We start from the raw sequence: 144,179 nt of genomic DNA, 5'->3' as shown, positions 1-144,179 counted from the left end.
ATACTCGAAGGAAGATCAAAATAGAGGTTGCGGAGATGCATTGATCTGCAGAAGACAAGTGCTTTAACTTGTCCGAGAAATGGAATCAAAGGGGGAACAATCATGGTCAGAACCACGATTGCAAAGGATCAATTCACAGATTCCATATGATATTATATCAAGAAAATAGTTATTACTACAAGAAGCTTCCATGATAGGATCTACATTGTGTCCATGGGCATGAACGCAAAGTTCAAGGTCGACTCCCACTTTTCCAATGCATAACCTTTCATCCACTCCCTGTTTTGAAAATGGCATTAGTGTCAAAAGTTTTACCTGGTGAAATACAAGATGAGTATGACCCGTGAAATCTTTCGGGTTCACACAGATTTATGGAAGGCATAGGTTCAACTCATAGGGGCATCTTAGGAACATATACCACAACTTCAGAAGTAATTAACACAAGCTCAAAAGCAGAGCATGGTTGACAAAACAAGAGGATACAATCTACCAAGGGCATTATGTAATAGGAAAACAACTCACAAGGTGATTCAACATGAAGGACACTATCGAATAATGATTCAACAATGGATTTGGCGGTCCACAATGTAGCTGATGTGAGTATCGGCACACACCCAGAGGAAGAAACAATGCAAGGAGATCAAATTATAGAAACAACTAACTAATTCAAAGCTCAAATACAAAGGAATTATGATTTCCAAATCAAGGGATCAGAAGCAAACGCTCTGATTGAGGATGGGTAAGTTGAATATACTTAGGGGTACAATCAATGGTAATCTGATTGGTCAAGAATTAGCTCATGTCCAAGATGACGTTTGAGCCAGAAGGATGAATTCTAGGATTCGAATGAGGATTGCAAGCAATCGCAACCTATTGAATTTAACGGACTCAAAATGATAATGACAAAGGATGCCAATAAGATTACCAGACTTATGGGATTAACCATAATGCAAGCAAGCAAGAACTTCAAGAGCAATAGGCTGCTAAGGATTTACGAAAGATCGAATGGTATTTCGAAGACTTTTGTGAAATACATGAATCAACTAGGTATGAGCGGATACTCGATAAGTGCGAGAAATTATCCGTAGGGGTATTCAGGTGGCAAAGAACTACAAGGCAGTAGGCATAAAGTATTCTTATAAAATAGAGAGGATTTCGGGGTATCTTCTAATAACAAGATCAACGAGGAATGATTGCATGAATGGCAAGTGTATGTGGTTATCCATAGGAGTTTATCGATGAGAGGAAATTGCAAAAGCAATGACACAAAGTCTTGAGAGAACATCGTAGAGTATCTTCGAAATCTTCTAGTGTAGTAGGCGATCATCTGTAATAAGGGGCTCTCCGGGTGTATCTGACCACGAGATCCTAATGTTAGAGTCAATTAAACTTTTAACCCGAGGAGAAGAAAGATCAGAATCCCAGAGTAAGACAAGGAATAAAATATCCTAATACCACCCAATGGCGACGTGTGCCTGTAAGACACACAACAATGTTAGTAAAAGTTTTTCAGTGACTAGACTCAACTTCGACCAAGGAGTTGGAAAGGGGGCTACCTACAGGCAGTCAACTCTGATACCAACTTGTGACGCCCTCGATTCAATCATACACTAATCATACATGCAAATGTGTACGATCAAGATCAAGGACTCACGGGAAGATATCACAACACAACTATAGACACAAATTAAAATAATACAAGCTTTATATTACAAGCCAAGGGCCTCAAGGGCTCGAATACATAAGCTCGAATACACAAGAGTCAGCGGAAGCAACAATATCTTAGTACAAACATAAGTTAAACAAGTCTGCCTTAAGAAGGCTAGCACAAAAGCAACAACGATCGAAAAGGCAGGGCCTCCTGCCTGGGAACCTCCTAACTACTCCTGGTCGTCAACGGTCTCCACGTAGTAATAGGCACCCTCGGGGTAGTAGTAAGCGTCGGTGGTGACATCTGGCTCCTGGACTCCATCATCTAGTTGCAACAACCGGAAAGAAGATAGAAGGGGGAAAGGGGTAGCAAAGCAACCGTGAGTACTCATCCAAAGTACTCGCAAGCAAGGATCTACACTACTTATGCATCGGTATCAATGAAAAGGGTAGTATATGTGGACTAACTGCAGAATGCCAGAATAAGAGGGGGAGAAGCTAGTCCTATCGAATACTAGCATCTTCTGGAAACCACCATCTTGCAGTAATAGGAGGGAGTAGAGTAGTGTTATCAACCTCGGCCAGAGATCCTTTCTCGACTCCCTGCGAGAAAGCAATCCCAAAGCCATACTATCCATTTCTCATATCGATTTCTCATCTCAAGTATCCAATTCTAGTTGTATCGATCGGGATACAACTCCGAGTTTCCGTTACCGTAGGATAGGCTATCGATAGATGTTTTCTTCCCTGCAGGGGTGCACCAACTTACCCAACACACTCGCTTAACTCCGGCCGGACACACTTTACTAGGTCATGCCCGGCCTCAGCCAAACGATACGCCGCAACCTGACCTAGGCTTAATAGAGAGGTCAGCACGCCAGACTAAACCTATGCCCCCAGGGGTCTTGGGCCATCGCCCTGGGAACTCCTGCACGTTGCGTGGGCGGCCGGTGAGCAGACCTAGCTACCTCCTTAAAAAAGGCAGGTGCTTACCAGTCCAATCCGGCGCGCGCAGCTCAGTCGCACGACGTCAATTAAGCTTTGGCTGATGCATACAACGCGGAACGCCCATACTATGCCCGCGTGATGGTTAGTGCTATCAGGCCCGAGGCCCCTCGGATCAAATATCCAAACCGTTAGTGTGTTGGTAGTGCGGTCATGAACAGAGACTCACGAAAGATGTGACCCCATCGCCCCATCTCGAGGACTTGCGGCAAGGGCTAAGAGTACCTGGCCACGCCTCGTATTCAACTCTCGGGTACCCTCCAGGTCAACCCATCTCCAAATCACTCGTGGGTACCCCTCAGGGTCGACTGCTACCTCTTGAGCATGCGTTGGTTTTCCCTTGAAGAGGAAAGGGTGATGCAGCAAAGGAGCGTAAGTATTTCCCTTAGTTTTTGAGAACCAAGGTATCAATCCAGTAGGAGACTACACGCAAATCCCCTAGTACCTACACAAACAAACAAGAACCTTGCAACCAACACGATAAAGGGGTTGTCAATCCCTTCATGGTCACTTATGAGAGTGAGATCTGATAGAGATAATAAGATAAATGTTTTTGGTATTTTTGTGATATAGATTGGAAAATAAAGATTGCAAAATAAATTGTAAACTAGAATTTTAGATTGGAAACTTATATGATGTAAAGTAGACCTGGGGGCCATAGGTTTCACTAGTGGCTTCTCTCAAGATAGCATGTATTACGGTGGGTGAACAAATTACTGCCGAGCAATTGATAGAAAAGCGCATAGTTATGATGATATCTAAGGCAATGATCATGAATATAGGCATCACGTCTATGACAACTAGACCAAAACGATTCTGCATCTACTAATATTACTCCACACATCGACCACTATCTAGCATGTATCTAGAGTATTAAGTTCATAAGAACGGAGTGACGCATTAGGCTAGATGACATGATGTAGAGGGATAAACTCAAGAAATATGATATAAACCCCATCTTTTTATCCTCGATGGCAACAATACAATACGTGTCGTTTCCCTTTCTGTCACTGGGATCGAGCACCGCAAGATTGAACCCAAAGCTAAGCACTTCTCCCATTGCAAGAAAGATCAATCTAGTAGGCCAAACCAAACTGATAATTCGAAGAGACTTGCAAAGATATCAAATCATGCATATAAGAATTCAGAGAAGAATCAAATAATATTCATAGATAATCAAGTTCATAAACCCACAATTCATCGGATCTCGGCAAACACACCGCAAAAAGAGTTACATCGAATAGATCTCCAAGAAGATCGAGGAGAACTTTGTATTGAGATCCAAAGAGAGAGAAGAAGCCATCTAGCTAATAACTATGGACCCGAAGGTCTGTGGTAAACTACTCACACATCATCGGAGAGGCTATGGTGTTGATGTAGAAGCCCTCCGTGATCGAATCCCCCTCTGACAGATCGCTGGAAAAGGCCCCAAGATGGGATCTCCCGGGTACAGAAGGTTGCGGCGGTGGAAAAGGTGTTTCGTGGCTCTCCCCGAAGGTTTCAGGGTATAAGAGTATATATAGGCGAAAAAAACAGGTTAGTGGAGCCCCGAGGGGCCCATGAGGGTGGGGGCACGCCCTCCTACCTCGGGGCCGCCTCGCTGCTTCCTTGACGTCCACTCCAAGTCTCCTGGATCACGTTGGTTCCAAAAAATATCCTCGCGAAGGTTTCATTCCGTTTGGATTCCGTTTGATATTCCTTTTCTGCGAAACACTGAAATAGGCAAAAAAAATCAATTTGCACTGGGCTTCCGGTTAATAGGTTAGTCCCAAAAATAATATAAAAAGGTATATTAAAGCCCATAAAACATCCAAAACAGATAATATAATAGCATGGAACAATCAAAAATTATAGATACGTTGGAGACGTATCAAGCATCCCCAAGCTAAATTCCTGCTTGTCCTCGAGTGGGTAAATGATAAAAATAGAAATTTTGATGTGGAATGCTTCCTAACTGTAACATCCCAAAATTCTAAATTTTGGATTGTTATAATAAATAGATAGGTTTGATTGATTGTTTGATTGTTGTGTGATTGATTGAGTGAAATTCGAAACTTTTGAAAGTTAAATGAGAGGGAATAAAAGGACTTTCCCAAACTTTCACCTTTTTCTTTTGATCCCCGTGAATTCAAATTCTTTTAATCACAAAACCCTGGAGAGAAGATGACATGACTTCTTCCATTTATTTAAATGAAAAGGGTGTTTGAAAAATATTTGAATTCCATTGGGAAATATTTTTCCAATTCAGAAACTTTATGCAACTCAATGATTTTCACGAGAGAAGATAAAATGACTTATTCAAATTATGAAATATGAGTTGGGAGTTTCAAAGAAACTCAAATTTAAAATCCATTTGAAATATTTATTTTATAATTTGGAGTTATTTGAGTTTTATTCAAATTATTTTTCTCCAAAAATAAAATATATGGAAAATAGGGTAACATGATTCCCTACAATAAAAAAATTGGAGAAAAATTAATTCGAAATCATTTTGGTATTTTTAAAATGATTTTATTGAGTTTTTATTAGACCAGTAGCACTCTTTGAATTATCTGATTTGTCTGGATTTTATTTGGCATATTAAAAATGTCCATGTTGTAGAAAATCTTTTTCTGCAAATTTTGATATATTATATGCCTATATAATATTTTTAGTTATTTTGTTCATATTATTTTAGTTCTCTGAAAAAAAGGTTTATTAAAAAAACGAGCTTCCCTCCACCGAACTAGGCCGGCCCAGCTCCTGCCAGGCCACGGCCCAGCCCAGCGCGCCGCCCCGCGCCCGTCCCCGAGCTCCCGCCGGACTCTGCCGCCCGCACAACAGCACCGCCGCCGTGGTCACCAAGGACACCGCCGCCGCCTCCCTTGCCCCTCCTCCACGCCACCTCCTCCCCTCCCTATAAATCCGGAGCCCCGGGCCCCGTTTCCCTCTCTGCCGCGCCGCGCCGCCCCTCCCGCCGCATCTCGCCGCCGCGCTGCATCACCGCCGCAGCCGCCCCTCGCCCACGCCTCGCTCTCCACCCCGCTCGTGCCCCAACGCACCCGTCGCCCTGCGCCGCCTCTCCCCGTGCGCCTCGTCGTCTCCTCCGACGACCAGAGCCGCCGCCGGAGCCCCGCGCCGCCTCGCCGGAGATCGCCGAAAACCGCCGCCGTTGCCAAAAACTGATCCGCCGCCCTGATCCGCCCGACCCGCCGGTTTTCTTCAAAACCGTCACGAACCGGTAAAACCACCACCCGGTTTTTCCGTTTTTTTTAGATTAGGTTTTTCCTCTTAAAAAACCAATCGGTATCCTCTAAATAGCGAACGTTTTCTGTTTAGGCCTTTGCAGTGGATGAATTCATCACTCATGTTTCTATAGTGGAAGATCGTCGGTTAAGTTTTTCTTTTTCCTATTTTATTTACGATAGGGACCTCTTCGTAATTAAAGTTTTTACCGAATAGTCCCTGTTCTTCAAATGGTCATAACTTTTACACCGTTTGTCCAAATTCAACGAAACCAACGCTCACGTCTTCGTTACGATCTCCTCTATCCATTAATCCAACTCAAACATGTTTTTGAAAAGTTTAAAACTTGAATTAGATCAGATTTGAATTCAAACTTCGTTTGATCATAACTTGAGTTTCGTAGCTCTGTTTCAGTTGATTCTTTTTGCAAATCGAAGCTCTTGACCTAAACATTCCGATAAGGCCAAATTCACATAATTTTGGTACTGTTAGAAATTGTTTTATGTTGCAAGAGCTATTTGCTTGGTTTTGATGTTTTCCGAATTGTCTTCTTCGATCTTTCTGATCTTTTGAGTGATTGCTTATGTGCGATTACTATTGTTTGCTTACGATAGATTGACCGGAGTGTGACGAGTAGATCTATCAAGAGTTTTCAGTGTGAATCATCTTCATCAACATTGCAGGAAAGTTCACACTTTGATCATATCCCTTTTGTCACCCAGTTTTTGATGCATTAGTTCCAATCCTCAAACACTGCATGCTTAGGATGTCATTAACATGTGGGTTGGGAAGTAGATGATGAGGTAGAACCTATTACCTGTTTATTATCAAACCCTTGGGAGTTACTATTACGTTGTGCTTATAGTGCCATGGTATGCTCGTAGACGTGGATTGGGTTTTGAGAGTATTCATGACAGATGTGAGATTGTTAATTAATGGTTTACTTAAGGTGGCAACTTAAACACACATCTGGGTGGATTGAGGCACCGGGTTATTCCAGGATTGCCTGTCTAGGCACCTGGGTAGACCAGGATTGCCTGTTTTCTTTTGGACCGCCACCCAGGCTCAAAGGGATCATGAGATTATTCATGCTAGAAACTTCCGTGTGCAGCCACAAGCTATTATGGGCTCTAGCATAGTTGACTAAGTCGTGTGAAATCTTACAGTGGTAGAGTAGCAGATGTAGGGGTTGTAGGTGGTACGGTCTACCCATCGTAAGGTGCAAACACTTCTGAAAGACTATGTCTCGGTCATCCGTTTCGCAAACACCATGTAGTGCAAGAAATCCAACGGAGGAGATCGAGTCTTGTGGGGAAAAGTGCGCAAACCTCTGCAGAGTGTATAAACTAATCATGATTAGCCGTGTCCCCGGTTATGGACATCTTGAGTATCTAGTACTTGGATTATCATGTGAATCTCATCACGTTACTCTAAATTAAGTTTGTTGGGTTTAATGATGTTATTTAATTGGGATTGAGAATGATGTCAACCATTCTCAATGTTCAACAACCACCATGATAGTTAAATAAAATTTATTTCTTTGCAGTAGGGAAAAATTGGCTTTACGCAAAACTATAACCATAGAGCTTTTCCACCAGCCAACTATGCATGTAGTGATAGCCTTTATTCATCATTATCCTCTAGTGTGAATTTGCCAGTACATTCAATGTACTGACCCTTTGTGGCTGCAACGTCTCATGTTGCAGGATTTCTTACGACGAGTAAGTGATACGTTAGGGTTATGATTTCTATACTCAACTTTGCCGTTGGTGTTGATGGGAATCCACAACCTTGTTACTTCCGCTATTTGGATTGAGGTAATAGTATTTACGTTACGTATACATGTGATTTACCTCTGTTATAAATCCTCGAGTACTGTGTGTGTCAGCATACCGATCCAGGGATGACACTTAAGCACAGAGACTTGATCCATTTGGGTCGGGTCACTACACTAACATAATTTTCAATTAATTCTCTTTATTGTGGCATGAATGTTCAGATCCAAAAGATTCAAGATAAAAGTTTAATATTGACATAAAAATAGTAATACTTCAAGCATACTAACCAAGCAATTATGTCGTATCAAAATAAAATAGCCAAAGAAATCTTATCCCTACAAAATCATATAGTTTGGCCATGCTTCATTTTCATCACACAGAATGCTCCCCTCATGCATAACCCTGATGACAAGCCGAGCAATTGGTTCATACTTTTTTAATGCGCTTTAGCCTTTTCAACCCTTATGCAATACATGAGTGCAAGCCATGGATATAGCACTATAGGTGGAACAGTATATGATGATGGGGGTTATGTGAGAAGGCAAAAAAGGAGAAAGTCTCACATTGACACGGCTAATCAACGGACTATGGATATGCCCGTCAATTGATGTCAATGCGAGGAGTAGAGATTGCCATGCAATGGATGCACTAGAGCTATAAGTGTATGAAAGCTCACCTAAAGAAACTAAGTGGGTGTGCATCGAACTTGCTTGCTCACGAAGACCTAGGGCATTTGAGGAAGCCCATCATTGGAATATACAAGCCAAGTTCTATAATGAAAAATTCCCACTAGTATATGAAAGTGACAAAATAAGAAACTCTCTATCATGAAGACCATGGTGCTATTTTGAAGCACAAGTGTGGAAAAAGGATAGTAACATTGTCCCTTCTCTGTTTTTCCCTCATTTTTTTATTTGGGCTTCTTTGGCCTCTTTTTTTCCTCACATGGGACAATGCTCTAATAATGATGATCATCACACTTTATTTACTCATAACTCAATGTTACAACTCGATTCTAGAACAAAAATATGACTTGATACGTCTCCAAAGTATCTATAATTTATGAAGTATTCATGCCATGTTTACAATAGTTTTATATGATTTTGGTATGATTTGATTATAACTAACCTGGACTGACGTTGTTTTCAGCAGAATTACTGTGGTGTTGTTTTTGTGCAGAAATAAAAGTTCTCGGAATGTGATGAAAATTAAAGGAGAATTTTTCTAGAAAATATAAAAAATACTGGAACAAAAATCTACCGAAGGGGAGTCCCGTGGGCCCCACGAGGGTGGGTGGCGCGCCCCTGTGCCTCATGGGCTACCCGTGGGGCCCCCTGACTTGATCTCAATGCCAACCTCTCCTATAAATACCCAAACCTCCAGAAATTAACCTAGATCGGAAGTTCCGCCGCCGCAAGCCTCTGTAGCCATGAGAAATCAATCTAGGCCCTCTCTGGCACCCTGCCGGAGGGGGCCATCATCACCAGAGGCTATGGAGGAGGATCCCGGAGGGGCCATCATCACCATGAAGGCCAAGGACTAGAGGGAGAACCTCTCCCCATCCAGGGGGAGCCATGGAGGAGGAAGCACAAGGGGGAGAACCTCTCCTCCTCTCTCTCGGTGGCGTCGGAGTGCCATTGGGAGGGGAATCATCGCCGTGGTGATCGTCTTCATCAACATCACCATCCTCATCTATTTTACGCGGTTCACTCTCCCGTGATGACCCACAAGTATAGGGGATCGCAACAGTTTCCGAGGGTAGAGTATTCAACCCAAATTTATTGACTCGACACAAGGGGAGCCAAAGAATATTCTCAAGTATTAGCAGCTGAGTTGTCAATTCAACCACACCTGAATAACTTAATATTTGTAGCAAGGTATTTAGTAGCAAAGTAATATGATAGTAGTGGTAACGGTGGCAAAAGGTAACGGTAGCAATGTAATATTTTTGGTGTTTTATAGTGGTTGTAACAATAGCAACAGAAAAGTAAATAAGCGAAGAACAATATATGGAAAGCTCGTAGGCAATGGATCAGTGATGGAGAATTATGTCGGATGTGGTTCATCATGTAACAGTCATAACCTAGGGTGACACAGAACTAGCTCCAGTTCATCAATGTAATGTAGGCATGTATTCCGAATATAGTCGTACGTGCTTATGGAAAAGAACTTGCATGACATCTTTTGTCCTACCCTCCCGTGGCAGCGGGGTCCTAGCGGAAACTAAGGGATATTAAGGCCTCCTTTTAATAGAGTACCGAACCAAAGCATTAACACATAGTGAATACATGAACTCCTCAAACTACGGTCATCACCGGGAGTGGTCCCGATTATTGTCACTCTGCGGTTGCCGGATCATAACACATAGTAGGTGACTATAGACTTGCAAGATAGGATCAAGAACTCACATATATTCATGAAAACATAATAGGTTCAGATCTGAAATCATGGCACTCGGGCCCTAGTGACAAGCATTAAGCATAGCAAAGTCATAGCAACATCAATCTCAGATCATAGTGGATACTAGGGATCAAACCCTAACAAAACTAACTCAATTACATGATAAATCTCATCCAACCCATCACCGTCCAGCAAGCCTACCATGGAATTACTCACGCACGGCGGTGAGCATCATGAAATTGGTGATGGAGGATGGTTGATGATGACGACGACGACGGATTCCCCTCTCCGGAGCCCCGAACGGACTCCAGATCAGCCCTCCCGAGAGAGTTTAGGGCTTGGCGGCGGCTCCGTGTCGTAAAACGCGATGAATCTTTCTCCCTGATTTTTTCTCCCCGAACACGAATATATGGAGTTGGAGTTGAGGTCGGTGGAGTTCCAGGGGGGCCACGAAGCAGGGGGCGCTCCCAGGGGGCAGGCGCGCCCCCCACCCTCGTGGCTAGGGTGTGGGCCCCCTGGCCTTGATTCTTTGCCAGTATTTTTTATTATTTCCAAAAAATAATCTCTGTGGAGTTTCAGGTCATTCCGAGAACTTTTGTTTCTGCACATAAATAACACCATGGCAATTCTGCTGAAAACAGCATCAGTCTGGGTTAGTTCCATTCAAATCATGCAAGTTAGAGTCCAAAACAAGGGCAAAAGTGTTTGGAAAAGTAGATACGACGGAGATGTATCAACTCCCCCAAGCTTAAACCTTTGCTTGTCCTCAAGCAATTCAGTTGACAAACTGAAAGTGATAAAGAAAAACTTTTACAAACTATGTTTGCTCTTGTTGTTGTAAATATGTAAAGCTAGCATTCAAGTTTTCAGCAAGGATTATGAACTAACCACATTCACAATAACATTTAGGTCTCATGTTTACTCATATCAATGGCATAATCAACTAGCGAGCAATAATAATAAATCTCGGATGACAACACTTTCTCAAAACAATCATGATATGATATAACAAGATGGTATCTCGCTAGCCCTTTCTGAGACCGGAAAACATAAATGCAAAGCACCTTTAAAGATCAAGGACTGACGAGACATTGTAATTCATGGTAAAAGAGATCCAGTCAAGTCATACTCAATGTAAACTAGCAGTAATGAATGCAAATGACAGCGGTGCTCTCCCACTGGTGCTTTTTAATAAGAGGATGATGACTCAGCATAAAAGTAAATAGATAGGCCCTTCGCAGAGGGAAGCAGGGATTTGTAGAGGTGCCAGAGCTCGATTTTGAAATAGATATGAATAATATTTTGAGCGGCATACTTTCATTGTCAACATAACAACCAAGAGATGGCGATATCTTCCATGCTACACACATTATAGGCGGTTCCCAAACAGAATGGTAAAGTTTATACTCCCCCTCCACCAACAAGCATCAATCCATGGCTTGCTCGAAACAACGAGTGCCTCCAACTAACAACAGTCCCAGGGTGAGTTTTGTTTGCAGTTATTTTGATTTGATTTGCATAAAGCATGGGACTGGGCATCCCGGTGACCAGCCATTTTCTCGTGAATGAGGAGCGGAGTCCACTCCTCTTGAGAATAACCCGCCTAACATGGAAGATACGGACAGCCCTAGTTGATACATGAGCTATTCAAGCATACAAAACATAATGTTTATTTGAAGGTTTAGAGTTTGGCACATACAAATTTACTTGGAACGGCAGGTAGATACCGTATATAGGTAGGTATGGAGGACTCATATGGAATAACTTTGGGGTTTATGGGATTGGATGCACAAGAAGTATTCTCGCTTAGTACAGGTGAAGGCTAGAAAAAGACTGGGAAGCGACCAGCTAGAGAGCGACAACAGTCATGAACATGCATTAAAATTAATCAACACCGAATGCAAGCATGAGTAGGATATAATGCACCATGAACATAAATATCGTAGAGGCTATGTTGATTTTGTTTCAACTACATGCGTGAACATGTGCCAAGTCAAGCCACTCGAATCGTTCAAAAGAGGATACCACCCTATCATACCACATCACAACCATTTTAATAGCATGTTGGCACGCAAGGTAAACCATTATAAGCTCCTAGCGAATTAAGCATGGCACAAGCAACTATAATCTCTAATTGTCATTGCAAACATATTTATTCATAATAGGCTGAATCAGGAATGATGAACTAATCATATTTACAAAAACAAGAGAGGTCGAGTTCATACCAGCTTCTCCCATCTCAATCAGTCCATCATATATCGTCATAATTGCCTTTCACTTGCACGACCGAATGATGTGAATAATAATAACAGTGCACGTGCATTGGACTAAGCTGGAATCTACAAGCATTCAAAAAAACAGGAGAAGACAAGGCAATATGGACTCTTTTGTCAGATCAACAATAATGCATATAAGAGCCACTTTAACAATTTAATTATGGTCTTCTCCTATCGACCCCCAAAGAAAAGAAAAGAAATAAAACTATTTACACGGGAAAGCTCCCAACAAGCAAAATAAGAACAGGAAATCTTTTTGGGTTTTCTTTTTAATTACTACTACAAGCATGGAAATTAAAACTAGCTAAAAGCTACAACTAATTTTAATTTTTTTTAGTTTTTCTTAAGGTTTATCAAACACACAAAAAGAAAGCATAAAAGAGAAATAAACTAGCATGGATATTACAATGAAAAAGTATGAGCACCGACATCTAGCAATGAGTGTGTGAACATGAATGTAATGTCGGTGAGAAATACGTACTCCCCCAAGCTTAGGCTTTTGGCCTAAGTTGGTCTATTGCCACGGATGGCCTGGCGGATATCCAAAGTTGTAGTTGGGGTCGTACTGGGATGGATACTCAGATTGCCACTGGCTGGCAATCACCTACGGATCCCACTGGTAATCAGACTGTCGTGGAGGATCAAATTGTGGTTCCGGCTCTGGCTCTGCAGCTGATGTAGGGTTCCGGTAGGCGTGAATGGCCTCCAACGGAACAAGGTACTTGCATGCAGATAAATCAAACAAGTAAGGAGCAGGCAGGGTAATAGTCTCAGGATGATGTTTATCAAAGAACAATTTGTATTTAAGCTCATTTTCCCTATTCTTAACAATAAAATCATGTGCTACCATACTCTTATAATCTAAATAAACAGTAGGCAGCAATTTTTCTTCCTTCTCATAGTGCCTAATAGGTATGTTATAGTATGCAGCAAGGCGTGAAGCCTAGACACCTCCAAAGATGGGACCCTTTGTACGGTTTAGACTTAACCGTTTGGCAATAATACCGCCCATACTAACAGAGTCGTCACGGAATAAACAGTGGAACAAAATGATAATATCAGGAACACTAAGGTTTCCACAGTTTTCGCGACCAATTAAGCACCAACTAGCAAATATTGCAAAGTAGCGTAAAACAGGAAAATGTATGCTAGTGATTCTTGCATCGGAAACTTTCCTAGTTTCCCCTACAGTAATAGTGTCAATAAACCCGTCCACATCTCTACGATGTGGTTCCTCTAAGCTACCCTCGAAAGGTATTTTGCAATCCCTGCAAAATTCATAAAGTGACATCTTCTTAACCACATCATATAAATGAAACTCTGCTGAAGGAGGTGATTCCCTAGGATAATAGTAGAAGTTTTGCACAAAGTATTGGTGAGTAAGAGATATTGTTCGCGTTGGTCGCGGAGGAAGTCGGTGAGGCCTGCAATCTTAGCCAGTTCATAAAAATCATCATAAATCCCGGATGCTCTCAGGAAATCATCGGAAGGCCATTCACACGGCCGAACCTCCGCGGTGCGAGGCAGATTATATTTGGGCCTCTCTGCTTCTTCATTCTGCTTTTCCTTCGAGCTTCGGTTGGATGAGCCCCTCAAAAATCTCTTCATTATTTTCTGAGAAGTTCTGAAATTTTTAGTAACTTCTAATAAAAGTGAACCAAGCTCAACAAAATTGATAGCAACTACTCCTACAAGTGCCTAGGACCTATATCATGCATTAGAACTACTTGGAACCATATAAATTTGACATGAAAGCTCAAGAACATGGTCACCTAGGCAGCTCAAATTTGCAATGAATAAAGTACTAGAACAAAAACTAATTGGACCAATGGAGGAGTCACATACCAAGGAACAATCCCCCAAAACAGTTTTGTGAAAGGTGCTTTGAGCAAGGAGATCGAAAATCGCAGCAAAATGAGCTACAACTCATTCTTGAGCTGGATGGTGATTTTTTGGGAGGAAGAAGAAGTGTGTGGGTACAGGAATAAGTGGAGGGGAGCCACCATGGGCCCACGAGGCAGGGGGCGCGCCCAGGGGGGTGGGCGCGCCCTGGATCCTCGTGGCCAGGTGCCAGCTCCCCCTGTTGTGTCCTCAGTGCCAAATATTCTCAAATATTCCAGAAAAAATCATATTTAATTTTCGGGGCATTTGGAGAACTTTTATTTTCAGAGTATTTTTTATTGCATGGATAATTCAGAAAATAGACAGAAATTACTATTTTTGCTTTATTTAAACTAAATAATAGAAAGTAAAAAAGAGGGTACAGAGAGTTGTGTTTTCTAACTTCATCCATCTCATACTAATCAAAAGGAATCCACTAACAAGGTTGATCAAGTCTTCTTAACAAACTCATTTCGAGTAACATGAAACCGTAGAATTTTCGAATAACACTAGGTTACCTCAATGGGGATGTGCACATCCCCAACAATAAGAATATCATATTTCTTCTTGACAGTAGGAAGAGAAAATTCAAAACCTCCAATAGTAATTGTTGAAAATTTTCCAATAGAATTGATACTGTGAACTTGAGGTTGTTTCCTCGGAAAGTGTACCATATGCTCATTACCATTAACATGAAAAGTGACACTACCTTTGGTACAATCAATAACAGCCCCTGCAGTATTCAGAAAGGGTCTTCCAAGAATAATAGACATACTATCGTCCTCGGAAATATCAAGAATAACAAAGTCCGTTAAAATAGTAACGTTTGCAACCACAACAGGCACATCCTCACAAATACCGACAGCTATAGCAGTTGATTTATCAGCCATTTGCAAAGATATTTCAGTAGATGTCAACTTATTCAAATCAAGTCTACAATATAAAGAGAGAGGCATAACACTAGCACCGCTCCAAGATCACATAAAGCAGTTTTAAAATAGTTTCTTTTAATGGAGCATGGTATAGTTGGTACTCCGGGATCTCCTAGTTTCTTAGGTATTCCACCTTTAAAAGTATAATTAGCAAGCATGGTGGAAATTTCACATTCCGGTATCTTTCTTTTATTAGTAACAATATCTTTCATGTACTTAGCATAAGGATTCATTTTAAGCATATCAGTCAAACACATACGCAAAAAGATAGGTCTAATCATTTCAGCGAAGCGCTCAAAATCCTCATCATCCTTTTTCTTGGATGGCTTAGGAGGAAAAGGCATGGGTTTCTGAACCCAAGGCTCTCTTTCCTTACTGTGTTTCCTAGCAACAAAGTCTCTTTTATCATAACGTTGATTCTTTGATTGTGGGTTATCAAGACCAACAACAGGTTCAACTTCTACATCATTATCATTCCTAGGTTGAGCATCAACATGAACATTATCATTAACATTATCACTAGTTTCATGTTCATTACCAGATTGTGTTTCAGCATCAGAAATAGAAATATCATTGGGATTCTCAGGTGGTTCAGCAATAGGTTCACTAGAAGCATGCAAAGTCCTATAATTTTTATTTTTCTTCCTTTTAGAAGGACTAGGTGCATCTATATTATTTATCTAAGAATCTTGCTCAATTATCTTAGGGTGGCCTTCAGGATACAAAGGTTCCTGAGTCATCTTACCAGTTCTAGTAGCCACTCTAACAGCATGCATAGTCATTATGCTTACTATTTAATTCATTGAGCAAATCATTCTGACCTTTAAGTACTTGTTCTACTTGAGTGGTAACCATAGAAGCATGTTACTAATGAATTTAAGTTCACCTTTAACTCTAGACATATAATCACCCAAGTGTTCAATCATATAAGCATATTGTTTCAATTGTCTACCAAAGTAAGCATTGAAGTCTTCTTGCCTAACCATAAAGTTATCAAACTCATCCAAACATTGGCTATCAAACTTAGTAGGAGGGATTTCAGGTTTATCATATCTATAGAGAGAATTTACCTTTACTACCTGTGTCGGGTTATCAAGACCATGTGTTTCTTCAATAGGTGATGGATTAAAACCATATATTTCTTCAACAGGCGGTAAATTAAGACCATGTATCTCTTCAATAGGAGGTAAATTCTTAACATCTTCAGCTTTAATACCCTTTTCTTTCATGGATTTCTTTGCCTCTTGCATATCTTCAGGACTGAGAAATAGAATACCCCTTTTCTTCGGAGTTGGTTTAGGAATAGGCTCAGGAGCTGGCTCAGGAAGTGTCCAATTATTTTCATTTGTCAACATATTATTCAATAGAATTTCAGCTTCATCCGGTGTTCTTTCCCTAAAAACAGAACCAGCACAACTATCCAGGTGGTCTCTAGAAGCATCGATTAGTCCATTATAAAAGATATCAAGTATTTCATTTTTCTTAAGAGGATGATCAGGCAAAGCATTAAGTAATTGGAGAAGCCTACCCCAAGCTTGTGGGAGACTCTCTTCTTCAATTTGCACAAAATTATATATATCCCTTAAGGCAGCTTGTTTCTTATGAGCAGGGAAATATTTAGCAGAGAAGTAATAAATCATATCCTGGGGACTACGCACACAACCAGGATCAAGAGAATTAAACCATATCTTAGCATCACCCTTTAATGAGAACTAAAATATTTTAAGGATATAAAAGTAGTGACTTCTCTCATCATTAGTGAAGAGGGTGGCTATATCATTTAATTTAGTAAGATGTGCCACAGCAGTTTCAGATTCATAGCCATAAAAAGGATCAGATTCAACCAAAGTAATTATATCAGGATCAATAGAGAATTCATAATCCTTATTAGTAACAAATATAGGTGAATTGGCATAAGCAGGATCATATTTCATTCTAGCATTCAGAGTTTTTTGTTTAAGCTTAGCTAATAATTTCTTAAGATCACTTCTATCATTGCATGCAAGAAAGTCTCTTTTAGTTTCTTCATCCATAACATAGCCCTCAGGCACAATAGGCAATTCATATTTATTAGGAGAGCCTTCATCATCACTTTCATCAATATTATCAGTTTCAATAATTTCATTCTCTCTAGCCCTAGCAAGTTGTTCATCAAGAAATTCACCAAGTGGCATAGTAGTATCTAGCATAGACGTAGTTTCATCATAAGTATCATGCATAGTAGAAGTGGCATCATCAATAATATGTGACATATCAGAATTAATAGCAGAAGCAGGTTTAGGTGTCGCAAGCTTACTCAAAACAGAAGGTGAATCAAGTGCAGAGCTAGATGGCAGTTCCTTACCTCCCCTCATAGTCGAGGGATAAATTTTTGTTTCCGCGTCTTTCAGGTTCTTCATAGTGACCAGCAGATATAAATCCCAAGTGACTCAAAGAATAGAGCTATGCTCCCCGGCAATGGCGCCAAAAAATAGTTTTGATAACCCACAAGTATAGGGGATCGCAACAGTTTTCGAGGGTAGAGAATTCAACCCAAATTTATTGATTCGACACAAGGGGAGACAAAGAATATTCTCAAGTATTAGCAACCGAGTTGTCAATTCAACCACACCTGGATAACTTAATATGTGCAGCAAGGCATTTAGTAGCAAAGTAATATGATAGTAGTGGTAACGGTGGCAAAAGGTAACGGTAGCAAAAGTAATATTTTTGGTGTTTTATAGTGATTGTAACAATAGCAACAGAACAGTAAATAAGCGAAGAACAATATATGGAATCCCACATTCAGATCCGGCCCCCCGGCGAGATTGGCCTCGTGGACCACAAAGAGTCCGGACTGGAAAAGCTCTCTTGGATGTACTGTCCTCCTAGGCTCTCCTCCTAGGCTCTCCTAGGGGTTTGCCTCACCGGTGGCCACTCCGGCCCCGGCGGCCACCTCCTTCTACACCGGCGGCCACTCCGGCCCCGGCGTCCACCTTGTCATCTTGTCTCACCCACGTGCATCACTGCTCTGTGGATCTATGGCCCCTTTTGCTCTCCACTTCGAGAGGGGCAAGAAGTTTCAAGGAGCCATGAGGAGCACATTTGGGCACCCCGTGGTCTTCTCTCCTGGATTTCAGCAAAAGGAATTCATCTTGGTTGTGTCATTATGCCGGGCTACATTCAAGTTGGATACGCATACGGTTAGTATTGCTCTTCAGGCTACTTTTGGAGGTTATCCTCAAGGTTTTTGGGTCTCCTCTCTCAAAGACCGTTCTTTCAAGTTCTCTGTTGCCTCCAAATCGGTGGGTTTTCACATCTACAATGCGGGGAGAGTGGTTGAAAAAGATTTTGAGATGGTCTTTAGTATTTGGGGTAATGGGGGTCCAAATTGGCGTCGTGAGGAATTTCTGTATTACAAAGAGTTAGATGTTGAGTGGACCGTTGTCGGTCATAAGGGCAAAGCCATTGTTCCTTGCTCCGGCGATCGCCGGAGTGCAGCTCCGGTGAGGGACCATAGGTCGGTATTTCAGCGGTTATCCGGGGCAGATGATTCGGTGCATGAATTGAGTCAGCCTTCATTACAGAATTTTACTACAGCAGTTAATGAGCCCATTATTCAGAATCAGGTTAATGAGCCCATCATTGATGATCGGGCCCGCATTTCGGAATCAAACAATAACGCACGATATTTCGAACGTGCATGCTTTGCATGTGGTGACGTGGGTCACCTGGCACGCTTCTGTCCGAAGCCCAGGCTTACTGGGTTGTGGCCATTTATCCCAGTAGCAACCTTCAGCATCCCACCAGCCGAGGCCTGGGCCGAGGGGGTACTTGCTGACTGGTTCAGGCACATTGGGCCGGCCCAGGAGCCAAGATTGGTTGCCTCTTTTAGGGAGTTGGTCTCGGGGCATTTCCTAAATTTTCAACCAAGACCACAGACAGACTCCTCGCATTCCACTCCTACTTCCCTTTCTGTGCAAACTCGTTCGACCCCTCCGCCATTGTTGTTAGACTCCGAGCTCCACTCACCTGCAGAGGCCATTGCTACGTCTTGAGCTTACGTTGGTTTTCCCTGAAGAGGAAGGGAGTAGCGTAAGTATTTCCCTCAGTTTTTGAGAACCAAGGTATCAATCCAGTAGGAGGCCACGCTCAAGTCCCTCGTACCTGCACAAAGCGATAGCTACTCGCAACCAACGCGATTAGGGGTTGTCAATCCCTTCACGGTCACTCACGAGAGTGAGATCTAATAGATATAATATTTTTGGTATTTTTGGTATTTTTGGTATAAAGATACAAAGTAAAAGCAAAGTAAAAGCAAAGTAAAAAAGCAAAACAAGATTAAAGTGATGGAGATTGATATGATGAGAATAGACCCGGGGGCCATAGGTTTCACTAGTGGCTTCTCTCAAGAGCATAAGTATTCTATGGTAGGTGAACAAATTACTGTTGAGCAATTGACAGAATTGAGCATAGTTATGAGAATATCTAGGCATGATTGTGACGCCCCCGATTTAATCATTGTGACGCCCCCGATTTAATCGATACACTAATCATACACGCAAACGTGTACGATCAAGATCAGGGACTCACGGGAAGATATCACAACACAACTCTACAAATAAAATAAGTCATACAAGCATCATATTACAAGCCAGGGGCCTCGAGGGCTCGAATACAAGAGCTCGATCATAGACGAGTCAGCGAAGCAACAATATCTGAGTACAGACATAAGTTAAACAAGTTTGCCTTAAGAAGGCTAGCACAAACTGGGATACAGATCGAAAGAGGCGCAGGCCTCCTGCCTGGGATCCTCCTAACTACTCCTGGTCGTCGTCAGCGGGCTCACGTAGTAGTAGGCACCTCCGGTGTAGTAGGAGTCGTCGTCGACGGTGGCGTCTGGCTCCTGGGCTCCAACATCTGGTTGCGACAACCAGGTAAAAAAAAGGGGGAAAAGGAGAAAGCAACCGTGAGTACTCATCCAAAGTACTCGCAAGCAAGGAGCTACACTACATAAGTATGCATTGGTATCAACTGGAATAAGGCTATCATATGGTGGACTGAACTGCAGAAAGCCGGAAAAGAGGGGGATAGCTAGTCCTTTCGAAGACTACGCTTCTGGCAGCCTCCGTCTTGCAGCATGTAGAAAAGAGTAGACTGAAATCCTCCAAGTAGCATCGCATAGCAATAATCCTACCCGGCGATCCCCTCCTCAAGCCCTGAGAGAGAGCGACCACCGGTTGTATCTGGCACTTGGAAGGGTGTGTTTTATTAAGTATCCGGTTCTAGTTGTCATAAGGTCAAGATACAACTCCAAGTCGTCCTGTTACCGAAGATCACGGCTATTCGAATAGATTAACTTCCCTGCAGGGGTGCACCACATACCCCAACACGCTCGATCCCATTTGGCCGGACACACTTTCCTGGGTCATGCCCGGCCTCGGAAGATCAACACGTCGCAGCCCCACCTAGGCACAACAGAGAGGTCAGCACGCCGGTCTAAACCTAAGCGCACAGGGGTCTGGGCCCATCGCCCTTAGCACACCTGCACGTTGCGTACGCGGCCGGAAGCAGAACTAGCCCTTAATACAAGAGCAGCTTACTCCCAATCGCGCGCGCCACTCAGTCGCTGACGTCACGAAGGCTTCGGCTGATACCACGACGTCGAGGATACCCATAACTACTCCCGCGTAGATGGTTAGTGCGTATAGACCAAATGGCCAGACTCAGATCAAATACCCAGATCTCGTTAAGCGTGTTAAGTATCCGCGAACGCCGACCAGGGCCAGGCCCACCTCTCTCCTAGGTGGAACCTGCCTGTCGCTCCGCCTCAAAGATCCACTCGCGGGTGCTCTCAAGCCGACCCGTCTTAGTCACCACATGTATGTATAAAGAATGATGAAGCGAATGGTTATTGGAACCATGGGTATGACACAAACTCGAAATCAAGTTTGCTGTTCAGGGAGAAATGATATGATGAGGAAAATCGACGTAAGCTTAGCTCATCGTCGAGAATTGTGCTCCGTGAAGGACCAGGTAGCACAGTTAAAAAGTTGCACGATAATGATATAGCCGATCAGGCTAGGAATAACTTGAAGGGTTATTAAATCATAAGCAACGAAAATTACTTAGAGTTATTGAATCGTAGTGCGGGATCGGTTCACTTAACGGTGTTCTCGAGTGTTTAATAACTCAGGGCCCGTGAAAAATTGGAACTAGTGAGAATGTAGCACTTGGTTGAAGAACCCATAAGAAGTTATGCAGTTCCGTGATAATCTTGAGATACCAGGGGGTAATACTCGACGACAAATCAAAGTAGAGGTTGGACTGGGGTATTACCCCGTAGAATACAAGCGCTTAAACCCGTAGAAGACAAGCGCTTAAACTTGCCTGAGAAATGGGGTCAAAGAAGAACATATGGTCGGAACCACGATTGCAAGGATCAATTCACAGATACCAAATGATATTATATCAAGGAGGATAGTTATTATTGCAAGAAGCTTCCATGATAGGATATACATCGTGTCCATGGGCATGAACACAAGTTCAAGGTCGACTCCCACTTCTTCAATGCATAACCTTTCATTCACTGCTCTAGATAAAACTGATTTCAGTGTCAAAACCTACCTGGTGAATTATCAGAGGAGTATGACCCGTGAAAACTTTCGAGTTCACACAGTTTTAGAGAAGGCATATGTTCAACCCATAGGGGCTTCTTAGAAACATATACCACAAGTTTCATGAGTAAATATTACCAGCTCGAAAGCAGAGCATGGTTGGCAAAAGGAGAGGATACAAATTAACAAAGGCATTATGTATCGGAGTAAGAACTCATAAGGTGATTAATTATGAAGGACATTGTCGGATAATAATCCAACAGTGGATATGGTGACCCACAATGGAGCTGATGTGAGTATCGATACCCAATCAGAGGAAGAAAGAATGCAAATGCATCGTTTTACAGAACATCTGAATAATTCAACGTTTAAATAACAAAGGAATTATGATTTTCAAATCAAGGGATCAGGAGCAAACGCTCTGATCAAGGACGGACAATTTGAATAGACTTAGGGGTACAATCGATGGCAATCTGATTGGCCGAGGACCAGCTCACGTTTTAAATGACATCTGAGCTGGAAGGATGAATTCTACGATCTGAGTGAGGATTGCGAGAATTCGCAACATATTGAGTCAATGGACTCAAAATGATATTGACAAAGGTAGTCAATAAGATTACTATACTTATGGGATTAACCATAATGCAAGCAAGCAAGAATTTCAGGAGCAATAGGTTGCTCAGGATTTTCGGAAGATCGAATGGTATTTCGAAGAATTTTGTGAACTGCATGAATATCTGGGGATGAGCGGATACTCGATAAATGCGAGTAATTATCCGTAGTGGTATGCATGTGGCAAGGAACTGCAAGGCAGTAGGCACAAAGTATCCTCGGGGTATCTTATAATAACAAGATCGACTTGGAATAAAAGTAAGCACGTCAGGTCTAAATACTTATCCATAGGGATATTCCGGTGGTAGGGACTTGCAAAAGCAACAGCATAAGGTTTCGACAGAATATCGGAGAGTATCTTCGAAATCTTCTGGTGCAGCCGGCGATCACCTTATCTGAAGGTTTATCCTCACACAATGGTGGACCTAATATTCAGAATTAGGAGGTTAATCAAGTGGCCCTGGGAAATTTTGTGGCCCCTCTTGGTGATGGTCTTCATAACTTACTACAAGCTTACCCATCTGATGCTGAAAATGATGTGGAAGAGGGTGAATTCATTGCACCTATGGATCAACAAGTGCCTAGTCTGAACATTGACAATGAAATTCAGAATGACTTCGGTCTCATTCAGGAGGCTGTGCAAATTCAGGTGGCTGGAGCTGTAGAAGCCTCTGGTGCTGCTGCAGTACAACAAATTTCAGAAGACCCACAGCCAGCAGCAGAGCAGAGTATTCTCAAAGAAGTGCCAGCAGATACTGAGGGTCCTTCTGCAGGTATAGCAAATGTTAATTTGGATATTTCTTCTACTTCCCTGATCAGTCCACAAGAATTGTTCCAGTTGGCCTCACAGCATGCTTTTTCTGTTATTGACTGTGCACATCTTATGTCTGAGGAAGGTATTGAGCTCTGGGGGAAACATTTTGCTCCTTCACCCACACAGGTGGCAAGTTCTTTCTCTTCAGAAATTCCAGTAAGTTGGTTTAACTTTATTTTGCACTTGCTTCTGACTCCAGACAAATTTGATTGGACCTTGCACCTCCTGAAATCACCCTTATGGCAAATTTTGATTGAAAACTGCAAAGAAGAAGATACTATGACCTTTTGTATACCTGATAAGTGATCTGTCTCTCAGGCCCCAGTTTGCAAGTTACAGTCACCTGCTGGTATTAACAAAGAAAATGTTGGATGTAGTCCAGCAGCCCACTCTTCTTCTGGAGCAGGCAGTCCTCTAAAAATGGTTTCTCCAACTAATGTGATACTCTTACCTACTGGTGAAGCAATCTCCAGGAAAAGGAGGGGAAAGGGACCCCTTGTTGAAACTCAGATAAGAAGAAGTGGAAGAATTAGAGAGGAAAACAAAGGTTTTAAAAGAAATTCTTGCTCAAGAAAAGCATGTCTCCCTTGCAATGCTGCTCCTCCAGTTTTACACACTAAAGTAGTTAAAAAATCTTACTTCATCCTTTTGCAAGGTGGCTGGAGAGGACCTGCAAGAGAACATGGCCAAGAGGGCTAAAAGCAAGGAATCTGATGGAGAGGCCAAGAATTCCAAGGCCAAGGAGAATAACAACTCCAACCCTAGTGTAGAATGATTAGTAAACCCTTTCTATATTTTGGCTGCACAGCCAGGGTCCATGGGGAGAATGTTCCTAAGTTAGCTTCTCAAATATTGAACTCTATGTACTACCTGAGGCATTTTGTTATGTGTATGACTGGGACCTTTCCTGGTACTCAGTCTGGCTCTTGCTGTAATGGTTTGCACTTTTGGAAGAATGGTATGAGGCTAATATGGGCACCTGGATTTCTGCAAGTAACTTGTAGCACTCAGTATTTATTCAGGTTCTATGAGTGTTGTATGGTGGTCTGTCAAAGGCTAGTCTTTGATAGCAGTTTAATAACATCCATGTTACTTAATGAATAATAAGAGATCTTGGAACATATTAAATTGGAACACTAGAGGCATAAATGCAGAAGCCAAATGGCTAGCTTTAAAGCAAAAAATAGAAGAGAGTGCAGCTGGGATTATATGTTTGCAGGAAACCAAAAGGGAGAGATTTGACTTGTCTTATGTTCATGACTTTTGTCCATACAGATTTAATAAATTTGAGTACCTACCTTCTGTTGGGGCCTCTGGATGCATAATTGTTATCTGGGTTGGTTCTCTTTTTCATGGAGAAGTTCTGTTCCAAAACAAGTTTTCTCTCTCCTTGAAATTCACTTGTAACACTTCCAATCAGTCTTGGGTTTTTACAAACATCTATGGTCCTAGCAACCAGGAAGACAAAGCTGAATTTCTGTAATGGTTTAGTAACATCCAAATGCCCCCTGATGTGGATTGGATAGTAATGGGTGACTTCAATTTCATCAGATCTCCAAATGACAGAAACAAACCAGGTGGAGATGTCAATCAAATGCTCCTATTTAATGAAGCTATTAGTAATTTGGGTTTGCTTGAACTACCATTAAAAGGCAGACAATTCAGCTGGAGTAATATGCAGGAAAACCCACTATTAGAAAAACTTGACTGGTTCTTCACTTCTGCTTCCTGGATGATTTCATACACAGATTCCCTAGCTCTTCCTCTTGCAAGACCTATTTCTGATCATCTGCCATGTTTGATTAAAGTGGGAACTTCTATTCCAAAAGCTAAAGTGTTTAGATTTGAGAATTACTGGTTGAAGCACACCTCTTTTAAATACATAGTCAAAGCAGCTTGGGACATTCCTGTGGATTACTCAAATCCTGCCAAGTTGATCAATGCAAAGTTCAAAAACTTAAGGAGGGCCCTAAAATTATGGTCAAAGAGTTTGATATGCCTTAAGAAGCAGATTGCAGACATCAATGAGTGCATTTTTCTTCTGGACATCTTTGAGGAATTTAGAAGATTGGATACCATAGAATGGAATTGTAGAGCCTTTCTTAAAGAGCACTTGCTCACTATTTTGAAAAACCAGAAGATATATTGGAAACAAAGAGGAAAAATTAAAGGAGTAAAATTTGGAGATGAAAACACAAAGTTTTTCCACACTAGAGCTTCAATTAATTACAGACATAATAAGATTGCAATGCTCCTTAATGAGGATCAAGTAGAAATCACTGATCGTGATGGAAAGGCTGGCTTACTTTGGGAATCCTTTAAACAGAGACTAGGAAAATCTAAGGGACATACTATGCATTTTGATCTGGAAAACCTTCTTGCCAATTCGATCAATCCAGATGTCTTCAAGGACATTGAACAGCCATTCTCAGATGAGGAAATAAATAATGTGGTTAAGGACTTGCCTACTGATAAATCACCTGGGCCAGATGGTTTCAACAATGAGTTTATTAAAGCCTCTTGGGTCATTATTGGAGCTGATGTAAGAAACTTGGTACATGACTTTCATGAAGGTAATATTTCTCTAGAGAGCATCAACACCTCATATATCACCCTCATCCCAAAGAACTCTGCTCCCCTTACCCCTAGTGATTTTAGACCCATTTCCTTGCTTAATGGGGTGCTCAAGATCATCACTAAGTTACTGGCAAATAGATTGCAAAAAGTGATTTTACAAATGATCCACATTGACCAATATGGATTTCTCAAGGGCGGGGTTATACAAGATTGTTTGGGGTGGTCCTATGAATACATTCACCAATGTTACAAATCCAGAGAAGAATTGCTTGTGTTGAAACTAGATTTTGAAAAGGCATTTGATACCATTGAACACCAAGCAATTATAGACATTCTCAGAGCAAAAGGTTTTGGCCATAAGTGGATCTCATGGATAGAAATAATATTTAACTCTGCCTCAACTGCTGTAATGCTGAATGGAATACCTGGTAAGAAGATTTACTGTAGAAGGGGAGTACCACAAGGAGATCCTCTTTCACCTCTGTTGTTTGTCATAGCAGCTGACCTGCTACAGTCAGTAATCAATAAAGCAATGGGAATGGGCCTCCTTCATGCACCTCTACAGGTAAATTCATGCACTGACTTTCCAATTGTCCAGTATGCAGATGATACCTTGTTAATAATGCAAGCTGATTCTAGACGGCTCATCTGTCTTAAAGCCCTATTAAACACTTTTGCATCTGCCACTGGTTTAAAGGTAAATTACCAAAAATCTATCATGGTACCTATCAAATATTCAGGAAGAGAGGGCTCAAATTTATGCTAGAACACTTAATTGCCAGATGGGACACTTTCCATTCACATACCTAGGGCTTCCTTTAGGACTTCACAAACCAATAGTGGAGCAGTGTTTACCACTGGTTAACAGGATTGCAAAAAGATTGGCTGGCATTGCCACTTTCATGACCTATGCAGGCAGATTGTTAATGGTTAAATCAGTTCTGGCATCTCTCACAATTTTCTTCATGAGTTGCTTGGATGTACCAGTAACTATTAAGCAGCAAATCTTGAAATATTTCAGGCACTGCTTATGGAGAGGACCAGATATGGAAGACCATAGACCAGCTTTAGTAAAATGGACCATTGTTTGTAGACCAAAAAGTCAGGGAGGGCTAGGAGTCATGGATATCTTCACACAGAATAAGGAATTGCTTATGAAAAACTTACACAAGTTCTACAATGGACATGACATTCCTTGGGTGAATTTGATTTGGGAGACACATTATAATGAGGACAAACTGCCAGGAGATGAATTAGTGGGTTCTTTCTGGTGGAACGCCAACTTGCAATTAATACCACAGTTTAAAGGCCTAGCAAGGTGCAACTTGGGAGATGGCAGAAGTGCTTTTTTCTGGTTTGACTTATTGTCTGAGCAATTACTGCAACATCAGTTCCCCCATCTTTTCTCTTTTGTGATTAATGACAGACTTACAGTGCAGCAAGTTCTGGCCACAGAATACCTTGAAGACCTCTTTCACCTTCCATTATCAATGGAGGCTCATGATCAATTATTGCTACTTGAAAATATGTGTTACTCCATGAGGCAATCACAGTATCAAAACCACACAGACACTTGGAGCTACATCTGGGGTAATGAACATTTTTCGCTGCCAAGGCTTACAATGTTATGATTGGCTTCAAACAAACCCCACCCCACTTCAACTGGATCTGGGACTCATCATGCCAACCCAAACACAAAATGTTCTTCTAGATGCTTTTACATGACAGATTCAATACAAGGAATCTTCTGAGAAGGAAAACCTTTGTGTTAGAAGACTATAACTATGCCCTCAGGGGGTGCCAACAGGACGAAACCCTGCATCACTTGTTCTAGGGATGCACTTTTGCCAAGAGATGTTGGGATCACATCTGCCCCACCAGAACTCCAAATTTATCTGTTTTTGAGGCTTTCCAGGACATTAAAGAAAAGCTACGTTTACCTTTTTTCATGGACATAATAATACTTAGTTCTTGGGCCATTTGGATTTCCGGAAACAACTAGATCTTTGAACATATCTACCCCACTTTTCAAGGATGGAAGAACATTTTCCTGATGGAGCTGAAGTTACTCAAGCACAGGATGAGACCAAAGCATGCCAATCAATTCAACTCATGGCTGGTTCTTCAAGAATAGCTTCATTTCTCTTTCTTGGCAACTTCTTCCTGCCTAGGTCTTTAGTTGTAGCCCTAGCATTAGCCTTTCTCTTTTCTTCTTCTTCTTCTCTTTTTATTTTTCTTTTCTTGGGGCTTCCCTCAAGCCCTTGATGTTTTTTATCTTGTTTATTTGTACTGCTGGACCTTGTCTTCTGATTATAAAAACTGTAGTGGGGTGTTTTGCCCTAATGTTTATAGTCAAAAAACAATATATGGAAAGCTCGTAGGTAATGGATCAGTGATGGAGAATTATGCCGGATGTGGTTCATCATGTAACAGTCATAAACTAGGGTGACACGGAACTAGCTCCAGTTCATCAATGTAATGTAGGCATGTATTCAGAATATAGTCATACGTGCTTATGGAAAAGAACTTGCATGACATATATGTCCTACCCTCCCATGGCAGCGGGTGTAACACCTTCGATGCGACTATATCTCCCACGTGTCGAGGCACGACATAGAGGCATAATCGCATTGAAGGCATATGTCGCAAGTTAGGCAATCTTCACAACATCCCATGTAATATAGATAATAAAAGGGGAGATAACATAGTTGGCTTACACTCGCCACGTCAATCAAGTACATAAATAACATTACATCATCCAAACACTCATGGCCCGACTACGGCGCCAAAATAAAAGAGAACCCAACATGCAACACGGTCCCGATCACCCCCAACTGGGCACCACTACTGATCATCGGGAAAGGAAACATAGTAACGTTAAGAGTCTTCGTCGAACTCCCACTTGAGCTCAAGCGCTTCTCCTGGAGCGGAATCATCAGGCCCTGCATCTGGTGTAATAGTAATCTGTGAGCCACAGGGACTCAGCAATCTTGCACCCTCGCGATCAAGACTATTTAAGATTATAGGTATGGCAAGGTTAATATAAGTGGAGCTGCAGCAAGCGACTAGCAAAAATATGGTGGCTATCCTGTTCACAAAAGAGAGCGAGAAGAGGAGGCAAAGCACGAGCGAGAAACTAGAGAGCAACCTGTGCAAACATTACTCCAACACCGTGTCCACTTCCCGGACTCCGCCGAGAAGAGGCCATCACAGTAACACACTCAATTGATTCATTTTAATTAAGTTAAGGTTCAAGTTATCTACAACCGGACATTAACAAATTCCCATCTGCCCATAACTGCGGGCACGGCTTTCAAAAGTTCAAATCCCTGCAGGGGAGTCCCAACTTAGCCCATGACAAGCTCTCACGGTCAACGAAGGAATAGACCTCCTCCCAAGACGTTCCGATCAGACTCGGTATCTCGGTTCTTCAAGACACTTCGACAGGTTAAAACAAGACCAGCAACACCGCCCGAATGTGCCGACAAATCCCGATAGGAGCTGCACATATCTCTTTCTCAGGGCACAATCGGATAAGCAATCCGTACAACTAAAACCAGCCCTCGAGTTTCCCCGAGGTGGCGTTGCAAGGGGCTCTAGGTTGGACCAACACTCAGAGGAGCACTGGCCCGGGGGGGTTTAAATAAGATGACCCTTGGGCTCCGAAAACCCCAAGGGAAAAAGAGGCTAGGTGGCAAATGGTAAAACCAAGGTTGGGCATTGTTGGAAAAGCTTTAATCAAGGCGAACTATCAAGGGGTTCCCATTATAACCCAACCGCGTAAGGAACGCAAAATCCGGGAACATAACACCGATATAACGGAAACTAGGGCGGCAAGAGTGGAACAAAACACTAGGCGAGAGGCCGAGCCTTCCACCCTTTACCAAGTATATAGATGCATTAAGATAACATAGCAATATAATGATATCCTAACAAGTAAACAAATGTTCCAACAAGGAACGGCCTCCGATCTTCACCTGCAACTAACAACGCTATAAGAGGGGCTGAGCAAAGCGGTAACACAGCCACTCAACGGTTTGCTAGGACAAGGTGGGTTAGAGGTTTGACATGGCAATTTGGGAGGCTTGAAAGCAAGTGGTAGGCATCGTAGCATTGGCATAGCAAAAGAGCGAGCAAACTAGCATAGCAAAGATAGTAGTGATTTCGAGGGTATGATCATCTTACCTGCACAGTTGTCAGAGTTGACTGGATCCTCGAAAGCAAACTCAACGGGCTCCTCATTAGCAAACTCGTCTCCCGGCTCTACCCAAACAAGACAAACAAGCAACAAGGACACAATCAACCACGTGCAAGGATCAAACAAGATGATGCAAAGATGATATGCTATGCGGGATACGATGCGGGATGCATATGCAAGATATGACAGCAAATGCAAGAACCTGGCCTCAACTTGGAAATCCAAGTGTGCCACTAGAAAGATGAGATGAAATCGCTTGAAAATGATATAAAGAACGCCCGAATCAGAGTAACGTTTTGGAAATGGCAAGCGATTCAAATATGGCCACGTTCTGCGATTTACAGCAAGAAGCCGTCTAAATGCAATGAGATGAACATGCTACAGCACCCAAACATGGCAAAAAAATACATGCCAGGGATGCATTCAAGATGCTTAACAAAAGTATAGCACTGAGCTACGGCCAATTCATCCATTAACAGGTTCAAACAAGTATGGCAAAAATGCATATGGCAAACAGATCTCAGACTTAGTGAGATTAACACTTGTCTGGAATTTCAGATCAGGTAGCCCTCTTCGGAGCACCAAAACTACATGCTACAGGACCTGAACATGGCAAAGTAAAGCATGGCATGGAGCTACTCAAAGAGATTAACAAAAGTCCCTTAGTGACCTTGAGCCAAAAGGGATCAGAAAATACAATTGCAAGCATGTGAACATAGCAAAAACATAATCAGTTTTCAGACTTGGTGAAAACTGGCACATGCTGAAACATAACTCAAGTAGGCATGTTTAGGAGCTCGATGCACTCACTACGGTGCAAGTCATGGCAAGACAAACATACACCCATCAATAATACACAAAATTCAAGCTAGACATGGCAAGAACAATAACATAGCATGCACGGATCAACTACAACATCATCGGCAAAATTGCAAACAAGTTGACAATCTGCCCAGATTCACAAAGTAGCAAAAGTAGAGCTCGATTGACTCAAGCTAGGGTGCTCCATAATTGCAAACAAAGACATGGATGGATAGAGCACTACAATATTAACAAAACATCCTTACTGATCATCCTCAAAATAGGCACGGATCACTAGGAAACAACATGAACATATGGCAACATGAGGTAAACAGATCAAGGACTTGGTGGAATTTTGAAGTCCCTGAAATCAGAATTAACAAGTGCACCACTTTGCAAGCTCGTGCTAGTCACCACACACATCACAAAAATACATGGGTTGCACCTCTGGAAAGATGAAAAAACCTTTAACAAAACATATGTAGAACTCAGGGGCATATCATGCACACATTAATTATGGCAAAAACGACAAAAAGCTAAATGGAGTAGCAGATCTGACAATTAACTCAAGTAGCCCTCTTCTAACAGCATTTCGGGCATCCATATGAACTCCAATAAAAATGATGCAATGGAATGAAATGATGTACTCTCTGAGATGAACATTTTGATATGCTATATGCCCAAATCGGAGCTACGGATGCGGAGATACGACATGACGAACATGGGCACTTGAAACAGAAAAATGTCGGGGACTTAGTAGAAATCGACCTCCGGATCTAGGGTTTGATGGCATGCGAACCGAGGTGGCGGCGTGCGCACTCCGGCGAGCTGGTGGTGACCGGGGCCGGTGAGGAGAGGGCCGGGGAGGTCGGGCGATGGCGGATTCGGTCGCTCCTCGACCGGATCTGGCCGGAGGAGGGAGGTGAGGCCGAGGCGGTGGCGTGGTCGGCGAGGCGCGGCCGGGCGGCGGAGGTCGGCGATGGCGGCGACGGCGCCGTGGCGGCGGCAGGTGAGGGATTCGGGCGGCGCCGGGCGAGGGAGGCTGGCGGCGGCGCTCGCGGGCCGCGAGGGCCCTCCTTGGGCCGCGCGGGCCGGCGTGGAGGACGCGGCCGCGGGGGTGACTTGGCAGCCCCGGAGTGGCTGGGCGCGGCGGCGGGATGACGGGCGGACAATGTCCGTCGGCGGGATAAGATGTCCGGCGGCGGCGAGAGAGTTAGGGTAGGTTTGCACCGCGAATTTTGGAGGGGAAGGTGTATAAATAGGCATAGGGGAAGTTAGGAGAGTCCAAATGAGGTGCGGTTTTCGGCCACGCGATCGTGATCGAACGATCTAGATGATGGAGAAAGCTTAGGTGGGCTTTGGACCAAATTGGAGGGGTGTTGGGCTGCAACACACACGAGGCCTTTTCAGTCCCTCGGTTAACGTTGGAGTATCAAACGAAGTCCAAATGATACGAAACTTGACAGGCGGTCTACCGGTAGTAAACCAAGGCCGCTTGGAAAGTTTCGGTCCAATCCGGAAATGTTTAATCCCCACACACGAAAGAAAGGTAGAATTGACCACCGGAGGAGAACGAAGCACCGGAATGCAAATCGGACAACGGGGAAAATGCTCGAATGCATGAGACAAACACGTATGCAAATGCAGTGCGCATGATGACATGATATGAGATGCATGACAACGATAACAACACACGGAGACAAAAACCCGAACCCGAGAAAATAAAAATAACTTAGCACCGAAACGGCAAGAGTTGGGGTACAAATTGGGAAAGTTACATGCGGGGTGTTACAACACTCCACCACTACGAAAGGATCTCGTCCCGAGACCTAGGACTGAAAGAACGCCGGGTACTCAGAACGGAGGTGATCCTCGCGTTTCCATGTAGCTTCACGGTCGGAATGGTGTGACCACTTGACTTTGAGAAATTTGATTGACTTGTTGCGAGTCTTGCGTTCAGTCTCTTCGAGAATAGCAACTGGGTGCTCACGATAAGAGAGATCTTCTTGGAGCTCAATGTCCTCGAAGTTGATGGTGCGGTCAGGAGTCTTGAAGCACTTTTGGAGCTGAGAGACATGGAATGCGTCATGAACATTTGCAAAGTTTGAAGGAAGCTCGAGTTGATAGGCGAGGTCGCCTCTCTTGCTGACAATCTTAAAAGGTCCCACGTATCTGGGGGCAAGCTTCCCTTTGATACCGAAGCGACGAGTACCTTTCATAGGAGAGACGCGGAGGTAAACATGATCTCCGATCTCGAAAGCCAAATCACGGTGCTTACTATCATAGTAACTCTTCTGGCAGGATTGGGCTGCTTTGAGGTTATCACGAATGACTTTGCACATTTCCTCTGCCTCTGTGATTAAGTCATTACCCAAAAGCTGACGTTCACCGGTTTCAGACCAGTTGAGAGGGGTATGGCACTTCCTGCCATACAGAATTTCAAATGGGGCCTTGCCCGAACTTGCTTGAAAACTGTTGTTGTAGGAGAATTCAGCATAAGGAAGACAATCCTCCCACTTCATGCCGAAGGAGATCACACAAGCCCTGAGCATATCTTCAAGAATCTGGTTGACACGCTTGACTTGACCGCTAGTTTGAGGATGGAAAGTTGTGCTGAAGCGGATGTTGGTGCCCATGGCCTTCTGAAAAGAATGCCAAAACTTTGAGGTAAAGATGCTGCCACGGTCTGAAGAGATCACTTGTGGAATACCGTGCAGAGAGACAATCCGAGAGGTATAGAGTTCCGCCAATTGAGCTGCAGTGATCGACTCTTTGATAGGTAGAAAGTGAGCCACTTTAGTGAGTTTGTCGATGACAACAAATATAGCATCATTGCCACGCTTGGACTTTGGAAACCCAGTCACGAAGTCCATTTCAATGTGGTCAAACTTCCATTCTGGAATGTCAAGAGGTTGGAGGAGACCAGCTGGCCTTTGGTGTTCTGCCTTCACTCTTCTGCAGACATCACACTCATTCACGAATTGAGCAATCTCGTGCTTCATTCGAGTCCACCAATAAGCCTGCTTGAGGTCCTGATACATCTTCGTGCTCCCAGGGTGGATGGAGAGGAGAGAATTGTGAGTCTCGTTCATGATTACTTTACGAAGGTCACCTTTGGGCACAACAATACGATCCTCGAAGAAGAGAGTCTCCTTGTCATCAAGGCGGTAGCACTTGTACTTTGGTTGACTCTTGGCAATCCCAATCTTCACCTTTTTCACCATAGCATCAAGAAGCCGGGCTTGGCGAATCTGGTCTTCCAAGGTAGGAGAGACTTGAAGGTTGGCGAGGAAACCTTGAGGAACAACTTGCAGATTAAGTTTGCGGAAAGCTTCACAAAGCTCGGGTTGATAAGGCTTGAGAATCAGACTGTTGCAGTAAGCTTTCCTGCTCAATGCGTCAACAATCACATTGGCCTTGCCTGGAGTATACTCGATACTCGGATTATACTCTTGAATCATTTCGACCCATCGAGTTTGCCTGAGGTTGAGATTAGGCTGAGTGAAGATGTACTTGAGACTCTTGTGATCAGTGAAAATGTCCACTTTTCTTCCCAATAGGAGATGTCTCCAAGTCAAAAGAGCATGCACAACTGCCGCCAACTCGAGATCATGAGTGGGGTAGTTCTTATCATTAGGCTTCAACTTGCGAGAGGTATAAGCAACAACTTTCTTCTCTTGCATCAATACTGCGCCAAGACCTTGGAGAGAGGCATCACAAAAGACCTCGTACGGCTTGGATTCATCAGGCGGAGTCAGAACTGGAGCACTGATCAATTTCTCTTTCAAAGTGTTGAAAGCAATGTCACACTCCGGAGACCAAACATACTTGACGTGCTTCTGGAGAAGATTTGAGAGAGGCTTCGCAATCTTAGAAAAGTTTTCAACGAATCTTCGGCAATAGCTTGCGAGACCAAGGAAGCTACGGAGTTGCTTCACGTTCTGAGGAGGTTCCCAATTCACAATTGCAGACACCTTCTCAGGATTCACGGCAATGCCCTTGGCAGAGATGATATGACCAAGATAAAGAACCTCATCGAGCCAAAATTCACACTTGGAGAACTTGGCGTAGAACTGATGTTCCCTGAGCTTATCGAGCACCAAACGCAAGTGCTTGGCATGATCTTCCTTGTTCTTCGAGAAAACCAGAATGTCGTCGAGATAGACCAAAACGAAGTCATTGGTGTAGGCGTTGAAGATGAAGTTCATCATTCGAGAGAACGTCGGAGGAGCGTTGACGAGGACAAAAGACATGACAGTGTATTCATATGAACCATAGCTTGTCCTGAAAGCCGTCTTGGGAATATCTTGCTCACGGATACGAATCTGATGATAACCCATACAGAGATCAAGCTTGGAGAATACTTGGGCACCTTTGAGTTGTTCGAACAGCTCGTTGATGTTGGGAAGTGGGTATTTGTTCTTGATGGTCTTCTTGTTCAATGGACGGTAATCAACACAAAGTCGGTCCGTTCCATCCTTCTTCTTCACAAAAAGAACACCACGTCCCCACGGAGAAGAACTAGGCCGGATGAGACCCATTTTCTCTTGAATATCGAGTTGCTTCTTCAGCTCCTTCAACTCTTCAGGTCCGAGCTTGTAAGGACGCTTGCACATTTCCACAAGCCAATCGTCAGCATCGGTTGCCTCAACACAATTGCTGAAAGTCTTTGGCCCGTTAGCAAGGAACTGGTTGAGTGTAGCAAAGTGATTCTGATTGTTGCCTTGGTTCCCTTGGTTGCCTTAATTGCGCTCTTGAAGAATTTGCATGATCAACTGTGTGTTTGCATTGGTTGCGGCCATCACAGCTTGCCATGCCTCCGGAGGACGTGGTGGTGGTGGCGGATCAGGATTCGGAGTCGTGCGCGTTGGAGGAGCCATCCTGAAGATGTTGACATCCCTTAGCACATTGATAGACAAATATTGAAGCTGAATCTAACGGAATGAAAATTGCAACATATAGTCTTCACATCCGAACAAAATGAACGAATGCATTCCTCTTGAAATGGTCACATATCCATAAATTGAGAAGCCACGTAGAATTAAGGTAGAGAAATAAATCAACAAGGTACGGATCAAGAATGAATAATCGGTAAGAAATCCCAATCTCAAACCAATATCTGTGGAAGAAGAACTATAGCTACTAGAATTCCCACCTATGAAACTCCCGAACCTTTCCGGTTATGCAATCAGGTGTTGGGGATACAGGGGAAGCATAATATCTCACCCAAACTAGCAAATCCTACATCCAGCTGTATCCATCCTTCAACACATAACCAAGAAACCTTCGGAAACCATCTACCTCAACCTTCGAAAAGCATCCGTTATACAAGTTATGGCGATACTCCCGAACTCCCGCCCCAGTACTGGGTGGCGACGAGGTTATCTCACCAACGAACTGCATAAAAGAGATTTTCAATGTCGGCGTACTAAACTCAGGTATTCCAGAACTGCAACGATAAAATTATGACGACAACACCTCAGAGCTCAACTCCCCGGGACACTTCCACAAAACCCCTGACAGGAGGCACCAAGACAATGTTCTCATTATAAAACCATCGGAATGATTCCAAGATACCAGCGTGATCCGAAATATTTTTTTTGTGAAATTTGAGAAGAGAAGAGTCAAAACTCTACGTCAGGATGCCTTACCAAAGCGATGAGGAGACTGGGAAGTAAAAAAGAATTCCTAAACTCTCCGATATATAATTCCTAAATGACTCAAAACATTTTTCTAGACACAACTCGGCCGCTAAAAACGATCAAGCAATGGGGCTCCTAAGGTCGGGGAAGGCTCTGATACCAACTTGTAACACCCTCGATGCGACTATATCTCCCACGTGTTGAGGCACGACTTAGAGGCATAATCGCATTGAAGGCATATGTCACAACTTAGGCAATCTTCACAACATCCCATGTAATATAGATAATAAAAGGGGAGATAACATAGTTGGCTTACACTCGCCACGTCAATCAAGTACATAAATAACATTACATCATCCAAACACTCATGGCCCGACTACGGCGCCAAAATAAAACAGAACCCAACATGCGACACGGTCCCTATCACCCCCAACTGGGCACCACTAATGATCATCAGGAAAGGAAACATAGTAACGTTGAGAGTCTTCGTCGAACTCCCACTTGAGCTCAAGCGCGTCTCCTGGAGCGGAATCATCAGGCCCTACATCTGGTGTAATAGTAATCTGTGAGCCACAGGGACTCAGCAATCTCACACCCTCGCGATCAAGACTATTTAAGCTTATAGGTATGGCAAGGTTAATATAAGTGGAGCTGCAGCAAGCGACTAGCAAAAATATGGTGGCTATCCTATTCGCAAAAGAGAGCGAGAAGAGGAGGCAAAGCACGAGCGAGAAACTAGAGAGTAACCTGCGCAAACATTACTCCAACACCGTGTCCACTTCCCGGACTCCGCCGAGAAGAGGCCATCACGGTAACACACTCAATTGATTCATTTTAGTTAAGTTAAGGTTCAAGTTATCTACAACCGGACATTAACAAATTCCCATCTGCCCATAACCGCGGGCACGGCTTTCAAAAGTTCAAATCCCTGCAGGGGAGTCCCAACTTAGCCCATGACAAGCTCTCACGGTCAACGAAGGAATAGACCTCCTCCCAAGACGTTCCGATCAGACTCGGTATCTCGGTTCTTCAAGACACTTCGACAGGTTAAAACAAGACCAGCAACACCGCCCGAATGTGCCGACAAATCCCGATAGGAGCTGCACATATCTCTTTCTCAGGGCACAATCGGATAAGCAATCCGTACAACTAAAACCAGCCCTCGAGTTTCCCCGAGGTGGCGCTGCAAGGGGCTCTAGGTTGGACCAACACTCAGAGGAGCACTGGCCCGGGGGGGTTTAAATAAGATGACCCTTGGGCTCCGGAAACCCAAGGGAAAAAGAGGCTAGGTGGCAAATGGTAAAACCAAGGTTGGGCATTGTTGGAAAAGCTTTAATCAAGGCAAACTATCAAGGGGTTCCCATTATAACCCAACCGCCTAAGGAACGCAAAATCCGGGAACATAACACCGATATGACGGAAACTAGGGCGGCAAGAGTGGAACAAAACACTAGGCGAGAGGCCGAGCCTTCCACCCTTAACCAAGTATATAGATGCATTAAATAACATAGCAATATAATGATATCCCAATAAGTAAACAAATGTTCCAACAAGGAACAGCCTCCGATCTTCACCTGCAACTAACAACGCTATAAGAGGGGCTGAGCAAAGCGGTAACATAGCTAATCAACGGTTTGCTAGGACAAGGTGGGTTAGAGGTTTTACATGGCAATTTTGGAGGCTTGAAAGCAAGTGGTAGGCATCGTAGCATTGGCATAGCAAAAGAGCGAGCAAACTAGCATAGCAAAGATAGTAGTGATTTCGAGGGTATGATCATCTTGCCTGCACAGTTGTCAGAGTTGACTGGATCCTCGAAAGCAAACTCAACGGGCTCCTCGTTAGCAAACTCGTCTCCCGGCTCTACCCAAACAAGCAACAAGGACACAATTAACCACGTGCAAGGATCAAACAAGATGATGCAAAGATGATATGCTATGCGGGATGCGATGCGGGATGCATATGCAAGATATGACAGCAAATGCAAGAACATGGCCTCAACATGGAAATCCAAGTGTGCCACTGGAAAGATGAGATGAAATCGCTTGAAAACGATATAAAGAACGCCGGAATCGGAGTTACGGTTTGGAAATGGCAAGCGATTCAAATATGGCCACGTTCTGCGATTTACAGCAAGAAGCCGTCTAAATGCAATGAGATGAACATGCTATAGGACCCAAACATGGCAACAAAATATATGTCAGGGATGAATTCAAGATGCTTAACAAAAGTATAGCACTGAGCTACGGCCAATTCATCCATTAACAGGTTCAAACAAGCATGGCAAAAATGCATATGGCAAACAGATCTCAGACTTAGTGAAATTAACACTTGTCTGGAATTTCAGATCAGGTAGCCCTCTTCGGAGCAACAAAACTACATGCTACAGGACCTGAACATGGCAAATTAAAGCATTGCATGGAGCTACTAAAAGATCTTAACAAAAGTCCCTTAGTGACCTTGAGCCAAAAGGGATCAGAAAAGACAATTGCAAGCATGTGAACATAGCAAAAACATAATCAGTTTTCAGACTTGGTGAAAACTGGCACATGCTGAAACATAACTCAAGTAGGCATGTTTACGAGCTCGATGCACTCACTACGGTGCAAGTCATGGCAATACAAACATACACCCATCAAGAATACACAAAATGCAAGCTAGACATGGCAAGAACAATAACATAGCATGCACGGATCAACTACAACATCATCGGCAAAATTGCAAACAAGTTGACAATCTGCCCAGATTCACAAAGTAGCAAAAGTAGAGCTCGATTGACTCAAGCTAGGGTGATCCATAATTGCAAACAAAGACATGGATGGATAGAGCACTACAATATTAACAAAACATCCTTACTGATCATCCTCAAAATAGGCACGGATCACTAGGAAACAACATGAACATATGGCAACATGAGGTAAACAGATCAAGGACTTAGTGGAATTGCTAAGTCCCTGAAATCAGAATTAACAAGTGCACCACTTTGAAAGCTCGTACTAGTCACCACACACATCACAAAAATACATGGGTTGCACCCCTGGAAAGATGACAAAACCCTTAACAAAACATATGTAGAACTCAGGGGCATAACATGCACACATTAATCATGGCAAAAATGACAAAAAGCTAAATGGAGTAGCAGATCTGACAATTAACTCAAGTAGCCCTCTTCTAACAGCATTTCGGGCATCAAGATGAACTCAAATGAAAATGATGCAATGGAATGAAATGATCTACTCTCTGAGATGAACATTTTGATATGCTATATGCCCAAATCAGAGCTACGGATGCGGAGATACGACATGACAAACATGAGCACTTGAAACAGAAAAATGTCGGGGACTTAGTAGAAATCGACCTCCGGATCTAGGGTTTGATGGCACGCGAACCGAGGCGATGGCGCGCGCACTCCGGCGAGCCGGTGGTGACCGGGGCCGACGAGGAGAGGGCCGGGGAGGTCGAGCGGCGGCGGATCCGGTCGCTCCTCGACCGGATCTGGCCGGAGGAGGGAGGCGAGGCCGAGGCGGCGGCGTGGTCGGCGAGGCGCGGCCGGGCGGCGGAGGTCGGCGATGGCGGCGACGGCGCTGTGGCGGCGGCGGGTGAGGGAGCCGGGTGGCGCCGGGCGAGGGAGGCTGGCGGCGGCGCTCACGGGCCGCGAGGGCCCTCCCTGGGCCGCGCGGGCCGGCGTGGAGGAGGCGGCCGCGGGGGTGACGTGGCAGCCCAGGAGTGGCTGGGCGCGGCGGCGGGAAGATGGGCGGACAATGTCCGTCGGCGGGATAAGATGTCCGGCGGCGGTGAAGAGAGTTAGGGTAGGTTTGCACCGCGAATTTTGGAGGGGAAGGTGTATAAATAGGCATAGGGGAAGCTAGGAGAGTCCAAATGAGGTGCGGTTTTCGGCCACGCGATCATGATCGAACGATCTAGATGATGGAGAAAGCTTAGGTGGGCTTTGGACCAAATTGGAGGGGTGTTGGGCTGCAACACACACGAGGCCTTTTCAGTCCCTCGGTTAACCGTTGGAGTATCAAACTAAGTCCAAATGATACGAAACTTGACAGGCGGTCTACCGGTAGTAAACCAAGGCCGCTTGGCATGTCTCGGTCCAATCCGGAAATGTTTAATCCCCACACACGAAAGAAAGGTAGAATTGACCACCGGAGGAGAACGAAGCGCCAGAATGCAAAACGGACAACGGGGAAAATGCTCGAATGCATGAGACGAACACGTATGCAAATGCAATGCGCATGATGACATGATATGAGATGCATGACAACGATAACAACACATGGAGACAAAAACCCGAACCCGAGGAAATAAAAATAACTTAGCGCCGAAACGGCAAGAGTTGGGGTACAAATTGGGAAAGTTACATCCGGGGTGTTACAGCGGGGTCCTAGCGGAAACTAAGGGATATTAAGGCATCCTTTTAATAGAGTGCTGGACCAAAGCATTAACACATAGTGAATACATGAACTCCTCAAACTACGGTCATCACCGGGAGTGGTCCCGATTATTGTCACTTCGGGGTTGTCGGATCATAACACATAGTAGGTGACTATAGACTTGCAAGATAGGATCAATAACTCACATGTATTCATGAAAACATAATAGGTTCAGATCTGAAATCATGGCACTCGGGCCCTAGTGACAAGCATTAAGCATAGCAAAGTCATAGCAACATCAATCTCAGAACATAGTGGATACTAGGGATCAAACCGTAACAAAACTAACTCGATTACATGATAAATCTCATCCAACCCATCACCGTCCAGCAAGCCTACGATGGAATTACTCACGCACGGCGGTGAGCATCATGAAATTGGTGATGGAGGATGGTTGATGATAATGACGGTGACGAATTCCCCTCTCCGGAGACCCGAACGGACTCCAGATCAGCCCTCCCGGGAGAGTTTAGGGCTTGGTGGCGGCTCCGTAACGTAAAACGCGATGAATCTTTCCCCCTGATTTTTTTCTCCCCGAACACGAATATATGGAGTTGGAGTTGAGGTCGGTGGAGCTTCAGGGGGCCCATGAGGCAGGGGGCGCACCTAGGGGGCAGGCGCGTCCCCCACCCTCGTGGCTAGGGTGTGGGCCCCTGGCCTTGATTCTTTGCCAGTATTTTTTATTATTCCCAAAAATAATCTCCGTGGAGTTTCAGGTCATTCTGAGAACTTTTGTTTCTGCACATAAATAACACCATGGCAATTCTGCTGAAAACAGCGTCAGTCCGAGTTAGTTCCATTCAAATCATGCAAGTTAGAGTCCAAAACAAGGGCAAAAGTGTTTGGAAAAGTAGATACGACGGAGATGTATCATCCCGCACCCCGCTATAATCCCTACTTGAACATGGTGCTTTATGCCACATATTATGATCCAATGATGTGTTGTCATCCTATGATGTTTTGAGTAGATATCCTTTGTCTTTGGGTTGATTGTTGACCTAGATTGGTATGAGTTGCATGTTTTATTTTGGTGATGTCCTATTGTTCCCTCCGTGTCGCGCAAGCGTGAGGGATTCCCACTGTAGGGTGTTGCAATACGTTCATGATTCGCTTATAGTGGGTTGCTTGAGTGACAGAAGCATAAACCCGAGTAAGGGGGTTGTTGCGTAGGGGATAAAGGGGACTTGATGCTTTAATGCTATGGTTGGGTTTTACCTTAATAGTATTTAGTAGTTGCGGATGCTTGCTAGAGTTCCAATCATAAGTGCATATGATTCAAGAAGAGAAAGTATGTTAGCTTATGCCTCTCCCTCATATGAAATTGCAATGACGACTATCGGTCTTGTTAACAATTGCCTAAGACAATTCCGCACACCGATCCATCATTATTCCACACTCGCTATTTATAATATTTAGTAATATATTCTAACTTTATGATAACAGCACCTACTTTTATATTTTAGCTCTTTGATATCATGCAAAGTTATCCTCTTCATACCCACGACGTAGTTTTATTTCTCGTTTCTAGTTGGAAGCAAACATTCAGTATATGTAGAGTCGTATCAGTGGCAGATAGGACTTGAGAGAATATTGATCTTACCTTTAGCTCCTTGTGGGTTCGACACTCCATACTTATCACTTCCACCTTTGGGAATTGCTACGATGATTCCCTGCACTTGGGGATTATCATGACTCTATGTGAATGCCTCTAGCGGTGTACCGGGATATGCGATGAATCAAGAGCGACATGTATGAAAGAATTATGAAAGTGGCTTTGCCACAAATACGATTTCAACTACATGATCATGCAAAGCAATATGACAATGATGGAGCGTGTCATAATAAACAGAACGGTGGAAAGTTGCATGGCAATATATCTCAGAATGGCTATGGAAATGCCATAATAGGTAGATATAGTGGCTGTTTTGAGGAAGATATAAGGAGGCTTATGTGTGATACAGCCTATCATATCACGGGGTTTGGATGCACCGGCGAAGTTTGCACCAACTCTCAAGGTGAGAAAGGGCAATGCACGGTACTGAAGAGGCTAGCAAATTGCGGAAAGGTAAGAGTGCGTATGATCCATGGACTCACATTAGTCATAAATAACTCATATACTTATTGCAAAAGTTTATTAGCCCTCGAAGGAAAGTACTACTACGCATGCCCCTAGAGGGATAGATTGGTAGAAAAAGACCATCACTCGTCCCCGACTGCCACTCATAAGGAAAGCACTCAAAGAACACCCCATGCTTCAAATTTGTCACACAACGTTTACCATACGTGCATGCTACGGGACTTGCCAACTTTAACACAAGTATTTCTCAATTTCACAATTACCCAACTAGCATGACTCTAACATTACCACCTTTATATCTCAAAACATCTATCAAGAATCATAGTATTTAATGCACTCTATATGAAGGTTTTTATCATGCCCATCTTGAATGCCTATCATATTAGGACCAGTTTTATAGCCAAAGCAAATTACCATGATGTTCTAAAATACTCTCAAAATAATATAAGTGAAGCATGAGAGATCAATAATTTGTACAAAATAAAACCACCACCGTGCTCTAAAAAATATAAGTGAAGTACTAGAGCAAAATTATCTAGCTCAAAAGATATAAGTGAAGCACATAGAGTATTCTAATAAATTCCGATTCATGTGTGTCTCTCCCAAAAGGTGTGTACAAAAAGGATGATTGTGGTAAACTAAAAGGAAAAGACTCAAATCATACAAGATGCTCCAACCAAAACACATATCATGTGGTGAATAAAAATATAGCCTGAAGTAAAGTTACCGATAGACGAAGACGAAAGAGGGGATGCCTTCCGGGGCACCCCCAAGCTTAGGCTTTTGGTTTTCCTTGGATTTTACCTTGGGGTTCCTTGGGCATCCCCAATATTAGGCTCTTGCCACTCCTTTTTCCAAAATCAATCAAATCTTTACCCAAAAACTTGAGAACTTCACAACACAAAACTCAACAAAAAATCTCATGAGCTCCGTTAGTATAAGAAAACAAATCACCACTTGAGGTACTGTAACGAACTCATTATTTATTTATATTGGTGTTAAAACTACTGTATTCCAACTTCTCTATGGTTCATACCCCCCGATACTAACCATAGATTCATCAAAATAAGCAAACAGCACACGAAAAAGAGAATCTGTCAAAAACAGAACATTCTGTAGTAATCTATAGGTTTTGAATACTTCTGTAACTCCAAAAATTCTACCAAGTTAGGACGACCTAAATAATTTGTATATTGATCTACTTCAGTTGGAATCAGTATTTTATCGCTCTCTGATTAAAAATGAAAATTATTCTCGTGAACGCATACTTTCTGTTTTGTTCAGCAAGATCAAATAACAATCATCCAAGAAGATCCTAAAGGCTTTACTTGGCACAAACACTAACTAAAACATAAAAAACATAATCATAGCAGAGGATAGATGATTTATTTATTACTAAACAGGAACAAAAAGCAAGGAACCAAAATAAAATTGGGTTGCCTCCCAACAAGCGTTATCGTTTAACGCCCCTAGCTAGGCATAAAAACAAGAATAGATCTAGGTATTGTCATGATAATGATAAGGCAAAACGCGAAAACTAATCTCATACTCCATACGTTCAGCGGCAAGTTTTCTTTGTGGCAAGCAAAAGTAATCAAAATGACTGAATTTAATGGGACAAAAGTCCCCAAGATCAAGCTCGGGAGGTATTGGTTCCTCCTTTGGCCCCTCATATTGCACAACCAATTCATCATTATAAGAATTCTTTTAGAAAAAGTCATGAGCCTTTGTTCAAGGGTAAAACCTAACCCATTGTTCTGGATAGAAAAATTATCATTAAGTTCAGAAATCCTGTCAACTAGAACATCGGTAGGAACCTTTTTCTAAGGTTTTCATTAAAAGCAACATGATCTAAAGATCGTAAGCGCATTATGTCTTCCTGATAGAAAAGGATTGCCTCTATGGGAGGACGGTCGGCATCCACCCTATAATGCGCAAAAATTTTGTTGGCCTCCTTTATTATAAATCTGAACTCATGAGCTAAAAAGATGGTAGCTCGCTTAACAGAAGAATGCTCAATATTATAAAATTCTAGAAAAATCCTCTGTATACAAGGATGCATGTGGATAAATTGACTTTCAAGTTCAACCACGAGCAAAGATATAGCATCCGCAAGACTACTAGTTTTATGAAGAATAGACCCGCTCATGGAGGGAAAAGCACCGACGCAAGTAAAGAAATCTTGAATAACTCCTTTTCCAATAATATTACCACTACTGATCCAAAACTTTTTAGTGTGTAAAATAGTAGGTTCTTCATGATAATCAAAAGCATCAACGTTTCCCCCATCATTACTATCACCCTTTTCAATGATAACCTCCCCAGTTTCAGACATGATAGCAACAAACCGCTCTAAGAACGAACACACAAGAGGCAAGTGGAAAAAGACGAATGGAAAAAGGGAGAACGAAAAAGAGGCGAATAAAACGGCAAGGGTGAAGTGGGGGAGAGGAAAACGAGAGGCGAATGGCAACTAATGTAATGCGAGGGATAAGAGTTTGTGATGGGTACTTGGTATGTATTGACTTGTGCGTAGATCTCCCCGGCAACGGCGCTAGAAATCCTTCTTGCTACCTCTTGAGCATGCGTTGGTTTTCCCTTAAGAAGGAAAGGGTGATGCAGCAAAGTAGCATAAGTATTTCACTTAGTTTTTGAGAACCAAGGTATCAATCCAGTAGGAGACTACACGCAAATCCCCTAGTACATGCACAAACAAACAAGAACCTCGCAACCAATGCGATAAAGGGGTTGTCAATCCCTTCACGATCACTTACGAGAGTGAGATCTGATAGAGATAATAAGATAAATACTTTTAGTATTTTTGTGATATAGATTGGAAAATAAAGATTGCAAAATAAATAGTAAACTAGAATTGTAGATTGGAAACTTATATGATGTAAAGTAGACTCGGGGGGGCATAGGTTTCACTAGTGGCTTCTCTCAAGATAGCATGTATTACGGTGGGTGAACAAATTACTGCCGAGCAATTGATAGAAAAGTGCATAGTTATGATGATATCTAAGGCAATGATCATGAATATAGGTATCACGTCCGTGACAAGTAGACCGAAACGATTCTGCATCTACTACTATTACTCCACACATCGACCGCTATCCAGCATGCATCTAGAGTAAAAAGTTCATAAGAACATAGTAACACATTAGGCAAGATGACATTGTGTAGAGGGATAAACTCAAGCAATATGATATAAACCCCATCTTTTTATCCTCGATGCCAACAATACAATATGTGTCATTTCCCTTTTTGTCACTGGGATCGAGCACCACAAGATTCAACCCAAAGCTAAGCACTTCTCCCATTGCAAGAAAGATCAATCTAGTAGGCCAAACCAAACTGATAATTCAAAGAGACTTGCAAATATATCAAATCATGCATATAAGAATTCAGAGAAGAATAAAATAATATTCATAGATAATCAAGTTCATAAACCCACAATTCATCGGATCTCGGCAAACACACCGCAAAAAGAGTTACATCTAATAGATCTCCAAGAAGATCAGGAGAACTTTGTATTGAGATCCAAAGAGAGAGAAGATGCCATCTAGCTAATAACTATGGACCCGAAGGTCTGTGGTAAACTACTCACACATCATCGGAGAGGCTATGGTGTTGATGTAGAAGCCCTCCGTGATTGAATCCCCCTCCAGCAGATCACTGGAAAAGGCCCCAAGATGGGATCTCATGGGTACAGAAGGTTGCGGTGGTGGAAAAGGTGTTTCGTGGCTCTCCCCGAAGGTTTCAGGGTATAAGAGTATATATAGGCGAAAGAAATAGATCGGTGGAGCTGCGAGGGGCTCACGAGGGTGGGGGCGTGCCTGGCCCCCCTGGGCGCGCCCTCCTACCTCGTGGTCGCCTCGTTGCTTCCTTGACGTCCACTCCAAGTCTCCTGGATCATGTTTGTTCCAAAAAAGATCCTCGCGAAGGTTTCATTCCGTTTGATATTCCTTTTCTGCGAAACACTGAAATAGGAAAAAAACAGCAATTTGCACTGGGCTTTCGGTTAATAGGTTAGTCCCAAAAATAATATAAAAAGGTATATTAAAGCCCATAAAACATCCAAAACAGATAATATAATAGCATGGAACAATCAAAAATTATAGATACGTTGGAGACGTATCATCGACCCGCCTTTCCAAGTAACAGTTGTAAAGTCCAAGTATCTGTGTGTCCAAACATCAAGGGGAAAACCCAAGGAATCACCCTCGGTGAATTCCACTCGATGTAATCATCAAGGTGAATGTAAGAGGAACCACCCTCGAGGTTCACACTTGAGGGGTTGCACAACAGAGTCGTATCGGGAGTGGTTAAGGAGGAATCACCCTCGATGACCACGACCAAATAGCTACTCTACATGGATAACATCAGATATTAACTCTACAGAGTCGTACAACTAAGGGGGTGATGTGCGGTGTCGGGGCCTGGACATCGATCACGTTGATCGAGTCATCAAACATAAAGCGGGGCAACTAGGACAAGATGGGGGTCACTGATGTATTGATACGTCTCCGTCGTATCTACTTTTCCAAACACTTTTGCCCTTGTTTTGGACTCTAGCTTGCATGATTTGAATGGAACTAACCCGGACTGACGCTGTTTTCAGCAGAATTACCATGGTGTTATTTATGTGCAGAAACAAACGTTCTTGGAATGACCTAAAACTTCACGAAGCAACTTTTTGGAAAATATAAAAAATACCTGCAAAAGATGAAGGCCAGGGGGCCCACCACCTGTCCACAAGGGTGGGGGCGCCTGCCCCCCTAGGGCGCCTACCTCGTGGCCCCCCTGGAGCTCCTCCGACTCCAACTCGAACTCTATATATTGTGTTTCAGGGAGAAAAAAATCAGAGAGAAGAATTCATCGCGTTTTACGATACGGAGCCACCGCCAAGCCCTAAAACCTCTCGGGAGGGCTGATCTGGAGTCCGTTCGGGGCTCCGAAGAGGGGAATCCGTCGCCATCGTCATCATCAACCATCCTCCATCACCAATTTCATGATGCTCACCGCCGTGCGTGAGTAATTCCATTGTAGGCTTGCTGGACGGTGATGGGTTGGATGGGATCTATCATGTAATCAAGTTGGTTTTGTTAGGGTTTGATCCCTAGTATCCACTATGTTCTGAGATTGATGTTGCTATGACTTTGCTATGCTTAATGCTTGTCACTAGGGCCCGAGTGCCATGATTTCAGATCTGAACCTATTATGTTTTCATCAATATATGAGAGTTCTTGATCCTATCTTGCAAGTCTATAGTCACCTATTATGTGTTATGATCCGTTACCCCCGAAGTGACAATAATCGGGATACTTACCGGTGATGACCGTAGTTTGAGGAGTTCATGTATTCACTATGTGTTAATGCTTTGTTCCGGTACTCTATTAAAAGGAGGCCTTAATATCCCTTACTTTCCGTAAGGACCCCGCTGCCATGGGAAGGTAGGACAAAAGATGTCATGCAAGTTCTTTTCCATAAGCATGTATGACTATACTCGGAATACATGCCTACATTACATTGATGAACTGGAGCTAGTTCTGTGTCACCCTAGGTTATGACTGTTGCATGATGAACCGCATCCGGCATAATTCTCCATCACCGATCCATTGCCTACGAGCTTTCCATATATTGTTCTTCGCTTATTTACTTTCCCGTTGCTATTGTTATCATCACTACAAAATACCAAAAACATTACTTTTACTACTGTTACCTTTTGCTACCATTACCACTACTATCATATTAATTTGCTACTAAATACTTTGCTGCAGATACTAAGTTTCCAGGTGTGTTTGAATTGACAACTCAGCTGCTAATACTTGAGAGTATTCTTTGGCTCTCCTTGTGTCGAATCAATAAATTTGGGTTGAATACTTTACCCTCGAAAACTGTTGCGATCCCCTGTACTTGTGGGTTATCATGTATCTCTAACCAGCCTATACTAAGCAGTTTAGAATAAGCAGGTAAGGTATGAAAAGCAAGAAGCAAAAACAGGCTATGCATCAGAATAGGAGCAATCAATTACAGCAGCAAAATATAATGCAAGCATAAGAGAATAGAATGGGCAATATCAGAATGATCAAAGAGGGGGCTTGCCTGGTTGCTCGGCAAACAAATACGGACCCTCGACGATGAAGTAGTCGATCACCGGATCAACAACGGTCTCGGGGTCTACCGGAAAGAGTAACGGAGGAGGAACACAATAAATAACAGAGCAATCAAAGCATCACAAAGCATAACATGGCAAAACGTTGTGCTAGGCATGACCTAACACAATGCTACAGTTGCAGACGAAGCAGGAAATTAACTAGAACGTTTTCCCGGTTTCGGACATTTGTCAGACAGATGAACCGGGGGAAGGTTCCATGTTTGCAGTGTTGGAGGCATCCGACAGGTATGTGGATAGCGTGCTCGGGTTCGTCTCATTTTTCTGATCAACTTTCATATATAAATTATTTTCATCCGAGTTACGGTTTATTTTATATGATATTTTCAAAGTTCTATTAATTTTCTAGAGTTTTGTATTTAATTTCAAACCGAATTGACCAAGTCAAATTGACCGGTCAAAAGCAGAGGTGGTGGCCCACATGTCACTGATTTATTAATTTCCAAAAATATTTGTCTAATCTAATTAGCTGGACCCATCTGTCATTCACACACAATACTAAGTAAACAATCTGACTAACCTAACTAATCCTAGACTAATTTAATCGGGCCGGCCTCCTGGCCAAAGGCAGCAGCTGCAGCCGCAGGAGCTATGCACGAGCAGCAACAACTAGTAAGTAGCAGAGTAGAGCCAGCAGCAGCAATTAGAATCAGTAGCTAGCAAGCAACGCCGTAGAGCCAGCATTGTAGGATAGCAGCGGCGGGAGAGCAGTACGTGCCAAGAAGAACAGCAGCAGCACGGACGCACACTGGGAGGCGTTAGGCGACGGGTCAGCAGGGATGTAACATCCCAAATTTTCAATTTGGAATGTTATACATTAGATCATCATTGCATATCATATTTTATTGCATTTTGGTTGATCCTAGAAATTCTACGCAACTCAAGGACCCTTGGAGAGAGTTGGGGATTTCGTTATTTTCATATTTGAGTTTTCTCAAATTTTGAAAATAGGATCATTTGATTTTATTTATTTTATCTTCAATTATTTCTATTATCAAAATACGAGAGAGGGAATAAAATGACTTACCCAAAAATAAAGAAATACTGAGGATTTAATAAAAAAATCATATAAGATTTTATTTTGGTTTATTTGCTATTTTATTTGAATTTAGAAAAAATGCGTATTTTTCAAAATTGCATTTAGGCCCCAAATAAATGTTCATCCTGTGCGGCTTGATTTTAGAAGCCGGGGAAAATTTATTTCGGGATTTTTGGAGTCCGCTTAGTATTCCTTTTGTTTTTTTCTGAGCGTAACTACTAAAAAAATCCGAACCGACTCTGAGCCGTAACCGGCGAGGACTCCGCCTGGCCGGGCCTTTAAATAGCCGCCGCCCGAGGCCCGACAGCCCAAGCCGCACCCCGCCCAAAACCCTAACCCTAGCCCCGCCGCGCCGCCCCGCGCCGCCGCCTGCCCGCCGCCGCCGCCAGCCCGCCGCCGCCGATGGAGGTAGACCTCGCCGCCGGGTTTTTTAGAAACCGATCGGTTTTCCATCGGTTTCGTTCGGTTTTTTTAGTTCGTTTTTTTAATAGATCAGTTTTTCCGGTTTATTTACTTAGCGAGCGTTCGCCCGTTCATTCGTTTTAACAAATGCGTTCTTCCTTTAGATCCAGATAAAGAACGTTCGTTCGTTAATCTGTTCGTCGTTTTCTTTTTCTCGGATTAAATCCGCGATTTTTCCGATCGCGATTCCTGATCCGTTTTTCGTTCTAGTCTAACTTTTCGCTCGTTTATCGGAATCAGGCGATTCAAGTGCCTGGAGTTTCGTCTCGAAACCCTTTTTCCGTTTAACCAACTCAAACAAGTTTTTGCCACTAAAAATTGCCCTAGATCCAGAATAGTAAACGAAGCTTGTTCCTTTTGCCGTTTGTCTTTCGTTGCTTCGTTCGATTTGATTCTTTTTGCCAACCGGAGTTCTTAAGTTGAACTTTCTGGTTAGATCTCTTATTTGAGTTTTACCTGTGCATTAGTTGAGTACTTATTGTATGCTTGTTTGTTTACGATAGAGTACCCGGAGTGCGCCGCTTGCTACTTCGAATCGCTAGGTTTCCCGGATCATCACAAGGCAAGTAACACTTTGATCATACTTCCAATTACCCAGTTTTATTGCATTAGATCAATCCTCACACATTTCATGATTAGGATCTAATTAAGTTGTGGGTTTGGGAAGTAGATGAGGTAGTACCTATTACTTGTTATTATCAAACCTTTGGGAGTTACTTCTACATTGCTTATTATGCTATGCTATGCTATGCTAGTAGACGTGGATTGGGTGCGTGTATCCATGACAGATGTGAGATTGTTAATTTAATGTTTATCTAAGGTGGCAACTTAAACACACATCTGGGTAGATTGAGGCACCTGGGTATTCCAGCGATTGCCTGCTTTTCTTTTTGACCGCCACCCAGGCTGAAAGGGATCATGAGATTATTCATGCTAGAAACTTCCGTGTGCAGCCACAAGCTATTATGGGCTCTAGCATAGTGGAGTAAGTCATGCGAACTCTTATAGTGGTAGACTAGCAGAGGTAGGGGAAAGTAGGTGTAACGGTCTACCCGGTCGTAAGGTGCTAGCGCTTCTGAATGACTATGTCTCGGTCATCTGTTTCTCAAACACCATGTAGTGCGAGAAATCAAACGGAGGCGATCGAGTCTTGTGGGGAAAAGTGCGCAAACCTCTGCAGAGTGTATAAACTAATCATGGTTAGCCGTGTCCCCGGTTATGGACATCTTGAGTATCTAGTACTTGGATTATCATGTGAATCTCATCATGTTACTCTAAAATTAATTTGTTGGGTTTTGTTTAATGATGATGTTTAATTGGGATTGAGAATGCTGTCAACCATTCTCAATGTTTAACAACTACCATGATAGTTAAATAAAATTTATTCCTTTGCAGTAGGGAAAAATTGGCTTTTCGCAAAACTGTAACCATAGAGTTTTCCACCAGCCAAATATGCATGTAGTATAGACTTATTTCTCCATTACTCTCTATGTGTTACTTTGCCAGCATATTCCATGTGCTGACCTGTTTCGGGCTGCAACGTTAATGTTGCAGACTTTTCAGACGACGATTAAGGTGCTTTTAGGTCGTGGTTCTATACTCAGTGATGCCGTTGGAGTTGATGGACTCACTTATCTTCCAAGCCTTCCGATGTTATTGTTATTAGATGGCCTTAAGCCATATTTATTGTAACAAGCTTTCTTTTCAGACTCTCGATGTAATAAGTGTGTGATTGCTACACTGTTATAAATCCTTCAAGTACTGTGTGGTGTCAACATTACTGATCCAGGGATGACACCTGAGCACAGAGATTGGACCGTTTGAGGTCTGGTTGCTACAAGATGGTATCAGAGCACACGCTGACTGTAGGACACGACCACTAAGCAAAAGACCTAGATCACTACTCACTCTTCTCATTCTGATCTCTCATCTTTTCTACTCTTTTAGGATGGCAGATGCAAGGAACAAGTTCACGCAACCGGATGAAGATACACCCTTTGGACGTCACTTGAAGGAAGCCACTAGATACCTGAACATAGGAGTACCAAGCTTCACCGGAACCTACAACGCCACTCTACCTGAAGAAGAGCGCTGGATGATTCAAGTACAAGTTCCAGGAAGGACGTTCATACCAGTCACTGAGCCCATATAGTTTTCTTTTGATGCGCCAACCTGGAGTCTAGGAAAGAGCATGGCAGCTCACATCGCCATGGGACGCATTGGAGAAGTTTACCGCAATGATCTCAAGGATACTATCTACCAGACTTGTGGGCACCGAGATGAGCACTGGGAGATGATCAGCACCAGGAAGGATAGATCAGTTGCAGCTTTTATCCAGGAGTTAAACCAGCACATTCGACGTCTGGAGAACCAGATGTGCGCCGACATGATAGATCTGAAGAAGGCGAGGACAAGAATCAAGGAACTGGAGGAAGAACTCAAGGCTATACGTGAAGATTATGAAGAGGAAATCAAAGTATTAGTGGAGAAAAATGATGATCTGATCAAGAAGATTGGAATATTTATGGGAGGCCCTACGCTAGTAGAAGAAGACGAAGAACCCAAGGAGATTCGCCCGAAAGACTACATCATCATCGACGACACCGACTGGAATCCGGATGATAGTGATGATGACTATGTTGATGAAGCTGGAGCAGATATCATGGAGTCTGCAACCGAAGAATATTTCTAGTAGACCACCCCATCAGTAGTAGTAGTAGTCCACCATGTAAATATAGTAGTCCGAGCACTTTTGCGATAGTTAGATCGATTGTATGCCTTGTTTGATTGATTGAATGAAGTGAATTGTTTGCTTTTGCCTCATGTGCATATGGGTAGTGTTTTCTCTTTAGACCCCTCCTCTATTCTTAAATCTCATCTTTTCTAAACCCTCAGATGCCTTCGAGACGTGACCCCGGATTTACCTTCCCACCGGAGCTCACCCGGTTGATCCAGCAGCAGAACACATTAATGCAGTTGCTAGTCCAGAATCAGAATCAGGGGAACAACAACAACAACCCACCACCACCACCACCTGTTGACCACTTAGCCCGTTTTCTTAGACTGAATCCGCCGGTGTTCTCCAGTAGCACCGAGCAGATAGTAGCAGATGATTGGCTCCGTAAGACAGCAAGGGAGTTGACCACCGCAGGATGCGCAGATGCGGAAAAGGTGAATTTTGCCGCACGTCAGCTGGAAGGACCCGCAGCATCATGGTGGGAGAATTTCACAGCCACTTTCCCTGTCGACACTGTCACGTGGGACCAGTTTCAGCAAGCTTTTCGTACTGCCCATGTTTCAGCAAGAGCTATGGCCATGAAGAAGCAAGAGTTTCGCAACTTGCGCCAAGGAGGGCGGACAGTTGGCCAGTATGTGGAGGACTTTAGTAAGCTAGCATGTTATGCCCCAGATGACGTTGCTACGGATGCAGCTAAGCAGGAGAAGTTTCTGGAAGGACTGAATGATGAGTTGAGCATGCAGTTGATGGTAGAAACCTTCAATAACTACCAGGAGTTGGTAAACCGTGCTCTCATGATTGAAGGGAAGCAGCAGCAGATTGAGAATCGCAAGAGGAAGTATGGACAAGGGAAGTACAATTCAGGAGCTCAGCAGAAGCCCCGTTTTACCCCTAGACCGGGAGGACATTTTCAGCATACCCATGGAGGAGGTAGCTCGCACAATCACAATGGCACCAAGAATGGTAATGGGAATGGAGAAAGCAACGGCCAGAACCGCACCAACCCATCGACCCCAGCCAAGAGAGACCTGAGCCAAGTCACTTGCTTTAAGTGCCAGAAGACCGGACATTATGCCAATGAATGTCCTGAATCCCAGAATGGAAACGGCAATGGAAGCTCTGGGAAGAAGCCGAACCCTTTCAACAAGGGACAGGTGAACCACGTTAACATGGAGGAGGTTGAAGAACAGCCGGATGCTGTAATCGGGAAGTTTTTGGTTAAGTCATTTACTGCACTCTTTCTTTTTTATACTGGTGCATCACACTCATACATATCAAGGGGATTTGTGGATAAGTATAATCTGCCCACCAAAGTTCTTAGAACACCTATGTTAGTAAGCTCACCAGGAGTGGAGTATATGGCTAGTCAAGGATGTTTTCAAGTGCCATTGAGTATAGGTAGGCATGTGTTTCCCTCGGATTTGATCATTTTGGAATCACAAGGGTTGGATGTAATTCTGGGTATGGATTGGCTGTCGATGTATGGAGGAAACATCGATTGCGCCAGTAAGTCGATCTTGCTTACCACCCCAGAAGGGAGAAGGATCAAGTATGTATCCCGACATGTGCCAAAAAGGACTCAAGTAAATTGTTTGACATGAGTTGTGCAGGAGGAAGTACCAGTGGTGAAGGATTTCCCTGATGTATTACCAGAAGAATTGCCAGGCATGCCACCGGATAGAGATATTGAGTTTTTGTTTGAGCTTTCGCCAGGCACAGGGCCAATATCTAAGAGACCATATAGGATGCCCGCAAAGTATTTGGTGGAGATTAAGAAGCAGATTAAGGAGTTACTGGATAAGGGATATATTCGCCCAAGTTCTTCGCCTTGGGGATCGCCAGTACTTCTAGTGGAGAAGAAGGATGGATCGTTAATGATGGTTGTTGATTATCGGGGATTGAATGAAGTAACCATCAAGAACAAGTACCCACTACCAATGATCAATGATCTGTTTGATTGATTGCAAGGAGCTAAGGTATTTTCCAAGATCAATCTGCGATCAGGATACCATCGGTTGAAGATTCGAGAACAGGATATAGGATATACCTAAGACGGCTTTTACCACCAAGTATGGGTTGTACGAGTATATCGTTATGTCATTTGGTCTGACTAATGCACCTACATATTTTATGAACATGATGAACAAAGTATTTATGGAGTTTTTGGATAAGTTCATCGTGGTGTTCATTGATGATATCCTAGTTTACTCGAAGAATGAAAAGGAGCATAAGGAGCATTTGCGTTTGGTTCTTGGAAAGCTCAGAGAACATCAATATTATATGCCAAGTTTAGCAAATGTGAGTTTTGGTTGAAGGAAGTTGGATTTCTCGGACACGTTATATCTAGAGAAGGTATAGCAGTAGATCCCACTAAGGTTGATATCGTGACAAATTGGGAAGCCCCAACCACAATTGGAGAGATCCGGAGTTTTCTTGGACTCGCAGGATACTATCGGAGATTTATTGAGAATTTCTCAAAGATTGCGAAGCCTATGAAGGAGTTGTTGAAGAAGGATACCAAGTTCATATGGACTAAGGAATGTGAGGCTAGTTTCCAGGAGTTGAAGAAACGTTTGGTTACATCACCTGTGTTGATTTTGCCAGATCAGACCAAGGATTATGAAGTGTATTGTGACGCTTCATGTCGAGGACTTGGAGCAGTGCTTATGCAGGAAGGGAGAGTTGTTTCCTATGCCTCACGACAGCTTAAGCCTCATGAGTTGAATTATGCTACTCATGATTTGGAGTTAGCAGCCGTAGTGCATGCATTGAAAACTTGGAGACACTTTCTCATTGAAACCATTGTGAGGTGTACACGGATCACAAGAGTTTGAAGTATATTTTCACACAGAAGGAGTTGAATCTCAGGCAAAGGATATGGTTGGAGCTCATCAAGGATTATGATATGAAACTGCATTATCACCCCGGAAAGGCTAACGTAGTAGCCGATGCGCTGAGCCGTAAAAGTCATGTCAACACCTTAATGACGGGAGATTCACCAAGGGAGTTAGCAGAAAATCTTTGTGAGCTATGTTTGGAGATAGTCCCGAGAGGCTATGTAGCAGCATTGGAGATTCGGTCTACTTTGATGGATAAGATCAGAGAAGCCAAGAAGACTGACAAGGAGATTGCCTCTATTAAGGAGAAAATGAGCAAAGGAATAGCTAAGGGATTTCGTGAGGATGAGCACGATACCTTATGGTTTGAAGACCGTGTTTATGTGCCTAATGATTCGGAGATCAGGAAGTTAATTCTGCAAGAGGCCCATGATTCACCATATTGGATTCACCCAGGAAATACCAAGATGTATTTGGATTTGAAAGATACTTTCTGGTGGACCGGAATGAAGAAGGATATTGCGGAATATGTAGCAGTTTGTGATGTATGTCAGAGAGTAAAGGCAGAGCATCAGAAGCCAGCAGGATTGCTACAGCCATTGCCAATACCCGAATGGAAGTGGGATAAGTTAGGCATGGATTTTATTACAGGTTTACCCAGAACTCGTTCAGGCTATGACTCAATATGGGTTGTAGTCGATCGTTTGACAAAGGTAGCTCATTCCATTCCAGTAAAGACTACCTATACCAGTGCAAAGTTGGCAAAAATATACAAGACCAGAATCGTATGTCTACACGGAGTTCCAAGGAGCATTGTATCAGATAGAGGAACCCAATTTACCTCAAAGTTCTGGAATCAGTTGCATGAAACTCTGGGTACCAGGCTAGAGTTTAGTACAGCTTTCCACCCGCAGACAGATGGACAGACCGAGAGAGTCAATCAGATTTTGGAGGATATGCTGAGAGCTTGTGCGCTAGATTACGGATCTAGTTGGGACGAGAATTTGCCATACGCAGAGTTCTCTTACAACAACAGTTATCAATCCAGTTTGAAGATGGCCCCTTTAGAAGCCTTGTACGGAAGGAGGTGCAGGACCCCATTGTCGTGGGATGAAGTTGGAGACCGCCAGTTGTTTGGACCGGATCTGATTAAGGAGTCTGAACAGAAAGTGAAATTGATTCGCGATAGGCTCAAGGTAGCTCAATCCAGGCAAAAGAGCTACGCAGATTCTAAACTCAAGGAGACAGTTTACGAAGTCGGAGACCGAGTTTATCTTCGAGTATCTCCACTTTGAGGAGTTAAGCGCTTTGGAGTTAAGGGAAAGTTAGCGCCACGTTTTGTAGGACCATACAAAGTTTTGGAGCGTATGGGAGAAGTAGTCTATAAGTTGGAATTGCCTGAAGGGTTGTCAGGAGTTCACGACGTGTCCCATGTTTCCCAGTTGAAGAAGTGCCATGCAGAGATGGCTGATATACCGCTGAGAGATACAGTGCCACTTGAAGCAATTCAGTTGGACAGTGATTTGACCTATGAGAAGAAACCAGTTAAGATTCTAGAGTATGCCAGTCGAGTCACCCGCAGCAAGGTTATCAAATTTTGCAAAGTTCAATGGAGCCCCACACGGAGGATGAAGCCACCTGGGAACGAGAGGAAGAATTGTTGAAGGACCACCCTCACCTATTTTCTAGCCAACCCGAATCTCAAGGGCGAGATTCATCTTAAGGGGGGTAGGTTTGTAACATCCCAAATTTTCAATTTGGAATGTTATGCATTAGATCATCATTGCATATCATATTTTATTGCATTTTGGTTGATCCTAGAAATTCTGCAACTCAAGGACCCTCGGAGAGAGTTGGGGATTTCGCTATTTTCATATTTGAGTTTTCTCAAATTTTGAAAATAGGATCATTTGATTTTATTTATTTTATCTTCAATTATTTCTATTATCAAAATATGAGAGAGGGAATAAAATGACTTTCCCAAAAATAAAGAAATATTGAGGATTTAATAAAAAATCAAATAAGATTTTATTTTGGTTTATTTGCTATTTTATTTGAATTTAGGAAAAATGCGTGTTTTTCAAAATTGCATTTAGGCCCCCAAATAAATGTCCATCCTGTGCGGCTTGATTTTAGAAGCCGGGGAAAATTTATCTCGGGATTTTTGGAGTCCGTTTAGTATTCCTTTTGTTTTTTTTCTGAGCGTAACTATTAAAAAAAATCCAAACCGACTCTGGGCCGTAACCGGCCAGACTTCGCCTGGCCGGGCCTTTAAATAGCCGTCGCCCGAGGCCCGACAGCCCAAGCCGCGCCCCGCCCCAAACCCTAACCATAGCCCCACCGCGCCACCCGCGCCGCCCCGCTGCCTGCCCGCGTCACTGCCTGCCCGCCGCCGCCGGATCTGCTGCCGCCGGAGGTAGACCTCGCCGCCGGTTTTTCTAGAAACCGATCGGTTTTCCATCGGTTTCGTTCGGTTTTTTTAGTTCGTTTTTTTAATAGATCAGTTTTTCCGGTTAATTTACTTAGCGAGCGCTCGCCCGTTCGTTCGTTTTAACGAACACGTTCTTTGTTTAGATCCAGATAACGAACGTTCGTTCGTTAATCTGTTCGTCGTTTTATTTTTCTCGGATTAAATCCGTGATTTTTCCGATCGCGATTCCTGATCCGTTTTCCGTTCTAGTCTAACTTTTCACTCGTTTATCGGAATCAGGCAATTCAAGCTCCTGGAGTTTCGTCTCGAAACCCTTTTTCTGTTTAACCAACTCAAACAAGTTTTTGCCACTGTAAAAATTGCCCTAGATCCAGAATAGTAAACAAAGCTTGTTTCTTTTGCCGATTGTCTTTCGTTGCTTCGTTCGATTTGATTCTTTTTGCCAACCGGAGTTCTTAAGTTAAACTTTCTGGTTAGATCTCTTATTCAAGTTTTACATGTGCATTAGTTGAGTACTTATTGTATGCTTGTTTGTTTGCGATAGAGTACCCGGAGTGCGCCGCTTGCTACTTCGAATCGCTAGGTTTCTCGGATCATCATCAAGGCAAGTAACACTTTGATCATACTTCCAATTACCCAGTTTTATTGCATTAGATCAATCCTCACACATTGCATGATTAGGATCTAATTAAATTGTGGGTTTGGGAAGTAGATGACGTAGTACCTACCTGTTATTATCAAACCTTTGGGAGTTACTTCTACGTTGCTTATTATGTTATGCTATGCTAGTAGACATGGATTGGGTGAGTATATCCATGACAGATGTGAGATTGTTAATTTAATGGTTTATCTAAGGTGGCAACTTAAACACACATCTGAGTGGATTGAGGCACCTGGGTATTCCAGCGATTGCCTGTTTTTCTTTTGGACCGCCACCCAGGCTCAAAGGGATCATGAGATTATTCATGATAGAAACTTCCGTGTGCAGCCACAAGCTATTATGGGCTCTAGCATAGTGGAGTAAGTCGTGCGAACTCTTACAGTGGTAGACTAGCAGATGTAGGGGAAAGTAGGTGTAACGGTCTACCCGATCGTAAAGTGCTAGCGCTTCTGAAAGACTATGTCTCGGTCATCCGTTTCTCAAACACCATGTAGTGCGAGAAATCAAACAGAGGCGGTCGAGTCTTGTGGGGAAAAGTGCGCAAACCTCTGCAGAGTGTATAAACTAATCATGGTTAGCCGTGTCTCCGGTTATGGACATCTTGAGTATCTAGTACTTGGATTATCATGTGAATCTCATCATGTTACTCTAAAATTAATTTTTTGGGTTTTGTTTAATGATGATGTTTAATTGGGATTGAGAATGCTGTCAATCATTCTCAATGTTTAACAACTACCATGATAGTTAAATAAAATTTATTCCTTTGCAGTAGGGAAAAATTGGCTTTTCGCAAAACTGTAACCATAGAGTTTTCCACCAGCCAAATATGCATGTAGTATAGACTTATTTCTCCATTACTCTCTATGTGTTACTTTGCCAGCATATTCCATGTGCTAACCCGTTTCGGGCTGCAATGTTAATGTTGCAGACTTTTCAGATGACGATTAAGGTGCTTTTAGGTCGTGGTTCTATACTCAGTGATGCCGTTGGAGTTGATGGACTCACTTATCTTCCAAGCCTTCCGCTGTTAACGTTATTAGATGGCCTTAAGCCATATTTATTGTAATAAGCTCTCTTTTGAGACTCTCGATGTAATAAGTGTGTGATTGCTACTCTGTTATAAATCCTTCAAGTACTGTGTGGTGTCAGCATTACTGATCCAGGGATGACACCTGAGCACAGAGATTGGACCGTTTGAGGTCTGGTCGCTACAAGGGACGGGCGGGGCGGCGGCTCGGAGGGGCAGGCGCCGGCGTGGCGTGAGGCCAAGGCACACTGAATGCAGGTGCGGTCGCGGTGATGAGTAGCTACAGCAGCGCGGGCCGCGCGCCGGTAGACGGGCATAGGGGCGGCCATGGACGTGTGCTGGAGGCGGCAGGGGCGTGGTCTAGGGGGCGCCACAAGCAGGGAGAGACCCCGGGAACGGGCACAGGCAACAGGAGCAGCTAGCGGGCCTGGATTCGAGCTCCGACCGAGCACTGTCCAAAGGGAGCTACGGTGAAAACGGCATGGATCGGAACCGGGGTCGAGGGGAATCAGCAGAGGAGCTCACCGCGAGCTCGATGCCGCAGTCGGGAGGCCGGAGGTGTTGGAAATATGAGCAAGTTACTACGAGATTTAATCTGAATAATTAGAAGATAAATCATGACTACAGTAGCAGAGATTAAACTAATCATGCGAACTAGCATAGCAGATGAACAGATCACATCTAGGGCACATACTAGAAACATGAATTCTACCACGATCTCGAACAGGAAGGATAGAATCACATACGGTGCAGCGGGAGCAGCACCACCGGCATTGACATTGTCGCCCATGTCGTCGAGGATGAGGTTGTCGAGGTCGGGGAAGAAGTCGTCGTTCGCGAAGTCGTCGCTGCCAGCAGTCGCGCGAGTGCGCTCCCCAAAAACCTGATCGCCCCTCTCCCGTACAGGATCACGAGAGGCGGGGTTCCGGAGGCCTGCTATCCCTTCTCCCGGTGCATGCCGAAAGGAGGGATGGAGAAGACTTGCTTGGCGGCGCAATGATCTGGAACGGTGGTGAGAAACCATACGAAGCGGCGACGGCTAGGGTAGACGTCTTCCTGACTATATAGTGCGGGCCGGGTAGGTCGTAGGAGTAAACCCCGCGTCCGAGTCATCACAATCCAAAAGAATCGGAAACGGTTCAGTAATTAACGCGTCCATTAATTATTAATTAATGACTCATTAATTTTTCCCGAGCAGCAAAAATATAGACAACGTGCATAGCTCTGTCCTCGGCTTGGCTCAATCCCGCAACCCGCGACGCGTCGTGACGAGGCGAGCGAGGAGGAGGAGCACGCGTGTAGGTCTCCTCTTCTCATGCTCATACAAGTGGTAGAATAGCTCACCTTATAAAGAGGTGCAACTCTCTCTCAACTTCCGGGGTGGGACTAAACTTTAGCCTCACTCACTCCACTCACATATGTGCATGAATGGGCCAAGAGAATTTCAGAATTTTAGTTGGGCTTTGGGCCAAAGGCCTACTAGCAAAATTCCAACAATCCCCCACAAAGTCTCATTGGCACATTTCATCATTTAGTTCCAAAACATTGTTTATATACCGATGCTTAGTGGAGACTGTGAAGTTGAACTTCCACTTAGAGATTTATGCTACACTAGATCACAACTTGAATAGTGGACTATGCCTTGAACTACAAGTTTTCTGTGAGACTATTTTCACACAAATTCTTGACCGATACTGGGCTGCCGCAAGGCTTCCCCGCGGGAGGAGCATATATGTCATACTCCAGGGCCTTTTCATGAATTTATTAGAGAACACCCAATTCTCACAAAGTGCGACGTTAATAGTCAAATTCATATAGGTGTGTTCCTTAGAAGATGTTCTGCAGGACAACATCTCTGCTTACCCAAATAAGCCACTTGGAACACATTAAGATAAGTATCAACCTGCCATGCAGATCAGGAGAGTATTGCATCTTCATGGAGTGGGATAGGTAATATAGGGATACTCTCCTCCCAGCTGACCAACAGCTTGTCTCCCACTTCTACTTCACGGGATCTCTGATCACATAGAGTGGGTTACCACTATGGACAACTCATGCGGTGGGTCTCAGACCCATCTCCATCGATGCATTATCTATCACATTACGTGATAGACCCTTTGTGAAGGGATCTACCAATTTTTTTGACATTTGGATATAATCCAACATAATAACTCCGGAGTTCCTCAATTTTCTGACAGATTTCAGTCTCCTCTTCACATGCCTTGAGGACTTCATATTGTCCTTTGAACTGTTTATCTTGACAATCACAGTTTGATTATCACAGTTCATTAGGATAGGGGGTATTGGTTTTTCAACCATAGGTAAGTCCATCAAGAGTTCACGAAGCCACTCTGCTTCAACAGTGGTAGTGTCTAATGTTGTGAGTTCTGCTTCCATAGTTGACCTCGTTAAGATGGTCTGCTTGCAAGACTTCTAGGAAACAGCGCCACCACCAAGTGTGAAAACATAACCACTTGTGGCCTTAATCTCATCAGCATCAGATATCCAGTTTGAGTCACTATAACCCTCCAGTACCCTTGGATAGCCGGTGTAGTGAATCCCATAGCTCGCGGTGCCTTTCAAATAGCGCATAACTCTCTCAAGCACATGCCAATGATCATCTCCTGATTTTGACACAAATCGACTCAGCTTGCTCACAGCAAAAGAGATGTCAGGCCTCGTGGCACTCGCCAAATACATAAGCAAGCCAATAATCTGAGAATACCTTAGTTGATCTCTAGCGATCCGTTGGTTCTTTCGAAGCAACACACTAGCATCATATGGAGTTGGAGAAGGCGTGCAGTCGCTATACCCAAAACGACTCAAGACCTTTTCCACATAGTAAGACTAAAGCAGTGTGATCCCACCATTCTCATCTCTCAACAGCTTGATGTTTAAGATAACATCAGCTACACCTAGATCCTTCATCTCAAAACAGCGAGATAAGAAATCCTTAACCTCCTTGATTAAATCAAGTTTGGTTCCAAAGATCAGTATGCCGTCGACATACAGACAAAGAATAACTCCTTCGCCCCCACCATAGCGATAGTACACGCACTTGTCACCATCGTTTACTACAAAGCCGGCAGCAGTTAATGTTCTTTCGAACTTATCATGCCACTCCTTAGGAGCTTTTTTAAGGCCATATAAAGACTTTAATAACTTGCACACCTTTCCTTCCTAACCAGGTACTACAAAACCATCTGGCTGATCCATGTAAATTTCCTCCTTCAACTCTCCATTGAGGAAAGTTGTCTTAACGTCCATTTGATGAACGAGAAGAGCATGTGAGGCAGCCAGTGATAGTAGCACCCGAATTGTGGTCAGTCTAGCCACAGGTGAGTAAGTGTCAAAAAAGTCTTCACCTTCTTTCTGGGTATAACCCTTGGCCACAAGCCGTGCCTTGTACTTTTCAATCATACCATCAGGTCTAAGCTTCTTCTTGAACACCCACTTACATCCTACAGGTTTGCATCCATAAGGACGGTCAGTGATCTCCCAGGTACCGTTAGCTAAGATGGAATCCATCTCGCTACGTACAGCTTCCTTCCATTAGTCAGCATCAGGAGATGCATAGGCTTCTGAAATAGTCCTGGATGTGTCATCCACGAGGTACACAATGAAATCATCACCAAAGGATTTTGCAGTCCTATGTCTCTTACTCCTCACAAGAGTTCCATTGTCACCCTCAACAGGATTCTCAACGTGTTCCATCGCAATGGTGGGTTCAGGAATTACAGTGAATTCCTCACTAGATGGAGTAGGTATCTCCTGATTTCATGAACTCGACATATCCTTCATAGGAAATATGTCCTCAAAGAAAGTTGCATCATTCGACTCCATAATCGTACCAACATGCATGTCGGATACCTCAGATTTTATTATCAAAAATCTATAGCCGATGCTATGAAAATCATAGCCCAGAAGAACACAATCCACGGTTTTTGGTCCAAGCTTGCGCTTCTTGGGAATTGGTATATTGACTTTCGCCAAACAACCCCAAGTACGTAGGTAAGAGAGTTTCGATCTTTTCCTTTCCCATTCCTCAAACGGAGTCATGGTCTTATGCTTTGTGGGAACTCGGTTTAGGACATGACACGCAGTCATTAGCGCCTCCCCCCACCATTCCTTGGAAAGACCCGATGTGTCTAACATGGTGTTAACCATATCAGTTAGAGTTCGGTTCTTTCTTTCGGCTACCCCATTTGACTGGGGTGAGTAGGGAGGCGTCCTCTCATGGATTATACCATGTTTCGCACGAAATAGATCAAATTCATTGGAAAAATACTCTCCACCACGATCAGACCTAAGATGTTTAATTTTTCGATCAAGTTGGTTCTCTGCCTCAGCTTTATAGTTTTTGAAGAAAGTTAAAGCCTCATCTTTTGATTTCAGGAGATACACATAACAATATCTAGTGGAATCATCAATCAACGTCATGAAGTATCTCTTTCCACCTTTTGTCAACACGCCATTCATCTCACAAAGATCAGAATGTATAAGCTCTAGTGGCGCCAAGTCTCTTGCCTCTGCAGTCTTATGGGACTTGTGAGGTTGCTTAGCTTGCACACATACTTGGCACTTAGAGCCTTTGACAGTAGAGATTTTCGGAATTAAATTCATATTGGCTAGCCGCGTCATGCAACCAAAGTTAATGTGACAAAGTCGTGAATGCCAAATATCAGACTCATTGTTGTGGCAAACATTATTAATAACTTTAGTGCAAATATCTGACAAAGACAGGCGGAACAAGCCTCCACTCTCATAGCCTTTTCCAACAAATTGTCCATACTTAGAAATTACAACTTTATTGGATTCGAAAACCAACTTAAAACCATCTCGACATAAACGGGAACCGCTAACGAGATTTTTATTTATGGACGGCACATGATGAACGTTCTTCAGACGCACAGTCTTCCCAGAAGTAAACTTCAGATCGACCGTACCAACACCTCGAACGATGGCATGTGACCCGTTCCCCATCAGCACGGGTGAAGTCCCTGTTGCCTGGTAAGAAGAAAACATGGAGGCGTCAGCACAAACATGTACATTGGCACCAGTGTCAATTAACCAATCAGGGGATTGAAATACTGAAAGGATGGTAGGGAAAATACCGTACCCTGATTCCTTCATATCAACATCAGCGATGACAACATTAGTGGATTTGCCGCTCTTCTCATGTTCGCGCTCCTCAAAGCGGTTAGGACACTTCAGAGCCCAGTGATTAGGATCACCGCAGACATGGCAAAGTCCCTTCCCCTTCTTATGAGAATTCTTCTTGAAGTTGGTAGAATGTGATGGCTTGTTCTTTGTATCAAACTTGCCTTTTCCCTGAGTTTTGTTCTTATTGTTTTTGAACTTGTTGGGCTGGGAGTTCTTCTTCTGTACCATGTGGGCACTAGAACCTCCCTCAGCAACTCGAGCATGTGTGTCCTTTGATCTCGCCTTCTCTTCAACATCAAGAGTACCAATGAGATCCGCAACAGAAAACTCCTGTCTCTTGTGTTTCAGGGAAGTAGCAAAATTGTTCCACGAAGGTGGAAGTTTGGCAATGATGCCTCTCGCAACAAATTTGTCCGGCAACACACACTTGAAGTACTCAAGTTCTTTTGCGAGCGACTGTATCTCATGAGCCTGCTGTACAATAGGGCGCTCATCAGTCATCTTGTAGTCATAGAATTGCTCCATGACGTACAACTCGTTGCCGGCGTCCGAGGCACCAAACTTGGCCTCGAGCGCAGCCCACATGTCCTTGCCGTTGTCAAACGACATATACGAATCCACAATAGAGTCATCAAGAACACTCAGAAGAGCGCCTTTAAAGAGGGTATCGATCTTCTTGAAAGCTTCCAGCTGTGCTGGATAAAGATCGCCCTCAAGCTTGCCCTTGGTGGCGTCATAGCAGCCCATGGTCTGAAACCAGTAGACTGCTCTCGTGCGCCACCTCTTATATTGCTCCCCCTTAAAGGCAGGCGGCTTCAGATGCGCAGCAAAACCACTCGGAATAAATTGCCTATGATCAGGTTTTTGGATTGTTGGAAATATGAGCAAGTTACTATGAGATTTAATCCGAATAATTAGAAGATAAATCATGACTACAGTAGCAGAGATTAAACTAATCATGCGAACTAGCATAGCAGATGAACAGATCACATCTAGGGCACATACTAGAAACATGAATTCTACCACGATGTCGAACAGGAAGGATAGAATCACATACGGTGCAGCGGGAGCAGCACCACCGGCATTGACGTTGTCGCCCATGTCGTCGAGGATGAGGTTGCCGAGGTCGGGGAAGAAGTCGCCGTTCGCGAAGTCGTCGCTGCCAGCAGTCGCGCGAGTGCGCTCCCCAAAAACCTGATCGCCCCTCTCCCATATAGGATCACGAGAGGCGGGGTTCCGGAGGCCTGTTGTCCCTTCTCCCGGTGCACGCCGAAAGGAGGGATGGAGAAGACTTGCTTGGCGGCGCAATGATCTGGAACGGTGGTGAGAAACCATACGAAGCGGCGGCGGCGGCTAGGGTAGACGTCTGCCTGACTATATAGTGCGGGCCGGGTAGGTCGTAGGAGTAAACCCCACGTCCGAGTCGTCACGATCCAAAAGAATCAGAAACGGTTCAGCAATTAATGCGTCTGTTAATTATTAATTAATGACTCATTAATTTTTCCCAGGCAGCAAAAATATAGACAACGTGCATAGCTCTGTCCTCGGCTCAGCTCAATCCTGCAACCCGCGGTGCGTCGTGACGAGGCGTGGCGTGGCGAGGCGAGCGAGGAGGAGGAGCGCGTGTGTAGGTCTCCTCTTCTCATGCTCATACAAGTGGTAGAAGAGCTCACCTTATAAAGAGGTGCAACTCTCTCTCAACTTCCGGGGTGGGACTAAACTTTAGCCTCACTCACTCCACTCACATGTGTGCATGAATGGGCCGAGAGAATTTCAGAATTTTAGTTGGGCTTTGGGGCAAAGGCCTACTAGCAAAATTCCAGCAGGAGGTGGACCAGAGCCACGGCAACGACGACGGACGTCGATGATGTACGCGATGCAGATGGGCTCGATGGCGAGCGTACAACGCCTCCTAGCTCGAGCTCGTCGGCGAGGGTGCAGCGGCGGGATGTGGCGGAGCGGATGTGCACGGTCCTAGGGCATGGGGTGCTCGATGCGCGCAAGGAATAGGAAGGCCATGGACATGGTGGTTCTGCCGAGCGCGAGGAAGATCAAGGCGGCGCAAGGAGGGAGAGAACGAGGTTAGGGTTCGGAGGGGGGGTCGTTGGGGTCGTCTTGTAGGTAGTAGGGGGCACGGATGATCGAAGCGTGGCCATGGCCGGCCATGGATGGCCGCCACGGTCACTTCCTGCCTATTGTAGCAGGAGGTTAGGGACGACTAGGTGGGCTGGCCCCATTTTTCACTTAAGGCCCAGTTGTACACTAGGCACTGCTAGTTTTCCTTTTCTTGTGTCTCAAGAAGTTTTCTTTTCTTTTGTTTGTTTTAGTTCTTAGCTCTTGTTTTGCATTTAGTTGACCCACAAAAACATTTTTTGTAAAATGTGAAACACCTCATATAAATACTAGACAAAATTCTTCGATGACACAAAGAGTTTCGGCTCAAATTGAAACCATTTGAATTTAACCTTATATTTAAATGAGCTAAAAGGCGTTATTTGGTACTGTTTTGGATATTTTAGGGGCATTTAAATATTTTGAAAAATGTTAATTCTTACATGAAAATTAGCTAGTGAATTATTGCAACTCAACGAACATTTTTACTTGACAGTTTGAAGGAATAATAATTTGACTTGTTTTTGGAATTTGAATTTGACCCCGGTTTTATCAAGTGGAAAAACAACTTAGTAAAACATGATGACATGGCACATTAGGGTGAGGTTACTGTATCATGACACTAGGGTGTTACAAGGAAGAAGAAGGGGATCTGGTGGTGGTGGTGGTGGACTAGTGGTGGACAAAGCTACATGTAGAGTGCAAGTTGCTCGGTGGGTGATTGCAACAGGTGCAAGTACATGCTTGCTTTTGAGTTCAGTTGTGTTGAGAAAGGGGGCCTGGTATGACGCCCGGATAATTAAGCTACAGTGAACCTCCGCTAATGATGCCACATCACAAGATTACTGTTGTCAATTCGGTGCTAGTTCAAAGCGATTCAAATTCAAATTTGAGTTAATGGCAAACATCAAAAGTTTTCAAACATCAAAACTAAAATGTTCGGTTGCGGAAAATAATCCATACATTAATTTGGTGAAGAAATGACACTTTTATAAAATATTTAAATACCATAAGATGAATAAAAGTAGTAGCAAAAACAATTATGTAAATGCTATTAAATAATAAACAAAATTTAAACTAGTTTATTTCGCCACTAAACTTTTTACAACTCTATTTTTGGTGTGGGATTTAACTTATTACAAAACAATAACTATTAAAGAAATAAAATGAAACAAAAATAATACTAAGACAAAACAAAAGAAAAGAGGAAAAGGACCCCCGCCCCCTCACTGGGCTTCGGCCCAGCAGGCCACAGGCCGCCTGGCCGGTCCAACTGGCCGCCCCCTCACTCCCTAACCCCCCCCCCCACCGTGGGAACCCTAGCCCACTAACACCCCCACTCCCACTACACAATCCCCTCGATCCCCCACCTCTCCCTCGCCTCCCCCCGATCCAGATCGGGCACGACATCGCCGCCCACCGCCGAACCCCGACGCCGCACGGCGTTGCGCCGCCGTCGTTGGCGCCCGCCTCCTCAACCCTCCCCCCGACTGGCCTCCTGGCGCCTCTGCTTCCTCCCGACGCCAACAATCGCCATGGTTGCCCCGACATCGCCGCCATCGCCTCACCGCTCAACCCCGGACAAACCGCCGACGCCGCAGCCGGATCGCCCCTCGCCGGACCTCCCCACCGGACTGCTCGTCCTCGACTCTCCTCCGCCGGACCCCCACGAGCCTCGCCGCCCCCGTTCCTCAACGCCGCCCGTGAGGACCCCTCCTCTCCCCCTTCCCTCTGACTCCCACACGCACCGCGCCCGCGCTGACCATCGTCGCCGCAGTCACCGCGCCAGCCCCCCACCCCCCGCGTCCCTGGAGCCCCGCGGTCGCCACACATGGCCTCACCCTCCCCTGCCTGGCATCACCGCCTACTGCTGCTGCTTCTCCCCATGCTGCTCTGTGTCGTGCGTCGCGCCCACTGGTTGCTCCCGGCCTATAGCTCCCCAGCGCCAGCGCGCCGCCACTGACCCGTGCGCGCCCACCGCCGCTGCTCCCGCCGGACCCCCGCCTCCGCCCGCGCCGCCCGACTGCGTTTCCTGCCCCGCACCGCCCCTGTCCGCCGCGCACACGCTCGTCGCTGTCTCAGCCTGCCGCGACCGGTAGGAGGGCTTCGCCGTGGTCACGACCAACCCGCGCTCGGCACCCCAGCCTCGCTGTCGGCCCTCCCGCCCGCGCCCGGGTCCAGGCGACCCCGCCCGCGCCCGTAACCCCTGCCAGCGCCTGCTAAGGCCCTGGGCCATTGACATGTGGGGCCCACCCCTGTTAAAGAATGAAAACAAAAAAGAGGATTAAAGAAATATAATTAATTAATTAATTAAACATGTTTAATTAACCTAATTAGCTAATTAACTTAACTAATCTGTTAACTAGACTAATTAACTTGGTTAATTACCTAACAGTTAATGACACGTGGACCTAGTGCACTATTTAGATAGATAAGGTTAGTTTAATCTATCATCCACTAACATGTGGGTCCCATTGACCCCTTTGACCAGTCAACGGTCCCAGTTGACTACTGATTGGGCGGTCAACTGGACCCCACCTCTCAACCTAAGAGGTGAACTTCTGGGTACACTCTCTCTGTACCCGTAGCATTTTACCCATTTTATTAAAAATTTATATAATTCCAGAAATTCATTAAAACTTTGAAAAATCATATAAAATAAACTGTAGCTTAGATGAAAAAACTTTGTACATGAAAGTTGCTCGGAACGACGAGACGAATCCAGATACGCAGCCCGTTCGTCCACCATGCATCCCTAGCATAGCGAACATGCAACTTCCCCCCTCCGGTTCATCTGTCCAGAAACGCGAAACACCGAGGATACTTTCCCGGATGTTTCCCCCCTTCACCGGTATCACCTCATACCGCGTTAGGGCACCCCTAGCACCGCTACTTGTCATGTCATGCATCACTATGCATCTGTTTGCATTATATTCATTGTTTCTTCCCCCTCTTCTCTCGCTAGACACCGAGACCGACGCCGCTGCTACCTAGTATGACTACGGTGTTGATGACCCCTCTCTCTTGCCAGAGCAACCAGGCAAGCCCCCCTGATCACCAGATATCGCCTACTCTTCTCTATACTGCTTGCATTAGAGTAGTGTAGCATGTTACTGCTTTCCGTTAATCCTATCATGTTGCATAGCCTGTCATTGTTGCTATAGTTGTTGATACCTTACCTGCAATCCTAAATGCTTAGTATAGGATGCTAGATTATCATCAGTTGTCCTACATTCTTATCGGTCTGCCATGCTATACTATCGGGCCGTGATCACTCGGGTGTTGATCACGGGTTTATAATATATATACATGCTTTACATATTGTGACTAAAGTCGGGTCGGCTCGTTGAGTACCCGCAGGTGATTCCGGTGTGGGGGCTGAAAGGACAGGTGGTTCCATCCCGGTAGTGGTGGGCCTGGGTTCCCGACGGCCCCCGACTGTTACTTTGTGGCAGAGCGACAGGGCAGGTTGAGACCGCCTAAGAGAGAGGTGGGCCTAACCCTGGTCGGCGTTCGCGGTTACTTCAAAATAACACGCTTAACGATATCTTGGTATTTGATCTGAGTCTGGCTACTGGCCTATACGCACTAACCAACTACGCGGGAATAGTTATGGGCACTCGATGTCGTGGTATCAGCCGAAGCCTTCGTGACGTCAGCGACTGAGCGGCGCGCGTCGGGTTGGACTGGAACGCCTGCTCTTGTATAAGGGAGGCTAGGTCTGCTCACCGGCCGCGTACGCAACGTGCAGGTGTGCAATGGGCGATGGGCCCAGACCCCTATGCCATAGGATTTAGACCGGCGTGCTGACCTCTCTGTTGTGCCTAGGTAGGGCTGTGACGTGTTGATCTTCTGAGGCCGAGCATGACTCCGACAAGTGTGTCCGGACAAAGGGGATCGAGCGTGTTGGGAAATGTGGTGCACCCCTGCAGGGAAGTTAATCTATTCGAATAGCCGTGATCTTCGGTAACAGGACGACTTGGAGTTGTACCTTGACCTTATGACAACTAGAACCGGATACTTAATAAAACACACCCTTCCAAGTGCCAGATACAACCGGTGATCGCTCTCTAACAGGGCGACGAGGGGAGGATCATCGGTTAGGATTATGCTATGCGATGTTACTTGGTGAACTTACCATCTACTCTCTTCTTCTGCTGCAAGATGGAGGTTACCAGAAGCGTAGTCTTCGATACGACTAGCTATCCCCCTATTATTCCGGCATTCTGCAGTTCAGTCCACATATGTTACCCCCTTTTCCATTTGATACCAATGCATACATATGTAGTGTAGCTACTTGCTTGCAAGTACTTTGGATGAGTACTCACGGTTGCTTTGCTCCCCCTTTTCCCCTTTCCTATACCCAATTGCTGCATCCAAACGTTGGAGTCCAGGAGCCCGACGCCACTGTCGATGACGACTACTACTACTACTCGGGAGGTGCCTACTACTACGTGCAGCCCGCTGACGACGACCAAGAGTAGTTTAGGAGGATCCCAGGCAGGAGGCCTACGCCTCTTTCGATTTGTATCCCAGTTTGTGCTAGCCTTCTTAAGGCAAACTTGTTTAACTTATGTCTGTACTCAGATATTGTTGCTTCCGCTGACTCGTCTATGATCGAGCTCTTGTATTCGAGCCCTCGAGGCCCCTGGCTTGTAATATGATGCTTGTATGACTTATTTTATTTGTAGAGTTGTGTTGTGATATCTTCCTGTGAGTCCCTGATCTTGATCGTACACGTTTGCATGTATGATTAGTGTGCGATTGAGTCGCGGGCGTCACAAGTTGGTATCAGAGCCGACTGCCTGTAGGAATCCCTTCCACACTCCTTGGCCGAAGTCGAGTCTAGACATTACAAAACTTTTTACTAACATGGTCGTGTGCCTTACGGGCCCACGTCGCCATCTGGGTGGTATTAGGATCTTTTATTCCTCGTCTATACTCTGGGATTCTGATCTCTCTTCTCTTCGGGTTAAATTATTTTACTAATTATAACTCTAGGTTCTCGTTACCACTTCCTGTCGGAGAGCTCCTTCATTCCAAATGATCGACTGCTTCACCAGAAGGTTCTGAAGATGCTATTCAATGTTTCTCCGAGACCCTTGTGCCCATTGCTTTTGCAATTCCCTTCCATTGATAAACCCTTATGGATAATCACGTACACTTTCCATTTATAATAATTCCCCGTTGATCTTGTTATTACAAGATACCCCGAAATTCTCTCTGTTGTTCCGAAAATCCTTTGAGCTTACTGCCTTGCGGTTCTTACCACATGAATACCCCTATGGATAATTCCTCGCACTTATCGAGTATCTGTTCATCCCCAGTTGTTCATATGCTTCATAAGATACTCTAAAATACTATCCGACCTTCTGAGGATCCTCTTCAAACTATTGCTCTGCAAGTACTTGTATGCTTACATTATGGATGCTCCCATATGACTATCAATATTCATTGTATCTTTTGACACCGTCATTTTGATCCTATTGATTCAACATGTGTGCGAATGCACACAATCATCAATTGACCCTTCTAAATTATCTTCCTGGCTCAGATGTCATTTTGAACATGAGCTGGTTATCGACCAATCAAATTGACGTCGATTGTACCCCTAATGTCTATTCAACTTATCCATTCGCACACATGTTTTACATGACCATTGGCTTCTGATCCCTTGATTTGTAAATGATAATTCCTTTGTTATCTAAGCATCGAATTATTCAGATATCCTATAATCTGATGCATTTGCATTCTTTCCTCCTCTTATTGAGTACTGATACTCACATCAGCTCCATTATGGACTGCCAAGCCCATTGCTGGGTTATCATCCGTTAGTATCCTTCACAGTGGAAATTCTTGTGAGTTATTCCCATGATACATAATGTCTTTGACAATCCTGTATCTTCTGCTTTGTCAACCATGCTCAACTTCCGAGCTTGAGTTATTTGCTCCTGAAGTTTGTGGTATATGTTCCTAAGATGCCCCTATGGGTTGAACCTATACCTTCTCTAAAACTGTGCGAACCCAAAAGATTTCACGAGTCATACTTATCTGGTATTGCACCAGGTAAAAACTTTCAACAAGTAATGTCATTTTTGAAATACGAGAGGTGAATGAAAGGTTATCCGTTGAACAAGTGGGAGTCGACCTTGAACCCTGTGTTCATGCCCATGGACACGATGTAGATCTTATCATTAAAGCTTCTGTTAAATTAATTATTCCCTCAGTACAAGTTCATCTTATATCTGGGATCTGGCCTTTTGCAATCATGGTTCCGACGATGTTCTCATTTAAATACCATTTCCTATGCAAGCTTAAGCACTTGTCTTCTGCATAGCAATACCCCAGCCCAACCTCTACTTTGATCTGTTGTCCAGTATTACCCCCTGGTATCTCGAGATTATTACGGAACTGCATAACCTCTTATGAGTTCTTCATCAAGTACTACATCCTCACTGATCCCAATTTTCACGGGCTCCGAGATTTTAAACATTCAAGAACACCGATAACTGAACCGAGCCCACATTACGGTTCAACAACTCTAAGTAATATTCTTTACTTACGAGTTTGTACCCGATCATGTCATTCCTAGCCTGCTTGGCTATATCTTTATCGTGATGATTTTAACTGTACTACTTGGTCCTCCTTTCCGGAGCACAATTTTTCATGATGAGCTAACCTTACATCGATCTCCCTCCTCATATAATTTCGCCATAAAAACAGTAAGCTTGATTTCGAGTTTGTATCGTATCCGTGGCTCCAATAATCTTTTGTTGCATCAGTCCTTTTGCTTGATGCAGTCGCTATTCAATTGCTTCTTCGTGGATCCTCTCGACAACAAATTGTCGTGATCATCATCAACATTTTGACTCCTTCCAGGACATCAGTTGAATTCATGATGAGAAATACCATCCTTGCCCTCAATGATTTGTGTTATCATCGACCACTTTATTGCCTTCTGTTCAACACAAACTACTTCGTGTTTCGTGTTATACCTTGAGATCCTTGTTATCCAGCATTTGTTCCTTACCTTGGAGTATTACCATCTTTTATGTCAAGAATGTCATGAGAATTTCACCACCTCTTAAGAATTCTTGATATAGGTGATACTTATTACCATATCCATTCATTCCTTGGTCCCTGTGATGTTTGTAACCGGAAAACCGACAATTGAACTATGATGTGCGACTTCAAAACTTCTAGCAACCCTATTGCTTTGGAGTTAATGGTCAACAGTTCATTCTTAGACTATTATTTATTGAATCACCATACTAGCATTGATCATGCTACCTAGACCCATATCTCGCGTACCCCTTTCAACCAATGTTTAATTGTGTATGTTTTCCTCGAGCATACATCAATATAACATTTGATCTGACAAATGTTTTCTCCTTGCTCTCATAATTGTGGGAATCCATCTTATTGGAAACCTCGATGAATTGTCGCTGAGTCCATCAGCCACCTTTTCATCCTCTCATTGGTTTTAATGATGAACTCTTATTTTAGAACTTGCTTCCATAGTTCATTACCCGAGAATCTTGCAATGCCATATCATCAAATTGAGTTGCGCCTTTTTCTTCTCAGGCATCCTGAGTCTAAGATATCCTGACGCCAATCGGATCTGAACCTCGGTCAGATATGATGGTTGGAATATATTTCCAAGAGTTATAACATTAGTCTTTTATTTGATCCGGTAAGATGATGTCATGCCTAGCACACCTGGTCGTAGGACCTATTATAATAGTTCCCTTTTTAGCAAGGTTAGCGATTCTTCCATGAGAAAATTGTAAGACTTATTCTATAAGTTGTTCCTGGTGGATCCTTTGTGTATCCAAATTCTGACCCTTACTTGATGACCATGTCAATGATATCTCGAAGCATGTCTGTGGTACTCTGATCATCGATAAGACCATTTGAAGCAAAATGCTAAATTGTCTTTATAAATTATTCAAACACCATTGTTTGCGTAATGTCATGAACTTCCTCTCCCCCTACCTAAATGATTTTCTACTTCTATCCTGGCATGGATATCATGCCCTACTTGTCCTTGGGAAGGATACACCCTTGAAATATGTGTTTAAACACATTTTCCTTTCCATTGTTCTGTTTAATCTGATAATCATATTTTCCTTTCCATTGTTTGGTTTAACTTTTCTTGTGATCTATATGATCTAAGCAGTAATATTCTCTGGCTTATGTAAACACCTCGATGTACAATTCTGTCAGTCAGACCCTGTTACTATTGTTGATGACATTCCGGTAATCACCGATGGACGAGAACTTTGCCTATTGGTCCGCCTCGTTCAACGAGCAGGAAAATGGTTCTCTTCGTCCCTCGCCCTTGGTACCGACATTTTTGCCGACATAACTGATAGGCTACACTCTGACATGTCTTGCTATCATGACCGTGCAAGATGTTAACGCCCTTCCTACTTTTAACCATATGGTGGGCCCATAACCCACAATTCCACAGGATCGAATCCTGACTCTCTTGTACATGCCATGTTTCCATAGTTATTCATCGCGCGTGGCCTCGTATGTAATTCACGAGCCACCTTCCCGATGAACTATTCTGGTATCAGACGCAATACTTATTCTTGTTGCTTTGTACCCCTTTCACACCTAGTGTCAGACATCGAACGACTGTCTATCCATTTGAAACTTCTTATTGGTACCATATTACTTTTCTCTCGACGTGTGTCCAACTCGAGAAATACTCATGTGTTCATTCGTGGGTTAACCCCCGATGATTACCCCTGTTGACAAGCTGCCCCTTTTCCTATTCATAAGTACGATGGAGATTCCGAAGAAATGATGATGACTTCATCATGATGACCCGAAGCAGAGAAATGAAGACATCCACGTAAGGGGTCAACTTCTTTAAGGAGAGCAACTAAGACCGAGAACACTCGCTAAAATTTCGTAACCAACACCTCCCCCCCCCTTACGCCTCTTAAATCTCGGGACGAGATTTCTTGTACTGGAGGAGAATTGTGACGCCCGGATAATTAGGCTACAGTGAACCTCCGCTAATGATGCCACATCACCAGATTACTGTTGTTAATCCGGCGCTAGTTCAAAGCGATTCAAATTCAAATTTGAGTTAATGGCAAACATCAAAAGTTTTCAAACATTAAAACTAAAATGTTCGGTTGCGGCAAATAATCCATACATTAATTTGGTGGAGAAACGACACTTTTATAAAATATTTAAATACCATAAGATGAATAAAATAGTAGCAAAAACAATTATGTAAATGCTATTAAATAATAAACAAAATTTAAACTAGTTTATTTCGCCACTAAACTTCTTACAACTCTAATTTTGGTGTGGGCTTTAACTTATTACAAAACAATAACTATTAAAGAAATAAAATAAAACAAAAATAATACTAAGACAAAACAAAAGAAAAGAGGAACCCCCTCACTGGGCTTCGGCCCGGCAGGCGACAGGCCGCCTGGCCGGCCCAACTGGCCGGCCCCCTCACTCCCTAAAACCCCCCACCGTGGGAACCCTAGCTCACTAACACCCCCACTCCCCCTGCACGATCCCCTCGATCCCCCACCTCTCCCTCGCCCCCCCGATCCAGATCGGGCACGGCATCGCCGCCCACCACCAAACCCCGACACCGCACGGCTTTGCGCCGCCGTTGTCTGCGCCCGCCTCCTCAACCCTTCCCTCCCCCCCGACCGGCCTCCTGGCGCCTCCACTTCCTCCCGACGCCAACAATCGCCATGGTTGCCCCGATGTCGCCGCCTTCGCCTCACCGCTCAACCCCAGACGAAGCGCCGACGCCGCAGCGAAATCGCCCCTCGTCGGACCTCCCCGCCGGACTGCTCGTCCTCGACTCTCCTCCGCTGGACCCCACGAGCCTCGCCGTCCCTGTTCCTCGACGCCGCCCGTGAGGACCCCTCCTCTCCCCCTTCCCTCTGACTCCCACACGCACCGCGCCCGCGCTGACCATCGTCGCCGCAGTCACCGCGCCAGCCCCCCACCCCCCGCGTCCCTGGAGCCCCGCGGTCGCCACACATGGCCTCACCCTCCCCTGCCTGGCATCGCTGCCTACTGTTGCTGCTTCTCCCCCACGCTGCTCTGTGCCGTGCATCGCGCCCACTAGCCGCTCCCGGCCTGCCGCTCCCTAGCGCTAGCGCGCCACCACTGACCCATGCACCATCCCCGTGCGCGCCCACCGCCGCCGCTCCCGCCGGACCCCCGCCTCCGCCCGCGCCGCCCCTGTCCGCCGCGCGCGCGCTTGTCGCCGTCTCCGCCTGCCGCGGCCGGTAGGAGGGCCTCGCCGTGGTCACGGCCAACCCGCGCCCCAGCCTCGCTGCCGGCCCTCCCGCCCGTGCCCGGGTCCACGCGACCCGGCGCCCGCGCCCGTAACCCCTGCCAGCGCCCGCTAAGGCCCTGGGCCATTGACACGTGGGGCCCGCCCCTGTTAAAGAATGAAAACAAAAAAAGGATTAAAGAAATATAATTAATTAATTAAACTTGTTTACTTAACCTAATTAGCTAATTAACTTAACTAATCTGTTAACTAGACTAATTAACTTGGTTATTACCTAACAGTCAATGACACGTGGACCCAATGCACTATTTAGATAGATAAGGTTAGTTTAATCTATCAGCCACTAACATGTGGGTCCCGTTGACCCCTTTGACCAGTCAACGGTCCCAGTTGACTGCTGACTAGGCGGTCAACTGGACCCCACGTGTCAGTCTAAGAGGTGAACTTCTAGGTACACTCTTTGTGTACCCGTAGCATTTTACCCATTTTATTTCGAATTTATATAATTCCAAAAATTCATTAAAACTTTGAAAAATCATATAAAATAAACCGTAGCTCAGATGGAAAAACTTTGTACATGCAAGTTGCTCAGAACGACGAGACGAATCCAGATACGTAGCCCGTTCGTCCGCCATGCATCCCTAGCATAGCGAACACACAACTTTCCCCCTCCGGTTCATCTGTCCGGAAACGCGAAACACCGGGGATACTTTCCCGGATGTTTCTCCCCTTCACCGGTCTCAGCCTGCCGTGGCCGGTAGGAGGGCTTCGCCGTGGTCACGGCCAACCCGCGCTCGGCGCCCCAGCCTCGCTGTCGGCCCTCCCGCCCGCGCCCGGGTCCAGGCGACCCGGCGCCCGCGCCCGTAACCCCTGCTAGCGCCTGCTAAGGCCCTGGGCCATTGACACGTGGGGCCCACCCCTGTTAAAGAATGAAAACAAAAAAGAGGATTAAAGAAATATAATTAATTAATTAATTAAACCTGTTTAATTAACCTAATTGGCTAATTAACTTAACTAATCTGTTAACTAGACTAATTAACTTGGTTAATTACCTAACAGTCAATGACACGTGGACCTAGTGCACTATTTAGATAGATAAGGTTAGTTTAATCTATCATCCACTAACATGTGGGTCCCGTTGACCCCTTTGACCAGTCAACGGTCCCAGTTGACTGCTGATTGGGCGGTCAACTGGACCCCACCTGTCAACCTAAGAGGTGAACTTCTGGGTACACTCTCTCTGTACCCGTAGCATTTTACCCATTTTATTAAAAATTTATATAATTCCAGAAATTCATTAAAACTTTGAAAAATCATATAAAATAAACTGTAGCTTAGATGAAAAAACTTTGTACATGAAAGTTGCTCGGAACGACGAGACGAATCCGGATACGCAGCCCGTTCGTCCACCATGCATCCCTAGCATAGCGAACACGCAACTTCCCCCCTCCGGTTCATCTGTCCAGAAACGCGAAACACCGAGGATACTTTCCTGGATGTTTCCCCCCTTCACCGGTATCACCTCATACCGCGTTAGGGCACCCCTAGCACCGCTACTTGTCATGTCATGCATCACTATGCATCTGTTTGCATTATATTCATTGTTTCTTCCCCCTCTTCTCTCGCTAGACACCGAGACCGACGCCGCTGCTACCTAGTATGACTACGGTGTTGACGACCCCTCTCTCTTGCCAGAGCAACCAGGAAAGCCCCCCCCCCTTGATCACCAGATATCACCTACTCTTGTCTATACTGCTTGCATTAGAGTAGTGTACCATGTTATTGCTTTCCGTTAATCCTATCATGTTGCATAGCCTATCATTGTTGCTATATTTGTTGATACCTTACCTGCAATCCTAAATGCTTAGTATAGGATGCTAGATTATCATCAGTGGCCCTACATTCTTGTCAGTCTGCCATGCTATACTATCGGGTCGTGATCACTCGGGTGTTGATCACGAGTTTATAATATATATACATGCTTTACATATTGTGACTAAAGTCGGGCCGGCTCGTTGAGTACCCGCAAGTGATTCCGGTGTGGGGGCTGAAAGGACAGGTGGTTCCATCCCGGTAGTGGTGGGCCTGGGTTCCCGACGGCCACCGACTGTTACTTTGTGGCGGAGCGACAGGGCAGGTTGAGACCGCCTAAGAGAGAGGTGGGCCTGGCCCTGGTCGGCATTCGCGGTTACTTCAAAATAACACGCTTAACAAGATCTGGGTGTTTGATCTGAGTCTGGCTACTGGCCTATACGCACAAACCAACTACGCGGGAACAGTTATGGGCACTCGACATCGTGGTATCAGCCGAAGCCTTCGTGACGTCAGCGACTGAGCGACGGGCGCCGGGTTGGACTGGAACGCCTGCTCTTGTATAAGGGAGGCTAGGTCTGCTCACCGGGCGTACGCAACGTGCAGGTGTGCAATGGGCGATGGGCCCAGACCCCTATGCCATAGGATTTAGACCGGCGTGCTGACCTCTCTGTTGTGCCTAGGTAGGGCTGCGACGTGTTGATCTTCCGAGGCCGGGCATGACCACGACAAGTGTGTCCGGACAAAGGGGATCGAGCGTGTTGGGAAATGTGGTGCACCTCTGGAGGGAAGTTAATCTATTCGAATAGCCATGATCTTCGGTAACAGGATGACTTGGAGTTGTACCTTGACCTTATGACAACTAGAACCAGATACTTAATAAAACACACCCTTCCAAGTGCCAGATACAACCGGTGATCGCTCTCTAACATGGCGACGAGGGGAGGATCATCGGTTAGGATTATGTTATGCGATGTTACTTGGTGAACTTACCATCTACTCTCTTCTTCTGCTGCAAGATGGAGGTTACCAGAAGCGTAGTCTTCGATAGGACTAGCTATCCCCCTATTATTCCGGCATTCTGCAGTTCAGTCCACATATGTTACCCCCTTTTCCATTTGATACCAATGCATACATATGTAGTGTAGCTCCTTGCTTGCGAGTACTTTGGATGAGTACTCACGGTTGCTTTGCTCCCCCTTTTCCCCTTTCCTATACCCGATTGCTGCGACCAGACGTTGGAGTCCAGGAGCCCGACGCCACTGTCGATGACGACTACTACTACTCGAGAGGTGCCTACTACTACGTGCAGCCCGCTGACGACGACCAGGAGTAGTTTAGGAGGATCCCAGGCAGGAGGCCTGCGCCTCTTTCGATTTGTATCCCAGTTTGTGCTAGCCTTCTTAAGGCAAACTTGTTTAACTTATGTCTGTACTCAGATATTGTTGCTTCCGCTGACTCGTCTATGATGAAGCTCTTGTATTCGAGCCCTCGAGGCCCCTGGCTTGTAATATGATGCTTGTATGACTTATTTTATTTGTAGAGTTGTGTTGTGATATCTTCCCGCGAGTCCCTGATCTTGATCGTACACGTTTGCGTGTATGATCAGTGTACCATTGAATCGGGGGCGTCACACCTGGGCTGACATGAGTTACATTTATGACAACAATTAGTTAACACAAGTTAGTCCAGTTATGACAACAATTAGTTAAGTGCATTTCTGTCAGCAATTAGTTAACCCTTATTAGGTTAGGTGCATTTCTGTCAGCAATTACTTATGAAAGCATTTCTGTCAGTAATTTGAAAGCAATGAGGTTAAGTACAATTCTGACAGAATTTGAATTAGGTAAACTTCTGCAGAATTAGTTTAACTACACTTCTGACATCAAAAACATCTATCAGTAATTTCAAAGCATTAGGTCAAGCAGACTTCATATTACTGACATATTATCCATTACAACATCCATTACAACCAAGACTTCATACTGAGCAAACAAGAGATCTCTACACTGGCATTTAGTATGCTCAATTTAGAACAAGAGATCTCTTAGAACACCTACACCTACTCATTTAACAACACTTCACTTCTTCATAATTAAGGTGAAACACATCACACAAAGCACTATAACAAAAGCCATCAGCAGCTTTAGCAGCAGCAAAATCTCCCTGCCTAATCCTAAAAGCATAGCAACTTGCTGCTTGGTAGCATACTTATTCTCACTGGAGCTGTCATAATTAGCTCTGCCTACAGTGCCTCTTCCAGCCATGCCTCTTCCAGCCATGCCCCTTCCAACCGTGCCTCTGCCTGCCATTGATTCAGTCCTCTACATCTCAAGCTCTTCCCTCCTGTCCTCAGCTGCACCAATTGCATCTACAACAACATCACCAACCAGACGCCTTGCTTCAACCAGATGCTCCACATATTTAAGCTCCCAGCGCTAGAAATCACAAGTGACCTGAGAACACAAAATTACAGAGTGACAGTAAAGTTCAGAGTGCATGAATCAATGGCAGACTAGTTAACCAACTAGTTCTATCAGTAATTTTGCAAACAAGGACGGTCTAAACTACTATATTAATCAGAGCAATGACTAGTTAACCAACTAATTTTGCAATCAAGGACAAACTAAACTACTGGAGAGCACCTAAAGACCATTTTAATTAGTGCTCTGCTTCAATACTATAGTGAATTGACATGACACGAATCAATCAACAAGAAGCTAGGAACTGGCACTTATAGTGTGGTTGACGCACTTGTAGAAGATCCATCCATCATGCTCATCGATGCTAGACCAGTAGAACCTCACCTGCTCACCACAATCCGGGCACCCGATCAATGGTACAACAACGGAGCGGCCACGCAATGCAGGTGGACGGAGCTGGAAGACGACAGGACGGCGGGGACGGAGGAGGACGGAGGCGTCAACAATGGCTGCGACGGCGGAGGGCGTCGACGTCGGCAATGGCTGGGGCGGCGGGGAAGGGAGTTGTGCTAGGGTTCAGAGGAGAGGAAGAGGAGAGTGAGGGGATAAGCAAGCGGCCGACTAGGTATGACCAGGTGCGCGGTCGGTCCGACCAGGTGCGACCAGGTACTGGCGATTTTGCAAAACCCCCCGGATGGACTAGTATTGACCCCAGGCATGACCAGGTGGTGGTCAAAGCCGAGCTGACGGCCGCTGACTCGACCAAGTTAGCGAATACGTAGACGGAATCGTATAAATGGACAAAAGTGAACCCTGTGCGCAAGTACGTGGACCGTAGTTCGGGTATTTTGAAGTAGTGGTACTAAAGTGTCAACCGGCTCAAGTTTTGTGACCTAGAGTGAATTTTTCTCATTTGGAAACCCCTATGTAAGGAGGCGTTTCTTCCACCTCCCATTTACTCCCTCCGTTCTGAATTACTTGTCGCAAGTATGGATGTATCTAGATGTATTTTAGTTCTAAATACATCCATTTCTGCGACGAGTAATTTGGAACGGAGGGAGTACCTCTCTCTATCTCTCCATTGTTTCCTGAAGCTCATAATTGCCCGGTCTCCTTCTCTAGCTAACCAAACTTGTTGTTTTGCTAGGGATTAAGGGAGAAGACCTAGATCTACACTTTCACCAAAGGAAATTTGATTCCCCCATACTTTTCTCTTGTGGATCTTGTTACTCTTGGGTGTTTGGGCATGCTAGATGAAAGATGTCACCTCGGAGCCACATTCCATTGTGGTGTTAGGAGCCTCCAATTAAGTTGTGGTGAGAGCCCCAACCTTGTTTGTAAAGGTCCTGGTTTTGTTGCCGCCTTCAAGGGCACCACTAGTGGATTCATGGCACCTTGCATCTCGCGAGGGCGTGAGGAAAATAGGGCGAGTCCTTGGGACGCTTGGGGAGCATCGTGCCTCCACACCCCTCCAAATGGAGACGTACCTCCCCCAAAGGAGGAAACTTCGTAAACACATCTCCGTCTCCATCGACTCCACTTGCGGTTATTTCGGTCCTTTACTCTATGCAAGTTTTTTTCTTGTGTTTACTCTTGCTTGCACTTGTTACCTGTGTTGCTTGTCATACAGGTTGTCCACCTAGTTGCATATCTAGACAACCTACTTTTTGTTGAGCCTAAATATGCAAACGAGGACAAAATTTTGTTAGTCATCTAATCACCCTCTTCCAGTCGACCATACCGATCCTTTCATCCATGCAAACCATTGCAATATATGCATGACAGGGAAGTAATATATTTGTTGTAGGGCCAATGATAGAAGAAGTGAAGCCATTGCTGAGGACGAGAGAGGATTTTAAAGTATGTTGGGTAAGGCGTTTTGTGAATTCAGTTGCTCATCAGTTAGCTAAGGTAGGTGTTAGTCGGGAGGTGTGCAATGTGTATTTTTAATAAAGAGTGGATTTTATTAACTCAAAATGAAGCATCAAGAGGATACAAACACGACGAGCACACACCCGACCTAGCTGCATAGCTAGGCACACAACACACACACACAACACGCTAGCAAATATCAAAGTCATATAAGACCAAAACTATGCATAGGCGAGGCAAAATAAAGAAAAAGCCCAAAGTGATCAGATCCGTGATCAGCAAACTACAAGAAAGATCATATCCGCACCAACCATCTCATAACAGCACAAGTAGGACAAGGTGACAGAACGCCTTCAGGAATGAAGCGATACTTAAGCGCCGCCGTCATCAGATCCAAACACTAAAGGACATAATTTAGGTTTACACCCTGAAGAAACAGTCCGAGCATATTCGAGCACTGCCTTCAACAAGGTAACGCCGTACGAATTCTCCATTGCCAGGTATAATCAACTCGGGTCAGACTTGGGCTTTCACGCCGGAGCTCAAAACCGGGTGCTCGAGAAACACCACCATTGTAGTCACTCATGTGATGCCGCCATCACTTTTCCATGGTCCCAACAGCTACACGCGCTGCGACCGATGCAACTGCACAACCATCCCTCTGCGTCAAGCCTTCGCCAATAGTTTGCATCCCATCGCCGAAGCACCAGATTCAAAGAGTAGCCAGCGTGGAACCGTATGAGGTTCGGAAGCCAGCGTGGAGATGTAAGAGGTCGGTGCAGTGCAATCTTCAACCACCACCAATAGTTTGATCCAAATCAGGATCACGACCACCGGCCGAGGCCCTGCGCGCCAGCGAGAGAATGCTGGTACGACATCCAGCAAGGCATGACGCCCCAAGCGCCCTGGAGGACGCATGTACTCGTAGGGACAAATCCACACCTGGTCCGTCCGAGAACGCATCCACGTTCCGCTGGAACAAGTCCTCTCCTGAACTGCAGCACTACTCCGGCCAGCGCACGCCTGCACGCGCCCACCATCGCCGCCAAGGAAAGCTACCACCATGTATCCAACCACTGAGCCCACCGTCGATCAGTAGGACCTCGCGTCCCAGTGCACCGATGCACCGCCCGCATTTGTGCCCACCAGATTCGGGTGTTGCCGCAGGAGGATGGTGTAACGCCCCGGACACATCCGCCGGTGGTCGTTATTCCTAGCAGGATCTAGACTGGCCCCACATATCAATACTAGTCATTTCTGCGCACTTTGTCCTCACTCGTGCGCATCCGGGAGCAACTTCCCGGTCGGTCACTCATCCTGAAACTACTCCAAGCTGACCGCACTTAACTTTGGAGTTCTTTTCGAACGGGCTATCGAAAAAGAAGGAATTCCTTATTAATATAAGTAGTCTATCATCCCTAATAAGTCAGGCTATCAAAGATGGCCAGCCGCCGCCTTGGCCGCACTGGCATCGCCCGGCGGTGTCCTCTAGTTGCGGTGCGGCAGAGGGGGGGAGGGGGGAGAAGGTTGGCGGCGGTTAGGCGATGGACGCCTGCTAATTGCATTTTACATATTGTATCATATGAAATCCTAGACTAGCTTAAGTAATGAAGTGGTTATTCTGAAAGAAAAAAAGCAGATTTGAGACGATCGAAACTACAGCGTATATCTGATGCACATCTCTTGAAATAAAAAACGTCTCTAAACTAAATTTTGGTTCAGTTCAATTCAATTCTGTGAAAAAGCTCTGCAAATCTCGAAATTAAATGGGATATTTTGGGGGCTTCTGCTACGCCGCCCTCCCGTCTCATCTTCCCTGGTCACCGTCCCACCGCCTGTACCAAGGTCCCCGCCAGCCCGCCTAGACCCTACGGCCTACGCAGTGATATCACACGAACACGGCAAGCACACACCGTCTTTAGTCCGATCCGGCGGACTATTGGAGGATGGCAATGATGAGAAGTACGCGGGATCTGCTGATGGAGGGTTTCGAGGGGCTCGTGCGGGACGGGTCTTTCAAGTGGCCCGTCCCCCGCCGCGGCGTGGACGACGACGACGACCCCTACCGCTCGCCCTCGGCCTGCAAGAGCACGTCCGTTGCCGGCCTCTCCCCCATGGTCAGCGCCGTCGTCTCTCGCTGCTCCCGGTAATATCTTAAAGAACTGGGCGTTGGTTTTCTTCAGTTTGGAAAGAGGAAATGTTGCTCTCGGATGTTATAATTTTCGTTATCACTTGGGCCTTGAGATTAAGAGATGCTGATTCCCGAAGCTTCTGTAGACTGTTTAATTCACGAGCTTCTTTCTTTTTGTAATGGAATTAGATCATCACATAATCCTGGATAGTACCACTGCTCTCTAAACTGCAGACATGGCGACGTAGGTGAAAATTCTCAGAAAATCTTGAAACGATATTAGCTTGCATATTATTATTCTTTACATGAGTCCAGGGTACTGTGTTTGAGGAACAAATAGCGTAGTCTGGTCTGAGGGAGTTCATCTTGAATCTGAAAATGGGTTTAAGGTCTCTTTGATTCAAAGGATTTCCAAAGGAATTTTGGAGGATTCTAATCCTTAGGATTTTTCCCTACAATGGTTGTTTCATGCATAGGAATTTTTCCTTAGGATTCCTTTGCACTAGTTTTTATAAGAAAATTTCCATCCACTACAACCTCATGTAAAGAATCCTATGTTTTTCCTGTGTGAATCAAACGTCCATACTGATCCTATAGCATTGAAGATGACATGCCATTCCATTCTCTGTCGAAGGGTCTTTCGTGAACCATAAGATTCAGTTGGTTGCAATGGAAACTACATTGCAATGCATGTAACTGGACAATTTGAGAAATAGTTTCTCATGAATTGGACAATTAGTTCTATTTTAATATTTGGGTGCATACCATTTTAGAGTCAAAGGAACATGTTGTGTGACCTGATATAGTTTAACTCGGTTGAAAGATCTGTAGTCCAGTGGTTGGCTTGACTGGGAACCTGTTGAGCTTCCCATGTTTCGTGGAGCTGTCATAATGTTTTTCTTTAGTTTTGACTTGATTTGTGGAGCACAGTTAGCCAGGATGACTGTGCAGTGTCGTACTTTATTATAATAAGTTAGTAATACCATATAACAAATTTGCTTTTTCTTAGTTACGTAATGCCTATTTTGTGTCCATTGGATGTTGAACAGCCTTTTTTGGCGCTAATTACCTTTCAGAGTTCTCGACGTATCCATTGAAGACCTGCAATATGACTTTGATATGCAAGCATCTGACTCTATAAAGCACCCAAGAAACTATGCGAGAAACTTTTTGGAATATTGCTGCTTTAGGGCACTTGCACAGGTCTCACAAGTTGCGGGATATCTTGCTGACAAAAGCCTTCGTCGCCTGACATTTGATATGATGTTAGCTTGGGAAGTTCCCTCTTCTTCAAGCCAGCTCACTGTTAAGGTAGAAGCTTTCTTTTGATTGCTTTCTCGAAATAATTTGTTGGTCATACAGAATGAGCTGGGCTTGCATTACAATCATCTGTACAAGGTCTTTTGTTCCATTAAAGTTTTGTAATAACATCCCTTTTATACTGAATTTCATCTCTCCTCATTTGTAGGTTGAGGTTGATAGCACTGTTAGTTTGGAGGCTTTCTCAAGAATAGCACCTGCCATTCCAACAATCGCTGATGTAGTAACTTCTTCAAATCTCTTTGATGTGCTTTCATCAACAAGTGGAGGCCGTCTTCCGTTTCTTGTATATGATAAGTATCTTGCAGGATTGGACAGGTCACCTTCTGTACTGTAATGTTTTCATAGTAATCATATACGTTTCCTTGTTCAAATACCCGAGTACTTACAATTTTATCTTTTGTATACTTATTCTTTAAAACATTAAATTTTGTTCCTTGTCTTGGATGAAATCATTATTAGTTCTTAAATAAACTAAACTAAATGTAAGACAATTTTCCTAGATATCTGGTCTTAGAGTGCACAATCTGAAATTTTTGTTTGGCGTTCGTGACATTGTCTTTCCTTCTGCTATAAAGTATTTCTTGCAGAGTTTAGATATGACGTCATTCTGTTTGGCGTTCATGACATTGTCTTTCCTTGTGCTCTAAAGTATTACCTCCGTCCCAAATTACTTCTCTTAGATTTGTCTAGATACATATGTATCTAACACTAAAACGTGTCTAGATACATCCGTATCTAGACAAATTTAAGACAAGTAATTCGGGATGGAGGGAGTATTTCTTGCAGAGTTTAGATATGACGTCATTCAGTACTTATAATGGATGTGCATGTGTAGTACTACATATTTTTTTCTTATTTCTTACAAGATATTGTAACTCGATCAGTTTGAGCAATTATGCTGATGTATTGTTACAACTGGTCATCGCTTAATCGGTATAAATACAGAAATGGAGATATATCGTGTACTGTTGTCAATGTCAGCTAATTTTCTTGCGCACCCCTTGATGTGTATGTCTGTTCTTAATTGTTTCCCAAATGAATAAAAACACATAATTGCATCACACATCTGATGTCTTCTGTTCTTGCTGCTTATTCTCAACAAACAGAGGCTACCTTCATATACAAAGATGGAGTTTTTTTGGGCAATCACTAACTAGGTTTTGTCTCTTAAAAGTCTTGCTTGTACGACATTTTATTACTCCCTCCGTTCCTAAATATAAGTCTTTGTAGAGATTTCATTATGAACCACATACGAATGTATATAGATGCATTTTAGATTGTAGATTCACACATTTTGCTCCGTATGTAGTCCAAAGTGAAATCTCTACAAAGACTTAGTAGATTCCATTATATAGTGATTCACTACCTCATTCATGCTGAGTTATAGACTCCTGGCATGTATTGAAAAGGTTGTATGTGTTAAGGAGTATTAGTATATATAGGTCTAGGTCTAAATTTCCTTCGTTGTACCCCGAGTCTATTGTACTACATATTTACCCCATGGGCTGTTAATACAATCAAGTTGCATCCATAACATGGTATCACAAGCCAGTTTTTTCTCGCACGCGTAACTCATGCTCCTCTAGATCGATTCCTTCGGTCTCCAGCCCACCCTCCCAGTCGATTTATCCGTCTCCACCTTTCCCCATCGATCTCCGGATCAGATTGGTCCCGTCCTCTCACCTCTGTCTTGTTGGCTGCATCATTCCAGGTTGTCTGCTCCCTCGACAGATCATGCCAGATCGGACCCAAGCTGGACCTTCAAATGCAATGCTATTGCGTACACTTTGCATTTGGTGGTTGTGTGTGCGCGCGTGGGGGTGGGGAGGGGGGTGGGGGAGGGGCGGTTAAGGAGTATTAATATAATTCTAAGGTCTCTTTGCGTAGTTGTATTAGTATAGGTTTCCTTGTACCCCAAGTATATTGTACAAGATATTTGCCCCATGGGTTGTGCAGTACAATCAAGTTTTGCATCCATAACAGTATGACGAGCGAATAACAACTATACATTTTCTTGCTTCTGTAGGTGTACAGTAATGTAACATTGAGGCTGTAGAGCGAAAGGGCATAGTTTAAAAGCCATGTTCATAATGTTCTTGATATCAAAAGATCGTAGTGTATATTGTACCATGGTACAAACATGGACATGGCTTCCTTCTCCCAAATGCCATTGTGGGAAGCAGATTTTGTCATTGTTAACGATATATAACTTGTTCATATAGGCATTTAAGTGTCAATGCATATTCTGAAGTGTTATCACTATCTGAAATAGGATGGTAATTGACATTCCTTCACTATCTGAAATAAGATGGTAGTTGACATTCCTTCACTATCTGAAATAGGATGGTAGTTGACATTCCTTTTTAATTTTAAATTATTTGCCAATGATATACTCCTTTTTTAAAGTTGAATGCATCAGAAACATGTCTATAAACTTTTATTTCAAATAAAGTTCAGTTATGCTATTTCGTTTCCTCTTAATATAGGATATGTAAGTATCAATTTCTGTTGGTTCCTTTTTGGTAAAGGCGACTCTGAATGTGTTTTGTCCATATAGAGCATTTAAGAAAATGAAGACACAGTCTGAGTCATCGCTTCTATCGGGCTTCCGATCACAGAGAGGAGAAAGGGTTCTAGAAGTCGATGGAACATTGACAACTCAACCAGTACTTGAGCATGTTGGGATTTCAACATGGCCAGGTTTGTCTGGTTTACTGATGGGGCTGATCAAGTTGATGGCATGTTTGATTACTTACAGCTTAATTTATGTTTTTGCCTTGTTCCTTTTGTTGTATTTATATCACTGGTTTCAACCTTTGGTGATGCAGGAAGATTGACACTTACGGATCATGCCCTTTACTTTGAAGCTGTAAAGGTTGTGACATTTGATAAGCCCAAATCTTATGAACTTGCAGAAGATGCAAAGCAGATTGTTAAACCTGAGCTGACTGGCCCATGGGGTTCACGGCTGTTTGACAAAGCTGTTATGTATAAATCAACAACCTTGTAAGTTTAAAACAAAGCAAATACTCAATATTACATTAAATGAACATAGGTTGTGCTTACAGCGATCTTTTACTAATTATTTAACATACAACTGATTGCTATTTATCTTGAGAAAAAGTCTGTTCTGTTAAGACTGGTGTTCTACTTACGATTAGCATATCTATATCTATATATATATAGGGTATATATATATATTTGTTCTACTTATGATTACTCATCTCTGACTATATAATATTGAATGCAGAACTGAACCAGTGATCATAGAATTTCCAGAGCTGGCCGGGCACTCTCGCCGTGATTACTGGTTGGCAATTATATCTGAAGTTCTTTATGTTCACAGGTTTGTTAGGAAGTTCGACATAAGTGGAGTCGATAAAGAGGAAATAATTCTGAAGGCCTCGCTTGGTATCTTGCGGTTGCAAGCCATCGAAGAATTAGCTTTTCCAGCTTCCAATCGATACGAATCTCTTTTGTTGTTCAATCTTTGTGACAAACTTCCTGGAGGAGATGTAATACTTGAAACACTAGCCAGTACTATATCATCAAGAAGTTCAGCTCATGCCAATCAACCAGGCATGAGCATTGGAATGCGTTCCATGTCTGCCTTCGCTGTCCTGTCAAACCTGGGCATGGTATCACCAGGTAATAATAGTGAGAGACTCTTTGTTGGTGAGATAGTCGTTGGGGAAATGAGTTCCTTGCAGAAGGCAGTTACTGAGTCAATGAACAATTACAAGAAGGTTGAACTGGCCCAAGCCACAGTTGATGGAGTCAAAGTTGATGGGCTTGATACAAACCTGGTAGTGATGAAGGTAAACTAAGAACAACATAATATCTTCATCTTTTCAATTACTTTAGGTTGTTTGGCCTTTTCGTGCATTATCGCCTGTTCAATCTGGTCACTTAATTTTACTTCACTTTGGACTTGTATTTCTGGAGCCAGGTTCTTGTTTCAGTCCCTATTGTAACATTGGTTTAATTAAAGTTCTCGAAACTGGAAATATACAGAGGCATATATGTTGTCTCATGGAAGTCCAGATGAGAGTGGGGAGTGTTCAGGGTTGCAATCATTCTGTCATCCTCTTTATGTTCAAAACATATTGTTTTGAGGACTTGCATGACAGAGAGCAGATTATTGTGTCAATGGGATGTGAAGAAACAGAAAGAGCAGGAGTAGTCTTATCCTTAGTATAATATGCGGTGGCCGGCAGCGGGGTGCGGCCAGCAGAAATAGGGGATCTACAGCAGGTTAAGGCAGCAGCAGTACGTAAGGGGAGGCAGCAGCGGCTGTGTGTAGAGTAATGTGCCCTGCTCTTGTCCAAGGCTGCTCATCTGGCTGGACGAGATGCGTGCCCAGGAGCTGCTGCTGTGTTGCACAGCAGGAAAAACAAGTGCATCCACTTGCTCTGCACGGAAGAGGAGATAGCTGCAGAGGAGTATAAGTGGTCAGGCAGGCAGTGCAGCCAGGAGTGTGCGTGTACTGCAGTGGACGAGCAGTTTGGGTGTCTGGTGCTCGTGCATTTGCCTGTGAGGAGAAGTGTGTGTGGCCCGGACATTGGGAGCAGCATGCTGGATTCTCGGCTTTGGCGTGTGCCAGGGAGAAGATTGGTTTCTTGTGCTCTTCCATTTAGCAGCTGCTTGGGGTTCAGCTGTAGTGGTGTATTTGTTAGCTGCGCAAGAGAACTTGTGTTGTGCTGCTTCGAGGCTCTGTTTGTTAGTCGCCGACTAATCACTGAGCCGGTACTGGAAGACAGAAAATCACCAATTATGTCCAACTAATCACTGAGGCGGAGGCATGGTGACTCGACTTGACTTGTTGACTCAAAAACCTTACTCTGAGGTGATTCGCAATCATGGAGGTGATTCAAAGAATTGAGAAGCTACTTGAGAAATTGACTCAATTGAGGGTGGAGAAAAATAAGGCTAATCTAATTTAACTCCGGAAGGACGGTTGTTTTTCCACTTCCTGAAGTTCTGCACTCATTAACTGTCTCAATTTTTCAACGATGCCCATCGAGCACCATTCGTGGGATTGTGAACAACCGGATAACCACGACTTCCATGAAGAGCAACCGAAGGAGACAAAGTATGGAAGGCATGACACCACACGAAATCTTGAGGAAAACAGAGGTCACAATGATGGGAGAAGTTGCGATGTGCTTGCACAAGGAGCGGGCGAAACAATCGCCGCTCCCTGCCACCTAGCGACGAAGAAGGAAGGCGTGGACGAGTGGAGACATGGCCCACCCGAGGTAACAACAATAAGAGAAGCAAACGATCCTGTCGAGACAGACTCACTTGGTCCACCATCTAACGATAACAGCGATGACCCAGAGGCGACTAGGTTGCCCGCACACCGAAGGCCATCACACCTACCCAATGAACGTGTCGACCAGGCGTCATTGCGGACCTTCAAGTTTGGCAACGATACTATGGGATGTTGAGCCCTCCCACGAAATCACCAGCTTGAGGGTGCCACGCCATGTACAGACTCACAACTTCGAGAGTGACTCACTAACCCTGTCGCCTTCCTTATGAAGTTTCCCAGGCGTTACGGGTCATGGGCGGCAATACCTCTGACATGGCAAACATCCTACCACCCATCTACAAGGCAACACCCTTGCATGTCTTAGGAACCTACTTTTTTACCCAAAAAGTCTTTCGCCCCGCTTTACATATAAAGCAACAACCTCATACGGTCGAGCAAACCACAACACAACACACCCACAACCACACTCACCTAAGGCCAGATACAAAGGTGCTAGAAGCTACAACAACCAGACACTGAACGACTCGAAGTAGACTACAAGATGACAGTAAGCATCACTACGAAGCCGCCGGAGCACTCCTCGGAGATACCAAGAAGAGGTGAAGTTGAGGATCGACGACACCGTGAGCTCCAAGACGGTGCCTTCAGGAAGGATACGACACCGAAGTGCCGACACCGCCCGATCCAAGGATCTAGATTTTCATCCGGAGCACGACGAAGAGAAAGGAGCAACCTTAACGGAGACTTCAGGAAGATGACGACGCCCACGGGCGCCGCTTCCGTCGGCCTGGCCGAAGCCAGACAGGGTTTTCACCTCGGCATGCATGCTCCTTCGCCCAGTGTGGCCAGACATGAGTACCCTAGAGGCACACCTACACGGAACGTCAAACCGCCATCCACCACACAGCCCATGCGGCCATGGCCGCTAGCTGCACGCACTTGAGCTGCGAGCTTAGTCCACGAGCACCGCAGCTCCCACTACTGAGCCCCTGCCCAGTAAACACGACGCCCAATAGGGCCTCCATGGCTGCAAGCGATGAACCGATCGGCAAGCTCCGACTGTCGATAGAGCCGCCAGCAACTGAGACAATCAGATTGATCGGGGAGCCACCAGGTCGGAGTAGAAGTGACACGGGAGCGGACCACGTCGACGACAGACACCCCTGTCGGTGACGGGTGGCCCGATCGCATCGGCGCCACCCATCACTCCCAACACCTCTCCATACGCCACCTCCTGTGGCGCCTAACCATAGCTCTCGGCCTGGATCCGCATCTGGCTTGTCCCTGCCATCCGCTCCACGACGCGAGGTGACGGACCGGCCACACCAGCAACCGCGAAGGACCCCAGCGACCTCCAGCAGGACCGTGCGCCAACAGACCGACACCGGAGGAAGTCCAGCTGCCGCTGCGACGCGACCCGCACTGTCACCATGGGTTGCCACCATGCCGTCGCAGCCCATAACCAAGCCACGACCAGGGTGAGCACGACCACCACCCCGAGCCGCCAGCGACGACCAGGGGGCAAATTCGGGCAGATGACCGGCAGCCACCGCACCCAACAGTAGCTGCCGGCGCGCTGCCGTGGGCCACGACCAAAGTTGAACCCGTCAATCGCTGCCCGCCCCCGTGCCGCCCGCCGCCAGGAACCCATCATAATGGATTTGACCTGGGCCGCCGCCGCCAAGCACGCCTCGCCTTAGCCAGGCACGCGCAGTCGCCACCACTGCGGGCACGAGCCACCGCCGGTGACAAGCAGTCCTCCACACCAAGGCACAGCTGCTGGCGCCGCCGCGCCCCACATGTAGCGCCACGCCCCCGCTCGAAGAAGGCGTCCTTGGCGCCCGCGCCCCCACGGAGAGGAGAGGAGGCCCCGTCGCCGCCGCTGCCAAGCGGGCTTTGCCCGTTAGCGAGCGGTGGCGGCGAAGTGGGATCTAGAGGAGGAGGTGGTGGCTAGGGTTTCTCCCTGTCACTCGCGGGAATGACGCGCGCGCGGGGGGGGGGGGGTGGTGGGTGGGGAGGAGGAGAGCTTCGGATTAGGAACCTATTGCCCTATCGACTGTTGGAACACCTTATGTGAACCTCTTCATTACAAGCCTTTCTACCACGGGGGACAACAAGGAGATAAAAGAGGATTTTAAGCTCATCAAGATGGCAGGCAATGAAAAGCTACATGACTACCTCCACCATACCGCTTGGAATGGCACAAAGTCCCTTATCCCCCGGACGAAGAAGTAACCGAAACATTCAAGGTTGCGGTCCACAAGGATCAAGGCACCACCACATGAACCAACTTGTCAAAATCGTCAGAAAAGCAATAGCTATCGATGTTGCCATCACACGGAAGGCCGAAGATGGTAGGGACTGAAGTCCAAATGACCCGAACATGAGAAAGAACACCAGCAGAAATGATGGAGGAGCGACTCGAACGTCATGGTTGGATGCATTAGCAATGACTTTGAACGTTGAGGTGAGCCACATGTGCAGCGCAAAGTGTGCCCCAAGAAGCGTCAATTGCAGTCAAAATCCAAGTTCTAGGGCTCAAAGGATAAATGCACCCCTTTTTGATTTGAAGAAGGCAGAGGTAAATGCTAGGAAATATGCAACTTGTATTCCCTTGGGGCCATAGGCCAGTATATATACATGTACAGGTGCATGAAATATGCAAAAAAAACTTATAGAATGGAACAAATAAAAGGGTACATGGCTAAAATATATAACTCAACCCCATCCCCTGTCAAAATCATGCTGGATCAACAACATTGAGTTTGGAGAGATACTCTGCTCTATTCTGGGCCTTCGTAAAGAAATCCGCCAACTATAACTTGGAAGCCACATACTGAAGAGAATAACCTTATCCCACACACTCGAGTGCACAAAAGAAGCCTCGACACCATTATGCTTGGTGAGCTCATGCTTCGCAGGGTTGCTCGCAGTATTGATAGCACATGTACTGGTTGATGAGAGGAGTAGGTGTAGTGACAAACACCAAGATCTTCGCAGCCATCGTAGCCAAGCCTCCTCTACTATTAAAAGAACCATAGCTCGCAACTCAGTCTTTGAACTTGAATAGGAAACTGCAAACTGTAGTCAGTTTTTTTTGTCTTCCAGGCAATGAGAGAACCATCAAGAAAAACACAATAAGCAGAAAGGGGCAGTCAATCTAAAGGATCACTAGCCCAATAGCATTCAAATAGGCCTGAAGCTGGAACGAACTGGATCGTGGGAAGAAGAGATGGCGAGAGATAGGCCCACGGAGATACCGTAGAACACGCAAAGGTGACTGTAGTGGACCAAAGTGGGAGCAGAGACAAATTGACTTAGAATTTGAATGGGATAGGAAATGTCTGGACGAGTGATGACTAGATAGACAATACTTCCAACAAGATGACGACAACGCGTAGGATCAGACAAAGGCTCATTGTTAGAAGCACAAAGGTGGACTTTGAGCTCCATCAAATCAACAGTGTGCTCAAGCAAGAAGATCTGGATATACTTCCCTTGGGAAGTAAAGAAGCCGACAAAGGTAGAAGAAACCTCAATGCTAAGGAAGTAGCGAAGAGCACCAAAATCATACATAAGAAATTGCTCCACTAAGACGTGCCATCACAAACACAATGTACTTAGAGTCGTTGCCAGTGATGATCATGTCGTCGACATATAGAAGAAGAGTCTGTCAGCGAGCTGAAAGGTGGACAAAAACACTGGATCATGGGCACTCATCGGAAAACCAGCCACAATCACCACTAAGGCGAAGCACTCAAACCAGGCACGAGGGGCTTGCTTAAGGCCATATAGAGAGCGACGAAGATTACAGACCATGCCATCAGGAATAGAATACATGACGTGCGGGAAGACTAAGACCTAAACCTAAGCTCTAATACCATGTTAGGAATATGTAACTTGTATTCCTATGTGGCCATAGACCATATGTATACACATGCAAGTGCGCTACAATATGCAGAAAGTCCCTTATAGATCGGGGAAAACGCAAAGGGTACACAACTAGATTATCACAATTGGTGCGAAGTTGCATATGACGGGATCCCATGGAAGAGCTTAGTGTAGGACCCTCTCAAACTACATGGAAGAAGAACAAAGGCTGAGATCAATGTAGAGGTCGTAGGACAATGACGATGACCCCCCCCCCCCCCCAATGTACTTATGTGGGTAAACCATCTATGGATAGTTCAAAAAAGCGGTAGGCGTTAATTGTGTGTTTTGCCACCGCCTTGCGTTTTTCTGACCTGCTTTTTTGACCAAAGCGCATGCTTATCCGCAATTATGCGCAGATTAAGCGCAGCTATGCACTAGGCATTTTGCTATCACCTAGAACCTAGGCACACCTTTTTTTAACTATGTCTACGGGGAGTATTAGTGACTTACAAGTCGGAGGTTGAAGCGAAGAAGATAGCAAGGGATGTCCTCGTTTGACAACGCTTGGCCTGCGGCTAGAATGAAATGGGCAGAAGTACCCATCATGCTTAGCGAGAAAGACTGCCCACCAGGATGCCAACGCCCATGACGACTTCCTCTAGTCGTATCCCCTATCATAGGGAGCGTGCGAGTTCATCGCGTACTAATTGATGGGGGAGTTCCTTTAGCATGATTACGTTGAAAACATTGGACCAGATGTAGGTATCCCACAGAGAGTGAGCAGGACTTGAGGGAGTTCCATGGAATTATCCTAGGGATGTCACACTTGCCGTCATATTTGAGAAATCAGATAATTTCCGCAAGCTGTGCACCTTCGAGGTTGTTGACTTCAAGATGGTCTACATGGCCATGATAGTCCGCCACACGTTTGCACAATTCATGGCTATATTGAATCACATCTACATGATGGTAAAGCTGCCAGGGCTGAAAGACACCATCAGGGTCCAAGGCTCCCTTGAGAATGTGATGGGCGGAACTATGAAATGACCGCCGCCACTTGGGTCCTCAACGCGCGGGTGCCTCCTATGATCTTCCTGTTAGAGTACTATATATATAGCCGTGTAGCCTTTTCTATTTTCCCCATTTTATAAGAGGTTTTCTGCATATTTCCTGCACCTGTCCATGTATATATACTGCCCTATGCCCCCATGGGAATACAAGTTGCATATTTCCTAACATGGTTAGAGCCTAGGTCAATATTTTCGCACACGCAACTCTTGCTATGATCTCTTCGCAGCGATGTCGTCATCTTCTTGCCGGTCATCCCTGCTCTCTTTCCCTCCGCCGCCGCCGTACCTCTCGGTTGCTGCATTGGACCATCCCGCTTCTGATCCACGCCACCCCGCCTCTGATTCATGTCCTGGACACTGCGCCGTCTGCCTCCTAATCGAATCGTCCCACCTGTCGCACGTCTCTAGGTCACGGATGTACTCTCGCACCAGGTCCTTTCGGCCGCTGCCGCCATCTTTCTCAAGTTGGTTCCCTCTGCCAGGCCCGTGTTGCCCCTCGCCCTCTGCCATTTAGGTCGATGCCTCCCTGGTCGTTGCTGCCCACCTGCGCATGCACGCATTTACAAGGCTGCTGCCAAGCTGCGCACGCACACATTTACAAGGCTGATGCCTAGCTGCGCACCCACACATTTACAAGGCTGCTGCTTCCCCCCGCGCGTGCACACAATCTCCTTTGCTGGTCGTGCTTCCTCCTGTTCCTCGCGTGAGTAGGCAGCCTGTTTGTTTGTTTCTCGTGTTAGCAAACATGGTTGATTTGTGCCATCCTCTTTTGCTGGCATGTTTCACCCGCCGCTAGCCTTTGTCCAGCCCGTGATTCTTTTCTGCTCAGCTAAAAAAAGAGTAGAAAAATACATGTATGATGTTTTCGTTGGGTATGCATCTCCCTCCCTGCCCGCCGAATCTTGGCGGTGTTCCTTACATTGACTTTGTCTCGCACACCTCGGTGCTCGTACACTTGCGATGTCGTCTCCTTCGACGTCTTTCATAGGCAGTGGTGGTCGCTCTTTAGTAGCGCCTCTCGCGACCTTCGCACATGGTGATTGTTGCTCTACACCCTCCGCCCTCGCGACTTTCACCGGTAGTGTTGGTGCATATTGCTCCATCGGCCGTGCCTCACACACGCGCCTTCTCTTGGCACTTGGTGCTTGTCTGCATGCGCCCTCGTCTCCTTCATCGGCTTCTGCAGACGATTCTGGTCATGCTACACCATCTTCTGCAGGGCTTCCATAGGCGGTGCTGGTTGCTCCTCTCGTGGTGCTGCTACATCCACTACTTCATCCGTGTCCTTCATTGAACAGGAGAGTGCGCAACTTCGCGACCTGCTTCTCCCTCGGACTCCTTTGCCGGGTGCATCTACGTCGACCTCTTCAGTTGAGCCTCTGACTAAGCAGAAGATTATGTGACTTCGATGCCAACGAGGTGCGACTTTTGGTTCTACATCAACAACTTTTGCTACTGATTCTTTTGGCACTGTTAGACTATCTACTACACTAGCCTATACATCTCCATGGATTCTTGATACTGGAGCATCTTTTCATATGACTCATGATTCATCCACTTCGTCCTCCATTCTATCTCTCGATTTTCCTATTCATGTCTTGATCCTGATGGTACCATCCTTCTGGTTAATGGCCGAGGCGTTCTTACTTTGTCTTTTCATGTTCCTGATGTTACTCATGTTCTCGGACATACCATGCAACTCATTTCTAGTTGTCAGATTGTTGACTCTGCTTGTAGGGCCATTCTCGAATTTGACTCATGTTCTGTTTAGGATCTTCACACTGGTGCTCTCCTTGGTGATCTTCACACTGGTGCTCTCCTTGGTGATCTTCACACTGGTGCTCTCCTTGGTGCTGGCCCCCGACGCCGTGACTCCAAGGGCCTCTAGGAGCTTGATTGACGTCACGTTCCCTCCGTGCTATTGTTGCACTCTCTCCACCTTTGTTGCCTTGTCTACCAACTCTTTCAGCAGTGGCATCATTGCCTTTGTCACTTGTGTGGCCCTCATCTCTCATCCTTAGTTCGAAGTGGTTTTCTTGGATCCGTCTCCGGTGGTGTATTTAGATGTCAGGGTTAACGGCTTGGTAAACAAGTAAGTTACCTTATCCATATAGCGAGACCGTGTCTCAGCGTCCTTTTGACCTTGTTCACTTATGTATGGTGTCTAGCTCCCTTTGCCTCGAAAAGAGGCTGTCACTACTATATTATATTTATAAATGATTTCTCTCTACACACGTGGATATATCTTATGTCTTCTCGTAGTGAGGTCTTGTTTATATATAAGCATCTTGCTATGATGGTTCACACTCATATGCATATTGCTGTGTTTTGTGTTGACCCTGTTGGAGAGTATATCTCCAAGATGTTGTGTGGAGTCCTTGCTGAGCAGGCTACTCTTGCTCAGTTCTCTTGTCCTGGTGCTCATGCTCAGAATGGCGTGGCTGAGCGCAAGCATCATGACCTTCTCGAGATGGCTCGTGTGTTGATGATCGCTACCTCTCTTCCGCCTCACTTTTGGGTTGGGGCTGTCTCCACTTCCACCTATCTCAGCAACATTCAGCCATTCACTGCTCGCCTTTGACCGCTCTCCTGATTATTGGGCGCTTCATTTGTTTGGTTGTGTTTGCTGTGCGCTTCTTGCCCCCCATGAGCGCACCAAACTTACCGCTTAGCCCGTCAAGTGTCTTCTTAGGGTACAATGATGAGCATAAGAGCCGTGGTTGTTGGGATCCTGTCGGTCGTCGGATGCTTATTTTCAACACACCTATCACTCCTGTTGAGCCCTTGTCTACCCATCCCACCTGCTTCTCAGACTGCTACAGATCTGCCGCCGCCATCTCTTATGGTTTCCTCATAGCTGCAGATCCTGTTGAACCCAAGCAAAAGGGATTTTTTTTAGTATGAGCCAGCTTGATGCAAGGAGGGAGGCCTACCCCCTTTCTCCCATATTGACCAATGTCCGGGGAGCATTGCGGAACCCCCCTCGCTACCCCCTTTTGGAACTAACCATATCGTCTACCAGCGCCGGCAGTGTCCTCCGGCACCTTGATGGGATCTACCTGAGACAGAAAGGCCTAAGCGAAAATAGGTCATCGAAAATTGGAAGGCTCGTGACTGGGTCAAGAAACTCACCTCCGCCGTCCTGACTAGGACCAAGCACCAAACCATAGACCCATGCTGGTTCATCTTGTTCCTTAAACCTGAAATTCTTTGGCGGAAGAAGCCGCCCACAACATGGACATCCGTGCATTGCCCGTCCCACAAGTCTTTCATGGCCGCCACCATTGGAGTAAGGAAACTATAGTTCGCCGGACACGAGTTCCATTTGACTAACTGGGCGTTAACAAACTTGGGGGCACCAGTCTCATCAGACACGATAACCCACCACTTCGTCGGGCCGGCCTTGTCATGACTCCAAGATTGCGGGGCTGCATCTTGATGAAGGCCCAACCTTTGCTAGTGCGTATCGAGAACCAACATGAACATGGGACCTCATTGGGCGCCAGGTTCGTATTCACCTTAAGCAAGAAGTTATGGAAGAGATTCGGATCTTAGTGGATCCCGATGAAGCGCTCGCAAAGATGCATGAAGGCGGATAAGACCATTGAAATCAGGGCCCAGTGATAAAGCTAGATTCTGCAGAAATGGATCATAGAGTAGAGGAAAGTGGACAAGGGGAAATTTTCACCACCTTGGAGGTGGTAGGCAAGAACCATCATCGCGGCCCTGCCGGGTGTCGAGGAGTCACCCAGGGAGAAAGCGGTGCCACAAAGCCTCCGATGCTCCTTTGTTGGAGATATTTGCACTGTGCACACTTGCAATTTCAAGTTCAAGTGTATCTATGCACCACTTCAAAGTTGGACAATTGTTACATCTGCTCTATTAATCATCCACAGATTGGAATGTACCATCTATATCCATTTTTGAACATGTGAATTTAGTCAATTACTCTTCCAGTTGAAATTTCAAATGAAGGCAGTTTAGTTTACCAGAACTCAAAGGTAGGGTTTGGTGAGATCTGCCATTTAGGAGTGTAATGTAGATTACAATAAATGTTCATACTTTTTGTCACGTGCCGCTCATGTGCTCCCCATATAGTGGTCATGAATAGACATTCCACGCCACTTGTCATGTACGCAAGCTAGCATGCTCATGATCTACAGTAGCCTGCAATTTGTAACTTCTATGGCCTAGTTTAAGTAACCAGAGTTCAGTAACCTGCAATTCAATTGTCTCTTATCTACATGTGTACTTTCTTTGATGGTTTATGTTTTCAATACAATTGCACCAACCATGTATGTCAAATGCCAAATTTGTGTTTCCTATGGGCAGTTAAGAATATAATGATTTAATTGTATCTAGGAATTGTTATCACCGGTAAGTGACCTTTGGAGGTTTTTGGTGTCGTTGGCATTGTGGGATGAGCCTTTGAAGTCATTCATCTTTTGCTTGTTATCTTCTTCTATTATCATAAGGTATGCTGCTTTGCCCATATATATTTTTATTTTCTTTATGCAATGGTTGGTTATTGTGTACTATCGGACATACTAACAAATAAAGGCAAGGATCATGTTCTGCTACATCTCATGGAAGGAGGCTGCCAACATAAACTTGTCGGGACTTGCATGTGTTAATATTTGTGTAGAGAATGCGCTGCTGGTTGTTTTAGGTAGTACTTTTTTTTGGTGGATAATGGAAGTTTGGTCGTAACACCACTCGAGTTTGAGCACCATGACAAGAGAACTAAGCAAGTGTGCCCTACTTAGCTAGGAATCCGCCCGACAAATGGGAGATATACTCACCAGCAGAGTCTACACGAAAGACATGAATAGGGGTAGATAACTGGGTATGTACGGTGGTAGCGAACTGCTGATATACAGGAAGAACCTCATTGTGAGAAGACATAAATATTTCCAAGTTTAGTGAGAAATCATCTATAAAAGTAATGTAATATCGATACCCCCTTTCGAGATGAAGGGAGCTTTGACCCCAAACATCTGAATGAACAAGATCAAAAGAACGCTAAGACATTAACTCCCTATGACGGTAAGGTAATTGAATCTTTTTACCAAGCTTACAACCCTGATAATCTAAAGGCACATCTCCTAAGATAGACCCATAAAAACACAATGAACTAAATACGAAAGATGTCACACAGATGATCGAGACGCTGATGGAAAGAGCTCCTAGACAAGGTAATGGGCAGAGAGACTGGCGGCCATGGCAATGGAAGGAATATGAAGCCAGTAAAGCTCCAAAAAGGGCCCAAGAAGCGCTCACCCACCAGCCACCTCCATCGAGCGTCGTGAGAAAGACTGAGTTAGACCGACTATAAACTAGCTTGACGATGGTGCTCGCACACGTAGGTTGCGTCGCTGCCATCTCCAGGAGACTGTCGCCATAGGAAACCACTCACTAGGTTGCCGCCGCCACCAGTCATACCCACTCGCCTTCCCGCCCTGGTCGACACCAGCGATCATGCTAGCTTGGCCTCTTTGTCTCCTCTGTACGCACATGCCCAGCGCTCTCCTTGTTGTGAGACTAAGCCGGTTCCCAAGGCTCGTCTTATGTTTCCTCTTAGATTGGATCTGAACAAGGAAGAGTAAACCAAAAAAAAGTACAATGCCTTCACTGTCGGGCTATCATATCATCTCTTGTCGGCCGGTGATTTTGACAATGTTCACTACACTGGGTTCGATTGGCCACATGCGCATTCACCTGTGTGGCCTTTGTCTTCTCTTCGAGGAGGTCACATATCTGCCTCGCCCTATTGCCAATTTGGAGCCTAAACCGTAGGCTCCTGCCCCAGATGCTCTGTACTTGTCGGTGGTTCGTCGGGAGTACGCACTTCAGCAGGGTCATTCCATTGTCGACATTTCTGCGTTTAAAGTTCTGCTATTTGGCGTCAGCTTGATATTCTGCTGGTTGTGGCTCTTGTGCGCGTGTTGCCAAATTGTTCGTTTATGAGCTCTTGTATCGGCAACGTAAGGAGTTTGAGCCGTGATGTGCCCAAATCTTTTTCGCTTGTGCCCGTGTCTCTTCTGGAGGCACTCAGTGAGATCCACACTAAGGAGACTAGTCTGCGTGGTGCTAGTCCACTGTAAGTTCCCTCGGAGCTCGCTCCGCGCTCACCTGCTACACCACCTACTGCACCGGCTGCTTCCCGCTTCAGTGATCCGCCTCTTCTACCATATCCAATAGGCAGTGGTAGTCACCCTTCTTCTAGTAGTTGTTGTCCACATTGCCCCTATTGCGTCAATGATGGTGCAGTTGAGTATGATTGCTACAAGAAGAAGCAACACATGTGACGCGGTTCTTCTTGAGGGCTTGTGGTTCTACATTGACCTCTTTAGTTGCGTCTCTAACTGCACAGGATGTTGTGCAACAAGATCTGCTTGCAGCTTCGGGTTCTTCCTCGACAGGTTCTGCAAGTTCAGCTACAAAGCGACCACCTCCTCCACAGTTAGGTACATCCCCATGGATTCTTGATTCTGGAGCCTCTTTCCTTATGACATATGATTCTTCCTCTTTGCCATCCATTAGACCTCTAGATTCCCTATTCTTATCGCCGATGGTACTTCTCTTCCTATTGCTAATCCAGGTACACTGAGCATTCCATCATTTTTTGTTTCCCTTGTGGCTCATGTTCCTCGGCTTACCATGCAACTCTTTTCTATTGGCTAGATTACTTACTTTGGTTGTAACGCCATTCTCGATGATGATTCTTGTTGTGTTTAGGACCGCCGTAGGGGAGCTCTAGTTGGAAGCCTATCTGACATAATACGGGTGATTGCGATGGGGAAATTCTATCTAGACTGTGCGGGATGGCTTCGATGGGAGGGAAATAGCTGCATGCATGCTATTGTGTAGGGTAGAAAGCGAATTAGATAAGAAGATCGAAGATGGCAAGACAAATGATTGATCTGGAAGGCAATGAAAAAGTTCTTTTCAAGGAAGCATGAGTTGTATGTGTGGAGGAGAAAGAAAAACCCTAGGCCCTAATACCACGTTTGGGAAATAACAAATTATATTTCCATGAAGCGATAGGGGGGTATATATACACGTACATGTGTGGTAAATATGCAGAAAACCCATGAGGGTTATTACATGGCTAACATATACCACTCTTAACAACAATCACATATAAGTTCCCCATCTTTGTGATAGATGAACTTCTTGATGAGCATGCTTGATTTATGTTCTGGTTTTCACCAAATGCGTAATAACATCGCCAAGATAATCTTTCGCACGCACAATGCCAACTACAAGTTCCTAGTCATGCCTTTTGGCATGGCCAATGCCCCCAACGACTTTCTAGGGCTTGATCAACGAGATCCTTTAGCTCTTCCTTCGTTGTTTTTTCTGTCTTGTTTGATTATATCCTTATTTATTGCTCATCATGGTTGGAGCACTGCGTCGTTTGATACAGGGCAAGTCGTTGGATGGCCCGACCTTCATGATTTGGAGGTGGAACGGCGATGAACATTCGTAACTATTCGTACGAAAAGCGATTTCAAGCTCTTCTTCCTCTTGCTCTCCTTTCTCCTCATCCATGGCTTGGTCTTCTTCCCTCACTTATCCATGCTAGATTCCTTTGCACCTAAGCATGCACAAGGTTTTGGAATTAGGTAGTAGACATGTCTCATATGAATGCATATGGAGCTCGAAGAGTAACAAAGTAACCTCGGTGTCAATGGCACATGAGCGAGCTCTTGTCACCGGTCCACTTGGAGCTTGTGGGGTTGATGATACATGGTGATGTCCATGGGGTGCTTCGCATCAATCTTCGTCTTGTGTTTGAGGTTATATGACAAGATACTCTCTTCCTCGAATGGTCCAAGTGCACATTCGGTGCTGCATCCATGGCGTACCTCAGCCATGTGATTTCTGCAGGTGGTTTGCCCATGGATCGACAAGGTCCATCTTTGGCAGATGAGCCAACCTCACTATTGGTGTTAACGCATGTGCTATGAGGCTTCGGTCTTTGTCACACCTGTGCGTGATGACACAGTGGACTAGAGAGATGCCAAGGGCATGTTGGGCCATGGGCATTGTGAGGGATGTAAACTAGAGCCAAGTGTGGCCCAGAGAGGAGGCTATTTAACGTGTTTAACTGACGAGATGAATCATCGATCAGAAGAATGAACTGGTTCCTGGTATCCTCGATATCCTCATCTTTCTGTGCTCTTCTCACCTCAAACCCTATCCCAACTATCCCGATACCTTGTGACTCAATTCCCTCTCCGACGGGTACATCACAATTTGATAATCAAAGCCCCCCCCCCCCCCCCCCCCCAAAAAAACCCAGCTTCCGTAGTTGTTCCTCTGAATCTCCTGACCTGATTCGTACATCCACTTTGTTGGGTGTGATTTTGCTTCTGTGAACATCACGCAAAATCCCTTAGATAGATTTTGGATTGGCTTTGAGCGTTAACGGCGGCGCAATCCAAGCCTTCTGCTCAGACATGCCATGTCCTTACAGCCATGGAGAGTGAAAATCAGATGAAGTCCTTGCTCGACATGATCCTCAAGCGCCTCAATGACTTGCCATCCTGGACTAGCGCCATGAGGCCTAGCTCTAGTTCAAAGAGAAAGTCACCACCGATATGCAAGGGATGAGGAAAGAAATCCACCTCACCCAAGCAAATGTCAATGAGCCCAAGACGCACACCCGCGATCCATTAGAATTAGGCTCTGCCATCGCACCCGCACCTTTGGCGACCCCGCCACTGCCAAAGATGGGTAGCCAATGAGATGACCGCCCCACAACTATCGTATGCCATGTCGGTCATCTCGCAGGCTGCTCCAGCTGGTGGCCATGGCTATGTCAAATCCCCGCACCATGGTTTCCCCACTTTCAACAGCACTGCCCTACGCCTTTGGTTGGACTGTTGCCTGGCCTATTTTGAGTTGTACAAAATTTCGTAGCATCAACGGGTGACCACGACGATGCTCTACGTTGAAGAGCACGCGACAACACTGGCTTCATGCATGCCGGCAGTCCCAATGCATTTTCACACGGGAAGCCTTCAAGGAAGCTCTGTTGGAGGAATTTGGATCTAACGAAATTGAATTGTTGATGAATTGTTTGCTACAACTGAGGTAGACTAGATTGGTGGCGGATTAATGTTGGGCATTTGAGGCATCAATTCCCATTTGATTTCGCCGGCCTTTAGGCGCCGAAAATCATCATGCACGGCTTGTGTGTGCACACACCCAGGAGAAACTTGAGCACTAGCGTCCGCGCTACAGGCCGGCACCTACGGGTCAACCGCCTACCTCTCCGCTCCCAACATTGACCCCTCCTTAGGGATGTAAAGGCGCGCTGTTTAAGCCTGTTTAAGCCCACTTATCCATCTAATAGTTCAAGTTTTTTCCCATGAAAATGAACTATTGAGCTAACTAAACGGGCCTTTCGGCGCTATTTATTGCGCCATTTACATCCCTACCCCTCCTCGACCACCAGTTGCACTGCGGCCTCCGGACAAGTTTGGGCTCTATTCTGCTGTGGGGACAATTACCTTCAGGAGCATCAGTGCAAGCACCGAGGTGAGTGCTCACGGTCAAGGTCGGTGACTATGGCGAGTTGCTCTCAGATGATGCCATCCGCGCTCTAAAATTGATGGAGGAACCCGGTGCCCCATCATTGGAGTGCTGCCAGCTTTCGTGCACGCCATCACCGACTCTGAAGCGACAGGCACGATTCGCTTGCGCATACTTGTGGGCACCCAAGATAAGTTGCTGCTGCTCGACTTTGGGAGCACGTACAACTTCATCAACGCAATGTTCATTGATCATATCGGTGCCACCACCGCACCCATACCACTGGTGGGTGTCAAGCTTGCGAACGGATAGTGTCTCTGCTATGATAAGTTCGTCCTCGACAATTTGGTGGTTGCAAGGCCATGAGTTCACCACCAACATGCGTGTCATGGAGCTCTGCGCATATAATGGAATTTTGGGCATGGAAGTCTCGGCGCAATAGCCTGATGAACTGCCATTGGCTAGAGAAAATGATCACGTGCATTCACCAAGGCCAAGAGGTGACACTGCAAGGTGACCGATCAACCAACCAAACGTCTTTGCTTCCCCCAGAGCCTGATACTTTGCTCAAGTGGCATGCCGGGAACTGACATATGGGCGATGGCAGTGATGGAGATGACACCTTCGAGGTCACCAACAGAAGGACTACACGTGCCTCCGCCAGTTTAGGACGTCCTCTACGAGTTCCACGTCTTTGCCAAGCCCAAGTCCCTTTCACTTCATCGCCAATACGACCACGTCATGACCCTCATGCCGGAGTTGCGCCCAACCAAGAAAGGTCCTTGAGTTCAGGCTGTGTTTGCAGGGGCCGAGACGTGTAATGTTCCGACTCAGTATGTTAGTCTGGTTGCATTATGTTGGGAGTGCATCCGCTACGATGCTAGGCCACCTTGTCTGTTTGAAGTCAGGAACTCCTGTCTTCTGTTTATGCCTGAAGTCAATGGCTCCCTAGAGTGCGACAACAACCCACTCTTTGAGAACGGCACCACGCCACCGCACAATGGGTCAACCTTGGAATCCCATCCCTCGTCGCTAATGGGTGTGCATCCGTGGATGCTGGGCCTCCTTGTCTGTTTGACGTCAACAACTCCCATCTAGGCCCCGCGTCTTTTGTTTACATCTAAGCCAATAGCTCCCTGGGGTGCAACGACGGCCCTCCAAGAGTGTTTGTGGGTTCGGGCGGCACCACGCCACCCCACAACGGGTAAACCATGGGATCTAATCCCTTGTCGCCTCGTCTGTTTGAAGTCAATAGCTCCCATCTAGGGCCTGATGGGTTGGGCCGCTTCGTCTGTTTGAAGTCAATAGCTCCCATCTAGGCCTTGTGTTCTTTGTTTATGTTTGAATGGCCTGCTTTTTTTTATGTTTGAAGGCAATAGCTCCCTGGATTGCGCCGACGACCTTTCGAGAGCGATCGTGTGTTCGGGCGGCACCTTGTCGCCGCGTAGCGGGTCAACCTTGGGATCCTGTCCGTCCTCGCCAACGGAAGTGCATCCATGACGATGCTGGGCCGCCTCGTGTGTTTGAAGTCAACAAACTCTCATCTTCTGTTTATGTCTGGGATCCCGTACATCATCGCCAATGGGGATGCATCCGTTACAATTCTAGGGCTGCCTTGTTTGTTTGAAGTTTACAACTCCTATCTAGGCCCAGCATCTTCTGTTTGTGTGTGAAGTCAATAGCCCCCTTGAGTACGACAACGGCCCTCCGAGAGCGATTGTGGGTTTGGGCGGCACCATGCCACCGCATAGCAGGTCAACCATGGGATCTCGTCCCTCTTCGCCAATGGGAGTGCATCCATGACAATGCTGGTCCACCTTGTTTGTTTGAAGTCATCTAGGTCCCGCATCTTCTAATTATGTTTCAAGTCAATAGCTCCCAGGAGTGCCATGATGGCCCTTCGAGTGCACCGATGATATTCAAGAAGGTCCTTGTAACTGGATTAGCTAGACCATACCGTTACTCTCATTTGCAAAATGACAAGATCGAGCGCCGAGTTAGCGAGATGGTGCGTTGCGGGGTGATCATGCACAACATGAGCCCATATGCCGCTTCCGTGCTCCTCGTGAAGAAGGATGGAACGTGGCCTTTTGTGTGGACTATCCACGCCTAACATGACAGTAAAAAACAAGTTCCTTTTGCCAATTCGACGAACTCAATGAGCTAGCGGCGCGACCTACTTCTCCAAGCTCAACTTCCATGTTGGTTACTACCAAATCTGGATGAAGCATGTGATGAGATGAAAATGGCGTTCAAGATGCACCACAAACACTTCCACTTCCGAGTCATGCCATTTGGGTTGACGAATGCGCTGACAACATTCCAATGACTCTTGGACTCGATCTTCGCCGAGCATGTCAGTAGGTTTTTCATTGTCTTTCTGGATGACATCTTGGTGTATAATTCCTCACTTCAGGAGCACACTAGCCACTTGCATCGGCTGCTCGACAGGATTCATCCACACCAAGGCATCCCAGTGCACGTTCACCTAGACTGGTATCAAATACCTAGGACATGTGATCTCTTGGGACGGTGTCGCCACAGACAACCAGAAGGCGACAACCATGCAACATTGGCCCACTCCCACCAACGCCACCAAGCTGTGAGGTTTCCTTGGCCTCACGGGCTATTACCGAAAGTTTGTGCCCATGTATGGCATCCTTGCCAAGCCACTTACCCCGCTGCTAACAAAAAAAGGGCTTTGAAGTGGCAGATCATGCCTAGACGGTGTCCGAGCCACTCAATCAAGCGATGGTGACGACAGCCGTTTTGGTGCTGCCCGACTTCATTAAGCCATCGTCAATTGAGATGGATGCCCATGACACCGGCATTGGGGCCGTCCTCGTGCAAGGCAGCCACCCCGTGGCATTCTTTAGCAAGGCTCTCGGCGTCCACAACAAAAAACAATCAGGAAAGGAGTTCCTCACTGTCATGATGGCCGTGGACAAGTGGTGCACCGACCTCCAAACGGCTCCGTTCATGATCCTGATTAACCGCAGTGCTTGGGCAACTGTCAGCTCGTGACAAATCTGCAACGGACGGTGATGTCCAACCTCCTGTGGCTCCCGTTCACCTTCCAATACAAGCACGACGTTGAGAACGGCTCTGACAATGCTTTGTCTCGCGTGGGCAACCTCCTCTTGGTTGACACTCTCTTGGTCTGGCAACCCGGCCGGAGGCAGGAGGTAACTAACTCATACAAGACAGATGTGTCAGCAAGCTTTTGCCAACTCGCACTGTGCAGCCTGGAGAAGCAACACTGCTATGCATCATTCGCTTCCACTGGCGTGTATGGATCGGCTGCAACATCGCACTGCAGGCGAAGCTAGTGAGCGTGCTGCGCAACAATGTGGTCGGCAGCCACTTTGGGTTGGTCGCGACCTACCACTGCGTCAAGTTGTTCCTGTGCACAAGGCTCAAACAAGCCGTCGATGATTTTGTCCTACAGTGTGAGGTGTGCCAGCACGCCAAGTACGAACACACCAAGCCGGCCTACTTGGAACTCCTATCGGTGCCGGAAGGGCCGTGGACGGGCCTGACCATGGACTTCGTTGAGGGCCTTCCCTAGTCTAACAGATTTGACATGATCATGGTGGTTGTCGACCCGCTTCATCATCAAGCCTGCACACTAAATGCCACTTTGCCACCCCTTCAGTGCACAATAAGTGGTGCGGACGTTCTTGGTCGCGATCGCAAGCTTCACGCCACGCCCAAGTCGATCGTCTCGGACTGTGACTGCGTCTTCACCAGCGACATGTGGCAAGAGATGCTCGCCTCCGTTGGCACCCAGCTGCGGTAGTCCATAGTGTATCATCCACAAACAAATGGTCAAAGTGAGCGTGTAAACCAATGCCTTGAGATTTACCTTCGCTGCGACCTCCACGACACTCCAGGCAAATGCGGGTGCTGGCTTCTGATGGTGGAGCTTTGGTACAACTCCACATTTCACTCGATCACTCAATTGTTCCCCCTTCAAGGTGCTCTACGGGCAGGAACCAAACCTTAGTGCCACCCTCTCTTGGCCGACTGCTTCTACATCAGCGATCGACGACACAGATTGGGAGCAGCAGACCGAGCTCCTGGGCACCCAGCTGCTCTGAGGTCAGTGCCGCATCCAGCGCAAGGCTGACCGCAACCGTGTTGAGCGCATGTTCATGGTGTGGGATGCGGTCCTGCTCAAGCTGCAACCCTACGCCCAAAGCTCCGTTGCCTTACCACAAGCTCACATGCAAGTACTTTGGGTCTTCAAAGGTGCTGCAATCAGTCAGGCAGCTCGCTATAAGCTCGATCTTCCGGACGACAGCCACATTTACTCCGTCTCCCAGCTGAAGCCATTCATGCCGGACTACACTCCAGTGTTTCCCGAGCTGGTGCGCACCACCGATCTGACAGTCGGCGACCTGATGAAACACGACAATGGCTTGGTCGTCCAACTCAAGGTGTGGTGGTCTACCCTATCACCGAGACAGTCACCTCGGAGGACTATGGCGTTCTCAGGCTCCGCTTTCCGACGGCAGCGGTCTGGACAGGGGCTCCATCTGAAGAAAGGGAGAATGTCACACCTGTGCCCGATGACACAGTGGACTAGAGAGATGTCAGGGGCATGTTGGGGGATTTAAACTGGAATTGAGTGTGGCCCAGAGAGTGAGGCTATTTAATACTGGGTAACTGGCGAGATGAACCATCGATCTGAGGAACAACTGATTCCTCGTCCCCTAGCTTTCCTCTCATCTTTCTGTGCGCTTCTCACCTCAAACCTTATCCCCACTATCCTGATCCCCTCTCCGACGGGTTCGTCAGTCTTGCAGGCTACCACCGCAAGTTTTATCAAGGACTTTCGCAGTATGGCAGCGCAGCTCACCAAGCTACTGAAGGAGGGATTTAGTTAGTGTGAAGAAGCCAAGGCTGTGTTTCATGAGAGCACCCTCGGTACAGCCCCAGTCGTGCAGATGCCAACTTCCAACTCCAGCTTTATCGACGAGGGTGATGCTTCAAATCTGGCCATAGCGCCGTTCTTCACCAGGACAATGGTGTGTCGACTTTCTAGAGCCGGCGCATAGCAACGCTGCGTCCTGCCAAGCTGGCAGCCTATGAGAGGGAGCTAATGACGGGAACATGCATTCACCGACTGCACTGACCACTATGGTTTGAATTTCACCCTGGAGCAGCGGCTCAGATAATCCCACAACATCAATTAGTGAACAAGTTGTTCGGCTACGATTTCATGGTGGAACACCGTCGTGGGCATCTGAAGATACCAAGCGTTGTGCTCCCGAAAAAAAAGATACCAAGAGTTGCTTAGTAAAAGTACTAGTGTAGATGCTACTAGTAATCTGAACTCAGTAGAAGTTCATGGATACGATGAATCTTAATATCAGCTTGTCAACTAATTGATGATTTTTCATCCCTTCATATTAGTGATGTTCCTATGCTTCTATGCTGAGACAGGGGATGGGTAGTCTATTTTCTTGTTATGGTCATACTGTTATCAGCAACGGTCATGCTGCTGACAAGACTAACTAGTCAAGGAAAGCCAATGACTGAGGTCAAGGTGACATCTCCACCTTCAATGAACACTATGGAGCAGCTCTTAGCTGTTCAAAATGCTATTTCCAAAGTTGAAGAGCTTGTCCAGGATGCAAATATTGTTCTTCTGAAGATAAGAGCTCTACTGCTGGCTTTTCCATCTCAGGTGATTATATCTTCTTAGTTTTCACCATTCCATCTTAAAATTTATTTTGATTTGCAGTTTTGCTTATGTGCTGTCTATGCTATATGGGTAATGTTGTAGTAAGAAGGTAGCATGCACTGTAGATTGTGGTAGATGTATTATCCAAGGGGATGTCTAAGTTACACTTTAATTTGCAAATTTATACTTAATTTGGTGCAGAAATAATGAAACCACATACAACTACGTGCCTTGTTTCATGAAATTATTATGAAGTACTGATGATTAACCTGGAAGCGTGTGCAAACTAATTTACCTGCATGGGGTTTTTCTTTCCTATGGAATTAGCAGATGAAATACACCAGGCAGATATGCCCTTTTGTTGTTTCCCATTATTCAAATGTTGAATCTGTAATTGCTAGTAACTGATCAATTAGCATACTGAGCCGTGGAACCCCATTGATTCACTCCTCGTATACGTAACTACACATTTATCTTTGCAACCAAGGGGAGGTACACCACTGTTCTCCTGCCACTGAGCTTGCTACCCCTTTAATTTCTACCAATGAACTTTCCCTGAAGACATGTAACAGGATACAAGTGAATTTGGGTATCGGAGGGGATAAGGACTTGGGGAAGAAGTAGAGCGAGTAGTTGGGGGAGGATCAAATTTCACTATTCATTCGATAATTCTCCTGTTACAGCTCATGGCATATAAATAACGCGCCCAAGTGACACCCTGGCCCACACACAACTACTACGCCACCACTAAACACCACCCTTTAAGGAACACGCCTGATGAGCTGGGCCTGGTGTGACATCCCCTCTGCAGCAGTTGGAAACCACTCTTGAACATTGGCATAGTCTTCCCAAGTCGTCTTCTCTGGCAGCGAAAGACCGCTTGATGAGCACCTGAAGCAGAGCAGTGTTGCCTTTCTTCAAGAGGCGACGATCCAGGATTGCCGCCGGAGAAACTTCAGAGATATCAAGCTCCGCAGCTGAAGGAAGTTTGGAGAAAACGGTCGAATGATCAGGCACATGCTGCCTCAACTGCGACACATGGGACACAGGATGTAGAAGGCAGTTCTACTTCATAAGCCACTAGACCAATTTTGTAAAGTATTTTGTAGGGCCCAAAACACTTGACAGAGATCTTCGGATAGGGTCTGGCAGGCACAAACTGTTGAGCATACGGATGCAGCTTGTCCTAAACTTGCCCCCCTTTTGGAAGTTCCTATCAGTGTGATTTTCATCAGCATAGTGTTTCATATGTAACCGAGCCTTGTGATGTTGCCGCTGGAGAAAATCACTGTACCAACTCGTCCTGGAGCAAGGATTCTGCATCTTCAGAAGTAAGATCAGTCAGAGAAGAAAGAGAGAAGTCCACATTACAACCTTGAATTAACAACTTGGTTTAATTTGCAACCTTGAACTGCGAAACCGGTCGCACAATACCCCAAACTAACCACATGGTGCAAAACTCAACCCTCCTCCCGGTTTTGCCTCGGTCAAGTGGTTTTGACCGCGTTGACTGCTGACATGGCGCTGCCCAGTCAGCAGTCATGCCAACTCAGCTAGGACTGAACTGAATCTGTTTTTTTCAACATTTTTTTACAAAGTTGTCCCTGAACATTTGCAAAAACACCCCTAGACTATATTCTTAGGCCTTGTTTGGTAGGCCGTGATCCACCCGGGATCCCCTTAAAAAACCGGGGCGCAAAGACCACGAGGGCAAACCGGCCCGTGGAGAATTACCGCACCATTTGGTTGTTTCACCCATCGGGGATATTCCGGCCCATCCACGTCCTTTCCACGGGGGAGAGATCCACGCCTCGAGGGTTCGGGGGAGAAAACCACGGCTTGCAGCGAGGAGAGTAGTGAACGCCAGGAAACGACGACCAAGACCCAGCGCTCCGCCTCGAGCTTCTCCGCCGCGACCGGAGCGACGCTGCGGACCGCCCTCCTCCAGTGATTCGCCTCCATACTCCGTGCCTCTGCCCCTCCGGCAATATGCTCCAGGTTCCCTCCCTTCAGAGCTCCGCCCCTCCCGCGACGCCAGTGAATCGGGGTCGTCACCCTCCTCCTTCCCCGGAGCTCCCTCCGTTAGCTCCTGTCATCTCCGGCGACGTCGACGGCCAGGTCGTTGTCCTTCTCTTTGAACCTCCTCCTGTTCTTCAACCCCAACGATTTTGCTTATCAAGCTGGACGAGGCCTTGTCCAGATCCACGAACCTGCTCTTGCAAGGGATTGCCTCCCCTCCACTTCTTACCGTTTGGACACCGGGGTTGTCGAACACCCCCCAGTGGTGGAAGGGATCATATATGCACGGGAAAAATCTCTCCTAGGGGTGTATTGCCCTGGATTTTCACTCCCCAACAACCAAATGAGCCCTTAAAGTGCAATCGGGTCCTCATGCCCGCACTGCCGCACCGCACGCTGGCAGGCTGCGAGCTGCTCACGCTGGAGGTGTGGATTGCAGCGACCGTCCGCCGGCGTGGACATCACTGGTTGACGGTGGTACAGTGGGTGGCAGACTGTAGTGTGGTGGGGTGTGCACGTGCGCCGGCATTCAGGTGGAGTCCTCTCCTTCTCACCTCCGGTTGCTGTTAAAATATGTGCTGAATATGTGTACGGGTTGTGCTACAGTTGGATTTGTAATTAGTGAAAGGTTAGGTGTTTGAGTCGAACACGTTTAGCCCAACACGTTTAGCCCAGGCCTATTATATAAGGGCACCATGGGGTAGCCAAATAGGCTAGACATAAGCTTGTAGGTTAAACAAAGATTACGAGAGGGACTGTCCGGCACCAATCTGAGTTAATCAATGCTTGGAGAATACATGCAGTGCTTAGTGCATGACAGCTGGTGAAGTGGAAAAAATATATCAAAAAATGGCTTCCATTGCCGGAATTTTGGTATAACTCTTACGACAACATATCGCTGGCTGCACTCCATTCAAAGCTCTATATGGAATAGATCCAAATTTTTGTACAATGCCTGCTTTGGAGGATGAACTACACTCTTCGCTGGCAGAGCTTGCAGCTGATTATGCTGATTTTTTTGCATTACTGCGGGAACACCTCCGCAGCGCACAGGAGCGCGTCAAGGCTCAGGACGACAAGCACCACCAGGATTGTTAGTTCGCTGTCGACAAAGATGTGCTCCTTAAGCTTCAACCATAGGCGCACTCATTGCTCGTCAGTCAGACCGTGCTCCAAGCTTGCTCACAAATTCTACAGCCCATTCAAAGTCCTGGAACGAATTGGAGCTGCAGCTTATCGTTTGGATCTTCCGCCCTCAAGTCTCATACATCCAGGGTTCCACATGTTGCAACTGAAGCCATTCACCGCCAACTATTCACCGGTCTTCATGAAGCTGCCAGATCTCTCCACTGTGCTGTTGCAACTGCTGGCTATCCGGGAGCGACTTATGGTCACGAAGGGCAGCATGACAATTCTGCAAGTCAAGGTACGCTGGAACATGCGACTTGGGAAGATTACTACATCTTGTGCTCGTGTTTTCTAGCGGCCGCTTGACTGGGTTGCAGGTGGTGATGGGCGACTAAACAGGTGGACATGAGTCCACACGTCAGGGACCTCAAGTGGCTGGTTGACCCATCAAGTGTGGCATGTGTGCCATCACGATGTCTGAGTGTATATTTAAGCCCTGGGTTTCTTCAGCAAACTGGTGAAGGGCTTAGCCAAAATTCCATAGGCCTGTTCAAACTTTATGTAATATCCAGTCAATCCCAAAAATTCTCCGAGCTCTTCTTGCAAGTATCAGCAGGTTATAATGCCAAATAAGAGTTTCTTGTGGTTGAATTCAAATGGTAACCTGTTTCTATTAATCTCAAAAGCTTACAAAAAGAATCAAATTCATTTGAAAAATACTCTCCACCACGATCGGGCCTAAGCCTCTTGATTTTATGATCAAGTTGGTTTTCCACTTCAGCTTTATAGATTTTGAAAAAGTTCAAAGCCTCATCTTTTGATTTCAAAAGATACACATGGCAGTATCTAGTGGAGTCATCAATTAAGGTCATGAAATATTTCTTTTCACCTTTTGTCAAAACACCATTCATTTCACAAAGATCTAAATGGACGAGCTCTAGTAGTGCAAGATTTCTTGTTTCTGCAGTTGTATGAAACTTACGAGGTTGCTTAGCTTGCACACAAACTTAACACTTAGATCCCTTAACAATGATGAAATTAAGGATTAAGCTCAACTTGGCTAACCGCGTCATGCAACCAAAGTTAATATGACAGAAACGTGAATGCCAGACATTTGATTCACTATTGTTGCACACATGATTAACAACTTTATTACAAACATCTGACAATGATAGTCTGAACAAGCCTCTTGATTGATAACCTTTACCAACAAAAGTTCCATACTTGGACACTACAAATTTATTGGACTCGAAGACAAGCTTGTAGCCATCTCTACACAAAAGAGACCCGCTAACAAGATTTTTTTTTTTGAGGAAGGGGACATAATGCACGTTCTTCAGCCGCGTGATCTTCCCCGAAGTAAACTTCAGATCGACCGTGTCAACACCACGAACAGAAGCACTTGAAATGTTGCCCATCAGCATGGTGGAAGTCCTTGAGGTTTGATAAGAAGAAAACATGGAAATGTCATCTCATACATGTACATTAGCACCCGTGTCAATCAACCGATCAGGAGAATGACATACTGAAAAAATAGTGGAAAATATACCATACCCAGTAACCTTCATGTCAATGTCCCCAATGACAACATTAGCTGTAACACCCACGATGCGGCTATATCTCCCATGTGTCGGAGCACGACTTAGAGGCATAACCGCATTGTAGGCATGTCGCAAGAGAGGTAATCTTTACACATCCCATGTACTGAATAAGAAAGAGGTACAGAGCTGGCTTACAATCGCCACTTCACACAATACATGAATATAGCATTACATCATCCAGATACAATCAAGGTCCGTCTATGGAACTAAAATAAAAGAAGACTACCCCTAATGCAAAAGATCCTCAATCGCCCTGACTGGGCTCCTCTACTGATCAACTGAAACGAAACACGATGAACAAGATCTTCATCGAGCTCCTCCTTGAGCTTGGTTGAGTCACCTGCACGGTATCATCGGCACCTGCAAACTGGTTTTGGAAGTAATCTGTGAGTCACGGGGACTCAACAATCTCACACCTGCGAGATCAAGACTGTTTAAGCTTATGGGTAGGATAGGGTATTGAGGTGGAGCTGCAGTAAGCACTAGCATATATGGTGGCTAACTTACGCAAAATAAGAGCGAGAAGAGAAGCAAAGCATGGTCGTGAACTAGAAGTGATCAAGAAGTGATCCTGAAACTACTTACGTTTCAAGCATAACTCCAACGCCGTGTTAACTTCCCGGACTCTGCCGAGAAGAGACCATCACGGCTACACACGCGGTTGATGCATTTTAATTAAGTTAAGTTTCAAGTTCTCTACAACCGGACATTAACAAATTCCCATCTGCCCATAACCGCTGGCACGGCTTTCGAAAGTTCAAAACCCTGCAGGGGTGTCCCAACTTAGCCCATCACAAGCTCTCACGGTCAACGAAGGATATTCCTTCTCCCGAGAAGACCCGATCAGTTTCGGAATCCCGGTTACAAGATATTTCGACAATGGTAAAACAAGACCAGCAAGACCGCCCGATGCGCCGACATCCCGATAGGAGCTGCACATATCTCGTTCTCAGGGCAACACCGGATGAGCACTCCGTACAACTAAAACCAGCCCTCAAGTTTCCTCGAGGTGGCGCTGCAAAGGACTCTAGTTCGGACCAACACTTAGACAAGCACTGGCCCGGGGGGGCTTAAAATAAAGATGACCCTCGAGAGAGCGACTCCCAAGGGAAAAGTAGGTGGTGGTGAGGCAAATGGTAAAACCAAGGTTGGGCCTTCCTGGAGGAGTTTTATTCAAAGCGAACTGTCAAGGGGTCCCCATAACACCCAACCGTGTAAGGAACGCAAAATCAAGTAACATAACACCGGTATGACGAAAAACTAGGGCGGCAAGAATGGAACAAAACACCAGGCATAAGGCCGAGCCTTCCACCCTTTACCAAGTATATAGATGCATTAATTAAATAAGAGATATTGTGATATCCCAACATATCCATGTTCCAACCTGGAACAAACTTCATCTTCACCTGCAACTAACAACGCTATAAGAGGGGCTGAGCAAAGCGGTAACATAGCCAAACAACGGTTTGCTAGGACAAGGTGGGTTAGAGGCTGAACATGGCAATATGGGAGGCATGATAAAGCATGTGGTAGGTATTGCGGCATAGCAATAGAGCGAGCAACTAGCAAGCAAAGATAGAAGTGATTTCGAGGGTATGGTCATCTTGCCTGAGATCCCGCAAGGAAGAAGAACGAGTCCATGAAGAAGACAAACGGACGTAGATGAACGGATCCTCACAACTCCGGAACGAAACCGAAGCTAACGCGAGAAGTAACCCGGAAAGGAGCAAACAACATAGTAAACAAACATCACATAAGCATGGCATGATGCACAACCAAGTATGATGCATGTCCGGTTTAATGAGGCATGGCATGGCAAAGTGCACAAGCAATTCTACAAATTAAGTGGAGATCAATATGCAACGAGTTGCATATTGACGAAACACCACGACAAGTTATTTAGTTTGATCTCGTTTATGTATCCAACAATATTAAATGTTGATTAACATGGCAAAGGGTGAAGCAAATGAAAACTATCTATCTAGGCAAGTTTAAATGAGGGCGGAACAACAAACAACAAGTCCGGAAACTCCTCATGTGCATATTGTAGGTTTTGGTACTGTTCTGCCTTAAACACAATTTTAGAGTTATTAAACATGCAAAGTAAAGCCACCATGTTAAACTAGGCATTTTTCCACCCCATTTACATATAAAGTTTATTAAGTTTGGAGCTACGGTTAATTAGTTATGAATTAAAGCATTTTAATTAAGTTATTTAAGCAAATTTAAACAAACAACATTTTAAACATAGATGAAAGTGGCAAATTATGAAACTAGACGAAAAACTAAGCATTTTACATATAAAGTTTGTTTTAATCCGATGCACGGTTTGTGAGTTATTATATGCATGAACTCTAGGGACTTTTCTGCAAAACTGCCTCAGGATTAATAGCTAAATTCGTTCCACAGGAAAAAACATGATTCGGGCTGCATCTAAAATCTAGCCCAACAGGAGGAGAACAAAAGGGGCGCTGGGGTGTGCCTCACCCATGGGCCAGGCCCAGTTTGTGGAGGAGGCCCAAGAGGGGCCGGCTGGCTCGAGGCCAGGGCGTGGCCGACGTGGAGAGGGGCCGGCTCAGGAGGAGCTAGGCCTTGGGCGCCGCTGGACCTCCTCTGCCCGAACTGCTGCCGCTCGATGCAGCGAAGGAGACCCGCGGCTGGAGGGGGCTTGGCGCGGCGGGACGTCGCCGGGACGACCGGATCCAAGGCGGGGAGGCTCGACGGGAAGCAGGGCGGCTGGATCCAGGCGAGGACGGGGCAGAGGTACTTGGCGCGGTGGCGGAGCTGGCCCTCGAGCGAGGTGGGACGAGCAGGACGGAGAGGAGGCAGCAGGCAGGGAACACGGCGACTTGGCTCGGAACTTGCCGGATCCGAGCAGGAAGGAGGCGCAGGCATCGGGGATGGGTGGATCCGGTGCGAGGGAGGACTTGGCGAGGCTCGACGACACGGAACGGTGGCCATGGCGCCATGCCAACCGGGGCGAGCTCCTCTTGCTCCTGTACCTGGCGAGAGAGAGAAATTGAGAGCGCGAGAGAGACAGAAGGGGACGAACGAAGGGAGAGGGGGGTCGCGAGGGAGGTCGGCCTCGGGTGCTGCTGCTATGGCGAGGGAGTAGCACGGCGCAACGGCTGTGGTTGGTGGATCGGGAGGGAAGCACTGGTTGGGTGGCGGCGGAAATCAAGGGAGATGGTCGGGGGCCGCTGGTTGGATCTGGCAGGAGAGGAAAACAAGGAGATGGCGGCGGATGGGACGGATGGAAAGGATGGGACGGCTCCTCGGACTAGGGTTTGACTAGAATAGGTATGGGTTAGTCTACTGTATATAGCAAAAGAAATTTAGAAAGATATAGCAAAAGAAATTTAGAAAGGGCTAGAATAACCCTTCGATCGTAATCAGACGGTCGACAAACAAATAGGTAGGGATTCCAAAAAGGAAAACGGAGATGTTTTGTAGACGTTTGAGGATGATCCGAACACCACGGTAGCGACAGTCCTAGTCGGGTTCGGGACAACTATCGGACGCGCGCGCAAGGAGCGCGGCGGGCTGACGAGAGAGGTTAGGTTGGACCTGGCGGTAGGTAGTGGGCTGAGTAGACGGTCTTGTGTTGAGAGAAGAGAAAAGAGGGAGGCCCGGCGATTGTTTTCGTAGACCGAAAACGTCCGAGGAAAAGACCAGCTATACTGCCGCTATAGTTATCTGTTGGGGCGTCAAACGGACTCCGAACGCGATGAAACTTGGCAGGCGGCCTACTGACAACAAAACAACACCGCACGCCAACTTTCATCCCATTCCGAGAACATTTCCCGACCACTTATAAAATAATATTTCAGACGTGCCGTGGGCGCGTGCAAGTGTTTCTGGGCTCAGAACAGACAACGGAAGGAACTGGGAGACCGGGACAGATGCATGTTTTGAAAACATGATGATGCAATGCACATGATGACATGACAAGATGCAACACGCAAGCAAATGATAAGGCAACAACAGCGAATAACTGGACGACACCTGGCGCAACGGTCTCGGGGCGTTACAACACTCCACTACGAGAGGATCTCGTCCCGAGATCCAGGATGGTACCGGAGAGAAACGGAAGAGGAATAGGTAAAACAAAGTTGCTTCTTGATAAAAGAGTGAAACTAAAGAACCTTAGAGGTTGAACAACTTTAAAGAAGAAAACAACGAAGATGAACAAAGTTGAAACACTCCGTTGTCAAAGAGGAACAAGGAACATTGCGAGAACCTTGTAGGTTGAAAGACATAAGAAAAAGGGTTGCAATGGACAAGAAGTACATGCAAGCACTCCGGTAGAAACGAGATGTACAAGGAACGATAAGGATCAATTAGGACAACACTCCGGTTGGAAATGGAAGGTAAAGAATATGATCTTCGCAAAATAAAAGCACTTGGATGAGACTCTGGTTAAAAGAGGAATGATAGCCACTACACTCCGGGTAAAATAAGATAGAGAAGGAAAAATAATGATATAATTTGGACAGCACTCCGACTGTAAATGGAAGGAATTAAAAAGAACTTGACAAGATGAGAGCATACTTGATGAGATCAACAGCACACTGGCTCCGGAACTATTGAAAGAATGGCACAAGGGGTAAGAAAGATTTCAGACAGCACTCCGGTTGAGAAAAGAGACAAAACTTGACAGAATGGGAAGAATTTGAAAAGAGGGCACGACACTCCGGTTGAATGGATTATCAAAGAAAAGAACATGATCTTTGACAAAAATGGAATGATGGGTCGAAGAGTAAAACATCATAATGCCTTCGGAAGAAATAATAGAAGATAGATCATTGGAATTAAATTATGGAGAAGAAAATGATAACTCTTCCCACAAATGAATTTGAAAGAAAACATCCTTACGAAGAAGACTTGAACGGAGTTGTTGAAAAATCAACAAGGAAAACAATAAACTGCTTGTGGGCTTATGAAAACATCTCAAAACTTGAGGTGAAAACCTGCCACAAACGAAAACAATTGCTTGCTTGAGAGCGACGGAGAGATGAAAACGTCTTTCATCGCGAGAATAGGAGAAAACTTGGATTATTAATAAGCACCACAATAGCAACATTCCTTAGGGAAGGCTTTAGGTGAAATATAACCCAAGATAACTTCAATAAAGATATTGATGGGTTGCAAAGGAACTCATGAACGAATTGGAAATGGTGGGTTTAAAATATGTCATTCCGGACAACTTGTGAATCATGAAGCATGAAGGGAAATTGCCAAGAATGAGATAACACCACCTGAAAAGATAAGATAGAAAGAATTGTACTTCGGATGCAAGATGAAGAATACTTTAACTCCTCGAAACAAAACACGTGTCGAGCACCAGGTTTATTTTGGAGTATAGTTTGGCGGATCTTAGCTTCGAGAGAAATCTTGAGGGCAATTGAAGAATGAAAGGAATTCTTGACGAACCACCATGTTGAGCCTTCATGAAGAACTCCGGTAATAAAAGAATGACAGAAAGAAATAGAAGTTGAAAACACAAGGTGAAATCTTGCAATGATTAGATGGATATTCAAGACGAGATAAATGAGAGAGCTTGGAACTCCGGTAACAAAAGAAAGATGAAACAATCGAAACCGAGAATTGACTCATCGTGAACAAACTCCGGAAGAATGAATCAATCACTTGGACGGAGCAAGAATAAGAATTATGTTATGCATATCCTTCATCAATTAAATTGATGACAAGCACGGATTTGGCATACTACTTATTCTCATTGGAAAGGATTTAGGAGAGATATAGCGTAATCTTGAGAAGGTCTTCAACGAACCACTGGTAGGATTGAAAAGAACGAATGAATTGATATGATAACTAAGGAAGAGAACTCTTGAACGAATCACCGTAAGAATTGAAAAACGAACGAAGTAAAGGGATGAATCACCGGTAAGAATTTGAAAACGAACAAAAATACTTGGGGAAATTTAGATACAAGTGTTAGGAATAAGCAACTTGTATTCCCATGAGGCCATAGGCCAATATATATACATGTACAGGTGTGGAACATATGCAGGAAACCCCTTATACAACGGGATAAATACAAAGGGGTACATGACTTATATTATAACTCTAACACCCCCCCTCAAACTCATGGTGGATGAACAACACTGAGTTTGGAGAGATAAAAACCATGTTGTGCTCTAGTCTGAGCCTTCGTCAGGAAATCCGCCAACTGTAACTCGGAAGGCACATACTGAAGAGCAATAACCTGATCCTGCACAGCAGCGCGCACATAGAACACATCAACACCAATATGCTTGGTGAGCTCATGCTTCACAGGATCGCGTGCAATGCTGATAGCACCTGTACTGTCAGATAAAAGCAGAGTCGGTGTAGTGACAGAAACACCAAAATCCTGAAGTAACCACCGTAACCAAGTCACCTCTGCCGTCAAACGAGCCATTGCTCGCAACTCAGCCTCGGCACTCGAACGGGAAACTGCAAGCTGTTTCTTCGTCTTCCAGGCAATGAGAGAACCACCAAGAAAAACACAGTAAGCAGAAAGTGAACGGCGATCGGAAGGATCACTAGCCCACGTAGCATCCGAATAGGCTTGGAGCTGTAAAGAACTGGAGCGAGGAAAGAATAGACGGTGAGGGATCGTGCCTCGAAGATATCAAAGAACACGAAGGAGATGACTATAGTGAACCGAGGTGGGGGCAGAGACAAACTGACTCAGAATATGAACCGGATAAGAGATGTCCGGACGAGTGACAGCTAGATAGATAAGACTGCCAACAAGATGACGATAACGCGTCGGATAAGGGAGAGGATCACCATCAGTAGCACGGAGGTGAACATTGAGCTCCATAGGAGTCTCAACAACGCGCTCGTCAGTAAGAGCAGCACGAGCAAGAAGATCCTGGATATACTTTTTCTGGGAGATAAAAAAGCCATCAGAGGTAGAAGAGACTTCAATCCCAAGAAAGTAGCGAAGAGGTCCAAGATCAGACATAAGAAACTGCTCACTAAGACGGGCCTTTACAAAGGCAATATACTCGGGGTCATCCCCCGTGATGATCATGTCATCAACATAAAGAAGAAGAGTCCGTCCACGAGGAGAAAGGTGAATAAACAATGCTGGATCATGAGCACTGGCTAAAAAACCAGCAGCAGTGATCACAGAGGCAAAGCGCTCAAACCAGGCGCGGGGGGCTTGCTTAAGGCCATAGAGAGAGCGACAAAGACGACATACCATGCCATCAGGAACAGAATACCCAGGTGGTGGCTGCATGTACACCTCCTCACGCAGCTCACCATTAAGAAAGGCATTCTTAACATCAAGCTGAGATATAGACCAGTGGCGTGCAGAGGCAACGGCAAGAAGTGTACGAACAGTGGTCATATGAGCCACAGGAGCAAAAGTCTCGTCATAATCACGACCATGCTCCTGCTGAAAACCACGAGCCACAAGACGAGCTTTGTGACGCTCAAGAGAACCATCGGAGCGAGTCTTAACCTTGTAGACCCACTTACAAGTGATCGGACGGACTCCGGGAGGAAGAGAAACAAGATCCCAGGTACCAGTGCGTTCAAGAGCAGCAATCTCCTCTGCCATCGCAAACTGTCATTCAGGATGAACAACAGCCTGACGGTAAGAAGTCGGCTCAAGAACAGCAGCACCAGCGGTGGGAAATCCAAAGCGATCAACAGGCGGACGAGGACGAGAACGCAAGCCATAAGTAGGCCGAGAGGAAGATGACGACCCATCCACAGAGGCATCAACTGGTCGTGGACGACGAGTGTAATGCTGAGGAAAAGATGGAATAATAGAAGGAGGAATCGGCAAGGTAGAATCAGGGGGTGGCGACGAAGAAGTCACCGGAGATGAAGGTGTAGAATCCGGTGACAGGCTGGGAGAGGAGATCGGGGAGGAAGTCACCGGAGATGAAGGTGGAGACCCCGGTGACACGCGAGGCGAGGAGACCGGGGATGATGGTGGCTACAAATCAATTAGATGTGGAGAAGGAGAGGAAGTGAAACGGAGAGGTACAGTCTCGGCGGGAGTGATAGGTGAGTTAGGAAAAGTGAGGAAAGAGATATCCTGCACTGAAAAAGTCGAGGAAGATGGGCGTGGGTAGAAGGGACAAGATTCTTCAAAAGTCACATCTCGAGAGATACGCATCCGACGACCAATAGGATCCCAACAATGATAGCCCTTATGCTCATCACCGTAGCCTAAGAAGACACACTCAACAGACTGAGCGGTCAGTTTGGTGCGTTCGCGAGGGGCAAGAAGAACATAGCAAACACAACCAAACGAGCGAAGCATCGAATAATCGGGAGAACGATCAAAAAGTCGCTCGAAAGGAACACCACCCTGTAGAGCAGCGGAAGGCTGTATATTGATAAGTTAGGTGGATGTGGAGACGGCCTCAGCCTAAAAATGAGGCGGGAGAGAGGCAGCAATCATCAATGCACGAGCCGTCTCAAGAAGATGTCGATACTTTCGCTCAGCCACACCATTCTGAGCATGAGCACCAGGACAAGAGAATTGAGAGAGAGTCCCGTGCTCAGCAAGAACACCACGCAACATCTTAGAGATATACTCGCCAGCGGAGTCAGCACGAAAAACACGAATGGGTGAAGAGAACTGAGTATGAACCATGGTAGCAAAACGCTTATAAATAGACAACACCTCAGAACGAGAAGTCATGAAATAAAGCCATGTGTAACGAGAGAAATCATCTATGAAAATAATATAGTATTTATGACCACCTTTCGAAGCGAAAGGGGCCGGACCCCATACATCAGAATGGACTAAATCGAAAGGACGCTTAGACACTGACTCACTATGTGAATATGGTAACTGAATCTGCTTGCCAAGATGACAACCCTGACACTCTAAAGAGACATCTCCTGAGATAGACCCCAGAAGGCCTCGACGAACTAAAGAAGACAACCGAGAACCACACAGATGACCAAGTCGATGATGCCACTGCTGGAAAGAACCAGTGACGGAGGCGACAGAAGCGGAAGAATTGGCGATGGCGGTGGCAGCAGAAGGAATATGAAGCCAGTCCAACTCCCAAAGACCTTGAGAATCACGGCGGCGAGGGCCAGCCCCAACCAGAGTGTGCGTGTGACGGTCCTGGACAGAACAAGAGTCAACGTCAAGGATGACGCGACAACCAGAATCCGTAAGTTGACCAGCAGAAAACAAATTCATGATAAGTCGAGGACCATGAGCAACATCAGGAACAGAATAAGGAGTAGTAAGATTGCCTCTACTAGCAACAGAAAGTGGAGTACCATCAGCAGTGAAGACATGAATAGGAGAATCCAGTGATCGAAGAGAGGACAAAGTGGAAGAATGAGAAGACATATGAAAAGAAGCTCCAGAGTCCAGAACCCAGGGGGATGTACCTGACTGTGTAGAGGGTGATTGCTCAGTGCGGGAAGCATCAGTCACAGAACCGGCAGTACCCGTCGAGGAAGAACCTGAAGCCGCGAGCAGACGCTTAAGTCTCAGAATATCCTGCTCAGTCAAAGCAATGGCTGAAGCTGTCGAGGTAGATGACGAAGTCCCGGAAGATGATGATCGAGCCTTCCGCAGATGTTTCTTTTTCATGTAGCAATGAGACTCAAGATGACCATCATTGTTGCAATAGGCGCAATGTGGACGGGGGCGACCTGAGCCTCCAGAAGGAGTGGGCAAGAGCGGCGGAGCACTCGAGCGAGAAGGGGTCGGTGGAGCAAGTGGCGTAGGAGCACGAGTAGCAAGCACAGAGGGAACCTCCAGCAAACCAGCACCACGTAAGCGAGTCTCCTCAGCACGAATCTCAGAAAGCGCCACCATGAGAGAAATACGGCCACGAGCAAACAACTGAGCACGCCGGGGCTCAAACTCCTTACGGAGCCAAGACAAGAACTCATAGACGCAATGAAACTCCAAATTGGCCTGGACAGCCTGGCAACAGGGGCAGGTACGACACCCAGCACTACGAAAAGAATCAAGCTGGCGCCAGATAGCAGAACTCTGTGCATAGAAGTCATCAACAGTAGAGTCACCCTGCTGAAGAGCATGCTCCTGACGAATCACAGGGAGGTATAAGGCATCACCAGAGGGCTGATAGCGCTCACGAAGACGGGTCCACATCTCAAAGACAGTAGAAAGACCCAGAAATTCAGAAGCAAACTGAGGCAGAACACTAGCAGTGAGAACAGCTGCAGCACGAGCATCATCATCAAGCCACTGGGTGTAAACAGACAGAGCACCATGATACGTCTGAAGAGCCTCCTCATAAGCCAAAACCCTCTCATCATAAGCACGATCAGCAGCCTCATCAGCAACCTTAGCCGCATCCTTGGCGGCCTGATTAGCATCGGTAGGAAGAACCGATGGAGCTGGCGGAGTAGGGGCCACCGGAGGAACTGGACGTGGCGGACAGCAGACCTCGCCAGAAAGAACACCCCAAAGACGGATGCCACGCATGTGAATGCGCATGAAGCCAGTAAACTCGGTGTAGTTAGAACCATCAAAGATCACCGGACAGCGAGGGACAGCAACATAGCCCGATGCAGCAGACATTTTTTTTTAGCAGAGATCAATCAAGGGGCAGCTGGCAGTCGGCGGCTGAAGAACCGCAGGGGCAAGGGCCGGCGGGAGCTGCGTTGATTTGGGCCGGGAGCAGTATCAGGCCGGCTGTCTGGGAGCTACAAGCAGGACGAGCGGGCAGGCCGGCTGGGAGCTACAACCGGGACTAGCAGGCCAGCTGCCAAGCGGGACGAGCGGGCCGGCTGGGGATCGATCCGATCGAAGACTCCAGGAGATCGAGGGGGGGCTTCGATCGGGAGCGAGACGAGCCATACTAGATCGATCCGATATGGGAGACTCCGGGAGATCGAGGGAGAGCTTCGATCGGGAGCCAGACGAGCGGAAACAAGAGATCGAGGCCGGCGGCTGCGGTCAACGGATCAATAGCACGAGTTACAGCGTGCAAAAAAGTTGACCTAGCTCTAATACCATGTTAGGAATAAGCAACTTGTATTCCCATGAGGCCATAGGCCGATATATATATATACATGTACAGGTGTGGAACATATGCAGGAAACCCCTTATACAACGGGATAAATACAAAGGGGTACATGACTTATATTATAACTCTAACAACAAGAGAATGAAGAGATCATGAGCTGATTAGAGAATATTTGAATGATGCACCGATAAGATTTTGAGAACGTGAGCTGAAAGTTGAGAATGAATAAATCTGAAATTTGGCCTTCAGAGAATCAAACAGAAAAGAATCTTGAATTTCTCCGGACAAGTGAATAGAATTCTCACAATCAAAACAATTATGAGAGGAAGGCATCAAGCTAGAACCATGAATCTCTAAGAGAACGGATAAGATATGGAGAAAAAACTCTTCTTCGGTCTTCAAGTGTTGAGAATGATAAAGAGAAACACCACCATGAACAATTGAGATACTCCGGGATGACGAATAGAAAGGTTGAGCCAACGGTGAAAAGAATTTGACAGGTCTTGGAGAAAATACATAAGACTAATGATAATTCATTCTTATGTCAAACTTCAAAAAGAATTTGAGAAGATCCGGGAAAATTAGAAGAGTCAGGTAAGATCCTGGGAAAGACCTGTGGGTTAGGGTGCACTCAAAAGAAACACCGTTGAACAATTTAAAAGAGAGATTGCGCCGGTTGAAATAAATGGCTTGAATGAGGTAACATCCTCAAAAGAACTTGAGTGAAATGAGAATGGAAACTTGAATCTTTTGAGATATTTTCGACACTCCGAAACAATTGAATAGCGAGAAGTGGATGATTTAAGAGGTGCAACGATATGAGAAAGTATTTGAACCGAGGAAAAGATATGATCAACAAAGCATGAATTGGATCCACCGGAGAAGAAAGAGAACGAAGAATGATGAACTAGTAGAGCATCTTCAAGAGAACCACCGGGTAAGAGCATTGGCAGAAAAGAATGGAGAGACTTCCCATCAATAAAAGGATACTTGAATAAGAAATCTGAGTCCTTGAAAAAAAAGGGTGGGAGGATGGGAAAAACAAAGACAACTTGGGACGGATAAAACAAACACCGTTGAGAAAAAACTTGATCTGATCCTGCGGATGTAGAAATGATCGGATCCATTTGAAGAGAAACACGCCGGTTGAAAAGGATTGACATGACAATCTCTATTATCATGAAGGATTGGTATTCACATAGGAGTATGAGAACACCGCTTAGGAAAGGTATGAAATCAACATTTAACATTGAAGCAACTCGAATACCACAAACCAAAACAAAAAACAAAGTATTAGGTTGCAGAATAAGCCGGAACAAACATATGATAGAGATTTCGTTCGAAGTTTTTGTGGTGGGGCCCATACGGGCTCGATCGTACAGCACCATCATGTATAAGGCAGTGCACATGACATACGAAGTGTCCCCGAGTCAGCATAGCCAAGGACTCTTTAAGACACAACAAGACCACTGTAAAACCAACTGTGGATAGGCGGACCACTAGACGTCGAACCCCAATCTCATATCATGCATCTGTCGGAAAGCTATCTTAGGAGCTACTTGAATTCTCCCTTATAAACTCCCGAAACTATCTGGTTATGCAATCAGGTGTTGGGGATACAGGGGAAGCATAATATCTCACCCAAAACTAGCAAATCCTACATCCAGCTGTATCCATCCTTCAACACATAACCAAGAAACCTTCGGAAATCATTTACCTCAACCTTCGAAAAGCATCCGTTATACGAGTTATGGCAATACTCCCGAACTCCCGCCCCATTACTGGGTGGCGTCGAGGTTATCTCACCAACAACTGCATAAAAGAGATTTTTGATGTCGGCGAACTCAGGTATACCAGAACTGCAACGATAAAATTGTGACGACAACACCTCGGAGCTCAACTCCCTGGGACATTGCCACAACCCCTAAATGTCAGGAGGCACCAAGAACAATGTTCTCGTCACAAAACCATCGGAACGATTCCAAGATACTCGCGTGATCTTAAAAAAATTTCGTTAAATTTGAGAAGAGAAGAGTCAAAACTTCTACGTCAGGAGGCCTCACCAGAGCAACGATGGGATTGAGGAATAAAAAAAAATCCTACTCTCCGATATATATAATCTTATAAGACTCAAAACATTTTTCTAGACTCAACAACGCCAACGATTCGATCAAGCAGGGGGCTCCTAAGTCGGGGAAGGCTCTGATTACCAATTTGTAACACCCACGATGCGGCTATATCTCCCACGTGTCGGAGCACGACTTAGAGGCATAACCGCATTGAGGCATGTCGCAAGAGAGGTAATCTTTACACATCCCATGTACTGAATAAGAAAGAGGTACAGAGCTGGCTTACAATCGCCGCTTCACACAATACATGAATATAGCATTACATCGTCCAGATACAATCAAGGTCCGTCTACGGAACTAAAATAGAAGAAGACTACCCCTAATGCAAAAGATCCCCAATCGCCCCGACTGGGCTCCACTACTGATCAACTGAAACGAAACAACACGATGAACAAGATCTTCATCGAGCTCCTCCTTGAGCTCGGTTGAGTCACCTGCACGGTATCATCGGCACCTGCAAACTGGTTTTGGAAGTAATCTGTGAGTCACGGGGACTCAGCAATCTCACACCCGCAAGATCAAGACTGTTTAAGCTTATGGGTAGGATAGGGTATTGAGGTGGAGCTGCAGTAAGCACTAGCATATATGGTGGCTAACTTACGCAAAATAAGAGCAAGAAGAGAAGCAAAGCACGGTCATGAACTAGAAGTGATCAAGAAGTGATCCTGAAACTACTTACGTTTCAAGCATAACTCCAACGCCGTGTTCACTTCCTGGACTCTGCCGAGAAGAGACCATCACGGCTACACACGCGGTTGATGCATTTTAATTAAGTTTCAAGTTCTCTACAACCAGACATTAACAAATTCCCATCTGCCCATAACCGCTGGCACGACTTTCGAAAGTTCAAAACCCTGCAGGGGTGTCCCAACTTAGCCCATCACAAGCTCTCACGGTCAACGAAGGATATTCCTTCTCCCGAGAAGACCCGATCAGTCTCGGAATCCCGGTTACAAGACATTTCGACAATGGTAAAACAAGACCAGCAAGACCGCCCGATGCGCCGACATCCCGATAGGAGCTGCACATATCTCGTTCTCAGGGCAACACCGGATGAGCACTCCATACAAGTAAAACCAGCCCTCAAGTTTCCTCGAGGTGGCGCTGCAAAGGACTCTAGTTCGGACCAACACTTAGACAAGCACTGGTCCGGGGGGGCTTAAAATAAAGATGACCCTCGAGAGAGCGACTCCCAAGGGAAAAGTAGGTGGTGGTGAGGCAAATGGTAAAACCAAGGTTGGGCCTTCCTGGAGGAGTTTTATTCAAAGCGAACTGTCAAGGGGTCCCCATAACACCCAACCATGTAAGGAACGCAAAATCAAGGAACATAACACCGGTATGACGGAAAACTAGAGCGGCAAGAATGGAACAAAACACCAGGCATAAGGCTGAGCCTTCCACCTTTTACCAAGTATATAGATGCATTAATTAAATAAGAGATATTGTGATATCCCAACATATCCATGTTCCAACCTGGAACAAACTTCATCTTCATCTGCAACTAACAACGCTATAAAAGGGGCTGAGCAAAGCGGTAACATAGCCAAACAACGGTTTGCTAGGACAAGGTGGGTTAGAGGCTGAACATGGCAATATGGGAGGCATGATAAAGCATGTGGTAGGTATTGGAGCATAGCAATAGAGCGAGCAACTAGCAAGCAAAGATAGAAGTGATTTCGAGGGTATGGTCATCTTGCCTGAGATCCCGCAAGAAAGAAGAACGAGTCCATGAAGAAGACAAACGGACGTAGATGAACGGATCCTCACAATTCCGGAACGAAACCGAAGCTAACGCGAGAAGTAACCCGGAAAGGAGCAAACAACATAGTAAACAACCATCACATAAGCATGGCATGATGCACAACCAAGTATGATGTATGTCCGGTTTAATGAGGCATGGCATGGCAAAGTGCACAAACAATTCTACAAATTAAGTGGAGATCAATATGCAACGAGTTGCATATTGACGAAACACCACGACAAGTTATTTAGTTCGATCTCGTTTATGTATCCAACAATATTAAATGTTGATTAACATGGCAAGGGGTGAAGCAAGTGAAAACTATCTATCTAGGCAAGTTTAAATGAGGCCGGAACAACAAACAACAAGTCCGGAAACTCCTCATGTGCATATTGTAGGTTTTGGTACTGTTCTGCCTTAAACACAATTTTAGAGTTATTAAACATGCAAAGTAAAGCCACCATGTTAAACTAGGCATTTTTCCACCCCATTTACATATAAAGTTTATTAAGTTCGGAGCTACGGTTAATTAGTTATGAATTAAAGCATTTTAATTAAGTTATTTAAGCAAATTTAAACAAACAACATTTTAAACATTTTAAACATAGATGAAAGTGGCAAATTATGAAACTAGACGAAAAACTAAGCATTTTACATATAAAGTTTGTTTTAATCCGATGCACGGTTTGTAAGTTATTATATGCATGAACTCTAGGGACTTTTCTGCAAAACAACCGCCTCAGGATTAATAGCTAAATTCGTTCCACAGGAAAAAACATGATTCGGGCTGCATCTAAAATCTAGCCCAACAGGAGGAGAACAAAAGGGGCGCTGGGGTGTGCCTCACCCATGGGCCAGGCCCAGTTTGTGGAGGAGGCTCAAGAGGGGCCGGCTGGCTCGAGGCCAGGGCGTGGCCGACGTGGAGAGGGGCAGGCGACGCGCGGGGTGTCGAGGCAGAGGCACCATCCTCCTCTGCCCGAACTGCTACCGCTCGATGCAGCGAAGGAGACCCGCGGCTGGAGGGGGCTTGGCGCGGCGGGACGTCACGGGGACGACCGGATCCAAGGCGGGGAGGCTCGACGGGAAGCAGGGCGGCTGGATCCAGGCGAGGACGGGGCAGAGGTACTTGGCGCGGTGGCGGAGCTGGCCCTGGAGCGAGGCGGGACGAGCAGGACGGAGAGGAGGCAGCAGGCAGGGAACACGGCGACTTGGCTCGGAACTTGCCGGATCCGAGCAGGAAGGAGGCGCAGGCATCGGGGATGGGTGGATCCGGTGCGAGGGAGGACTTGGCGAGGCTCGACGACACGGAACGGTGGCCATGGCGCCATGCCAACCGGGGCGAGCTCCTCTTGCTCCTGTACCTGGCGAGAGAGAGAAATTGAGAGCGCGAGAGAGACAGAAGGGGACGAACGAAGGGAGAGGGGGGTCGCGAGGGAGGTCGGCCTCGGGTGCTGCTGCTATGGCGAGGGAGGAGCACGGCGCAACGGCTGTGGTTGGTGGATCGGGAGGGAAGCACTGGTTGGGTGGCGGCGGAAATCAAGGGAGATGGTCGGGGGCCGCTGGTTGGATCTGGCAGGAGAGGAAAACGAGGAGATGGCGGCGGATGGGACGGATGGAAAGGATGGGACGGCTCCTCGGACTAGGGTTTGACTAGAATAGGTATGGGTTAGTCTACTGTATATAGCAAAAGAAATTTAGAAAGGGCTAGAATAACCCTTCGATCGTAATTGGACGGTCGACAAACAAATAGGTAGGGAGTCCAAAAAGGAAAACGGAGATGTTTTGTAGACGTTTGGAGATGATCCGGACACCACGGTAGCGACAGTCCTAGTCGGGTTCGGGACAACTATCGGACGCGCGCGCGAGGAGGGCGGCGGGCTGACGAGAGAGGTTAGGTTGGACCTGGCGGTAGGTAGTGGGCTGAGTAGACGGTCTTGAGCTGAGAGAAGAGAAGAGAGGGAGGCCCGGCGATTGTTTTCGGAGACCGAAAATGTCCGAGGAAAAGACCGGCTATACTGCCGCTATAGTTATCCGTTGGGGCGTCAAACGGACTCCGAATGCGATGAAACTTGGCAGGCGGCCTACTGACAACAAAACAACACCGCACGCCAACTTTCATCCCATTCCGAGAACATTTCCCGGCCACTTATAAAATAATATTTCGGACGTGCCGCGGGCGCGTGCAAGTGTTTCTAGGCTCAGAACGGACAACGAAAGGAACTGGGAGACCGGGACAGATGCAAGTTTTGAAAACATGATGATGCAATGCACATGATGACATGACAAGATGCAACACGCAAGCAAATGACAAGGCAACAACAGCGAATAACTGGACGACACCTGGCGCAACGGTCTCGGGGCGTCACATTAGCGGTCTTGCCGCCTTTCCCATGTTGACGCTTGTAATAAGGGTTAGGGCAACTAGGAGCCCAATGATCAGGATCTTCGCACACATGACAAATTCCTTTCTTGTCAGTCTTCTTCTTGAAGTTGGTGTGCTGCGAAGCATTGTTCTTCCCATCAAACTTCCTTTTACCATCAAACTTGCCCTTGTTCTTGAACTTGTGGGGCTGAAAGTTTTTCTTCTGTACCAGATTGGCAGTAGAACCTCCCTCAATACCTCGAGCACGTATGTCTTTTGCTCTCGCCTTTTCTTCCACATCAAGAGTACCAATGAGATCCGGAACGGAAAACTCCTGCCTCTTATGCTTCAGAGACGTAGCAAAGTTCCACGAGAGAGGAAGCTTAGTGATGATGCCTTCGACAACAAACTTGTTCGGTTACATAAAATTGAAGTGCTCAAGTTCTCTAGCAAATGACTGTATCTCGTGAGCTTGCTAAACCACGGAGCGCTTGTCATCCTCTAGTCATAGAATTGTTCCATGATATACAGCTCAGTGCCGGCACCGAGACCCCAAACTTGGCCTCGAGTGCGTCCCACATATCTTATGCATTATCAATTGACACATAAGCATCAACTATGTTCTCACCAAGAACACTCATGAGAGCAGTCTTAAACAAGGTATCCGTTTTTTGAAAAGCTTGTTCCTGCTGAGGATCAAGAACTCCTTCAGGTTTTGCCAAGAGTGGCGTCATAGCAGCTCATGGTTTGAAACCATAGAACAGCTCTCACACGCCACCTCTTATAGTGCACACCCTCAAACATAGGAGGCCTCATGGAAGCAGCAAAACCACTCGAGGTAAATTGCCTATAATAAAGTTTTTGGATTGTTGAAAATATGAGCAATTTACCATATGATTTTATTAACAAAAACAGTAGATAAAACATGACTATCATAGCAGATATGAGACAAGTCATGCAATCTGACAGAGTATGCAAATGGCATCTGAAGTACTGAATATGAATAGAACACATGTAGAACAGAAGCTAGAACAGGAAACTGTGGCAGGATCTTAAACAGAAAGAACACAAGGACGTACGAAGCAGCGGCAGAGGTATTGGACTTGGGGTGGACTTCCTCGCCGGCCATGCCATCGAAGAGGTTGTCGACGTCGGGGAAGAAGTCGTCGTTTGGGAAGTGCTCATCGGCGTCCGTGGCTTCCGTGATGATGAAGTCAGTAGTCGCGCAGAGGCTCCCCAAAAACCTTATCACCCTTCTCTTGTACAGGACTCGAAGTGGCGGTGTTTCGGAGGCCTACTATCCCGGCCTGCGGTGCACGAGACCTTACAGTAGGTCAGAGCTTGGAACTCGATGGCGAGAGGAAGATGATGTTCTGGTGTGTCTCTCTGGAGAGGATCGACCTCTCTTTTATAGGCACAGGAGAAGGAAGGGAACAGGCAGCGACGGGAGGCGAAGGAAAAGAAGGAGACGAAACGAACAGCCAGCAGCCGAAGGGTGCATCGTTTTCAATCTCCACTACAGCAAAACTTTTCAGCTCCTGTGTGACCTTTCGTATACCAGTCATGCGTGGCAAAAATTTAGACATCGGCTCATTCCCGCAACCCGCGGCGCGTCGTGACGAGGCGTGGCGAGACGGGCAGCAGAGGAGGAGCGTGCGTGAATGTCTCTTGTTCTCATGCTCATACATGTGGGAAAACATCCTCTCTTTATAAGGAGGTCCAACTCCTACCAAACTAGCAATGTGGGACTAAACTTTAGTCCCACCTCCCTTGCACGAATGGGTTAAGTGGACCTCTAGGATTTATTAAGAATTTCTGAAAAAGCTATTGGTCTGGCCTAAAACTAGACTAAATTCCAGCAGTTTGTATGTCATGTTTTTGGCCAAGCAACATATGTGAATGGGTAGAGGCAAGGTTTGATACTAGAGAAGCCATTTTGCTTACGGGATAAGTTCCTCAGATTTTCGGCACATCAAAATGCCGTATCGGATATCAAGGCTGAGATCAAGTTGGCTTTTGACTCCAGAAGGCATTTTTTTGCTTTTGGGATGACATGATCAAAACTCCTATGAGGAGGCAATGCAGCTAGTTCCTGAAAAATATCATTATATTGGAGAAATAGTTCGTAACCATGGCGTAAGAGCTCTATGTACCTCTGTCATTGTATGAGTCGCTTCCTTTTTGTGTATGGCACCCCAACTCCCTTCGGCAGCATCTACTAATTAAGAACTTAACTTGAAAGCTACATTTCGACCTGGATGCTTCTAATAACCTTCTCATCTCACCTTTTGGGGACATCAGGCAGAGGGACGTGGCCTTCTGGCCAAGAGTATATCAGAACCATGAGTAGTTTGCATGCAGTGTTAGGGAATGTTTTGGTGGGTTTCCGGCATGTACCCGTTTTAAAACATGCCAACATGTATATATTTCCCTCTTCTAGATGAAAAGCCAGCGCTCCTGCCGGTTGCTAAAAAAGAGTTAGTTCGTGAACTACAACAGGAGTTATAGTGTGTTGTTAGAGGAGCAACCTTATTTTATTGCATAGCCCATAGGGCAAATATATAGTACAATAGACTTGGGGTACAAGGAAGGAAATCTGGACTAATACGGCTATGAAAAGTAGATTGGACCAATATAATACGGAAATGCCTAATGGAGCTCGAGCTCCACGTAGACCTTTATTTGGAAACTTCAGAATTCAAATTTTGAGTTTCAAAAAATTTCTGAAAAATATACGCATATACATATGGATGTATAGTACTTGTCTGTGAAGTTCCATGACGAAATGTTTTTTTATGCGAGCTACACAAAAATAACAAAATCACGTATTTCTAGCATATGTACTATTCATTATAAAATCACATGATTTTTTTTTCATATTGGCCGCATAAAAACATATATTGTGATGAAATTTCACACGCATCTAATATACATCTACAAGTACTCGTATGTTTTTCAGATCTTTTCGAAACTAAAAAAGTTGAATTTTGAATGTTTGAAAATAGAGGGCTCCATGGTGCCCGAGAGCAAAAATCCACTCTAATATTTTTTTTCGAGAAAACGCAAAATGATTTTTGCGTTTCATTGCATTGAAAAGATGAGAGAGAGTACATGCCTCCTAGGAGGTTATATTTACAGTCCTAGCGCCTGATCAGTGGACATCCCAGGAGGCGAGCAAGATAACCCGCAGCTCCTGTGCCCCAGCTTTTGCCCAACATTTGGCCTCGTCTTTAATCCTATCAACTGGCGCATCTATCGAGGGTCTTGCATTGTCGAAGACGCATTCTTTCCTCTGTTTCCAGATCATGCAGGGGACGAGCAGTGTGATCGATTGCAGAGCTTTTGTAGTGTAGGAGGGATCTGTGCCATCGCACGCAGCCACCATTCCATCATGGTAATTTCGTTGGCTGGCGGTTGGGCGGGTATATGCGCCCAGTCCAGGATGATGTGCAAAGTCTGCTTAGCAAATGGACACGCCAGGAGCAGGTGTTGGATGGTCTCCGGGTCTTGGTCGCAAAGGAGGCACCTAGGGTGGTGCTGCAGGCTACAGCGGGCCAGCCTCGACGCCGTCCACTCTCTAATATAATACTCCTTAACAATCCCCTCATGTTTTACCAGAACAAAATAGTGATAATCCAAAATCTGTGTCTTCAGAGTGTCGTTGTAGCATCAAGAGTCTTCAAAAACCTGTTGTGTCTAGCCAAAGAAGGGATAACAAGAAGATGATGCATCAAAGTAAGATAACACATCAGTAGAAGGCACAAGATAAGTTTGAAGAGAAGATGGGTTGTCAAAAGACGATGTCACATCAACAGAATGTGTCATAGCCCAAGAAAACCAACGCTGGAAGAAGCTTGGCGGCAAGAGAACGGGCGTAGATCGGCAATGCAGAAAGAGGCCACGAAAATCCTATAGAAAGGACAAGGACCAAAATAGGCTGACGGATAGGCCACGAAAATTGTTGATGCGGGACCTTGATGTGGAGGCGAACATGCTTATCAGGGCATCCCAGATCGCATGAGCCTTCTCGTGAGAGGCAACTTGAATCAGGACCTCCTTGGAGAGATTATTGAGCAAGTATGCGAGCACCTGCTGGTCCTCCCTTGCCCAGACGGTGTACTCAGGGTTGATGACGACTTGATCCTTGCCGGCGCTGTCTTTGGTGGTGATTGTTTTGGGTGGTTCGGCATAGGTTTTGTCTAGGTAGCCATACATGCCCGCAGCTCGAATCTGCGATAGCACTTGAGCACGCCATAGGATGAAGTTGGTTCTAGTGAGTTTTTCTGAAACTTGGGAGTTGAGGGAAAAGTTTGTGGTGGAGCTAGAGGAGGACGCCATGGCAGGAGGTTGAGGAAGGTAGCTCGATGTGTTGGAAGAGAGGGGCTCTGATACCATGTAAGATTTGATGAAACGCCGTACCCTCCAAAGGAGAGTGCCTGCAGTTATATTGATCGAACGAGAGGAGAGCCTCTCTTGAGGATTACAGAGTTTGGGTTACAGAAGACTAGATAGAAAAACTTAAAAGGAGACCAACTCTATCTATCTCTAACCCAATCTATTTCCAACTCTATGAGAATAACTTGTACACGAGAGAGAGAGAGAGCGAGGGAGGGAGCGAGGGAGGGAGGGAGGGTTACAATGTTTAACACCATGCATCTATTTGTGCTGCCTAGCCAAAAAGCCATAGGTAAACATGTTCCCCTCAAGCCCCTCAAACTGGGACGGGCATGACTTTTGGTTGCTGTCCTCAATGTTGAACTTATACAGTCTACGCAGCTTCCAAAAGACATTTTGCTCCTATACAAATTTCTATTCATCAGTTTGATCCTAAACAAATTGAATTTTATGGGCAGTGCCACGATTTTAACTACCACTCGATTAAACGTATTCGATACCAGAGTTCGATCGGATATTTCACTTACTCTTGTAATTTGCAGGCCACAGACAAAGCTATCCTTGCGCTGTTATTGATGGCTCTTGTCCTTGCCTTGCTGCCCACGAGATTGCTTATCCTGGCGATGTTTCTGGAGGTGTTCACCAACCACTCTCCGCTAAGGAGAGCAAGCACAGAGAGATGCAGCAGAAGGTTGAGAGAGTGGTGGTTCAGCATACCTGCAGCGCCAGTAGTGGTGGAGAAGGATAACAAAGAAGATAAGAAGACAAAATGAATTTGTGCGTATAAATTGTGATTCCGTGTCTAGTGTGGCTGATGCGGTGATGGATCACAAGCGCACCGCTGTGTACAATGCCTGAATATATGATAAATGAACTGCAGTTAGTATTTCAATAAGAATGTTAGCTCCTTTTCGCTCCTTTCTGTGCTCTACTCTTATCACTAGCATCACAATGCACTTCAAACGTTTATTAAAGTTTGGTAATGCAAGCAATGGAGCATGCGTGAGCAATTCTTAGACTCATAAACGTGGCATCTTGTGAGGGTCCCCATATGAAGGGCACATTCTTCTTACTCAAAGCATGTAATTGTCACAACCCTAGAATAATGATTTTAATTAGTTGCATCTCATGCATCATGTTAATCTCAAGAAACTTGAATTGAGGGAATTTTCAAGCCTTAGAAAAATTTAAATAAAAGAAGAGCAAGAACCCTAAAATTTCATTCAAAGAAATTCCTTCTTTAATGTTTGATGATTTTGGCGAGGGTTTTGATCCAAAACAAAAATAGTGAACAGTTTTAAGGAATTATTTTGGGACTTTGAGTTAAATCAATAGCTATTTGAATTTGAGTTATATTCATATAACTAGAATATAATTTCAAATAACTCTGAAATGATTTATTTGTCTTTGGATAATTCCATTGCGCAACATAAATATTCAGGGGAATTTTGTCACTGGTTTTGAATTTGTATAAATTGAAAGCAGTGGCAAAAGGAATAAATAAAAACAAAACAACATAGAGAGAGAGAGAGAAGCGCTTACCTGCGGCCCAGTTACTATGCATCCCACCAGACGCCGTCTTCAACCTCTGCTAGTAGGCAAAGGCGTGTCGACACGCGCGTGTCCGAGCCTCCCCCTCTGGCCTACCCGCGCGCCAGAGAGACCCCCGCAGCCTCCTCTGCCTCTTTCCCGTCTCTCTGGTCACTCTCCCTCTCCATAGGGCATAGGCCTCAAAATCGAGCTCATCGTAAGTACCGAGACCAAGCCATCGTCGTTCTCATGGTCGCCGTCGTCCTCTCGCCGCGCCAGCATGTCCAGGAACATCGTTGAGCTCCGTAGCATCTCCACGCAGACACACGCAAGTCCGGGAGCTCTGAACCCTCGTCATCGACCCGTCTTCCCCGCGCTCGGCCGCTGGACGCCGCCCTTTGATTCGCCCTCTCCAGAGCATCCCAGACCTCGCTCTCGTGCCAGTTAGCCTCGCTGTGAGCTTCCGTGCCGAACCACTCTCCTATTTCTCTCGTTTAAGTCGCCTAGTTGGCCTCCCCGCCATGGTCGTGAGCTCGCCGCCACTGACCCTGTCACATCGTAGCCGCAGCGCACACACTTCTCCCCCGAGCGCGTCATCGTGCTCACTGCATCTGCAGGAGCCTAACAAGCCGTTAGCCAGCATGTTTGCTTGCTGCGGGAGCACGCATGGCCAAACCCGAGCTCCGACCGCCGTCGTGGTCGACGCCCGTAACACCCCGGATGCAACTTTCCATATTTGTAATTCCGACTCTTGCCTTTTCCGGAGATGCGATATGAGTTTCCCTTCGTGGTTGGGTTTTGTTTTCGTTTTGCATTTTGTTCATGTCATGCATTTCATATCATGTCATCATGTGCATCGCATTTGCATACGGGTTCGTCTCATGCATCCGAGCATTTTCCCCGTTGTCCGTTTTGCAATCCGACACTCCTATGTCATCCGGCGTTCCCCTTTTGCCTCTTTTCCTGTGCGGATGTTAAACTTTCTCGAAATGGACCGAGATTTGCCAAGCGGCCTTGGTACACCACCGGTAGACCGCCTGTCAAGTTTCGTGTCATTTGGAGTCCGTTTGATACTCCAACGGTTAACCGGGGAACCGTAAAGGCCTCGTGTGTGTTGCAGCCCAACACCCCTTCAAAGTGGCCCAATAACCTATCCAAACCCCCTCCATCCTCTCGGCCGTTCGATCATGATCGCGTGGCCGAAAACCGCACTCCATTTGGACTTTCCTAACTCCGTCTACCTATATAAAGGTCTTCCCCGTCCAATTTTCGGGCGAAACCCTAGATCCAACCCTCCTCCGCGCCACCGGACATGTCCGCTACCGTCTCCTCGCCCAATCGGACGCCGCCATGTGGCCTCCCGCGCCTTCTCTCTCATCCCGCGCCGCCGCAGCCCGCCGGGGCCCGAGGCCGGCCCACCCCGGGCGCAACCGGGCCCAACGAGCCGCGCCCGCCTCCGCCCGCGACCTTCCCCGAGCTCCGCCGCCTAGCGCCGTGCCCCGCCGCCCGCCGGCGTCCGCCACCTCGCCGGCGTCATCCTCCGTCGCCGGACCTGGAGGTGGACCAGATCCACCGGGCCACCGAACCAAACGCCCGCGCCCGTCCCCGGATCTCTCCGTCCCGGGACCTCCTCGTCCAGTTTTCGCGGGGTAAAAATCCACTAAGTCCTCATCTCTGCACATATTTTTCAGCCCCTGTTCGTCATGCCATAACTTCATCACCGTAGCTCCGTTTCATGCGCATGATATATCAAAATGTTCATCTGGATGTGCTCTTCATTTTGTTCCATTGTGCCCTGCTTGTTTGAGTCCATCTTGATGCCCAAATCGTTGATGCAAGAGTGCTATAAATTGTTAGGTGCTGATTCTTATCAGATTATGAGCATTTGTCATTTTTGCCATGATTATTGTGTGTTGCATATGGACTTGAGCTCTACATGTGTTTTGGGCTATGCCATGCCATCTTTACAGGGGTGTATGGCATGTATTTTTGTGATCAATGTGGTGACTAGTTGTGACGCCCCCGATTCAATCATACACTAATCATACACGCAAACGTGTACGATCAAGATCAGGGACTCACGGGAAGATATCACAACACAACTCTACAAATAAAAAAAGTCATACAAGCATCATATTACAAGCCAAGGGCCTCAAGGGCTCGAATACAAGAGCTCGATCATAGACGAGTCAGCGGAAGCAACAATATCTGAGTACAGACATAAGTTAAACAAGTTTGCCTTAAGAAGGCTAGCACAAACTGGGATACAGATCGAAAGAGGCGCAGGCCTCCTGCCTGGGATCCTCCTAAACTACTCCTGGTCGTCGTCAGCGGGCTGCACGTAGTAGTAGGCACCTCCCGAGTAGTAGTAGTAGTCGCCGTCGACGGTGGCGTCTGGCTCCTGGGATCCAACGTCTGGTCGCAGCAATCGGGTATAGGAAGGGGGAAAAGAGGGAGCAAAGCAACCGTGAGTACTCATCCAAAATACTCGCAAGCAAGGAGCTACACTACATATGTATGCATTAGTATCAAATGGAATAAGGGTATCATATGTGGACTGAACTGCAGAATGCCGGAATAAGAGGGGGATAGCTAGTCCTATCGAAGACTACGCTTCTGGCCACCTCCATCTTGCAGCATGTAGAAGAGAGTAGATGGTAAGTTCACCAAGTAGCAACGTGTAGCATAAACCTACCCGGCGATCCTCCCCTCGTCGCCCTGTTGGAGAGCGATCACTGGGTTGTATCTGGCACTTGGAAGGGTGTGTTTTATTAAGTATCTAGTTCTAGTTGTCATAAGGTCAAGGTACAACTCCAAGTCGTCCTGTTACCGAAGATCACGGCTATTCGAATAGATTAACTTCCCTGCAGGGGTGCACCACATTTCCCAACACGCTCGATCCCCTTTGTCCGGACACACTTTTCTGGGTCATGCCCGGCCTCGGAAGATCAACACGTCCCAGCCCTACCTAGGCACAACAGAGAGGTCAGCACGCCGGTCTAAATCCTATGGCGCAGGGGTCTGGGCCCATCGCCCTTTGCACACCTGCACGTTGTGAACGTGGCCAGAGAGCAGTCCTAGCAACCTCCATTACAAAGGAAGTTGCGTTACGCGGTCCAACCCGGCGCGCGTCGCTCAGTCGTTGACGTCATGAAGGCTTCGGCTGATACCATGACGTCGAGTGCCCATAACTGTTCCCGCGTGGTTGGTTAGTGCGTATAGGCCAGTAGCCAGACTCAGATCAAATACCAAGATCTCGTTAAGCGTGTTATTTTGAAATAACCACGGATGCCGACCAGGGCCAGGCCCACCTCTCTCCTAGGTGGTCTCAACCTGCCCTGTCGCTCCGCCACAAAGTAACAGTCGGGGGCCTTCGGGAACTCAGGCCCACCTCTACCGGGATGGAACCACCTGCCCCTTCAGCCCCC

At 45.7% G+C, this 144,179-nt stretch overlaps 1 protein-coding gene across 2 annotated transcripts; it reads left to right on the top strand.

Moving 5' to 3' along the window:
* The first annotated feature begins 85,732 nt into the window (after positions 1 to 85,732).
* Positions 85,733 to 140,139, top strand: LOC125513138. Of its 2 annotated transcripts, none has more exons than XM_048678177.1 (9): positions 85,733 to 86,088; positions 87,150 to 87,384; positions 87,542 to 87,711; positions 89,954 to 90,096; positions 90,225 to 90,402; positions 90,647 to 91,214; positions 101,977 to 102,089; positions 112,606 to 112,849; positions 115,912 to 116,709. In XM_048678177.1, exons 1-9 carry the CDS (start codon positions 85,889 to 85,891, stop codon positions 115,990 to 115,992), a joined length of 1,932 nt encoding a protein of 643 aa, XP_048534134.1. In that variant the 5' UTR covers positions 85,733 to 85,888; the 3' UTR covers positions 115,993 to 116,709. The 2 variants fall into 2 exon arrangements, with proteins under 2 accessions (XP_048534134.1, XP_048534133.1); XM_048678176.1 differs by lacking the exon at positions 115,912 to 116,709 and adding an exon at positions 139,764 to 140,139 and having other exon boundaries at positions 85,735 to 86,088.
* The last annotated feature ends 4,040 nt before the right edge of the window (positions 140,140 to 144,179 follow it).

Source organism: Triticum urartu, chromosome 6 (genome assembly GCF_003073215.2).
Source record: "Triticum urartu cultivar G1812 chromosome 6, Tu2.1, whole genome shotgun sequence".
Taxonomy (NCBI): Eukaryota; Viridiplantae; Streptophyta; class Magnoliopsida; order Poales; family Poaceae; genus Triticum; species Triticum urartu.
The sequence above is the reverse complement of the archived record's forward strand: the minus strand, read 5'-3'. Positions and strand labels throughout refer to the sequence as shown.

Bases quoted from the DNA above. Each gene is read 5' to 3' on its own strand.
- LOC125513138 (XM_048678176.1), top strand. From the start codon at position 85,889: ATGGCAATGATGAGAAGTACGCGGGATCTGCTGATGGAGGGTTTCGAG. The intron at 87,712-89,953 runs GTCACCTTCTGT...TTGTCCATATAG, and splicing joins TATCTTGCAGGATTGGACAG to AGCATTTAAGAAAATGAAGA. The intron at 90,097-90,224 runs GTTTGTCTGGTT...TTGGTGATGCAG, and splicing joins TGGGATTTCAACATGGCCAG to GAAGATTGACACTTACGGAT.